The sequence below is a fragment of the Bufo bufo genome, chromosome 5 (assembly GCF_905171765.1).
Source record: "Bufo bufo chromosome 5, aBufBuf1.1, whole genome shotgun sequence".
Lineage (NCBI taxonomy): Eukaryota > Metazoa > Chordata > Amphibia > Anura > Bufonidae > Bufo > Bufo bufo.
Window position 1 is genome coordinate 47,905,009 of NC_053393.1, and position 144,179 is coordinate 48,049,187.

The 144,179-nt window shown below is 46.2% G+C and overlaps 3 protein-coding genes across 4 annotated transcripts; 1 reads left to right on the top strand and 2 right to left on the bottom strand.

The window, feature by feature from the left end:
- Positions 1–1,894: 1,894 nt before the first annotated feature.
- DSCC1 (DNA replication and sister chromatid cohesion 1) lies at positions 1,895–34,033 on the bottom strand. Of its 2 annotated transcripts, none has more exons than XM_040432009.1 (10): positions 33,986–34,033; positions 23,731–23,952; positions 23,388–23,556; positions 18,614–18,742; positions 16,326–16,416; positions 16,105–16,243; positions 13,886–13,938; positions 5,790–5,944; positions 4,931–5,079; positions 1,895–2,021 (listed from the first exon to the last, which is right to left on the bottom strand). In XM_040432009.1, the coding sequence occupies exons 2-10, from the start codon at positions 23,901–23,903 to the stop codon at positions 1,913–1,915; spliced, it is 1,167 nt and encodes a 388-aa protein (XP_040287943.1). In that variant the 5' UTR covers positions 23,904–23,952; positions 33,986–34,033; the 3' UTR covers positions 1,895–1,912. The 2 variants fall into 2 exon arrangements, with proteins under 2 accessions (XP_040287943.1, XP_040287944.1); XM_040432010.1 differs by having other exon boundaries at positions 33,924–34,000.
- Positions 34,034–47,714: 13,681 nt separating this feature from the next.
- SLC25A32 (solute carrier family 25 member 32) lies at positions 47,715–58,465 on the bottom strand. The gene is made up of 7 exons (XM_040432013.1): positions 58,229–58,465; positions 56,540–56,690; positions 51,747–51,832; positions 50,076–50,236; positions 49,728–49,841; positions 49,114–49,259; positions 47,715–48,605 (listed from the first exon to the last, which is right to left on the bottom strand). The coding sequence occupies exons 1-7, from the start codon at positions 58,377–58,379 to the stop codon at positions 48,470–48,472; spliced, it is 945 nt and encodes a 314-aa protein (XP_040287947.1). The 5' UTR covers positions 58,380–58,465; the 3' UTR covers positions 47,715–48,469.
- Positions 58,466–58,544: 79 nt separating this feature from the next.
- Positions 58,545–89,444, top strand: DCAF13 (DDB1 and CUL4 associated factor 13). The gene is made up of 11 exons (XM_040432012.1): positions 58,545–58,716; positions 62,598–62,797; positions 65,691–65,798; positions 65,972–66,061; positions 68,754–68,909; positions 69,408–69,485; positions 71,432–71,514; positions 73,144–73,308; positions 84,045–84,180; positions 88,713–88,876; positions 89,177–89,444. Exons 1-11 carry the CDS (start codon positions 58,647–58,649, stop codon positions 89,262–89,264), a joined length of 1,338 nt encoding a protein of 445 aa, XP_040287946.1. The 5' UTR covers positions 58,545–58,646; the 3' UTR covers positions 89,265–89,444.
- Positions 89,445–144,179: the final 54,735 nt, after the last annotated feature.

Consider the following 144,179-nt stretch of genomic DNA (forward strand, 5'->3'; position numbering starts at 1 on the left):
GAGCGGCGTGGGAGGAGGTATGAATCTTCTGTTTAGAGAAGCAGGCTGCGGGCACTAGTCCAAAACTCTTCATTCCTGGAGAACCCCTTTAAAGCAATTTTCTAGTCTCTCATTGGTTGCTGGATGCACATGGAGGTGACTAGGAGCAGCACACCATATGTGCAGAGTCTGCGCTCCTGAACATAGATGCCCAATGGCATAGGTAGGTTTAGCGTAGGACCTGCCTGACCCGAGACCTCCTTGGCGCTGGGTAGGCGGGCACAGATGTGTTTTGATCAAAATATATTGGCTAAGAGTTTCAGATTTTATTACATCAGAGTGAGGGCTTAGTCCATATATAATGCTTGCATCTATTTTGTTAGTGCACTTATCTTTTTTTGTCGCCAGCGACATCCACATATTTATTTATTACATCGTGCAGGACATTTTAATTTTTTTTATATCTTTTTTTCTGTACTATATGCTTGAGGGAGTAGCACCTTCAAGTGCGAATGCGCTCCTATTGTATCTTGGGAGTAGCATTCCTGTGCACTTTTGCCCTTCCCATCAAACAAGCTGCCCAGGGTAAGGTCATCAATATCAGATCGGTAAGTGACGCCGTCTCCGATCAGTTGCTGGAAACAATACAGCGGACTGAGCCAGAAGCAGAAAGCTCCATGCACTATGTAGTGGGCGTGACGTTGTGGTTATATATATATATATATATATACACATATATGAGGTTACGCAGCACGATCAGATTGAGCTTTCTGGCTTCGTCCGCTGTGTTGAATCCGGAGCAAACAGCTCCCGAAAACAGCTGATTGTGGGAGTGCCCGGTCCCTACCAATCAGAAGTCGATGACCTGTCTTGGATATAATTCTTCAATATTCAGGGATTGGGAAAACCCCTAAGGATCTATTCATTGCGGCTACATGTGTCTTTACCCTCATCTGCCCGTGCTCCTGCATCCTATGGTGCAGGGACTGTGAATTCAGCTGCCTCCAGTTTGAGGTCCGCACACGGCTGCCATTTTCTGCCTTACTAGTTCTGACGTACACAACATAGAGCCAGAAGAACAGATGCCCCAGAATTACGGCTCATTCAGACAGCCGTGTTCTGCTTTCTGCATCTGATCCGCAATTCTGCGGATTAGATGTGGGGCCCTTTTATTTCATTCCACGGCTCCGCAAAACAAATAAAACATGTCCTGTACTTGTCAGTGAAAATCAGGAAGTGGCCCCATTGAAGTCTATGGGTCCACAAAAATGCAGAATGCAATCCGTTTTTTTTTGTAGACAGCATACGGCCGTCTGAATGAGCCCTTATTATTACAAGGGGAATGCAAGCAGTTACTATATAGACATGTCAGGAGCGGGGGCAGCTCCTCTTTAACCTGTTAGTGACCACCCATACACCTTTTTATGATGGTCGCTATTTTGCGCTGCACAGTTCTCCTTATAAACGATAATTGCGGAAAAATAAAAAAAAGTTATGGTTCTTGGAATGCAATGAAAAAAATTGCTTGGTCATAAAAGCCCAAAACAGGCTGGTCACTAAGGGGTTAAAGGGCACCTATCATTTTAACAAGCTCCTAAGATGTTATAGTGACAAACCAGAAGTTTTGATCGGTGGGGCCCAAGTTCTGACTGAGATCCCCCTCCAATCTATAAAACGGGGGGCAGAAGTTCTTATCATTGAGCGTTGCACAGAACCGGACTGTAGGACCAAGGATGCGCTTTGCTGTTAATCCACATTTATAGTCGCTCTCCAAAGGTCGACAGGACACAGAACTGATGGATCTGTATTAGCCCAAACAAGATGTCTGCTTCCACAGGGATGAGGCAACACATAGATATTAACACAAAAAAACACAGAAAAATATTAAATAAAAGTTAAATATTTTATAGTATTACAGGATGAGAGCATTGCTTTAAGAAAGTGGTCGCCTTGAATTATACACTTTGATGCCATTCTGAAGAGACGATCGTGCATATTTAGTCAGCAGGGCTCCAATGGTCTGCTTCTCCCCGCACAGATCCCTGCAATGAAAACCAAAAGTAAGAACATAAACCGGAGAAAATTTATAGTCAATGGCCAAAGCAACATTACAGTCTACAGCAATGTCCCATGTTCATATGTGCTCGCATTATTGAGAAAACTGAAGCTTTAATGTATGCAAATGAGCCTCTAGGAGCAACGGGGGCGTAACCGCTACACCTAGAGGCTCTGCTCTCTCTACAACTGACGCACCCTCCGCACTTTAATAGACAAGACCAGGAGTGATGACATTTTCATTCAGAGCCTCTAGGTGTAACGGCAACTCCCCCGTTGCTCCTAGAGGCTCATATGCATACATTAAGGGTCCATTCACACGTCCGTAGTGTATTGCGAATCCGCAATACACCCGGCCGTCACCCCCATAGAACTGCCTATTCTTGTCCGCAATTGAAGACAAGAATAGATGTTCTATTTTTATCCAAAGCCACGGACCGGAAAATCGGGGCCCCATAGAGAATGAATGAGTCCGCACCCGTTCCGCAGAATTTCGGAACGTGTGCGGACACATTCACGGACGTGTGAATGGACCCTAAAGCTTCAGTTTTCTCAGCAATGTGGCCACATATGAACATGGGACCAACACAGATGCCTTCAGCTGCCAAGCGCACATGCAACAGGTCAGCCAGTGTCATAGGTACAAAACTGCTGACAGATTCCCTTTAACAGCTTCCTGCACAATGCTATACATTTCTGGCACAGGTAGGAAGTCCTATGTTCAGGCTCGGGAGCTGCACCCATGTCCTTACATGCATGGCCAAGTGTAATGTCAAGGATCAAAAATCACTCCTGTCCTCCGCGTTTTACCCATTAGATGCCACAGATGATAGCGACAGGGCACCTAAGGGTGTAAACAAAGAGCATAGACTCCATTTATTACCCCATAGTCATGCTGAGCAATGCAATTGTGGAATCCCAAAAGTTTACTATGGCCGCCAGAGGCAAAAAAAATATACAATGCAACAGCACTCTGCAAATCAAATAAAGTACAATAATGCCAAAATAATAGAAAGTATTCTGGTGCAAATGCTACGCTAATAAATTTGAGATGCTTGGCAGATCATTTTGTACAAAATTATTTGGGCCCGTCTGCCAAACGTCAAGGCGATCTCAGTAAGACGTGAACCTAACACTAAATACCACATTAACTGGTGCTATACTGGCCTCCATTACATTCAGGGAATGCTATGGCCGCCAGGGTCCTAACAACTGAAAAGTCAGTCACCTAAATAACAATGTAATGGTTGGTAGAAGAAGTTGTGAATCTACTCTTGGCTTTAGTTAAAAAAAAAAAACTGCACGTGTTAATCCAGCCTTAGGGCCAGTTCAGTTTTTTGGGTGCTGATTTTGGAGCATTTCTGCCTGAAAATCAGCTCCAAAAAATGCCTTAACACAGACTCCCATTCACTTCAAAGGGAAGCAGCATTTACTTTTTTTTTATTTTGATATAAATAGGAAGCAGAAATAGCAGCCCCATGTAAGTCCATGCATTTTCGTTCTCCACGTGTTTTTTGGTGTAGCTCCACTTCAAAAACCTAAAGCTGAAAATTCAGCTTTGTATTGAAGTAAACAACCATTTGTTAAAAACAGCATTAAAAAACACATTGGAAAAAAAAAAAAAACAGGTTCTGTGCTGATTTTTTTAAGCGTGTTTTTCAAAATCAATCATGTGAACTGGCCCTAAGGGCCCCTACATGCCGAGAATTTTCTGGTTTTCCATCACTAAAAAAGCAATGAAAACTTCAAAATAACATGCGTTTTTACGTGTTTTTTGCTATATTTTTTAAGAGGCTGGGTGGGAGGAGCTTATGTACGTGGTCTGGACTGGTTTACATGGTGAAAATGGGTCAGGAGAGTCCCAAATGAAAAAAGCACAAGAAAGATGTAAAAGTGAGCAACTACATAAGCTTATCTGAAAAAAAAAAAAAAAAAACAATAATCCAGAAAACCTTTTTAAATTATTTATAATGAAAAGTTCTGTAACTTAGAAAAGTATTTTCTAATTTAATGTTCTCACCCTGTTCGAGATCTTTGCTTGCTGTCAGTGAATGGGTCTTGTTTACATCCAGTGCTTTATAATCCTTCTTTCCATGTAAATGTTTAAATTGATTGGATAATGTGTTCATGTTATTTTGTACAATGTCATTTGTGCTTCTTATTGCCAATCATGTAGCAGTAGAGGAACCGCTGTATAATCGTCCATCCCTGCTCCCGGAATGGGACAGGCTATGTTTCAGTTGTACATTGTCAATTGGAGGGGTATTAAAATCTCAGCCAATTATAGCATATCCACAGAATATGTTGTATATGTCTGAGGGCTGCAGGTCTCAGAGGTGGAAAAGGGTTCTCTCTCCAGAACGGGGGTTTCCCGTTCCACCCCAGTTGCAATAGGTGGCCAGGTTTACAGTGAATCCCTATGGCTTCTATGGAGGTTAAGGTCCATTCACACGTCCGCAAGTTGCGGATCCGCAAAACACGGACACCGGCCATGTGTGTTCCGCATTTTGTGGACCGCACATGGCCGTCACTTTAATAGAAATGCATTTTCTTGTCCTTGTCTGCGGACAAGAATAGGACATGTTCTATTTTTTGCGGAACAGAAGTGCGGATTTGGATAGCACACTGTGTGCTGTCCACATCTTTTCCGGCCCCATTGAAAATGAATGGGTCCGGATCAGTTCCGCAACGGATCCATTTTGCGAATGGACCCTTATGGAAACTGCATAGCACAGTGGCTCTACTGCTTCTGTAAACCCAGCCATCTTTCACAGCCTGGATGCAGTGGCCAGCAAAGTGAGGTGAGATGGGACAGGGTGGGTATATCTCTTTAAATAAGAGTTCCTGCCCAGGACTATTGAGCTGATGCACCGTCCCCTTCCACAGAACTACTTACTGTATATATGGTGAAATATCAGCTTCTGTCCACTTCTCTCTCATAGTGAAAAGTGAGTTGAACCTCTCCTGAGTGTTTTCGGGTAGGTCCTCTGTCTTCAGAAGAAAGATGGTCTCAGGTCGGGAGGTTCGATCCACCAAGGCAAGTCCCTAAAGTAAAAGAGATGCTTTAAAGGGAAACTGTCGCCATGAAAAAGCAGTGTAATCTGCCAGTAGCATGTTATAGATCAGGAGGAGCAGAGCAGATTGCTATATGGGGGGAGATTTATCAGGACTTTTTGTGCCGGTCTTGACATCCCCTGCACTGACGGAGGACGTGCCTAATTTATGACGAGGAGTCCATTATCCTAACCAGAAATGTACGATAACTCAGAGCCGACGTAGATTTCTTTCTCCATTTACGCCAGAAAACTGGCGTAAATAAACATAATCTTGTTGGTGTCTGGTCACGCCCCCGTCACACCCCTTTTTAGAAAAGTGGCAAGGATGGCGAAAAAGGAGTCGCACCTGCGAATTTTTAACGCCACTTTTCAGGCATAAATGGAATGATAAATCTCCCCCGTAGTAAAATGGGAAAAGATTCAGTAAAACTTGAAATTTATACTCTTAAATTCTTCCTTTTCTGAGCTTTGAGGTCCCATCGGTGACTGACAGCTATCTCTGTATACATACCCATAGAGGTCAGGCTGTCAATAACTGATGGAGCCGCCTACTTGACTTTAAAGCCCAGAATAAGCAGGAATTTAAATGTATAAATTACAAGTTATACTGAATGCAGCGCCACCACAAGGGAAAACAATGTTACTGCACCAATAAAAAAAAAAAATCCATCATAGTAATAAAAGACAATACGGGCTTACTTTTAGCTGATCCAGCCTGGAGGTCATGCCTTCAGGAACACTCTGCTGCCAGACTTCCTTAAACTCCGAAAGATTAAATTTCACAGCGTTCTGGAGCAGCATCTGAGCGGTGGCCCTGCAGATTTTATCTTCATCTAATGCAAAGAAAACTTCTTCTGAAAATATGAAAACAAGAGACATGACTGAACACTTTAGAATCCCCAGATTTTAAGATTTCTCATATCCTGCCTGTCTAAAGTGTTCATTTATTTTTTAATAACTGGAATTTCGGTATCTCAGACCAATTTCTCATCCATATGCGTATAAGAGAAAACCCAAAAACCCAGAAGGAAAAGCAGAGAACATTCAAACTTCAGGCAAATGTTGTCCTCGATTGGATTTGAACCCAGAACCCCACCAAAAGAACCGAGCCAACATATCAACCCCTTAAAGAGGACCTGTCCCCTCTCCTGACAGGCCTGTTTTAATAGCTTCATGCATTCCCCATGTAATAACAATTCTGGAGCCTCTATTCTTATGTCTGTATGTTGTACTGTTCCTTTATTATTTCTACTAGAAGTTATGAATGAATTGCTAGCAGTCTGCAGTAAGGGTACAGAGGGGAGGTAACCAGTTGGGGGGTGTACCTACATAGTCTGAAAATGGCAGCACTGATTGGATAGAGTGAGTCTGTGCAGGGACACACCCCCAACTGGTTACCTCCCCTCTATATCCTTACTGCAGGCTGCTAGCAATTCATTCATAACTTCTAGCAGGAATAATAAAGGAATGGCACACCATACAGACATACGAATAGATGCTCCAGAATTGTTACTACTTGGGAAATGCATGAAAGGACACATTAAAGGGAACCTGTCACCGGGATTTTGGGTATAGAGCTGAGGACATGGTTTGCTAGATGGCCGCTAGCACATCCGCAATACCCAGTCCCCATAGCTCTGTGTGCTTTTATTGTGTATAAAAAACAATTTGATACATATGCAAATTAACCTGAGATGAGTCAGAGCTTGAAAATATGACTCTTCTCTGGTCACACAAGTAAAGATATGACTCTTTTATGTTAATTTGCATATGTATCAAATCGGGTTTTTTACACAATAAAAGCACACAGAGCTATGGGGACTGGGTATTGCGGATGTACTAGCGGCCATCTAGCAACCCATGTCCCCAGCTCTATACACAAAATCCCAGTGACAGGTTCCCTTTAAGGACCCATTTTTCCCTCCCTGCCTTCAAAAAGCCATATGTTTTTTTATTTTTTTGTTCACATAGCCAGAGGAGGCCAGGGCAAGTTAGACATTTTAATGGCACCATTTAACCCATCATACAATGTAATGTAATTGTAAAAAGGGGAAACAAATTATTTGTTGGATGAAATTCATAAAAATAAAATATCCCCATATTCGTAAGTCACAAGGAGCATATACTAATGCTATTTTAGAGATAATACAACCGAATCCGATCAAAACGGATGCAGCCGGTTGTAATATCAGAACTGAAGCGTTTTTGCTGATCCATGACAGATCCAGCAAGAACGCTAGTGTGAAAGTAGCCTAAAGTTGGTACAAACCCATAAGGGATCCAACATTTTGTTTCAAAGGTTTTTATTATTTAAAAGGTAGTAAAACAAAGTGTATGAAGTTGGTATTGCTGTAATCGTACTGACCCACAGATTAATCTCATCACGTCTTTTTAGTGCACACTGAACGCTGTTAAAAACAATCCCAAAAAAACATGGCAGAATTAAAAAAAAAAAATTTGGGTTGGTGTTTAACATCCAGTTTGCTATGGCAGGCCTGGGAGCCTTCACAAAGCCCCGGGCTGCTATTGCAAAGGATCGGAAACCTGCAGTCTCTGATTGGAGAACTGAGGGAGCCCCTTACCCCTGTCTAACCCCTCAGATGCCACATTGCTATTGATAGCAGCATCTGAAGGGTTAACCCTGTACTGGAGTTATCACCACTCCCAGTCATAGTGACTAGGTGTCAGCTGTATTGCACAGCTAATGAACATGTTTAACATTCAAAACTCTTAGGCTGGGTTCACACGAGCGGATGCCGTGCGTGGCATCCGCTCCGTGAAAGAGTGCCAAGACCCGATGCAGAGTGCAGAGGCACGGAGCATTAACATGACTGATAATGCTCCGTGCCTCTCTGTGACCTCTTTACTACGAAATCACAGAGAGATAAAGTTGTCACTGTGATTTCATAGTAAAGAGGTCACAGAGAGGCACGGAGCATTATCAGTCATGTTAATGCTCAGTGCCTCTGCGGTCTGCATCGGGTCTTGGCACTCTTTCACGGAGCGGATGCCACGCACGGCATCCGCTCGTGTGAACCCAGCCTTACAGTTTAGGAAAATGCACATGGGAAGTTGAGTCACAGAGTACATACATTATGCCTATCATATCACAGCTTTTATTATTTTCCAGAGCTGCACTCCCTATTCTGCTGGTGCAGTCACTGTGTACATACATTACTTATCCTGTACTTATCCTGAGTTACATCCTGTATTATACTCCAGAGCATTTTTCTTAAATGATTGCAACTGAAAATTCATCTTCTGTTATACGTGACATATCAAAGAAATGTAATACAACCTGAGGTAACAACGTGCTCGTCTCCAGTACGGTTTTTACAAACTTACTGTACTTTCAGGCTACATGCACACAACAGTAAAAAACGGACATGTGATGGATTTTTTTTTAACGGCCATCACATGTCTGTTTTAAAACCAATGGTAGTCTATGGGGTTATTCACACGGCAGTTTTTTTGATGGCCAGTGAATAACGGACATCAAAAAATACAACATGTTATACCTTGTCTGTTTTTCACTAACCGACTGCCCCCCATACAATTGAATGGGTCCATTTTATGTCCGTAACTCAGAAAGGCATTGGTGAAAAAAACATCCGTTACAAATGGACAGTTTATCCGTTTTTAACAGACGGTTTTTTTCACTGTCATGTGCCTTAGGCTATGGCCACACAAGGCTAATTTTCTGCAGTGGCAAAATCCACATATGCTGCGTGCAGATTTGTAGCAGATTTTACTATGGAATATCAATGGATTTTACTCTGTGCACTGGAAAGGGTGAACTCCACAGCAGAAATCGACAGTATAAGGAGATTTTTGTGAAACTCACCTGTAAAATCTTTTTCTCGTCTTTTCCATAGGGGGACACAGACCATGGGTATAGCTTAGAGGTATTAGTAGGAGGGACACTATGCAAATACAAAAGAGAGCTCCTCCTCCTCGGGCTATACCGCCAGGCTCCACCAGGAGGAACTCAGGCGTTGCACAAGCAGTAGGAGAAGGAGCAAGAAAAAACAATGGAAGCCATCGGACCAAGCCATAAGGTCCAACCATAAACAGAAACTGAATTGAAGACCCCTCCTGCAACAGGCAGAATGGGTGGGAGCTGTGTCCCCCAATGGAAAAGACGAGAAAAAGATTTTACAGGCGAGTTTCACAAAAATCTCCTTTTCTCGTACTTTTTTCCATTGGGGGACACAGACCATGGGACGTCCTAAAGCAGTCCATGGGGTGGGAAAAAATATCAGCACCGCCAGGAGGAACGTCCAACGGTCAAACAGGAACCACAGCCTGCAAAACCCTGCGGCCAAAGACCGCATCAGCCGAAGCCAGTGAATGCAACTGATAAAAATTTGTAAAGGTATGTAAGGACGACCAGGTGGCCACCTTACACAGCTGAGACGCAGAGGCACGATTGCGTCTTGCCCAGGAAGCCCCCACCGCCCTAGTGGAGTGAGCGGTAATCCTAGCCGGGGGAACTCTACCACAAGCGCGATAAGCCGCGGAAATAGCCGAGCAGATCCAGAGCGCCATGAACGGCGGACGGAAGCAGTAGCCGCGAGATACACCTTCAGGGCCCGTACGACATCTAGGGAATGCAGAGTACGTTCCTTGGGGTTAGCCGGAGAAGGGCAAAAGGAAGGCAGGACAAGATCCTCATTAAGGTGGAAGGGGGAGACCACCTTGGGCAAAAAGGAGGGGACCGGACGGAGCACAACCTTATCCTGGTGGAAAAGCCAGAAAGGCTCCTGACAGGAAAGAGCGGCCAGCTCCGACACCAGTCTGATTTAAAAGCTTGTGATGGGATTTGAACTCACAGCTTCTGCATCATATCCCAGAACTTTAATCACTACGCTATGTAGCTGTATTAGAAGTTATGGTCACAAGGAAGACCACTTTCCAGGTGAGAACCGTCAGAGAGACCTCCCTCAAAGGCTCGAAGGGGGCCGACTGCAGAGCGCGCAGGACGAAATTGAGATCCCAAGGAGACAAAGGGGGAACATACGGGGGAACCGAATGTGCCACCCCCTGAAGAAAGGTCTTCACCGGACCCATAAGAGCAAGGGACCTCTAAAAAAAAAGACGGCCAGCGCCGAAACCTGACCTTACAGGGAACTAAGCGACAGTCCCTGCTCAAGCTCAGACTGAAGAAAAGACAGTACCATCAGGATGGAAAAGCGAAGGGGAGGGAACCCCGAACTCTCACAAAAGGACAGGAAGGCCTTCCAGGTACGATAGTAAATCCGGGAGGAAGAAGACTTCCTCGCTCTGATCATGGTCCTAATCACTGAATCCGAGAACCCCCTCTTCTTCAGGATGGCGGTTTCAACAGCCACACCGTTAAACGAAGAGACCGTAAATTCTGGTGGAAGAGCGGGCCCTGAGACAGCAGGTGCTGTCCGTCGGAAAGAGGCCATGGGGCGTCCGCCAGCATCCGAGCCACGTCCAAAAACCACTCCGGGGCGATGAGAACGGTCGGGATCCCTTCCGCCTCGATCTTGCGTAGAACCTTTGGTAGGAGAGGAGAAGATAGAGGAGGCTGAAGTCCTGCCACGGAGACACCTGCGCGTCCATCCATACGCCTTCGGATCTCGGGCACAAGCCAGGAACACTAGGAGCTTGTTGTTGAACCTGGACGCCATTAAGTCCACATCCGGACGGCCCCATCTGTGGCAGATTTCTTTGAACACTTCTGGATGCAGAGACCACTCGCCTGGATCCACCTTGTTGCGGCTTAGAAAGTCCGCTGTCCAGTTGTCCACTCCTGGAATGTAAACTGCTGACAACACCGGAACGTGCGTCTCCGCCCACGTCAGAATTCTCGTCACCTCCTGCATCACCATCCGGCTGCGGGTCCCGACCTGATGGTTGATGTAGGCCACGGCCGTGGCATTGTCCGATTGAATCCTCACTGGGAGGCCCGCAAGGAGAGGGGTCCAATGGGAGAGAGAGAGAGAGTCAGAGAGAGAGAGAGAGAGAGAGAGAGAGAGAGAGAGAGCGGAAAATCGCCCTCAGTTCCAGAATGTTGATTGGAAGGTGAGACTCTGCCGCCGACCAAATCCCTTGAACCGTGCGAGACTGGAGAACGCCGCCCCAACCCAGGAGGCTGGCATCGGTGGTGATGATCGTCCAGGAGCATGGGAGAAAGGATCTCCCCGACCTCAGGTTTATCGGGGACAGCCACCAAGGGAGAGCTGCCCGAACCCGCTGAGACAAGCAGACGCTATCGTCCAGACCCCGAGAGGTCTTGTCCCAGAGGTAAAGGATCTCCTGTTGCGCCAGGCAAGTGTGAAACTGGGCATATGGAACGGCCTCGAAAGAGGCTACCATAAGACCCAGGACCTGCAGGTATTCCCGTATGGAGAGGCACGGGGAGTGCAGCAGATTCGACACTGCCCCCTGGATCTGGGAGGACTTGAAGGATGGCAGAATACTCTGGCGGCCGAGGTGTCCAAAATCATCCCCCGAAAGGAGAGCTTCTGGGACGGGAAGAGGCAGGAGTTTGGGAAACTTATCAGCCAGCCGAACTGTTCCAGAGTCTGAACAGTGATCCGGATGCTGTCCTCGGCCTGCGGTAGAGAGGGGGCCTTTATCCGGACATCGTCCCGATAGGGCAGCAAAGGAATGCCCCTTGTACGAAGAAGCGCCATGAGCGGTCCAGGACCTTGGTAAGGACCCGAGGGGTGGTCGCCAACCCGAAGGAAGGGCGACAAACTGACAGTGTCGACCCCTAATGGCGAAGCGCAGGAATCGTTGGTGAGATTCCGCGATCGGGACATGCAGAGAGGCTTAGGAGCAGCAGGGCGAGCTGACTGGGCCCTCTAGTGTCGGGAAGGCTGGTTTAAAGGAAGGCCTTTTTGCGGACGACCTGAGACCCCCGGCGGAGGAAGCAGGCGACGGCCTACCAGATGAGAAACAGCAAAAGGCATGCAGAGATGAACTCGTCTAGCTGATCCCCATAAGGTCTGGAAACCCCAAAGGGGAGATTAGCGAGGGAACGCTTGGTGGAGGCGTCGGCGTCCCACACCTTTAATCAGATCTCTTCGCGCTGAGTGACAGAGATGGCCAGCCTGCGGGCAAAGAGGGAAACAATGTCCCTAGAAGCCTCGCAAAGAATCTTAGAAGCCTGAGACATCTGGAGAATCAACACCAGTGTGTCAGTAGCCGCATCTAGTTCCGCCAGTTCCTGGTGGTGGCGCTGTAACCACACCGAGAGAGCACTGGCTACCCCTGCTGGGTGAAAGGTAGGTCGCAGGGACGCGCCTGCTAGTGAAAAAAGGACCTGGAAAGAGAGTCTATGCGTCTGTCTACAGCATCCTGCAAAGAGGAACTGTCCAAGACAGGGAGGGCCATATAATTGGCTAATCCGGCCACCGGAGGATCCACCTTAGGGGGAGGAGACACCTCTCCTCGCCGTCAGCAGGGAAAGGATAAAGTATATTCATGCGCTGGGTGGTCGAGAACCTTATTAAGACGACCCTAGGCCCTGGATATGACCGCGGAAAAATCCCTCATGGACCGGGAACACGGCAGTTTCCGACTCCCTGGACGGAAAAAGGGGGGAACTCCTGACCAGTGAAAGGAGGAGAATCCCCTTGGAGAATAAAAGGTGTCTCGGACAGTCGCCACTAAGTCAGCCACCATGGTGGAGAGCTTAGGCGAGGGGTCCCGCTCCATGACCTGGTCCGAGCCGGAAATTAAGGCAGGGATGCAGGTAATACTTATCTGCTCCTGCAGATCTTCTCCCTCGACTCCAGGACCAGCAGGGATGCACCTCTTCAGGCTTCTGACTCCTTGCCCAGGAGTGCAGTGCTCTGGTGGAGGGTGGCAGCAGGTGACCCAGAGGCTGGTGGGATACCGGAGCTGCAGGTCGAGCCCGGATCCACTTGTCTTCTTTGGGGGGCAATGGAGGCAGCCAGGCAGCGTCCAAGGACGGCGGCGGGCACTCCACGGGGGACCAGGAAGGCGCCATGCCGACCTGTGTCCCCATCTAGAAAGAAAATAACAAACCGGAGTAGAGATAGTGATCGTGTCAACCTCCTTCACTGGACACTAAGCAAAGACTGAGTTCCTCCTGGTGGAGTCGGGGGGTATATCCCGAGGAGGAGGAGCTCTTTCATTTGCATAGTGTCCCTCCTACTAATACATCTAAGCTATACCCCATGGTCTGTGTCCCCCAATGGAAAAAAGTACGAGAATTTTTTTTTTAGATATGCACAGCAGGTCAATTCACGCTTCAGACTTTTTCCCATGTGTGGATGAGATTCTATAAAATCTCACCCACTTTGCTGGTACTATGATACCCCGTGTAGTTTCTTCCCCTAAGGGCCCTTGCACACGACCGTATGCCCTCCGAGATATGCAGTCCATGAGCGGACCATATGTCCCAGAGCGGCATTGATCGTGCGCACGGGAGCACACAGCATTATAGATTACAATGATGCTGTGGACGTCGGGCCGAAGGCAGGGCTATTGTCCCGCACTCATAAGATCATATGAGTGCGGGACAATAGCCCCGTGGGCGGCCCGACGTGCACAGCATCATTGTAATCTATAATGCTGTGTGCTCCCGTGGGCACAATCAATGCCGCTCCAGGACATATGGCTCGCTCACGGACCGCATATCTCGGAGGCCATACGGTCGTATGCAAGGGGCCTAACTCTGTGGCAGAAAATCCACAGCGTATGTGTGAACATAACCGTAGCGGATCTGTGAAATAGTGCTCTGTGACTGACAGACATATGCTCGTAATTATGGAAAAACGCACAGTCGCTCTTACCTCCCTCAGAAAACCTTCTCCCGTAACAGTCCAAGCAGTGCTCAATCATCTCTCTAACAGGAGGAGGAACAGGATTAGTACAGGACAGGAGCAGCAAATCACAGCAGTCACTTACGCTAACCCTACAGTACATTTATTGGTTTTCTTCAGCAGAATTTGGCTATTCTTAAAGGGGTTGTGTCACTTCAGCAAATGGCATTTATTGTGTAGAGAAAGTTAATACAAGGCACTTACTAATGTACTGTGATTGCCCATATTGCCTCCTTTGCTGGCTGGATTTATTTTTCCATCACATTATACACTGCTCGTTTTCCATAATTACGACTACCCTGTAATCCAGCGGTGGTGGTCGCGCTTGCACACTATAGGAAAAAGCAGCGGCCTCTTTGGTGAGCGGGACCGTGGGAGCACACATAAGCCAATGTTTTTTCCTTTAGTGTGCAAGCATGACCACCGCTGATGGATTGCAGGGTGGTCGTAACCATAGAAACAAGCAGGGTATAATGTGATGAAAAAATGAACCCAGCCAGGAAAGGAAGCAATATGGAAAATCACAATACATTAGTAATTGCCTTGTATTAACTTTCTCTACATGATAAATGCCACTTGCTGAAGTGACACAACCCTTTTAACGTTCTCTACATTATAAATGCCATTTGCTGACATGAGACAACCCCTTTTAAGCACAGCGGAAATGGGTGGCCCCTGTCCGCTGATTCCCGTGTGCCTCAGGCTCTATTTCTATGGGAGTTATAGAAAGAGCTGAGCGCTGCTTGCCTTGAACTCAACGGAGGAAATGTTAAGTAGAGGCGGACCACCCAGGACACCCGTTCTTTCATTAGGTGACGATATATTGTGTTGATGTGCCTTTAACGCTTAAAGGGAACCTGTCACCGGGATTTTGGGTATAGAGCTGAGGACATGGGTTGCTAGATGGCCACTAGCACATCCGCAATACCCAGTCCCCATAGCTCTGTGTGCTTTTATTGTGTAAAAAAAACGATTTGATACATATGCAAATGAACCTGAGATGAGTCCTGTACCTGAGATGAGTCAGGGACAGGACTCCTCTCAGGTTAATTTGCATATGTATCAAATCGGTTTTTATACACAATAAAAGCACACAGAGCTATGGGGACTGGGTATTGCGGATGTGCTAGTGGCCATCTAGCAACCCATGTCCTCAGCTCTATACACAAAATCCCGGTGACAGGTTCCCTTTAAAAGGGTTGTCCAGGATTGGAAACACCTGCCTGCTTTATTCTGTATAACAGCACCCACAATACCAGACACAACCTTCAGACAGGTGTGGCACTGGTTTTGGCAAAAAGCAGCCATGTTCTTCTAATACTGCACAACCCCTCTAAACAGTAACCGTCATGTCATAAAATCATTAACATGTCAGTGATTTGACTGCACTCTGCCCCTCTGATTTTGCAAACAGTAGGGGGTATCAGTACCCAGACACCATCTAACGTGTCACAAGTTTTATGAAACCATTAATATGAGAAGTTTTAGGTACCATTTAGTATGGAAATACCCATTTAGCTGCCCATTAATACCCCTTCAAGCTACCCAAGAGGTTCTTGGCTGCTGGGAGCCCCCAGATTTTTTGATATGGGGGCAGGAAAATCTCTGTGTAAAATTATAAGAGGCCACCTAAAGAATTCATTGGCATCATAAGTGATTGAAGTGTTCTGTGGCATCTGTGTTGGTCCCACGTTCATATGTGTCCACATTGCTGAGAAAATGATGTTTTATTATATGCAAATGAGCCTCTAGGAGCAACGGGGGTGTTGCCATTACACCTAGAGGCTCTGCTCTCTCCGCCACTGCTGTGCCCTCTGCACTTTTATTGACAGGGCCGAGCAGGGGAAACATCCTAATTCCTGGCCCTGTCAAAGTGCAGAAGACGTAGAAGTTGCAGAGAGAGCAGAGCCTCTAGGTGTAATGGTAACGCCCCCGTTGCTCCTAGAGGCTCATTTTCATATATTGAAACATCATTTTCTCAGCAATGCGGGCGCATATGAACATGGGACCAACACAGATGCCTTCAGCTGCCAAGTGCACATGTAACAGATCAGCCAGTGTCATAGGTACAAAACTGCTGACAGATGCCCTTTAAATTTCTGCCTACAGCAGACATCCCCTCTGTAGGCATATCACTGTAAGTCCATATGTGCCCATTCACACTCAAACGTTACAGTTCAATCTCTTACTCTGGCTCTAGAGGTCGTAGCTCTTCACGACACACTTTCAGAGGTACTTGGCTGAAGGACCACGATTCAGAGTCCAATAACTGGGTGATGTGATTCAGAAGCTTCATTTCATAATCAAAGTCCAGAAGTCTCCAAAATCCTGGAAGATGATCAGATGAGAGAAGAATTCAACAAGTCACCTATGGACAGTCCCAAGTCATGCTACAGACACAAGGCATTACCTTTAACATTGCATGCGTGTATGACTTTCAGGTGGTCCATTAATTCTTCATAGCTTGCTTGAATCTGATCCAGGAGGTCATCTGTTGTATACTAGAACCATAGAAAGGAGCAACATGCTGGTTCACACAGATAAGAGGCGATATCGGACACAAATGTCTTCCCACTAAGATCATTTAAAGAGGACCTTTCACCGCTCCTGACATGCTTATTTAAATCGCTTCATGCATTCCCCATGTAATAACAATTCTGGAAAATCTATTCGTATGACTATGTTGTACCACTCCTTTATTATTTCTACTAGAAGTTATGAATTAATTCCTAGCAGTCTGCAGTAAGGGTACAGAGGGGAGGTAACCAGTTGGGGGCGTGTCCCTGCACAAACTGACTCTGTCCAATCAGTGCTGCCATTTTCAGACTGTGCAGAGACACCCCCCAACAGGGTTACCTCCCCTCTGTACCCTTACTGCAGACTGCTAGCAATTATTCATTACTTCTAGTAGAAATAATAAAGGAACGGCACAACATGGAGCCATAAGAATAGATGCTCCAGAATTGTTATTACATGGGGAATGCATGAAGCTATTAAACCAGGAATGTCAGGAGAGGGGACAGGTCCTCTAAGGTTTTTTTACATTCCAAAATTAATAACGTGGGCTCCACTCCCTCCTTCAGACATGCAGCCTTCATAAACTATACGCCCTTATTATGTAGGTAAGCTTGTACCTGCATAGGGAAGATCTCTAGGATCACTGCTCTGTCCCCTATTCATATAAATGTCTGCCTGATTGAATGCATCAGAGCTCTTGGGGTTAAACATGGCATTGTAAGGGTTAAAAAGGCCCTCAAACAACAGATAACATTTAGGGCTCACTCACAGTCATACTGCACGTCTAGGAAACCTATAACCTATATATCAGGAAACCTATAACACCCCTTCATAAAGTGGAGACACCAAAACCTTTTACAAAAATTGTATAAACCTTAAAAATGTTATAATGTCCGCCCATTGCTTGCTATAAGCCCATACTACACACGGCATTCTTGCGATTTTATATTGGGGTGCACAGATTCTTTTTTATATTCACGGATTCCTTAATAGTCTAAGAGGAAGAAAAATTACAGCATGCTCCGACACATGTCATATCACATAGGTACAGTTGTGTCCACCTTTTCCTTTCTGAAAACTCAAATTTCTGACAATATAAAAAAAAAAAAAAAAAAAAAAAATATATGAGGGACCTCCCAAAAGGGAGGTCACAGAAGGTCGCCTAGAAGAAGGAATGTTGTGCATCACAGAGGAGAAGTACTGTGTTTGTAATATGGCATCCATGCCCATAACGCTTAAAGGGGTTATCCAAGACTACAGTTTTTATTTTGTTTTGTTTTTTTAACAGACGGTCTGAGTGGCTGGATCCACAGAGGTATTCATATTTAACTTGTCCCTGACGCCGAATTCTGGCTGCATTGCTCCATGGCCTCCTAGGCCAGTCCCAGGTCTCTGGGACTCAACATCCTGTTGATGGACATCACATGACCAATGCAGCCAATCACTGGCCGCAGCAGTGACCTGTCACGGCACGTGACTCAGTGACGTACTGCATGGGTGACAGATCATTACTGCAACCAGTGATTGGCTGCAGCGGTCATGCGTTGCCTGTCAACAGGATGTTGATTTCCAGAGACCTGGGACCTGCCGAGGAGCGATGCAGCCGGAATTCAGCGGGATCCTGAGAATATTAACCCCACTGCGGATCCAGCCATTCTGAAGAGGTCTGTTAAAAAAAAAAGTTTAGTCTTGGATAACCCTTTTAAGTGTGTTCACAAGGGGTGGACACACTGCAGTTTTCCAACAGATTTTGTGGGCAGAAAATCCGCAGCATATCACAGCACTGGCAAAACAGATGAAACTTACCTGGGGAAACTGATGTGCAGTGTACATTTTGTACCCGAGGCACGTTAATTTATGCTGCATATTTCCAGTTTGCAATACATAGGGTGAAATCCTCAGCAACACATTCATGCGTCTGCAGATTGTTTTTCAGAGTTTTTTTCTAAGCTAAAATTACATCTCATCTTCTTTGTACAAACACATGAAATATATTGTTTTTAGAAAGACCAAACCTAAGGGCCCTCCTGTTGTTATATGGCAGTCTTCTTGCTGATAGAATAGTGATGTATTGTATCCGATAAAATAAAAGCATTGAAGAGCAATGCAAGTCAAACTAATTTTCCTAGAGGAAAGCTACAGCCTGGTCATCAGTGCCCGGCAGTCTACTGCCCGGCTTACCATTGACGCTCTTGTGTCCTGCTCGTTCTCTGGCCCTTCATAAGGGTTTTCTAACATGAGTTTCTTCAACTTCTTCAGTTTGGGTCTGCATCTCCTCAACTCCCAGTAATGATTAGAGAATCCCGCAATCTGCAAGATATTGTAATCTGTGATCAGAAAGAAGAAGAACAAAAGAAGAAAAAAGATAACAGGGCAATCTGCAGGATGTGGGGAGTGAGGGTCCTGGGCACCACCAGACTATGTTGTCTGCATATGGCTCCTGAATGTCTGTTAAAGAGGTGGTCCGGGCTTTTAATATTGATGACATATTCTCAGGATAGGTGATCAATATCAGATCGGCACCCAGCACCCCCACCGATCAGCTGTATGAGGTAGTGTTCACGTGCCATCTTCCTGCTCTGCTGCTGTCTTCCTTGTACAGCTGATCGGTGGGGGTGTCAGGAGTCGGACCCCTGCCGATTTGATATTGATAAGCTATCCTGAGGATAGGTCATCAATATAGGAGAGCCCGGATAACCCCTTTAATATTAAACTGATGCAATCCTTATGTCACTTACCATTTCTCGCCCATATTCATTGGGGGACACAGAGACCGTGGGTATAGCTATGTCCTCTAGGAGGCGCTGACACTAGTAAAAGCTGTTAGCTCCTCCCCCGGCAGCTATACCCCCTCCAGCCTGGAGAGAGAGCTTCAGTTTTTTCTAGTGTCAATAGGAGGCAAGACCTTCCTGCTCTGCAGGGATCTCCTGAAGATTTTTTATTTTAGTTTATTTTTTTCCTTATTTTTCAGATGGGACAACAGTGGTCGCCTCGCCGCCCTGTTCTCCCGGGGTCGAGTTGCGCCAGTGCCGGTCATCCGCACTGCTGCCTCCCCCACAGAAGACAAGGTGGACCAGGGCAGCCTCGCTCCCCTGCATCCCGCCAGCCAAGGGGTCACCTAGGTCCGCCAAAGAGAAGACCCTCCCGCCATACCAGACTCCTGCCACTCCGGTGCCAGCTGCTGAGGAGGTGACCCTGCTGGAGAAGGTGACCTTGAGGGTCCACTTAGGGAGGGTGAAGAGAAGAGGATGAGAGAGGTGAGTACACAGGACTAGGTAAGTATCCCTCCCTCCCTCTTGATGACATTTGTCCTAGGATTTGAGCACCAGGAAACAGGCACCAGCCCTATTATGGTGCACCAGGATTCCCTCTCGCTTACCCCTAGGCCCAGCAGGCGCTGCTATCGCGGGCACTAAGGGGTTAATAAGTCCAGGCAGGCGCTGCTACACTGCGGGAGGTCATGCGCAGGAACCAGTGATTCCCTTGCGGTCCGGGAGCTGGGGTAAGGTGTGAGCGCTGTCCTCTCAGCCCCAGACCGGTCCAACTCCGCAGCCACCAGATTCCTCTCTTTCGGGAGCGGGCACCTGTAGCGCCGCTCCGGAAGGGGTTAACACCAGGGTCAATGTCTGTTGGCCGCAGCATTCCGTTCTGCGCGCTCCCTGTTCGGGGTGAACTCCCCCGGCGGGGGGGAAATCGGTGACGCGGATTATATTTTTAGCGGCAGGAGAGCTCATGCGCTCTCACTCAGGTTCCTCTGCACCCGGTCAGCTTCGGTCCGCCGTGCGCTCATGCAAAGACCCGACCGCCCCCCGCTACAGACTGGGAACATGCACCGGCGGACACACAGGGAAGGGAGCGAAGGAGGCTCTCCCCTATCTGTGATCCGCTGGTGTTAGGGCTCTTAAGGGGTTAATAACTTCCCTGACAGGAGTGGGGGGTGCGCTCTGGTGCGAATCTTTCCCGCCACCCCCCTCCCCCAGAAGCCGCTGGGCCCCGCCCTCTCCAGGACGCCTTAACCCCTTCTGGCCAGCACCAGATCCTGAGGATTCTATCTCAGTACAGGTGCCTCCAAGTTCTAACAGTTAACCCTTTCCTGCCTCTCTGCCCACTTGATGTTGGTCACCCAAGTTTTAGTAAAAAAAAATATTCGTGTTCATACGGGCCCCCCTGAGCCTCATCACCGCAAGACCACCCTGTCTGTGTGGTACCAGGCTGGGCCCGTGTCCTATAGCGGACAAAGGAGGACACCTCATAGTTCTCAATTCCTCTCCTGGATCGTTGGTGGATATTCCTCCACCCGCGCAGATCCAGGGAGCACAGCAGAAGTATTCCCAATCCACCCTCTGGGCCGTGTGGTTGATAGTTCTCCAGCGCACTCCAGTGCAGGACCGCCAGTGGATACTGTGGCTGTTTCCACGTTGTGTCCCTTTCCTTCGGTGCCGGTTTGGGGCATGAATATGACAACCTCTCTCCTTAGGGGGTTGCCCAGCGCCACTCATGTGTCCTAGCGTCCCCAATCTCCATGGTCCTCCATTGAACCAATATGTGTCTTCAACAATATGTAGTGCGTACACCATGGCACGTAATATTGTGTTTACGTTCCAGCAAGTCGAGTGTTACACTGACTCTATATTCTCTATCCACCATTCCGGATGTGGGAAGTGGTTGTGCTGGCACTCTGGTTTAGCTTTGCAGCGTGTTCCCCTCCGCTGGTGTGGTTTTTACGCTGGTACTAGCGTTCGCAGTCGCTGCAGTGGGGCATTCCCTCAGGTAGGGGTTCTACCCCGACTCTGGCTTGGCGGTTGTTCCTGTTCAACGCCCTTCTCAGGTGGAGTGTTTAAGGTTAGCTCTCCTTTCCTGAGACAGTATGGTACCATGGCTTCTACCGGATTCCTCTAGTCTGCCCCTCAGTTTGTGCTGGCGGGCATGCTGCGGCTCCTACGATACTGGGGTCCTGGAGTAGCCATTTCATACTCTGGCTCCTCCTACACTGCTCCTTCGTCAGGTGACTGATTCTTCTAACGCCGAATTCGGTGGTGTACTCTGCATGGCCTCCTCCTTAGGTGGAGTATGGCGCCGCCACTATCTTCCGGTGGCTACTTCTGTGTAGTGCCAGTCTCAGATGGGGAATGGGCTTCGCCCTACCCCCTTTTCCTTCCATTTTTTCTTCTCTGGCTCAGGGTTCACGGTCACTCCGCAAACCTTGGTAGCTCCTACGTTACTACTTCCCCTCATCTGCGTTGATGCAGGGTATTGTTTCTGTGTTTTTTTCTTCCAGACTCCCCACCGTTGATAGAGTTTCGTTCATGGAACGGAACACCCCTTCAATTCTTCCTCCTCAAGGCAGGAGTTCGTCTCTCATCTTGGTCTGGTCGGAATTTCCGTCAAGCAGCGTTGCTACACCGTCAATACACGGTCGCTGACGGAACTCCTCACCGCCGGTGATTCTCATATCGCCTCTACTTCTACCTATCCAATGTATTGATATCTTGGCTTGCGGTTGGACACGCCTCATTCAGGCGCTTTTTTCTTGGTAGTTTATCAGCCAGCTTCTCAGTCTCCCCACAAGCCTCTTCGGCTCAGGGGACTTCGGTGGATCAATTACCGTTTCCGTGGAGCGCTTCCCTTTAGCAGAGGGTGGATGCTGCGGTCCTGGGTTTTTGGTGTGGCCCTTGGTTTCTTGATGGGTCAGGTTCGGCGCTTCTATCCTTTTCCAGCGTCCTCTGACCCACCTGGGGCCCATAATAACCTTTCTTCAGGGAATGGCACCTACGGTTCCTCCGTACAGTCCTCCTTTACCACCTTGGGATCTGAACTTAGTCTCCTTGCGGGAGTTGTCTCTCCGACTCCGGTCCTGGAATGTAGTTTTTTCTTGTGGCTATCACATCCATCAGACGGGTGTCCTGGTTGGGGCGCTCTCTTGCAGAGACCCTTCCTGGTTCTTCACAGGGATAAAGCGGTTCTGCGGCCCGTTCATTCCTTCTCCCGACGGTGGCCTCTGATTCCATTTCAATGAAGAAATTGTCCTTCACTGTGTCCCTCCCCTTCACACCCTAGGGTAAGGGAGTTACACCATTTGGATGTTGTCAGGGCTCTGACGATTTATTTGCCAGCCTCCAGTTCCTTCCGCCGTATGGACTCCTCCTTTTTGTCATCCCGGAGGGTCCTCGCAAGGCATTGCCGGCCTCCAGGGTGGCAATTGCACGTCTGCAATTGCTGAAGTATACTGCACCCGGGGCAGGGTTCCGCCCTTCGGAGTCACGGTTCACTCCACCAGAGCGGTGGTTCTCTTGGGCTCGGAGGATTCAAGGTTTGGCCGTGCAGTTGTGCAAAGCGGCTACTGTCCTCCTTACGCACATTGAAAAATTTTTGCCAGGTGCATACTTATGCATCGGCAGGCGCTGCCTTGGGCCGCATGGTCTTGCAGGTGGCAGTTCATAGTTGCCTGCCGGGGCGCTTGCTCCATGGGTCTGTGGTTTTCCCTCCCCGTGGACTGCTCTTGGACGTCCCACGGTTTCTGTGTCCCCCAATGAATATGGGCGAGAAAACGAGATTTTTGTAAAACTTACCAGTAAAATCTCTTTCTCGCTCTTCATTGGGGGACACAGCACCCACCCAGTATTGTTGTGCGACCACAGTTGTGGCTGTTGCTGGTTAGAACCTGGTTCGGTTCTTGGTATTGTTGCTGTTCCACGTTATTTCGTTGGTTTACTTGCTTCTCCTACTGCTTCTCACAAACTGAAGCTCTCTCTCTCCAGGCTGGAGGGGGTATAGCTGCCAGGAGAGGAGCTAACAGCTTTTACTAGTGTCAACGCCTCCTAGAGGACATGGCTATACCCACGGTCTCTGTGTCCCCCAATGAAGAGCGAGAAAGAGATTTTACTGGTAAGTTTTACAAAAATCTCGTTTTACATTAGTCACAAACAGACTACATACCCAATATAACCCGGCTCACCTCACATGGTGTGATGCTCATTGGCAGCTGATCAGCCGGCAGGAGCTCCGATGTTTTACATTCTGGGATGAACAACAGTAAATTGGAGGTATCAGCGATTTTCAGGTCATAGGTTCTGTTTTGACTGCACAGGACGGCGTGATCCGCCTTGTCACCTCGAATTATAAGGCTGAAAGGGATGAGAAAAAACATACAGTTTTTCAGGATAAATTTGATTCGCCACAAAGCCGAATTTCCTCATGGAACTGTTTCCACTCACTGACAGCAAGCAATTTCATGATTTAAAATGACTTTTGTATAAAGTAAATGTGCCGCCAGTCTATAAGAACATGGCTCCTCTCACCTCCCTCCCGCCTCGATCTCCTTACAGAGGCCATCATCCAGCTCCATCAGGTTGAAATCCCCCGATGTGAAGGTCTCGCTGAAGGTCAGACACTGCACCGTGCTGCGCAGATCCTCCACATTCAGCTTGGCGATCTGCAGCGTGGCCTCCACTTCTTCTCGGGAACGACTCATGATAAAGGCTCCTCCGGATTCTAGAGAAAAGGAATGTGGCCGAGCACAGCTGCAACATCAAGCACAGCGGTACAGGTAAGTCTGTGTTCACAATTATTAAGACTTTTTTTGACAATGTTTTGAGATAGTAGTAAGTCCTTTTATTTAATATATTCACTCTACTCAAACTAGGACCCTTAAAATATACCGTACCTTTTATTATTTATCGTTACAATATATGCCCTGTTTTGGTGGCTGATATTACACACAAGTGCAGACCTAAAGCCGGCTACTTAATACTACACTTACAGCAACCACCACGATTGTTTTTTTAAATCAGATATTTTTTATTAAAGTTTTGTAAAAAAACATTATATTATTACAATAACAACCCACTTTACCCACCCACTCCCTCCCATCCCTTTTTCAGTCCTGCAACCAGTTAAAGTCCAGAATCATCTCCATGGTGTTCCTTGTAATACGTTAGTTGCGTAACATCTATATTTGTATGAAACACAGTATTTATCAATTGCAAAATATCTATCCAGTATCTCCTAAGTTTTGGACAGTTCCACATTGGATGGATTAGGTCTGCATTGTGCCGATTACATCTTGGGCAACAGTCATCAATTCTGTATCCCATCTTTTTTTTAACAGAACCGGGGTTCTGTATACCCTGTGCATCAAGTACAATTGTGATACCCGCTGTGCTTCGCTCACTGCTATTGTTTGAAAGTTCTGCATTACTTCATCCCATAAGTCCTCAGTCAGATCCCCAATATCAGACTTCCATTTCCCATACAATCCTAATGGCCTATTTGTATGTTGCATTTCCATCAGGGTCTTGTAGAGGAGAGATATCACCCCATTTGTGCTCCCCTGTGTTGTGGTGAGGTCTATAATACTGCGTTTTGGTTCCTGAACAATACTTTCTTGTTTTTCTTGTGATTGTATTGCATGTCTGAGCTGTAAATAAAGATAAAAGGATTTATGTGGTATATGTTAAATTCCTGCTGTAGTTGTGCAAATTCCTTTAGGGTATTATTAGAGAATAAATGAGCCATCCTATTAAGACCGTACCGCTCCCACATCTTCGTTTCTGACACTTTATCCATTTCTTTATACATATAGTTTGGCCATATTGGTGTACATGTTGTATATCCAGTTATTTTAGCCATAGACCTGGCTTTCCACCATATTTTGTGTATCACTCCTAATATCTGGTATTCCGTACCTCTATTATAGAAAGTACCATCCTCTAAGGCTGATAGCAGACATAGTTTTCCTATAAGATGTTTCACAATCCTCCCCGTCTTGTTTAGGTTTTCACTGTCTCCCCAACCTCTGATATGTTGTAGTTGGGCCGCGACATAATATACCCATGGGTCTGGTATAGCTAATCCCCCATGTGTTTTAGGCCTCTGTAGTGTATTTAATTTTATGCGTGGGACACCTCGTTTCCAAATGAGATCTCTAAAGATCGCATTGACCTTGTAGAAGAAGATGTTGGCGCATTGTGAATAAGATACAACAATTGGGGCATGAGAATCATTTTAATAAGGTTGGCTCTACCAATCAACTTCTGAACCTTTCAAGTAAAGGTACCAGATTTAGATCTCCAAATTCCCGTGTATCAGTAGATATTTTCACCCCTAAGTATTTAAAAGATGTAACGACTTTGAGGTCTGGTGCCACTAGCGGAGTCGAATTCTCTTTGTTAGACAAGGGAATTATGACGGATTTATGGTTAATCCAGATAGTTGGCCATTTATAACCTTAATAGCCTCCGGAAGGGATGTCTCCCAATCCTCCAAAAATAACAGTAAGTCGTCCGCATACAGTGCGACCTTTTCAGTAAGATTTCCATATTGAAAGCCTTTTACTAGGTCCGCGGTTCTCAGGGCTTCAGCTAGTGGCTCTATTGCCACCGCAAATAATAGAGGTGACAAAGGGCACCCTTGTCTAGTCCCCCTATAAATGTGGAATGGGTCTGAGAGATTGCCATTTACTCTCACTGACGCACTGGGACTAGCATATAATAATTGTATCCACTTTATGAACTCGGGGCCAAAGCCCATTTTCTGGAGTACAGACCACAGATACCGCCATTCCACACTGTCAAATGCTTTGGCCGCATCAAGAGATGCGACCGCCGCATTCAAGGTGTGGACCTGGCCCGCTTGGATATTTAAGTACAGGCGCCTAAAATTCACAGCTGTGGACATATTTGGCATAAAGCCAGCTTGGTCAGTATGTACGAGAGACGTTATTACCGTATTTAGACGATTCGTCAGAACTTTTGCCAATATCTTCACATCTACTGGAAGCAAAGATATAGGTCTATAAGAGTCGGCTTCTAAAATGTCTTTACCTGGTTTTGGTAGTAGTACAAGTATGGATGGCGGTAATCTGCCTGAATCTCTAGCCTCCTCACATACCTCCATAAGATTTATATATTTCTACCGGTAACCCATCTTTGCCTGGGGCTTTATTATTAGACATATCACTTAGGGCTAATTCCATTTCTTTTATTGTTATAGGCCCATCAAGCGTGCTTCTTTGTTCTTCAGAGGATATTCAAATGTAGCAGGTGTAGGAACCCCTGCAAATCCTCATCTGATGCACACATCTACGGAGGACCACTGCTAATACACCAGCAACATCGTACAATCAAGAATCCTGAAATAGGAATTCCATTTAGGAGCGCTCCACTAAGGGCCGCTATGTATGTTGTTTGTGGTTGGGCTTTAGAGATTATCGCTAACAATCTGCCTGCCTTTTCTCCTTCTTCATAATAGGATTGTTTCTGAAAAAAAACTTTTATTTTGTGCAGTTAGTAATAGATTGTCCTTCAGTTTTTGCTGTGCCTCCCGCCATCTCTTTTCCATGGTCACATCTGGAGAGACCTTGTACTCCGCTTCTGTTGCTTTTACCTCTGCTATTAATTTATGTACGGTGAACTTGGATTTATTTTTTTTATTTATTTATGTCAGCCATCAATAACCCTCAAGAAAGCTTTTATTGTATCCCATACTATCAATTTGGGGGCTGATGGATTATTAAGTATGAAAAATTCCTTTAATTTCTCCCCAATTCCACCAATATCTTGAAGTATATGCAACCAGTACGGGTTGAATTTCCATATCTTATTGCCCTTTTGTTGGAAAGATAGAAAGTCGGCCGCGGCTATTACTGGAGAATGATCCGAGATCCTGCGTGGTAAATACTCCACCTTTTGGACAAAGTGCCCCATGCTCTCATTACCCAGTATCATATCTATCCTTGACAGAGAGCCATACGTTGTAGAGTAGCATGAGTATTGTTTTGTTTGTGGATGTTTCATCCTCCAGTAATCTAGCAGGGAGACCTCTTGGATTAATTTACCAAATGGAGCGACTCCTCCGCCAGTGGATTGTGAACTCACACTCATTCTGTCCCTATCCGCATGTATTACAGGGCTCCAGACTAAAAAAAAATATCAAGGAGCCATTGGCTCGTAACCTGAAAAAAGTAGTTGCCAAATTTAAAATACATATAATTACGGTATAATAAAAAAAAAACAAAAAAAAAAAACACATGTCTTACCTAGGGTTGTCAAGATACCAAAATTTTGACTTTATTTCGATACCATAAAAAAGTATTGCGATACTCAATACTACGTGAAAAAAATATAACACCAAAAAAGCCATGTGCATTCCACATTTTATGGAACGTCTGGACCATAATAGAACAGTCCTAACCTAATTTTTGTCGAGACAAGGTGACAAAAAAATGGCAAATTGCACTTTTTTTTTTTCTGTTACGGCGTTCACCGCATAGGAGATATTTTTTAATGTTTTAATAGTTCGCACTTTTTCGGGCGTGGCGATATGTAATTTTTTAATTGTATATATATATTTTATATGTAAAATTGGGCAAGGGAGAGATTTAAACTTAATATTTTGGTGTTTGCTTCTTTAACTTTTTTTTTTTTTTACTTTTTATTTAATACCTATTTACCCCCTTAGGGGCTAGAACCTGGGATCTTTCATCCCTTGTCCTATTCACCCTGATAGAGATCTATCAGGGTGAATAGGACCTCACACTGTCCCTACTGCCCTGTGCACACAGTAGCAGGGAGCCAACTATGGCAGCCAGGGCTTCAGTAGCGTCCTGGCTGCCATGGTAATCGATCGGAGCCCCAGGCTTACGATGCTGGGGCTCCGATCGGAACTGCCACTGCCACCAATGATTATAATACTTTGGGGGGGGGGGGGGGTTGGGGGTGCACTGTGAGCCTCTATGACTGCGCGCTGCGATCCGCCGCTATTAACACCTCAGTAGCCCCTCCCCTCCTACTCCCTGCTATCAGCCCATTGGTGGGAGCGGCAGCAGCAGTACAGGGGAGAGGGACTGCCTCCTTCTTCCCTGTGTTGTTGAGAACATGGCACGCGCTGAAAGCAGGTCCGTTACAAAACCCAGGACAGTTCTAAGCACATTAGGGGAGTACGGTGGTGGCACATATATACCTATTATAACGCATTGTGTATTGAATATGGTACAATGTAAACATATAAATCTCCCTTCTGCATCTATTTTTTGGGATAGGCACTCAAATGATATATTCCTGTGGATGAGGACGCTCACTCCTCTCGCGTATGTGGAATAGGTAGCATGGAAACAATGCGCCCCCAGCGAGGACTAAGCAGCGAGATCTGCTCTTTTGATAAATGTGTTTCCTGCAAGCAACATATTGGTGGGTGGCATTGCTTCATGCTATCCAATATTACCTTCCTCTTATTATCATCCTTCACCCCTCTGACATTCCAACTAAAAAAAATTATATTTCCTGCCATATCTATACATTTTATACATGTTTACTGTGCAGGACCCCATATAAATAGGAGATGCATAGAGACATTTCTCTGGTGCATAGTGTACAACCATAGCTCTATCACAGTTAGTCTGAGCTACCATGGCTGCAGTATCTGAACAGATAACTTAGAACTTCCTCTAAACAATTTTGCCCTCAAGAAGACAAATATAGTGCTCCAACCTCCTCGACAAGTCTCCACTACAACACCGTTTGACTGGCCCGTGGGATAAGGCTAGGTCTACACGACGACATTTGTCGCGCAACAGATTGGGCACAACTACACTGCAACATTTGTAGCACAACATTTTGTTGCACTAATGTCACGCGACAATTTTTATAATGGCAGTCTATGGTGGCGCACTGCAACATGCTGCGGCTGCGACGCGACAGTCGCAGAAAAATCCACCTCGAATGGATTTTCTGCAACTGTTGCGTCGCAGTATGTTACAGTGCGCCACCATAGACTGCCATTATAAAAATTGTCGCGTGACATTAGTGCAAGAAAATGTTGCGCTACAAATGTTGCAGTGTAGTTGTGCCCTATCTGTTGCGCGACAAATGTCGTCGTGTAGACGTAGCCTTATCCCACGGGCCAGTACCGGTACGTCCTAACTTTAAATCGCTATTGCGGCGCCGCGGGGGTTAATCGCAACAGGATGTCCGCTGAAATCATTCAGCGGGCATCCTGTCACAACGCCGGGGGGGGGGGTCCCGTGTCGGCGATCGCCGCAAACCGCAGGTCAATTCAGACGTGCGGTTTGCGGCTTTTACCTTATACAGCGGGCAGCGGTGCCATCGGGTCCCTATGCGGCTGTAGGGGGACCCGATGGCATGGAAGGCAGCGCGATGTCTAAGGAAGGCATCGCGCTGCCTTCCGGTGACGAGCCTGTGAGATCCAGCCCCCTGGATCTTACAGGCCGGAAGCTGTATGAGTAATACACACAGTATTACTCATACAGCCAATTCATTCCAATACAGAAGTATTGGAATGCATTGTAAAAGGGATTAGACCCCCAAAAGTTGAAGTCCCAAAGTGGGACAAAAAAAAAAAGTTGAAAAAATAAAGTTCCCCCCCAAAAAAATTTAAAGTTTCAAGTAAAAATAAACAAAAACTTCATTTCCCCCCCAAAAAAAGTATACATATTACATATCGCTGCGTCTGTATCGACCGACTCTATAAACATATCACATGACCAAACCCCTCAGATGAACACCGTAAAAAATAAATAATAAAAACGGTGCTAAATAAACCATTTTTTTGTCACCTTACATCACAAAAAGTACAACAGCAAGCGATCAAAAAGGCGTTTGCCCACCAAAATAGTACCAATCTAACAGTCACCTCATCCCGCAAAAAATGAGCACCTACCTGAGACAATCGCCCAAAAAAAAAAAAAAAACTATGGCTCAGAATATGGAGACACTAAAACATCATTTTTTTTGTTTCAAAAATGATATTATTGTGTAAAACTTACATAAATAAAATAAAAAGTATACATATTAGATATCGCCCCATCCGCATCGACTGACTCTATAAAAATATCACATGACCTAACCCCTCAGATAAACACCGTAAAAAATAAAAACTGTGCTAAATAAACCATTTTTTGTCACCTTACATCACAAAAAGTGTAATAGCAAGCGATCAAAAAGTCATATGCACCCCAAAATAGTGCCAATCAAACCGTCATCTCATCCCGCAAAAAATGAGACCCTATCTAAGATAATCACCCAAAAACTGAAAAAACTATGGCTCTCAGAATATGGAGACACTAAAACATGATTTTTTTTTGTTTCAAAAATGATTATTGTGTAAAACTTACATAAATAAATAAAAAGTATACATATTAGGTATCGCAGCGTCCGTAATAACTTGCTCTATAAAAATATCACATGACCTAACCCTTCAGGTGAATACCGTAAAAAAATAAAAAATAAAAACTGTGCTAAATAAACAATTTTTTGTCACCTTACATCACAAAAAGTGTAATACCAAGCGATCAAAAAGTCACACGCACCCCAAAATAGTGCCAATAAAACAGTCATCTCATCCCGCAAAAATCATACCCTACCCAAAGTAATCGCCCAAAAACTGAAAAAATTATGGCTCTCAGACTATGGAAACACTAAAACATGATTTTTTTTGTTTCAAAAAAGAAATCATTTTGTAAAACTTACATAAATAAAAACAAAAAGTATACATATTAGGTATCGCCGCATCCGTTACAACCTGGTCTAAAAAATATCACATGATCTAATCTGTCAGATGAATGTTGTAAAAAACAAAAAATAAAAAACGGTGCCAAAACAGCTATTTCTTGTTACCTTGCCTCACAAAAATTGTAATATAGAGCAACCAAAAATCATATGTACCCTAAACTAGTACAAACAATACTGCCACCCTATCCCGTAGTTTCTAAAATGGGGTCACTTTTTTGGAGTTTCTACTCTAGGGGTGCATCAGGGGGGCTTCAAATGGGACATGGTGTCAAAAAAAACAGTCCAGCAAAACCTGCCTTCCAAAAACCGTATGGCATTCCTTTCCTTCTGCGCCCCTGCCGTGTGCCCGTACAGCGGTTTACGACCACATATGGGGTGTTTCTGTAAACTACAGAATCAGGGCCATAAATATGGAGTTTGGTTTGGCTGTTAACCCTTGCTTTGTAACTGGAAAAAAATTATTAAAATGGAAAATCTGCCAAAAAAGTGAAATTTTGAAATTGTATCTCTATTTTCCATTAATTCTTGTGGAACACCTAAAGGGTTAACAAAGTTTGTAAAATCAGTTTTGAATACCTTGAGGGGTGTAGTTTATAGAATGGGGTCATTTTTGGGTGGTTTCTATTATGTAAGCCTCGCAAAGTGACTTCAGACCTGAACTGGTCCCTAAACATTGGGTTTTTAAAAATGTATGAAAAATTTCAAGATTTGCTTCTAAACTTCTAAGCCTTGTAACATCCCCAAAAAATAAAAGATAATTCCCAAAATGATCCAAACATGAAGTAGACATATGGGGAATGTTAAGTAATAACTATTTTTGGAGGTATTACTATGTATTATAAAAGTAGAGAAATTGAAACTTGGAAATTTGCAATTTTTTACAAATTTTTGGTAAATTTGGTATTTTTTTATAAATAAAAATGAATTTTTTTGACTTCATTTTACCAGTGTCATGAAGTACAATATGTGACGAAAAAACAATCTCAGAATGGCCTGGATAAGTCAAAGCGTTTTAAAGTTATCAGCACTTAAAGTGACACTGGTCAGATTTGCAAATAATGGCCAAGCGCGTAAGGTAAAATAGGGCCGAGTCCTTAAGGGGTTAATACTGGGGGGGGAGGGGGGCGCACTGCGCCACCAATTATTTTAATACTGGGGAGGAGGGGGTGCACTGCGCCACCAATTTTTTAATACTGGGGGGGGGGGGGGGGCGCACTGCGCCACTAATGATGATTAACGTTTAATACAAATACAGCCGGAGGCAGAAACACATTGCCGGCACCTGACCTCTGACAGGGAGCCGCGATCAGCGGCAGTTAACCCCTCAGGTGAGGCCGGGGTAAATTGCCACGGTTCGCAGCGCCCTGTCAGATGACGGGTGCCGGCTATGTGTTTCTGCCGCCGGCTGTATTTGTAATGTATTAAACGTTACTTATGATTGATGGCGCAGTGTGGTCCTGTGCCTTGCACAACTCTCTGATTCAAAAATATATATCACATTAAAGAAGCACTCCCACAAAAAGTTTTATTCTCTGACCTGTTAGAAAAGTTCCATGATGTAATCTGTGGTCAAGGTAATCTTCTTACCAGTGATTGTATTTGTGAGTTATAACCTCCCTTCTGATCCTCAGCTGTGTCATGTGACCAACACTCTGATCTCCAACTGTCACAGGACAGCAAAATTGCGGAACGGATGCGGACCCAGAAATACGGTTGTGTGAATGTACCCCGAGACTGACATTGTGGTTCCCCTAGGAATACATAGAGAACCTGACTTCCTGTCCACACAGAATGCTGTCCTATCTGGATAGTCAGAGTTTTGGTCACATGACACGGCTGAGAATCAGAAGGGAGGTTATAACTGACCAATACAGTCACTGGTAAGAAGATTATCTTCACAAACAGTTTACATCAGGTACCTTTCTAAGGGTACGGTCAGGTTTCTGCATGCAGTTTTGGAAGCCCAGACCAGGAGTGGATCATAAAAGGAAAGAAAGTATAAAAGGACGGATACGACTTTTTTGAATCCACTCCTGGTTTTGGCTTCCAAATGTAAAAATAATGTAAAAATAAAATAAAAATTGTGGGAGTTATTTTTTAACTGGGGAATAAAGAGAACACTTACAGGGTGACCTCCTCCTTTTCATCTTTTTAGTTGCCAATCCATCAACTCTTTCACTCCTCTTCTGTCATCCAATATGGCTGCCCTGCTTCTTAGACTAGCTACTGTGAATGTGTCAGCCTAAGACAATTCCTGCTGCCCTGGGATTGGCCGGCACTGCTCATGTGAACAATACTGGCCAATCCAAGAGTAGGGCTGGACATAGGAAGTGTCTTGGTCTACTGATGCACCAGGTAGTCTGAGAAGCGGTGCGGCCATGACAGAAGGGAACTGGTGGATCTGCCACTAAAAAGATGAACAGAGGGCACCATGTAAGCGTCGTTTGCTCCCCAGTTAACCCAATTTTTTTGTTGTCTTGAACCGGAGGGTTCCTTTAAATTTCAATATGGCTGACAGGAGACCGCTAGATTGTGTCAAAGTCGCAGGAGGGTGCAATTTTGGTGCAGTAAGTTGTCATGTGCGTCGCAGGGAGGAAAGTTACCTACAAAATCTTCATTTGCTTCAGAATGTAACTAGTCGCTGACTAATATTACATCTTTTCTTAACCCATTGAGAATACTAAGGCTCAACACACAACTGTCATGTTACCACAACTGCAGCCTCATATAAAGTGCAACAGAAACATTAGCCTAGAAATAAGTGAACCCCAAAAATCTGACTTGTAAGTGTCCTTCAACAAGCTTTATGTGCGAAAACTTCCCCAGACAAAAAAAAAAGTAAGTTGCCTATAGCAACCAATCAAACAACAGCTTTCATTTTCGAAGCGCCCGTTACAAAAGAAAGACATGATCCGATTGGCTGCTGTGGCGCAGGAGGGGAGATAACAGAATGGACACATACACACCAGACGCTAGAGCAGAGACGTTCTCTCAGATTCTGGGGTCCTTTTCTAAGAAGCGCACATACCGCTGTGTCACCCGGTTCTACTTTCCCGCCAGCGCGACACGATGCTCCGCCCCTAGTACTAGAGCGGTTACTATTTTGTAATTCATTTGTCTCCTACACAGGCGCCATTTTCCTGTAGCTGTTATCATTTATTCTGGCTTGTTTTCCCGGTGCTGGTGGTTTCTCCCACATTTTTGGCAATAATGGCCGCCTGCCGCTTTGCCTATTGAAGTTTTCCCTTATACCCACCCCTTAGTGCTGTTTGACGTGTATACAAGTCATGGCAGTTAGGTAGCGGCTAAACTCCATACTTGAAACGGACCTCCTGACGTCACTGGGTCACGTGACTCTGAATCTGCAGTGTGATTTTTTTGGGGGGGGGCGCAGTGTGATTTTTGTATGCAGAGGGGGGGGTGCAGTGATTTTTGTATGCAGAGGTGGGGGCGCAGTGTGACTTTTGTATGCAGAGGTGGGGGCGCAGTGTGATTTTTGTATGCAGGGGGGGGGGTGCAGTGATTTTTGTATGCAGAGGGGGGGCGCAGTGTGATTTTTTGTATGCAGAGGGGGGGGGGGCGCAGTGTGATTTTTTTGTATGCAGAGGGGGGGCGCAGTGTGATTTTTTTGTATGCAGAGGGGGGGGCGCAGTGTGATTTTTGTATGCAGAGGGGGGGGCGCAGTGTGATTTTTGTATGCAGAGGGGGGGTGCAGTGATTTTTGTATGCAGAGGTGGGGGGCGCAGTGTGACTTTTGTATGCAGAGGTGGGGGCGCAGTGTGACTTTTGTATGCAGAGGTGGGGGGCGCAGTGATTTTTGTATGCAGAGGTGGGGGGCGCAGTGATTTTTGTATGCAGAGGGGGGGGCGCAGTGTGATTTTTGTATGCAGAGGGGGGGGTGCAGTGATTTTTGTATGCAGAGGGGGGGGCGTAGTGTGATTTTTTTTTGTATGCAGAGGGGGGGGGCGCAGTGTGATTTTTGTATGCAGAGGGGGGGGGGCAGTGTGATTTTTGTATGCAGAGGGGGGGGGGCGCAGTGTGATTTTTGTATGCAGAGGGGGGTGCAGTGATTTTTGTATGCAGAGGGGGGGGCGCAGTGTGACTTTTGTATGCAGAGGTGGGGGGCGCAGTGATTTTTGTATGCAGAGGTGGGGGGCGCAGTGTGATTTTTGTATGCAGAAGGGGGGGTGCAGTGATTTTTGTATGCAGAGGTGGGGGGCGCAGTGATTTTTGTATGCAGAGGTGGGGGGCGCAGTGATTTTTGTATGCAGAGGGGGGGGCGCAGTGATTTTTGTATGCAGAGGGGGGGGCGCAGTGTGATTTTTGTATGCAGAGGGGGGGGTGCAGTGATTTTTGTATGCAGAGGGGGGGGCGCAGTGTGATTTTGTTTGTATGCAGAGGGGGGGCGCAGTGTGATTTTTGTATGCAGAGGGGGGGGGCGCAGTGATTTTTGTATGCAGAGGTGGGGGGCGCAGTGTGATTTTTGTATGCAGAAGGGGGGGTGCAGTGATTTTTGTATGCAGAGGTGGGGGGGCGCAGTGATTTTTGTATGCAGAGGTGGGGGGCGCAGTGATTTTTGTATGCAGAGGGGGGGGGCGCAGTGTGATTTTTGTATGCAGAGGGGGGGGTGCAGTGATTTTTGTATGCAGAGGGGGGGGCGCAGTGTGATTTTGTTTGTATGCAGAGGGGGGGGCGCAGTGTGATTTTTGTATGCAGAGGGGGGGCGCAGTGTGATTTTTGTATGCAGAGGGGGGGTGCAGTGATTTTTGTATGCAGAGGTGGGGGCGCAGTGTGACTTTTGTATGCAGAGGTGGGGGGCGCAGTGTGATTTTTGTATGCAGAAGGGGGGGTGCAGTGATTTTTGTATGCAGAGGGGGGGGCGCAGTGTGATTTTTGTATGCAGGGGGGGCGCAGTGTGATTTTTGTATGCAGGGGGGGGGGCGCAGTGTGATTTTTGTATGCAGGGGGGGGGGCGCAGTGTGATTTTTGTATGCAGGGGGGGGGGGGGCGCAGTGTGATTTTTGTATGCAGGGGGGGGGGGTGCAGTGATTTTTGTATGCAGAGGTGGGGGCGCAGTGATTTTTGTATGCAGAGGTGGGGGGCGCAGTGATTTTTGTATGCAGAGGGGGGGGGGCGCAGTGTGATTTTTGTATGCAGAGGGGGGGGGTGCAGTGATTTTTGTATGCAGAGGGGGGGGCGCAGTGTGATTTTTGTATGCAGAAGGGGGGGTGCAGTGATTTTTGTATGCAGAGGGGGGGCGCAGTGTGATTTTTTTTTTTTTTTTTTTTTGTATGCAGAGGGGGGGGGGGCGCAGTGTGATTTTTGTATGCAGGGGGGGGCGCAGTGTGATTTTTGTATGCAGGGGGGGGGCGCAGTGTGATTTTTGTATGCAGGGGGGGGTGCAGTGAGATTTTTGTATGCAGAGGGGGGGGTGCAGTGATTTTTGTATGCAGAGGTGGGGGCGCAGTGTGATTTTTGTATGCAGAGGTGGGGGCGCAGTGTGATTTTTGTATGCAGAGGTGGGGGCGCAGTGTGATTTTTGTATGCAGAGGGGGGGGGTGCAGTGATTTTTGTATGCAGAGGTGGGGGCGCAGTGTGATTTTTGTATGCAGAGGTGGGGGCGCAGTGTGATTTTTGTATGCAGAGGTGGGGGCGCAGTGTGATTTTTGTATGCAGGGGGGCGCATTGTGATTTTTGTATGCAGGGGGGGTGCAGTGTGATTTTTATATGCGGGCTGCTATCTGGGGAGGCCACATTGTATGTGACATGTTTTACTGAATAGACCAGGTTTTCAGTATGTTCTCCAAACCCGATATTTATTCTTATATATCTTCTACAGTACAAGTCGAAGTGAAAGCTGCCGGTTTTACTGTTTTTAATAAAAACCTATTGTTGAACCCAAAAAAAGTATTCTATATATTTTTGTTCATTTCTCAATTTTTATTATTTTTTTATTGGCATTCCTCTGTATTCTGGGCGCTTGTAGCTGTGCACAGAGACGGGCGCAGACGTCTATAATGGTGGTTAGTGTTGAGCGAAGCTTCAGATGCTTCATCCAAAGTTGCTTCATTCAAAACTTCGGAGTAATACTGTATGGAGATCCGTCTCCGTACAGTCTTAGAATGTATGGGCTCTGATGAGCCGAAGTAAGTTATTCACGAAGTTGCGCAAGACTTTTTATTGAATAACTCAGGTAGTTGATTTTTAAAGTGGAAAAAACACTTTAAAACTTTAAACTGAACTCGGCTTTGGTTCAGAGGTTCTAGATGTGACCGAAGCAGAGTTCAGTTTCAAGTTTTAAAGTGTTTTTCAACTTTAAAAATCAAGTTGAGTTATTCAATGAAGTCTCGCGCAACTTTGTGAATAACTTACTTCGGCTCCTCGGAGCCCATACATTCTAAGACTGTACGGAGACGGATCTCCGTACAGTATTATTCCGAAGTTTTAAACGAAGCGACTTCGGATGAAGCATCCAACGCTCACGTCCCTTGACACCCACAATGGCCTAACAGACACGGACATTACACCGCCCTGCTGATCTGTGAGGAGCAGCGTTTACTGCTATAAGGGGACTCCCTGTACAATGCTTTAACCCCTTCCTGACCACCCAACGTAAATATACCTCGGGTATTTAAATATGGCGGCCGCTCGCGAGCACCATAGCTGCTGTGCTGTTTTAAACCTAGGGCTAATGTATGTGATTGATGATAACGTTGATTGCACACATTTAACCCCCTCAGGTGCCTTGGTGAAATGTGACCATGCATCGGCTCCCCCTATTGACCCTTGGTGCTCCTGAATGATTCAAGGCTGCAACAGCTGTCTTCCTATGAAGACCCTACCTGTGCATTGGAGACTATTGGGGGAACTAAAAAAATAAATTTGAATATATATATATATATATATATATATATATATATTCAAATCACATTATTTTCCCAAAATTAAAATACATAATAAAAAAAAAAAAAAAAACATCATAGCTATCACTGCATGCAACACCCATACTATTAAAATATAAAAATATCCCATTTGGCGAATGGCATAATGGAAATATAAACATCAAAATCACTTTTTGTCATCCCACTTTCCCAAAAGTACAGGTTAGTTTTATCTCATAGGGAACGCCGTAATAACAAAGCCCATAAAACTATATACGGTAAATGTGGTATCGCTGTAATTGTACTGACCCGGAGAATGAAGAGAACAGGTCCGTTTTATCTCATAGGGAACGTTGTAAATAGAGATGAGTGAATTTCATGTTATGAAATTCGTTCACACTTCGTTTGGTGGTAAAAGCAAAATTGCGTTATGAATTCCGTTACCACGGACCATAACGCAATTCTATGACGGAATGCATAGCGGAATACCTTTAGAGGCATTCCGTTATTCATTCCGTCATAATAGAAGTCTATGCCCTGCATAACGGATCCGTCCCGTTTCCATTATGCAGGAGAGGACTCCCCTGCCTAACAGAAACGGGACGGATCCATTTTGCAGCCCATAGACTTCTATTATGACGGAATGCCTCTAAAGGTATTCCATTATGCATTCCGTCATAGAATTGCGTTATGGTCTGTGGTAACGGAATGCATAACGCAATTCTGCTTTTACCACCAAACGAAGCGTGAACGAATTTCAAAATATGAAATTCGCTCATCTCTAGTTGTAAAAACAAAACCCATGAAACGATATAAATGTGGTACCGTATCGCTGTAATTGAAATGAACCAGAGAATGAAGAGAACAGGACAGTTTTATCTCATTAGGAACACTGTAAAAATAAAACCCATAAAACGATATAAGGGCTCATGCACACGAACATGATAACCCCTTTAATCAAGTTTGATTGCAGCATTGAATGCGTTCTCCTGGCGGCATCAGCGATACCCAAGACGGTGCCATCTTGTGCGGAAGAAAAAAAGAGACCAGGCGGCATCATATATATGAAAGTATTAAAAATACTAATAATCATAATCAATAAAAAAACATCCACAGAGCAGACAGACATAATGAGAAGAGACGCCTCATGTATGTGCTAATCTGCCAGCAGAGAAAGTATAAAATACTCATTATCAGTATAAAGCATCCACAGAGCGGACAGAGATCATGAGTTATTAAGAGATAGATAGATTTAGAGTAAAAATAGTTGTGGTCATTTATCAAACTGGTGTAAAGTAACACTGGCTTAGTTGCCCATAGCAGCCAATCAGATTGATCCTTTCATTTTCCAAAGGAGCTGTCAAAAATTAAAGGTAGAATCTGATTGGTTGCTACGGGCGACTAAGCCAGTTCTACTTTACACCAGTTTGATAAATGACCCCAAGTGTTAGGGAGAGAGGGGAGTCTCAGTCATTTACACTGTCACCCCTGCAGTTTCTGCACAGTGTGCCAGGCAGGGACATAGCAGCCATTTACACAGGCTGTGCGTGTCACTGACGGCTCTGCATCACAGTCACAAACTCCCACACAGTCTATCTGCGCAAAAGAAATCTGACACTTTAGTGACTGCGCGCTCTGTATTTAGTGCAGTGCCAGACAAAATTGTCTCTATTTTTTTTTGTGCATTTTATACAGCAGGTAATCATCACACGCTATTTTGGTGAGTATTTGAGAAAACTTACATTTCAAAATTGTATTTTCAGTGGTAATTCAATTTCTTGTCTCAGGCTGTGTACAAACACCATTTATGTGTGTATTTAAAAAAAGGTCAATTTCTTGCATCACAGACAGATTTGGTGAGTGGTAGACAGAGGTAGATTTGGTTAGCAATTGTTTGGCAAAAGAAAATGACAGTCATTTCTAGGTTCGTCCACTAGTAACATGTCCGCTCCTGCCGCCGCTGCAAACCCACCACAGCCAGACATCATCTCCTGCACCTTGTCCGTCATGTTCCATACTGTACTGCTGTCACCAACTACAACTGCAAGGCCAGACATCATCTCCTGCACCTTGTCCATCATGTTCCATACTGTACTGCTGTCACCAACTGCAAGGCCAGACATCATCTCCTGCACCTTGTCCATCATGTTCCATACTGTACTGCTGTCACCAACTACTACTACAACTGCAAGGCCAGACATCATCTCCTGCACCTTGTCCATCATGTTCCATACTGTACTGCTGTCACCAACTGCAAGGCCAGACATCATCTCCTGCACCTTGTCCATCATGTTCCATACTGTACTGCTGTCACCAACTGCAAGGCCAGACATCATCTCCTGCACCTTGTCCATCATGTTCCATACTGTACTGCTGTCACCAACTACAACTGCAAGGCCAGACATCATCTCCTGCACCTTGTCCGTCATGTTCCATACTGTACTGCTGTCACTAACTACAAGGCCAGACATCATCTCCTGCACCTTGTCCATCATGTTCCATACTGTACTGCTGTCACCAACTGCAAGGCCAGACATCATCTCCTGCACCTTGTCCATCATGTTCCATACTGTACTGCTGTCACCAACTACTACTACAACTGCAAGGCCAGACATCATCTCCTGCACCTTGTCCATCATGTTCCATACTGTACTGCTGTCACTAACTACAAGGCCAGACATCATCTCCTGCACCTTGTCCATCATGTTCCATACTGTACTGCTGTCACCAACTACTACTACAACTGCAAGGCCAGACATCATCTCCTGCACCTTGTCCGTCATGTTCCATACTGTACTGCTGTCACCAACTGCAACTACAAGGCCAGACATCATCTCCTGCACCTTGTCCGTCATGTTCCATACTGTACTGCTGTCACCAACTACAACTGCAAGGCCAGACATCATTTCCTGCACCTTGTCCGTCATGTTCCATACTGTACTGCTGTCACCAACTACTACTACAATTGCAAGGCCAGACATCATCTCCTGCACCTTGTCCATCATGTTCCATACTGTACTGCTGTCACCAACTGCTACTGCAACTCCAGACATCATCTCCTGCACCGTGTCCATCATGTTCCATACTGTACTGCTGTCACCAACTACTACTACAACTGCAAGGCCAGACATCATCTCCTGCACCTTGTCCATCATGTTCCATACTGTACTGCTGTCACCAACTACAACTGCAAGGCCAGACATCATCTCCTGCACCTTGTCCGTCATGTTCCATACTGTACTGCTGTCACTAACTACAAGGCCAGACATCATCTCCTGCACCTTGTCCATCATGTTCCATACTGTACTGCTGTCACCAACTGCAAGGCCAGACATCATCTCCTGCACCTTGTCCATCATGTTCCATACTGTACTGCTGTCACCAACTACTACTACAACTGCAAGGCCAGACATCATCTCCTGCACCTTGTCCATCATGTTCCATACTGTACTGCTGTCACTAACTACAAGGCCAGACATCATCTCCTGCACCTTGTCCATCATGTTCCATACTGTACTGCTGTCACCAACTACTACTACAACTGCAAGGCCAGACATCATCTCCTGCACCTTGTCCGTCATGTTCCATACTGTACTGCTGTCACCAACTGCAACTACAAGGCCAGACATCATCTCCTGCACCTTGTCCGTCATGTTCCATACTGTACTGCTGTCACCAACTACAACTGCAAGGCCAGACATCATTTCCTGCACCTTGTCCATCAAGTTCCATACTGTACTGCTGTCACCAACTACTGCTACAATTGCAAGGCCAGACATCATCTCCTGCACCTTGTCCATCATGTTCCATACTGTACTGCTGTCACCAACTGCTACTGCAACTCCAGACATCATCTCCTGCACCTTGTCCATCATGTTCCATACTGTACTGCTGTCACCAACTACTACTACAACTGCAAGGCCAGACATCATCTCCTGCACCTTGTCCGTCATGTTCCATACTGTACTGCTGTCACCAACTGCAACTACAAGGCCAGACATCATCTCCTGCACCTTGTCAGTCATGTTCCATACTGTACTGCTGTCACCAACTGCAACTGCAAGGCCAGACATCATTTCCTGCACCTTGTCCATCATGTTCCATACTGTACTGCCACTGCTGCTGCCACCAACTACTAGCACCACACAGCCAGGCATCTCCTGCACCTTGTCCATCATGTTCCATACTGTGCTGCCACCAGTTACTACTACCACTAGTGCCTCTACCATTCTCACTACACAGCCAGACATTATTTGATATTCAAATCCAGCCTTGTCCATGATGTTCCATACTGTGCAGCCATTTATGTTGATGCACCCTTGCTGCTTCCACCACTACACAGCGAGACATCTGCTGCTTTGCCCGCATCATGTTCCAAGCTGTATTGCCGCTGATGACAACTCGCCACTGCCGCTATCAACCATCACACAGCCAGTTATCTGTCGCCGTTATGTCTGCCCTGATCTCTTCTGTACTGGTAATGTAGGCAACACCCATTTAGGACCTGCGCCTCATAAAGATCCGTTTTGCAGCCCATAGACTTCTATTATGACGGAATGAATAACGGGCATAGAATTGCGTTATGGTCCGTAGTAACGGAATCCATAACGCAATTCTGCTTTTACCACCAAACGAAGCGTGAACGAATTTCAAAATATGAAATTCGCTCATCTCTAGTTGTAAAAACAAAACCCATGAAACTATATAAACGTGGTATCGCTGTAAATGAAATGAAATGTCATTGCCTCACAATGCAATTACAAGGGGACAATGGATCACCATGGCAACGGGTGTTCTACCAAAGGCCCCAGGTCAACCATAGGTTTAAACCTATTGGCCCTCTAAGTGGCATGGCCTAATAGATCGCTCGTCAGTTATACTGATAGGAAATAATAATACTAAGTATCCCAAAGCCTCATGTATGTAACCAAATAATCACAAGACCTCTTGTGGGGAAATATTAATTAAGTTTTAGTCGTCAAAAAAAAAAAAAAAAAAAAGAAATCTGTTTTAAAGATGGTAAATAAATACATATTTGGTATTATCAATAATTACCCATAAATAGCATGATGCGTGGGGTAAAAAAACATGGTGGATTTGCATTTTTTTATACCCAGTTACTGCCCCAAAAATGTATACAATTTGACTCATTTCAAATTTATTTTTTTCTTCAGAACACTTTGAGAAATGACAGGTCGGCTCTGATTGGTTGCTATGGGCAACTAAGACCGTTTTCCTGTTAGACAGTTTTGATAAATGAGGCTCAATGTATTCAGTAAATTATATGTTCCCCAAATTGTACCAATAAGTATTACAACTTGTGCAAAATAAACAAAACCTCATCCAGCTAGGTTTCTGGAAAAATACATTCATTGCCCCAAGATTGTAGCAACACAAAATTTTATGGACTTTTTTCTAGGGCACTGGTTTTTATTGTGTAAAGGTACAAAAGTGTAAAACGATACATAATGCGTATTGCTTCTTTTGGACTAACTCACAGAATAAGGTAACCTGTTAAATATACGGTGCAGTCAGGGCTAGTTCACACATCAGTGATGGGGAACCGAAACCAGGAGTGGACCCTCCACAGAGATAGGTAGAAATTTGCACCCGTTGCATGTTTTTGAGGGAGGAGGTTCTCCGGCCTTTAATGCCTCACAATGCAATCATGAGGTGACATTGGACCAAGGCAACTAGTGTTCTGACAAAGGCCCCAGGTCTGCCACACTTAGGCCCCTTTCACGTGAGCGAGTTTTCCACGCGGGTGCAATGCGTGATGTGAACGCATAGCACCCGCACTGAATCCTGACCCATTCATTTCAATGGGTCTGTGTAGATGAGTGGTTTTTTTCACGCATCAGTTCCGAGTTGTGCGTGAAAAACGAATCATGGTCTATATTCTGCGTTTTTCACACAGCCCTGGCCCCATAGAAGTGAATGGGGCTTCAGTGAAAAACGCATTGCATCCGCCAGCAAGTGCGGATACAGTGCGTTTTTCGCTGATGGTTGGTAAGAGATGTTGTTTATCACGAGTGTGAAAAACGCATCAAAACGCATTGCACTCGCTCGGAAAAAAATGAACACAATTGCAGACAAAACTGTACTGAACTTGCTTGCAAAATGGTGCGAGTTTCACTGAACGCATCCGGAGCCGATCCGTCACGCTCGTGTGAAAGAGGCCTTGGTTGAGTGGGAGCTGGATGAATTGATCAAGTGCATGGAAGAGGGCGCTCAAAACACGGGTGACTCTCTGGAAGAATTGGCAGGTTTGTAGTAATTATATACATTTTTAACCTACTTCCATGTGTTAATTTTGTCTTACCCACCTATGACCTCTGTATTATCTTGACTTTATTTCGGACAGTAGCAGAACAGAGTTTATGTAATACAACCTAACTATCCACGAAGTAACCAGTGGCTGTAGGTATTTCTGGGTGTGGTAATGTGATGAACCCAACTCTTCACTTACTGGATCTTCTACTTGGTTCCAAATCTTCTTTAGGTAACTGAGGTGGTTCAGTTTCCTAGCAGCTGGTGCCAGTGACCGAGGCATCTAAGAAGCTTGAAAGGGGCGAGGTTATGTCCGGCCATTGACGCCTCACAATGCAATCACAAGGGGACAATGGATCACCATGGCAACGGGTGTTCTACCAAAGGCTCCGTAACTGCCACAGGTATAAACCTATTGGCCCTGCAAGTGGCATGGCCTAATAGATCACCTATCAGTTATAATGATAGGAAATAATAATACTAAGTATTTGAAATCCTTATGCATGTACTGTGATCCCTCCAGACACAATGGCCTCAGGATAAAATATTTTCATCATATAATGGTCCTTCCTGGGCCATCGTAAATTGAAACTAGACTCAACATCCAATGCCTCAGACACCACCAGTAAACATAGCCATGACCCTGGTAAAACACCTGTACAGTGCGGTACTATGTGTCCTGTACTGTCCTCTGTCTGTGCCAGGATGAGCTGCCTTTTGGATGTCAGGTGAGGCCGGCTCCATGTAAGTTTTCTGGTACATTATGTGCTGTACAGGACCCTGAAGAAACCCCTGTCCTCATCATAAAAAGTGATTTACAGCTTCCAGCATCTATTCCTGATTACGATATGGAAGGACGTGCTTCATCTGTCTTAGTTATCACCTTTTTTTATCTTCATTTTCTCTTATCTTGGGATGACATTTTTGGGCTTTGGAACTAATTACTAGTTTTCCATAGTTCTAGATTCAAGTTACACTGGTTTCAACATACAATGATCATGCTGGAACCAAATAACTTGAGAGACCCCTGTAAGGCCCCTTTTAGACGAGCAGGTGTCACGCTGCGGACTCGCAGCACAGCACCCGGCCTGAACTCCCAGTACTGCTGGTTGCTCAATTGTACCTGTGTCCTGGGGATGAAGATAGAATTGAGTGCAGCAATCCCGTAAACTGGATGAATTGAACAGGTGCACGGAAGAGGGGCCCCAAAACCCAGGTGACTCCCCGGAAGACCGGGACAGTTGACAGGTTTGTGGTAATTATACACTGCTCAAAAAAATTAAGGGAACACTTAAACAACACAATGTAACTCCAAGTCAATCACACTTCTGTGAAATCAAACTGTCCACTTAGGAAGCAACACTGAGTGACAATCAATTTCACATGCTGTTGTGCAAATGGGATAGACAACAGGTGGAAATTATAGGCAATTAGCAAGACACCCCAAATAAAGGAGTGTTTCTGCAGGTGGTGAACACAGACCACTTCTCAGTTCCTATGCTTCCTGGCTGATGTTTTGGTCACTTTTGAATGCTGGCGGTGCTTTCACTCTAGTGGTAGCATGAGACGGAGTCTACAACCCACACAAGTGGCTCAGGTAGTGCAGCTTATCCAGGATGGCACATCAATGTGAGCTGTGGCAAGAAGGTTTGCTGTGTCTGTCAGCGTAGTGTCCAGAGCATGGAGGCGCTACCAGGAGACAGGCCAGTACATCGGGAGACGTGGAGGAGGCCATAGGAGGGCAACAACCCAGCAGCAGGACCGCTACCTCCGCCTTTGTGCAAGGAGGAACAGGAGGAGCACTGCCAGAGCCCTGCAAAATGACCTCCAGCAGGCCACAATGTGCATGTGTCTGCTCAAACGGTCAGAAACAGACTCCATGAGGGTGATATGAGGGCCCGATGTCCACAGGTGGGGGTTGCGCTTACAGCCCAACACCGTGCAGGACGTTTGGCATTTGCCAGAGAACACCAAGATTGGCAAATTCGCCACTGGCGCCCTGTGCTCTTCACAGATGAAAGCAGGTTCACACTGAGCACATGTGATAGACGTGACAGAGTCTTGAGACGCCGTGGAGAACGTTCTGCTGCCTGCAACATCCTCTAGCATGACCGGTTTGGCATTGAGTCAGTAATGGTGTGGGGTGGCATTTCTTTGGAGGGCCGCACAGCCCTCCATGCGCTCGCCAGAGGTAGCCTGACTGCCATTAGGTACCGAGATGAGATCCTCAGACCCCTTGTGAGACCATATGCTGGTGCGGTTGGCCCTGGGTTCCTCCTAATGCAAGACAATGCTAGACCTCATGTGGCTGGAGTGTGTCAGCAGTTCCTGCAAGACGAAGGCATTGATGCTATGGACTGGCCCGCCCATTCCCCAGACCTAAATCCAATTGAGCACATCTGGGACATCATGTCTCGCTCTATCCACCAACGTCACGTTGCACCACAGACTGTCCAGGAGTTGGCAGATGCTTTAGTCCAGGTCTGGGAGGAGATCCCTCAGGAGACCGTCCGCCACCTCATCAGGAGCATGCACAGGCGTTGTAGGGAGGTCATACAGGCACGTGGAGGCCACACACACTACTGAGCCTCATTTTGACTTGTTTTAAGGACATTACATCAACGTTGGATCAGCCTGTAGTGTGTTTTTCCACTTTAATTTTGAGTGTGACTCCAAATCCAGACCTCCATGGGTTGAAAAATTTGATTTCCATTTTTTTCTTTTTGGTTGATTTTGTTGTCAGCACATTCAACTATGTAAAGAACAAAGTATTTCAGAAGAATATTTAATTAATTTAGATCTAGGATGTGTTATTTTTGTGTTCCCTTTATTTTTTTGAGCAGTGTATATACTTTTGTCTTACCCTCTTATGACCTCTTTAGTATCTAAGACTTGACTTTCTTTTGGACAGTAGCAGAAGCTAGTTTACGTAATACACCCAACCTATCCATGAGTAACCAGTGACTGTGGGTCTTTTTGGGTGTGGTAATGTGATGAACCCAACTCTTCACATACTAGATCTTCTCCTTGGTTCCAATCTTCTTCAGATAAGTGAGGTGGTTCAGTTCCCTAGCAGCTGGTGCCAGTGACTGTGGCATCTAAGAATCTTGAGAGGGAGGAGGTTATCCGGGCATTGACGCCTCACAATGCATTCATGAGGGGGACAATGGATAACCATGGCAACAGGTGTTCTACCAAAGGCCCCAGGTCAATAACAGGTATAAACCTATTGGCCCTGCGAGTGGCGTGGCATGGCCTAATAGATCGCCCCTCAGTTAGGCCTAATGCACATGGCAATCCATGCCCGCCGGCCGTGTGCACCCCACATCACGGATGCGGACCAATTCACTTGAATGGGTCTAAAATTACAGAGATGCGGAACGGAACACCGGAAGCACTATGGAGTGCTTCCGTGGTGTTTCTTTCCGTGGTTCTGCACTGCAAAAAAAGATATATGACATGTCATATGTTGGTGCGGCCCGCTGCACGGAACGGCCGCACAATGGCCGTGTGCATGAGGCCTTATACTGATAGGAAATAATAATAATAAGTATCACAAAGCCTCATGTATGTAACCAAATAATCACAAGTCTTCTAGTGGGGAGATTTTAATGAAGTTTAGTTCTTTCCTCCATAAAAAATAAATACATCTCTTTCATAAAAAAAAATAACAAAATAAACCATAAAATGTGTTTGTAACAGTGGTAAATAATGAATTTCTTCCCACAAAAATCTACAAAATCTTTCCAGTAAATTATACGTACCACAAATTATAGTGATCAATTTTACAACCCAACAAAAACAAACCAAAGTGTGATAACATTTACACTGCCTGGTCCTGTCAAAGTGCAGAGGGAGTGGCAGTTGCAGAGAGAGCAGAGCCTCTAGGTGTAATGGCAACGCCCCCGTTGCTCCTAGAGGCTCATTTGCATAAATTCAAACTTCATATTTCTCAGCAATGCGGGCACATATGAACATGGGACCAACACAGATACCTTCAGCTGCCGGATTACAGGAACTTCACTGTAATATTTAGCTCATTGCTCGTATAATAGAATCAAGCTAGTTTATATTTTTGTACATCATTTTTAATACAGAACTTGTGGACTGTCATCTCTTCCAAGGAAATAAGTAGAATTGTATAAAAATATTAGCAGTCAATGTCCTAACTGGCACGCATGAAATCAGACCCTTAATAACATATATAAAATAAATAAAACCTAAACCCGCTCTCATGCAGGTCTCAGGACAAAACCCTGAAAGGTGCCAGCAGCATTTGCTCTCTTTGCCAAGTGTCCATTGTCCCCGAAGACTAGGGGATCGCCCGCGTCACACCGTGCAGCCACCAGGCATTGCTCTCTTTACTCCTTGGGTTTCCGTAGCCCTAACAGGAAACGAGAGACATTCTCATAGACTACAAAGGTGATGCAGCAGGCGGGGGTCACTCGCAGAACATTGGCGACAATTCCCTTGTAGAAGCCATGGAAACCTTCTTTCCTGGAAGACAGAAGAGACTAAGAATATAAACTCATGTTCTAAGGTAATGAGCAATCCTCTCAGTCTGTGAAGTCTGGCACAACCCCCCAGTCATTTGTTAAAGGGAAGTTAGGGGACGCTTTAAGTGACATGGCCGGAGTGCAGTTCCGTTTTGTTGGGAGAGCGATTTTCTTCCATTGCATTTCAAAAGGTGAAGTCCAATGCAAAATTCACCACATCCCCAAGATGCGGATTATGTCCTCATGTGCACAACCACATTATAGCTCTATACCACCTCTATAGTATTGCACCTATAGGAGTTTATGGGGCCCCACTACATCTCCACGTGTCTTGGATTTCGTACTGTCTTTTTTTTTTCCGATTATGGATGAAAAAAGGCGGACAAAGCCATAGATCCCCATTCACCTGACGGGGGCCATTAAGAGAGTCCTTGGTCCCTGTTGTGGTGGTATACATCACTATACTGCAACAGAATGCATTCTATACAGATAAAATCATATCTACTTACGTCCATGTCCTTCTGATAACATCTATGACCCCCGAGTACTGATTGTGCTGATCCTGTAAACGAGCACGCACCACTTGATAGGGGTAGGTAGCCATCACAGCAAATATCTTTGACAAGGCAGCCGTTGTGATGTATTCCAAGGTGTTCTAGAAAGGCATGAGAGCGATGGATGAATTATTACGTGAGTCACAAATGGGATCCGTTACACCAAGCGACTAAACCCAGAATGCTCATAGAAGAAAGGTGGAGCAGACCCACTTTACAATATTAAAGTATAGGGGCTCTGGGGAAGGGTAGAAGTCAACCATTGGAGTAAGGTCTTCAAAACACTGATGCCGCCCCTGTGCGTTCTGCAATTTGCAGAACGGAACGGGCAGCCCATCATAGAAATGCCTATTCTTGTCCCCGATCAAGAACAGAACATGCTCTATATGTTTTGTAGGGCCGCGAAACGGAACAACAGATGCGTACAGTATGCGGCATGCTGTCCGCATGATTTGTGGCCCAATTGGGGGGGGGGCGTTCTGTATCTATATGACACGGGTGGCATATCCTAGCCATTTGCCATCAATGTCTGACATGAGAATTCCCCTTTAAGAGCTGCAGGTTATTACCAGTTTTGTGTCACTGGGTCGATTTAAATGCTTATTATACTCCATTTTCAATTCTTCGTAGGCCATAAACTGGAGGGCCCCATGTGAGGTTCCCAGCAGGCCTGGTACAAACCCCTACAAATACAAGACAAGATGGTTACTGGTGGAAAAGTCTGATGTCTAGCATTAGGACAAGGCTGGCCATCCTGCGGCTCTCCAGATGATTTAAAACTACAACTCCCACCATGCCCTGCTGTAAGCCGATAGCTGTAGGCAGCCTGGGCATGCTAGGAGTTGTAGTTTAGCAAACAGCTGGAGAGCCGCAGGATGGCCATCCCTGCTCTGGGACATTATAGAGACACTGATTACCTTGTACAGTCCGGGAATTCCTTCCTGCCTATAGATTGTGGCCAGAGCGTGGAACATGCCTCTGTACTGTCGTCTTGTAGGGTCAACACCAGCATCATACTGGAGAACCAGACGAGTCTTTGTAACCCATATTGGGTTAGTTAAAGAAAGGGTTAAGGCACCTGCACAAAAGAAAGGATGCAAGAAATGATCCGAGAGCAACAATTGTGTTCTGAAGAGTCTAAATACGGCGGTGAAACGGTTAACACTTGCTGCCCTGTGGACCACGACTATACCTGCATCCTATTCTCACACAGCAGATTTTTTGCACATTGTAGACGTGTTACATTTATCTGAATGGGGCTTGTAAAATTCCATGTGCTTGAACCAAATCTGCCGCATGTGAACCTACTCTTAGGATAACCTACCGTCCATGCTTGCAGTAATTGGCTTTCTGCGCCACTGGACCTAGTGTACCCGTGTGTAAACGACAGGGCGGATCCAGTGATAAGTCGCCCTGAGAACTGGGGCCAATGTGGGCGGTTATATATTGGGGCAGATTTATCAATCTGCTGCGGCTACAGTATATAACGCGAGTAAGAAAGTCGTACGCACTGTCCGAGAAATCTTACTCCATACTTAACAGCTGAAAGGCACTTGCCCACCGCAACCAATCAGAATGTAGCTCTCATTTAAATAAGAGAAATGAGAGCCGATTGGTCTCCCACTCTTCTTAGTTGTTCCTACAGTCTCGTCCTGTAGAGAGGCCTATGTGAATTTAAAGGGCATCTGTCAGCAGTTTTGTCCCTATGACACTGGCTGACCTGTTACATGTGCGCTTGGCAGCTGAAGGCGTCTGTGTTGGTCCCATGTTCATATGCGCCCTCATTGCTGAGAAAAATGATGTTTTAATATGTGCAAATGAGGCTCTAGGAGCAACGGGGGCGTTGTCGTTACACCGAGAGGATCTGCTCTCTCTGCACTTTATTAGACAACAAAAACGTCATCATGCCTGCCTGGTCAGATGCCTTCAGCTGCCAAGCGCATATGCGACAGGTCAGCCAGTGTCATAGGTACAAAACTGCTGACAGATGCTCATTAAGATGTCAGTGCCCCACCACCCTTGGGATAGCAAATAGTAAGGGCAACAATAGGCACCCTTACCAAAATTTACCTCGATTGCACAAAGGGTTGATAGGGGGAGCTACCTACACCCTCCCAGGAGAGGAACCAGACCAGATCTGAGGGCTTCTGGGGTCCCACAAACATAAGGTCATGTTGTATGGAGATTTTATAACCTGATTGACAGTATGTAGGGCACTTACCCAGTGTGGGGGGCACCGTACAGGTTGTGTCACAGGTAGCGGCACTGCTACAAACAAGAATGTTGAACAATTGGGGAGGGTGGGCAGAAGCAAAATAATTTACGATAAAACCCCCTAGTTTCTGTAAGTTTATTCGACACGTACTTCAGTGAAGAGACCCTGAGTGTGTGTGCGGCCTCCTCTACGCTGTACACAGGGACTGGTGGGGGTCCTAAGTGCCTCACCCCTAGTATAACATGATATTTCCATAGACCAGTATCCCCCCCACCTGTGCTTCACCAGCTACAGGCTGTCCGGGCATGATGGAAGGTGTCTTCTCCAACATCCGGAGAGCTGCAGGCTGCGGACACTGCCATAGACCACTCACCAGCCCCGGCAGCGGACAGGAGGTATTCTGTTGGAGTCAGGTTTTCGGCTCTTCCTTCCATCTTGTAGGCCTTCATTGCGTTATAACTGTTAGACAGATAAAGGAGACACGCTCAGTATGTACAGTGGCGCAGCAGGAAGGTAGAGAACGCACAGGCAAGATTGAGGCCGGGTGACCAAAAAACGCAGATTCAAATTTTTATTTTTTTTCCCCCTCCATTACTGTAACAGGCAGGATAAATACTTTTATATTTTGATCATTCAGGCACCACGATATCATTGATTTGTTTATTTTCATATATAAAATTCTAAAAAGGGGGTGATAAGAATTAATACTCTTAAAATATTTTCAAAAACCTTATTTTAATTTTTAGCCCCCCTAGGGGACTTGCACATGTGATCATTCGATCAGTTACATCACAGACTGTAATAATGGAGTACTGCAGTCCACCATGACAAGGATGTACACCCTGTGATTTCACCGAGAGGAAGCAGTCGGGGAAGCATTGGAGGTCAGAGGGAGCCCCCACCCCTCACTGAATGCTCAGATGCCGTGGTCGCTATTGACCGTGGCATCTCAGGGGTTAACGGAGTTACCTCTGATACATATATAACTGTATAATAACCTGCCAGCTGGCTAAGCTCCTGAACCTGCTTCTTTAACCCCCTATGACCCGCACATGATATGTCACCAAGGGGTTAAATGGCATTACAAACTGCACGACTGTAATACACTGGACTGAAAACAGGCTGACAATCAATATGTTATAGCACCTAGGAAGGTTGTCACCCCAGGATTTCATGCAAGCTACCCCAATCTAGTACTGCTGAATAACCAGACGTGTGTGCCGTCAGGAGCCTTGGAAAGATGGGCAAGTAGTAACGGCAGCCGTACTGGTTTTCACACAGTTTCCCAGAAACTGAGAACTGGCTGAGCAGATTTTTACTGGTGATTCATTTCATCAGACAACAGATCTCCAACACAAACAGCCTTAGGCTGTTTTCACACGAGCGAGTGTCACGCTCCCGACTCGCAGAGCAGCACCCGTCCTGAGCTCCCAGCACTGCCGGGGTCGCATAGCATTATATTGATTTATGATGCTGTGTAACAGTTCTGGAATGTATTGTATAACACTGACTGTCAGTTACATTCCAGAACTGTAAGGCCTCTTTCACACGGGCGTTGCGGGAAAATGTGCGGGTGCGTTGCGGGAACACCCGCGATTTTTCTGCACGAGTGCAAAACATTGTAATGCGTTTTGCACGCACGTGAGAAAAATCGCGCATGTTTGGTACCCAAACCCGAATTATTATTTTTTTTAACCCCTCCAGCGCTATTGTACTATGCATTCTGTATTCAGAATGCTATTATTTTCCCTTATACCATGTTATAAGGGAAAATAATAATAATCGGGTCTCCATCCCGATCGTCTCCTAGCAACCGTGCGTGAAAATCGCACCGCATCCGCACTTGCTTGCGGATGCTTGCGATTTTCACGCAACCCCATTCACTTCTATTGGGCCTGCGTTGCGTGAAAAACGCAGAATATAGAGCATGCTGCGATTTTCACGCAACGCACAAGTGATGCGTGAAAATCACCGCTCATGTGCACAGCCCCATAGAAATGAATGGGTCGGTATTCAGTGCGGGTGCAATGCGTTCAACTCATGCATCGCATGCGCGCGGAATACTCGCCCGTGTGAAAGGGGCCTAAGGGTTACACAGCTTTATAAATCAATATAATGCTAAGCGACCCTGGCAGTGCTGGGAGGTCAGGACGGGAGCTGCGCTGACAGTCTGGAGCGTGACACTCGCTCGTGTGAAACCAGCCTTTAGGGTGGATTCACACCTACGTTTTTATTGCCATTTTTTTGTACCACCTCCAGATGTTGGCTGAAAACCTATGGGAAATGCTATTGTTTTTTTTTTGATTGTTAAAAAAATATAAAAATGTGGTTCACATGGTTATTTTGAAAAAATAAAAAAAATAAAAACACCACTGAAGGAACGCCTTAAAAGGGTTTCCGTCACCAGAATTAACCCTATTAAGCTAGCTGACATTAACGATGTGCTAATGTCAGCTAAACCTAATGAGCCTATTTCTACTTGTATCTATGCCCCCGTTATGCCAGAAATCTAACTTTTATAATATGCTAATTAGCCTCTAGGAGCAGGAGCGGGGGGGGGGGGGGGGGGGGATTGGGGGCGACTGTTCCTGCTCCTAGAGCAGCGGTGGGGAACCATTTTGCTGCCAAGGGCCATTTGGATATTTGTAACATCATTCGGGGGCCATACAAAATTCTCAATAAAAAATTTTTACTGCTGTATTTGGTCAAACATATAATTGACTTAGGGATAAGTTACAGAAATTGCACTTCAATTAAAATAATCTAGAGGGCTGTATTTTTGCAGCACAAAATAGCGCCTGCACTATATATATACAGTATATTACATACAATACAGGCGCCATATTGACCACACATAGCAGTCTAATTTTTAAGTTCAGAATGTTACTTATTTAGTCAAATCTGTTTTTATTGACAAATAACAAACATAATGTACACAATGGAAGAGCGGGACATCAAGCAGTACATATACAGTAGTGCATATAACCAACTGCACCCATTCACAATAATAATCTGAAAATCTGTACTCTTAGGGCATAACCCTGACAAGACAAGTAGATGAACTAGTACAGTCAACTCAAGAATGTTACTTATTTGACATTAATGGCAGGAAGCTAAACCCAGGGGGTCCAGAGAGGGGTTCACCCAGCTTTCACTCTCCCTGCCTCTTTCTTCGCAACTGTCCCTGCCTTTGTCCCTTTCTCAGCAAAATATCTGCCCCCACCTCCATCAGCCTGAAATCAGCCTCCTATCAGACCCCCCAGGCCTACATCAGCCTCAGATCAGACTCCCATCAGACCTCTAAGCCTCAGATTAGACCCCAATGAGACCCTTCCTAGCTTCAGATCAGACTCCCATCAGACCCCCAGCCTCAGACCAGACCCGGATCAGACGCCCAGCCTCAGATCAGCCCCCATCAGACCCCCCAGGGTCAGATCAGCCCCTATAAGACCCCCCAGCCTCAGATCAGACCTTCATAATACCCTCCCTAGCCTCAGATCAGCCCCCATCAGACCCTCCCCAGCCTCAGATCAGCCCCCATCAGCCCCCCTAGTCTCAGATCAGACCCCTATCAAACCCCAGCCTCAGATCAGACACCCCCAGCCTCAGATCAGACCCTCCCAAGCCTCAGATCAGACCCCCATCAGACCCTCCCCACCCTCCTTTAGCCTCAGATCAGCCCCAATCAGACATCAGATCAGATACTGTATTTAAGATAAACAAATAAACTTACCTCTCCAGCTCCGTACGGCGCTGCCTCTTGGCAGATTCACTTACCCTCCCTGTTCTTCTTCCTGCCGCACTATATTGTCACCTCACACCGCACAGCGTCAGGTCATAGTGCACGTCTACGTGCACTGCGTCCTGACGCTGGATGTGTCAGGACACAGTGTGGGGCTGAAAGAAGACCAGGGAAGGTGAGGACAGCCAGTGCAGTGCTGTTCTCACCTTCTTGTGCCTCCCGTATGCTAATGACCGCTTCCATAATGGAAGGGGTCATAAGCATTTTCACATTATGTTCTGGCAGGGGGCCGGGGGCCACATGAAATGATACCGTGGGCCGCATACGGCCCTCGGGCCGGAGGTTCCCCACCCCTGTCCTAGAGGCTCAGTTCTCCCACCTTTGTCGCCTCCCTCCAAGTCCTGAATTAACAGGGCCAGGCCGCGCTCGCATCTGTCCGCCAGCCCTGTGCTCTGGTGAAATCTCGCGCCGTTCAGTATTCAGCGCAGGCGCTGTAAGGAAGCTGGCACCCTGCGAGCGTCTTTCCCTCACCGCGCCTGCGACAAAGGTGGGAGAACGGAACAGGGAGTAGAAACAATTAGCATATTATACAAGTTAGATTTCTGGCGTAACGGGGGCGTAGATAAGAGTAGGAATAGGCTAGTTAGGTTTAGCCGACATTAGCGCATCGCACATCGCTAATGTCAGCTAGCTTAATAGGGTTAAATCTGGTGACAGAAAACCTTTAAAGGGTTTGTCCAAGAGTCAGACAGACCTCCCGGAGTGGCCGACCTGCGGAGGTGATCATACTTAGGCTGTGTTCACATCACCGTTTCATTTTCCGTCCTTCTGATCCGTCAGAAGACCATAAAAAACAGGATCCGGTAAAAACAAAAATAGATCCTGTTTTTTATAGTCTTCTGACGGATCAGAAGGACGGAAAATGAAACGGTGATGTGAACCCATCCTAAGTATGATCACCACTGCTGGGTTTGGTCTCTGTCGCTCTGGGCCGGCTGCACTGAAATAAACATCCATTGATGGGGCGGGAAGGTGCCCGCTGCAGCCAATCGCAGGCCAGAGCAGTGACTTGTTCCCTTTGTTCCACGTGACCACACAAGGGGGACAAGTCACTGCTACGGCCTGTGATTGGCTGCAGCGGTCACACGTCCCCCTCGATGATGGATATTGATCTCTGTTCAGCGGGGAGAGGAAGAGCCGGCCCAGGAGCGACAGAGCCTAGGTGAGTATGATCACCTCCGCAGGTCAGCCACGCTGGGAGGTCTGTCTGACTCGTGGATCACCCCTTTAAAAAACCGCCTGCAGGGTGGACAAAAAACGGGAGCGGTTTTTATGGCTTTTTTACTGGTACAAAAATGGCAGCGCCAATTACTTTGTGTCTGGGTCCTCAGAATTCTTAGCAATCTGGTGTTATAGTCACTTACAAGAAGAAGTAAAGCCCCCAGGAGGCGCCTGCACCCCACATATTTGGGGTGACCCCCTGATAGAGGCCGCGTAGTCCTTCACGCTTCCACACTGAAGACATGCAGTGCAGGATGCCGTTGTACTTTGGTCGCAGCTCCAGCCCGTCACTTACTGGAAAGTCAAACACACAAAACTGATATTAATTTTCCATTATCCTGCGCCAGGTAACGTGCTGGAATATTACCGCTAAGTAGGCGGGCCCTGACAGCATGGCGGTACTACTTAGAGGCTGCGTGGCACTACATTAGGCCCTCGGCTGTCATGACAACCCATCGGCACCCTGTAATCGCTTTGTAGGAGCCCCTTCCCTCTGTCCAACTGCTTAGATACTACTGTCTGCGGGTGACGAGCGGGTGTCACACTGCGAGTCCGTCCTGACCTCCCAGCACTGCCGGGGTCACATAGCGTTATATTGATTTATGATGCTATGTAACCCTTACAGTTCTGGAATGTATAGGATAACACTGGCAGCATCTAATAAGAGTCCAGAACTGTAAGGGTTACATAGCATCATAAATCAATATAACGCTATGTGACCCCGGCAGTGCTGGGAGGTCAGGACGGGGGCTGCGCTGCAGACTCGCAGCGGGACAAACGCTTGTTTGCAAGGGGTCTTAAAGGGGTTTTCCGACTGGTTTAGGCCCCATGCACACAACCTGATCCGTTAGGTGGTCCGAAAATACAGATGCAGTCTGTATGCCATCTGCTTTTTATTTGCGGACCCACTGCTTTCAGTTGGTCCATATCTTGTGGACAGAGGGTGCTTTCACACGACCCTGTCCATTTTGCGGACCGCAAACCGCATCTTTGGCCTCAACATGTGGTTTGCGAACCCATTGAAATCAATGGCTCCGCACCGCGATGCAAAGGGCCGGTGTCTGCAGTTTGCGGTCCACAAAACGGACACGGTTGTGTGTGTGGGGCCTTATACTGATGACCTATCCTCAGGACAGATCATCAGCATCTAATCGGTCCGACACCCCCAGATAAGGGACAGCTTATGAACGTCGGTACAACCCCTTTAAATGCTGGCAAACAAGCATTTTTAACCCTTGCAGTGGGTTTTTGGGTCAATGTTTTTTTTCTTGCAGCTTCAAAACAAAAAAAAAACAAAAAAAACATGTGCAATGCGTGACTGTGTTTTCTCATGTTTTTTTTACGGTGTGACGGGGGAGAACAAAAACAGCCAAGAATAAATGGCAGATGCTAAAAAACAATAGATCAGAAAAAAAACTCTATAAAAAATGTTGACCAAGTCAGGTGTTTGAGGCATTTTTGGTAAAAACAAAAACAAGAAAAAAAACACCAGGACCAAAAGTACCAGTAGTAACTACAGATCAACCTGCAAAAACACCCATGGACAAAAAAGGGCACAAAATTGTTTTGTTTTTTTTTGTTCTAAAATAGTGAAATGTTAAAAAAAAAAACACATTTAGTCTCACTGTAATCCTACTGAACCAGAATCCTAATTGAGAATTTGCCGCAGAAACGCCTGCCAGATGTGAACACTGCCCTACTGACAGCAAGCAGAGGTCGTGCAAACGCAAAGTCTATTTGAATGTCACAAAACTTATCAGGTGGAACTACAACCCCCATCATATATCTACAGAGAGAGGCAGTGTGCACGATCACCTCCCCTGCGGGTATACCTGCGAAGCGGATCTTCACCAGATCCAGCGGGTGTAGGACCAGGGTGGAGATGACGCCCCCGCTCAGGCCGGCCACCAGGTTCTCATACTGGACGTGTCCGAAGACCTGCCGGACCACGGTGAGCGGGGAGGGCGCGGACGGGGCGGCCATGTGCACGTCCTGACAGCGGGCACACACACGTTACATCATCAGGCTCAGGGGCTCGCCAGTGACCTCTAGCGCTAGCCCCGCCTCACTATTCCTTCCTCTGTGGCCCAAAAGAAAGATGGCGGCGCAGATACCCGTCTGGCGTTACGTCACTAGCACGGGCAGACCACAGTAAAGATGGCCGCCCTGGTGGCTGACGTAAACTACGTCTTCACTTCCTGTCCATGTGGTACGGTGTGAGGGAGAGAAGCGAACTGTACAGTTGTCGCCATGAAAGTAAAGGTGCTGTGCAGGAATCCGGATGAATACGTGCGGGAGACCAAAAAGGATCTGCCCCGAGGTGAGGCCGAGGGTGACCGCTTGAAGTGTACGGCCTCCTGGGAGGCTTAGGTCACGTTTGTGGGACTGGGTGAGGGTGGTGAACATGGGTCCTAGGAAGCAGGACTGTCCTGACACAACCAGTCACAGGGCAGCTTTCATTTATGTTAGTGCCCGTGAAAAATGAAAGCTGCGCTGTGATTGGTTGCTGGGGGTAACAAACTTTTTTTAAACATTTTTAGACGGCTTCGTAAATCTGCCCCAGCGTGGGGGCGCAGGGGTGGGGCTCGCGCGCTGCAGGGGGCGTCACCGCTACAGCTTTTTTGCAGCAGAAGATTTTCTCATGATATTACCTCAAGTGGAAGCCGACATCAGTTGTAAAGAGATCTGCCCAGCATGGTCATCATGGTCTTCTGAGACTCGGAACCGCCAGGGAGACATAGTGGGACGTTACACGGCTGTCGTGCAGTGACCGTAAGGCGCGCTGCGGACTCCAGATGTTACAGCTGCTGATGGTCCTCTCTGGGGTGGTCTCCTGGGCAATGACGGATGGGTCTGCTGTTAGGGTGGGCTTTGGTACCTGATGTTCTTCTCTCTCTACAAGGGATGAGCGAACTTGTGTTTTCAAGTTTGGCGTACAAGGTTTGCTTATGGTCCGTGGTAGCGGAATCCATAACAGAGTTCTTAGGTGATCCGAACCTTGTACGTCAAACTTGAAAACACAAGTTCTCTCATCGTTACTCTCTGCCTCTGACTGGTGGTAGTGGGGTCCTCCTGGCAGTCTAGGGAATTGTCCACGTGGCGCCGTACCTTCTCATCCTGCTGTAACACATCCAGAATAGGCAGATGGTCTCGGCTTTCTGGTTGTACGGAGGCGTCTAGGAAAGATGGAGCCAGGCCCCTTCAGCCATTTAATTGCCTTGTATGAAACACAGACTCAGTGTGTGGGGCGCAAAGAAAAGAAAAACAAACTGCAAAAACAAAGTTTAAAATTGTACACCTTTTGGGGACAATTTTTATTTTTTATGATTGGAATTTACTCCTTTTTGGGCTAAAATTATATATTTTTTAATTGGTCTTTTATTAAATATTGAGCCGTTCTGTTATAAAGGGTTAACTGTTTGTCTAGCTATGTGAATGGTACTTTAACTTTGTGCTGCTCATCTAATAACCCTCATCTCTACATTACTAAGAGGTCATAGACACTTTTTGTCAGTAAGATAAGAACTGAGCTAGAATGAGTGTTTATAATGTCAGAGAGCAGAGATGAGGAGCCCGTCAGCTCCCTGTCTGACGGAGCAGAGAAAAAATACAGATCCTGCTAATAAACTCAAAGCTGTGCAGGGAAAACGGCTCATCATTTTTAATAAAGACCAATTGGAAAAAATAATTGTTAGCTCAAAATGAGTACAATGCAATAAAAAAAAAAAAATGCCCCCAAAGGTGTACATAGCCTTTAAAAAAAACAAAAAACAAAAAAAGCACAGTCCCCGAGTCCTCCCTCTGAATTAGGGCTCATGCACACGACCTTATGACCTCCGAGATATACGGTCCACGAGCAGGCCATATGTCCCGGAGCGGCATTGATCATGCACACGGGAGCACACAGCATCATAGATTACAATAATGCTGTGCGCATCGGGCCACCCGCGGGACTATTGTCCTGCACTCATAAAATCATATGAGTGCAGAACAATAGTCCCGCGGGCGGTCCAATGCGCACAGCATCATTGTAATCTATGATGCTGTGTGCTCCCGTGTGCATGATCAATGCCGCTCCGGGACATATGGCCTGCTCGTGGACCGTATATCTCGGAGGGTCGTGTGCAAGAGGCCTTAGGGTCCATTCACACGTCCGCAACTTTGGTTCGGATCCGTTCCGCAATTTTGCGGAACGGGTGCGGACCCATTCATTTTCAGCATCTTCCGGATCTGCAATTCCGTTCCTGAAAAAAATAGAACATATCCTATTCTTGTCCGCATTACGGACAAGGATAGTACTGTTCTATTAGGGGCAAGCTGTTCCGTTCGGCAAAATACGCAATGCACACGGACGTCATCCGTATTATTTGCGGATCAGTTTTTTTGCGGACTGCAAAATACATACGGTTGTGTGCATGAGGCCTAAGAGAGTGCAGTGGTACTGCAATATTTCTGATTATCACAACTTGGGACATTGAGTGCAACCCAAAATCTGACCTAGCATTTCTTTAAGGCCCCTTTCACACGGGCGAGTTGTCCGTGCGGGTGCAATGCGCGAGTTGCACGTATTGCACCCGCACTGAATCCGGACCCATTCATTTCTATGGGGCTGTGCACATGAGCGGTGATTTTCACGCATCACTTGTGCGTTGCGTGAAAATCGCAGCAAGCACTATATTGTGCGTTTTTCACGCAACGCTGGCCCCATAGAAGTAAATGGGGCTGCGTGAAAATCGCAAGCATCTGCAAGCAACGGCGGATGCGGTGCGATTTTCACGCACGGTTGCTAGGAAACGATCGGGATGGAGACCCGATCATTATTATTTTCCCTTATAACATGGTTATAAGGGAAAATAATAGCATTCGTAATACAGAATGCATAGTACAATAGGGCTGGAGGGGTTAAAAAAACTTTAATCAACTTGTTCGCGCAGCCGGCATCTCTTCTGTCTTCATCTTTGAGGAAAAGGACCTTTGATGACATCACTGCACTCATCACATGGTCAATCACATGATCTATCACCATGGTGATGGATTATGTGATGAGCGTAGTGATGTCATCAAAGGTCCTAGTCCTCAAAGAAGAAGACAGAAGAGATGCTGGCTGCGCGAACAAGTGGTTTAAGGTGAGTTAAATTTATTTTTTAACCCCTCCAGCGCTATTGTACTAAGCAGTCTGTATTAAGAATGCTATTATTTTCCCTTTAGAACCATGTTATAAGGAAAAATACTAAAATCTACACAACCTTGAACCCAAACCTGGACTTCTGTGAAGAAGTCCGGGTCTGGGTACCACAGTCAGTTTTTTTATCATTCGCGTGCAAAACACATTGCACCCGCGCGATAAAATCTGAACAACGGAACGCAATCACAGCCTACTCGCGCGGGTTTCCCGCAGTGCATCCGGACCTTTTCCGGACACGCTCGTGTGAAAGAGGCCTAAGTGATAGCCACTCATCAGGATAGGTCATCAGCGGGGGTCTGACACCCCGCACCCCTGCTGATCAGCTGTTCGAGTTTAGCCCAGTCGCCGAAACTACACAGTAGCGTCAGCTTTGTAGTGGACAGCACTGTTCCTGTTGAAGTAAATGATAGTAGTGCTGTAGATGCGAGCGTTGTCCACTACAGTGTTGACGGTGAGGTGTAGTAACTTCTGAACAGCTGATCGGTGGGGTGTTGCACCCCTGCCAGTGAGTAATAGCCTATCCTGAGGACAGGCAATCACTTAGAATAGACCGGACATCCATGTGACTTCCACATCCGTTGCAAATTATAGAACATGTCCTATGATCATCTCTTTTGTGGTCAAGAATAGGCATTTCTGCAATGGGGCCCGAGGAAAGTACGGGATGCACGCGGACCTCATCCGTATATTGCGGATCTGCGATTTTGCGTACCGCAAAATGAATACGGTTGTTTACAGGAGGCCTTCGCTGTAGTGATCAGATAACACAGCTGTCTGTGTGCACTTGAGATTTTCATGTTCTTTAGGTAAATAATGAAAGTTCTCATGACAGCAAGCAGAGCTCTTTAAAGCCATGAGGAATTGTTGGTATTTTTTTGGGGGTATTTGTGTTTCCTTTACGTAGAGATCCTCATTTTTGTTTTGTCATTTATTTTTGGAAAAGTGGTGCCACCATTGATTGAACATGTGGACAGTTAACTGCCAGGATTTTTAACTTTAAATGATTTCTCTCCCAGTTCCACGTAACTATGACCCCTCGCTCCACCCATTTGAAGTACCGCGTGAATACGTCAGAGCCTTAAATGCCACCAAGCTGGAGCGGGTGTTTGCCAAGCCTTTCGTTGCAGCACTGGAAGGTCACAGGGATGGGATCAACTGTATGGCGAAGCATCCCAAGAGCCTGTCCACAGTGCTCTCAGGGGCCTGTGATGGAGAGGTAAGCACCTGGGCAACACTGAAGGCAAGGGTGCGGATCCTGGTAGTGGTGATCTGTTCTCAGGATAGGTCATCAATATCAGATCTTTGGAGGTCAGCTATTCCCTGTAGCCCTCTGTAGCTTCTGGCTCCATTCAAAATGTAGTGGTCGTGCCGGGTTCCTTCAGCTCCGCTCCCGTTCACTTCAGTGGGACCTGAGCAGCTGTAGTAACCTAGAACATCCACTACAGTCTGAATACAGCTGTGCTTCTGGCTACAGGGAACAGCTTATCGGTGGGGGTGTCTGACCGCCAAAGATCTGATATTGATGACCTATCCTGAGGATATATCTCTTTTAACCTTTTGGTGCACGGTGATCTAGAAGTCACAGGCAAAGCCATTCCCAGAGTGACCGCGCTCTCTAATTCTTAATTGGCTCTTTAAAGGGGGTTCTCCGTTTTTGCTATAGGTCATCAATATCGGATAGGTCATCAATATCAGATCTGCAGGGGGGCCGACTCCTGGCACCCCTGCCGATCAGCTGTTTGAAGCGAATGCAGCGCTCGTACAAGGGCTGCCTTCTCCTCACAGTTTACCTGCTGGCCGTCGACATTGCAGCGGTGGAGCAGTGCAATTACAGCTCAGCCATCCCCATTCACTTCACTTCAACTCCTGTCTACTTGAATAGGTCATCAATATCGTATTCCTGGATAACCCCTATAATGTGCACTCCATTCAGCACATGTGACGAAGGTCTCTGCCACAAGAGCAAGTTTTCCCCCTCGCCTATGACGGCACCCATGGAGAGACCGCCTCCTACTCCTCAGGACAGGAAACGGAAACCGCTTTAAAAGAGGGACCACCCTCTCCACCTCCAGTTCTGTTTCCTGTCCTAAGGGGACAGGAGGGAATTTGGAAAACGTCAGGATTCCAGGAGCTGCGGGCTCCCCGGGTGTTTAATGCGTATATGGAGGGCTTACCTGTGCGGCGTGAGTCTCTGTTAGGAGCCGCTGCTAAGTCTGGACCTCTTTCTCCCTACTGCCCGCTCCGCTCCGTCTCGGCCCAGGGGGGTGCTTTTTTCTTCCTGGGTGTCTGCGGACGTTTCGCATGTCCGGCTGTCAGCGCCTCGCCTGTTACAAGAGGGAGCGGTGTGCGCAGGAACGCCACTGCCTGGGCAGTGACGTACATCCGGTGTGACAGTAGAGGGAAGCAGGTGCTGTAAGCCAGAAGTGGGGGGAGCCGGTGTGCGCGCCCGGGTGAGAAAAGCTCAGCCAGCTCACTGCCTCGCTGGTGAAGAAGCGGGCAGTTCCTCCATTGAGAAAATTCAGGTCTGAACATGGAGCAGTCTCAGCGAGCAGAAGCCACTGAAACCACCAATGATACGCCGGTACCACGGTGGGGTAAGAGGGGTGATCCCCCTATGTGCAATAGTGCGGATTACTCATGGGGGTCATCTTCTGTGTCTAAGGAGTCTAGAAAGGTCTCCAGATCCAAAGACAAGGGTTGTGCTATATGTAATAAGAAGCTACCCTCTGCTTGGGCAAAGCCCCTTTGCCAAGCTTGTGTGAGCAAGTTAATGGAGGAGGAAGCTCCGTCTCTGAGGGGCAGCATCAAGCAGATGATCCGGGAGGAGAATAAGGAGTCGGTTAGCGGTCTGCTAAAAAGCCGCCCTAGAACCTCTGCCTCAAATCCCCCCCTCTAGCGACAGTGATGTGCTTTCTGGATTGGAGGAAGAGGGAGAATGTCTTTCATCAAATGACTCCTCTGATGGCGAAGCCGCTTTTTCCTACAGAGAACATTAATTCCCTAGTAAAAGTAGTAAGAGCTACTATAGGGTTAGATGACCAAAAGCCGCCACAGTCTGTTCAGGACTCTATGTTTGAGGGCCTGGGCCCTAAAAGAAGAAACGTCTTTGATGTGCATAAAAATATTCAGGCTGCTATTGATAAAGAATGGAAACAGCCTGATAGGATGTTTTAAACCCTCCTCTGTTAAGCGTAAATACCCTTTGATGAGGAAGTGACTACCTCTTGGGATAGAGCCCCAAAGATAGATGCCCCGGTAGCCAAAATAGCTTAAAAAAGAAAGCACTTCCTTTGAGGATATGGGTTCTCTAAAGTACCCAATGGATAGAAGGGCAGACATTTATTTAAAGAAAAATTGGGAGGCCTCGGCGGCGGCCTTTGAAACAGCTATTGCCGCTACTTCAGTAGCTAGATCCCTTAAGGCATGGATGAAGGAGTTGAAGGATCACATTAAAGGGGGTACCCCTGGGGAGCAGTTGTTATCTTCTTTTCCCACTTTTTATAATGCCCTAGATTTTATGGCTGATGCTTCGGCGGACTCCCTAAGATTATACTCAACTCTTTTTCTTGTATAAAAAAAAAACAAATGGTTCTTTTCATACAAAAATAACCTTAGTGTCTGAACCGTTATTTGGCGTACCAAAGATTTCGGATGGAATCCATCAAGTCAGCAGTGAACTATCTCTTCCCTGGTTGTTACATGGCCACAGTGGATCTCAGGGATGCATATTATCATGTCCCTATCCATCCCCACCAGCAAAAGTTTTTGAGAGTAGCAGTTCTCATAGAGAACGGTATTCTGCATGTGTCCGCATCCGTAGTTCCGTATCGCGGACCGCACATAGAGCCGGCCATGTGCGGTCCGCAAAATGTGGAACGCGAACAGCCCGTATCGGCGTTTTGCGGATAACCCTTACGGACGCGTGAATGGACGCTGAGACTGGTTGAACTTGTGCACAAAACCGTCAGTTTTCCCCTGAACAGATCCCACTCATTGCGTATCGCTCATGTGAAAGAGGCCTTATGGTGGCTACATAGTTGGTCACTTAGCTTTTTGGCTGTGTTTTTTTATTTTAATGCAGTAATGTAATCTAAAAATTATTTCCGCAGGTGAAGATTTGGAATCTGACCACACGAAAATGCACGCGAACAGTACAAGCGCATGAAGGCTTTGTCCGAGGAATGTGTGTCCGATTCTGTGGGACTTCTTTTTTTACAGTATGTATCTGTCCTGCTGTCAATTGTTTAAAAAACAAAAAAAAGGGTCTCGCAAGAATCCAAGACCTCTACAGTCCCTAAAATGAAACTTCGAATGAAAAAAAAAAAATGTAAAAGAATGATATCAATGTGTGAGAGAGATTTACCACTTTGTGTTTTTGTATGTCTACTAGGTTGGTGATGACAAAACTGTGAAGCAGTGGAAGATGGAAAGTCCAGGATATGGCGAGAAAGAGGAGCCAATCCACACCGTTCTAGGGAAGGTAAGTAATGAATGATGGGATCAGCTCTTTCACTCGAGACCCGGGACCCCTGTATACTATGTGCACAGCATGAAGTAGCCTGTAGTAGGTGCGCCAGGGACCGTTTTACTTGATTTCTGATACTATAGTTCGGGGATGGCCAACCTGCAGCTCTCCAGCTGTTGTAAAACTACAACTCCCACCATGCCCTGCTGATAGCTGTAGGCAGTGTGGGCATGCTGGGAGTTGTAGTTTTGCCACAGCTGGAGAGCCTCAGGTTGGTCATCCCTGCTATACTTTATATGGTTTCTCCACCATTTTAGAATTGGGGAAAAATTTCTTAAAAACCTACCAAAAATGTATGGCAGCATACCATTAAACATGCAAACAATAAAATTAAGGATTATTCCGGATTAAAGTGGTACAATACCTACTATACATAAAAAAAAAATGGAAGCTCTTTGCGCACATATTTGATCAAACGTGTGTCGGGCCCATCTACCGGCATCAAAGGGGCTTCCGCAGATGGGTACCTAACACTAACACTTGTCTGCATGCTAGCTTTATGGATGTGCTAGTCTAAATTTTCTTGCAGTGTGTTTGGAGGGTAGCCCCCTCCTTTAGGCCTCTTTCACACAAGCGTGTCCGGATGCGTTGCGACAAATCCGCGCGAGTAGGTATGCAATTAGTCCGTTTTGACTGCGATTGCGTTCAGTTTTTATCGCGCGGGTGCAATGCGTTTTGCACGCGCGTGATAAAAAACTTAATGTGGTACCCAGACACGAATTTCTTCACAGAAGTTCAGGTTTGGGTTCAAGGTTGTGTAGATTGTATTATTTTCCCTTATAGCATGGTTCTAAGGGAAAATAATAGCATTCTGAATACAGAATGCATTGTACAATAGGGGTGGAGGGGTTAAAAAAATAATCTAAAATAATTTAACTCTCCTTAATCCACTTGTTCGCGCAGCCGGCATCTCTTCTGTCTTCATCTGTGAGGAATAGGACCTTTGATGGTGATGGATCATGTGACGGACCATGTGATGAGCACAGGGACGTCATCAAAGGTCCTATTCCTAACAGAACAAGACAGAAGAGACGCCGGCTGCGCGAACAAGTGGATTAAGGAGAGTTAAATTATTTATTATTTTTTTAACCCCTCCAGCCCTATTGTACTATGCATTCTGTATTCAGAATGCTATTCTTTTCCCTTATAACCATGTTATAAAGGAAAATAATAATGATCGGGTCCCCATCCTGATCGTCTCCTAGCAACCGTGCGTGAAAATCGCACCGCATCCGCACTTGCTTGCGATTTTCACGCAGCCCCATTCACTTCTATGGGGCCTGCGTTGCGTGAAAAACGCACAATATAGAGCTTGCTGCGATTTTCACGCAACGCACAAGTGATGCGTGAAAATCACCGCTCATGTGCACAGCCCCATAGAAATGAATGGGTCCGGATTCAGTGCGGGTGCAATGCGTTCAACCCGTAAAACTCGCCCGTGTGAAAGGGGCCTTAGATTGAGCACTCCACGCCCATCTGCCCAGGTCTTCTGAGCAGAGTATAAATGTAGCTGGTTCCTACTCTGCCCTGAATATTGCAGGCTTAGGTTAGGCCCAGGAAAGGCAGTTCTGTTAGTGTTAGGTACCCATCTGCAGAAGCCACCTTGATGCCGGTAGAGCCCTAAATTAAAGGGGTCATCCAACCCCTATAATCACCATTCCCAATGCCCAGGCCCCTCGTATGCATGATACTTACCTGCTCCCAGTCATCCGCGTCACTCCGGATCCCTGCACAGCCGCCACTGGATCTCCCTAGGTAGGCTCTTCCCCGTCGCGGCCTGCTGTTGACTTCTAAGCCTCTTTTCTTTTTATAATTATGCTAATTAGATTGAGCATTGAGCACAGAGGGTCTGGCCAGAACCCTCAGAGCACCAGTTTTGTAACACGCCTATGTTATGGCCACACCCCCTTCTTCTGGATTGACAGGACTAAATATCTCGTCTAGCCCTGTCTTCTGACGCTTGCGCCATGGCTCTGTGTCTCTGAGGCTGCAATCAAAATCTGTGCTGTTCAGTCATTATAAAAACTTGTCAGTTTACATTCGTTCCATGATTCCCTTCCCAGCCAAGATAATATCATCAGGATGGGATTTTTACTGCGTACCCAGTATATCGGCTGTAGTTTCCAGACTGCAAATCTGAGTCTGCAAGGAAGGCTGGGAAAGTTCTGCCTAGATTCCTGCAGAAGGTAGCTCTGGCCTGTAATACAGGCAATTACTCCCAGTGGCTGTATCCCTATGTAAGAAACCTAGTGCAGCATACAAGCCCTATAAGCATCACCCTTTAGGGGTGATTCTGACCCCCCAAATCTTTTGCATCACTAATGCATCAAATGTTTGCACAGATTCCACTTGTCATAGTGCAAAGGGAGAGAGAAGCTGCTCTTTGGTATCGTGAAAGATTTCAGCGCTAAGATCTCCCCTACAGAGCAATTTATAAAGTGGAGAGCTGTGACCCCCTATCATGGCTCAAAGGACTTTGGATAGGGGGACAGAGTGTCATGATAGGAGTTCACAGAATACAGGTCGCCGTAGAATACCCCTGTACGTAACTGACTGTGACTCCTAGGCCGCAGACTTTGCAGATTTATAAAGAAAGCTATTATAATATATCCTGAAATGACTAATAATCCACGTCTCACCTCCGCAGTCAGTCTTTACAGGCGTGGACCACCACTGGAGGAAGGCTGTGTTTGCTACGTGTGGACAGCAAGTGGATATCTGGGATGAACAGAGGACCTCTCCTATGCGATCCTACACCTGGGGAGTTGACAGCATCACCTCTGTGAAATTTAATCCTGTTGAGGTACAATGACCTTGGGGCAATGGGGCACTGGCCGCTGACATTAGTAGGTCATGTACATTGTGTTCTATGAGAATTTGACGTTCTCTTGCACATGATTTTTTTCAGTTAAGATTTTGACCTACGGTGCGGATTTTAAAATCCGCAACATGTCAATTTGTTTTATTTTTCCTGTCTGGATTTTCTCCATTCACTTCAATGGGGACAGAAAAATCCGCACCAAAACTGCATGCGAATCCACACCAATTGATGCGGTTTGACTGCACGGGTTTCCCTGTGAACACCTGCGGATTGTCCGCACATAAATCCTGAACGTGTGCATTTACCCTTTGGCTAAATGTACATGATCAGGATTTAGTGCAGAGATGGGAATAACCAATGTCCAAGATGGGAATAACCACTTTAACTAGTTCTTGTATATCTCTGGGTTATACAACATGGACGTTTTTAACAGTGTTAACATTCTTATTTGAAATATTTCCGGATGACTCTGTTTTTCAGACACACGTATTAGGAAGCTGTGCTGCTGATAGGAGTATTGTCCTGTATGACATACGGAAGCCAACACCACTGAAAAAGGCAAGTCCCTCAGCGATGACTCTTCTCGTGTGTATTACTGATCAGGTGCCGGAGTTCTGCCACAACCTCCCTTTCCACATGTTAGAGAGATTTAGCCGCTGTGGTCACCTCAAATTTTTTTTTTGCCCTAATGTATCTAAAATTTATCCACCTTGCAATCGGTTTTAATTAAGAATTCCCTTGCCTTTTTTTGTTTTTACTTCAGTTTGTTAGTGGCTTTATTTCAGGAAACCTGCTAAGGCCTCTTTCACACTTGCGTTGTCCGGATCCGGCGTGTACTCCATTTGCCGGAATTACACGCCGGATCCGGAAAAACGCAAGTGAACTGAAGGCATTTGAAGACGGATCCGTCTTCAAAATGCGTTCAGTGTTACTATGGCAGCCAGGACGCTATTAAAGTCCTGGTTGCCATAGTAGTAGTGGGGAGCGGGGGAGCAGTATACTTACCGTCCGTGCGGCTCCCGGGGCGCTCCAGAATGGCGTCAGAGCGCCCCATGCGCATGGATGACGTGTCCATGCGATCACGTCATCCATGCGCGTGGGGCGCCCTGACGTCACTCTGGAGCGCCCGGGGAGCCGCACGGACGGTAAGTATACTGCTCCCCCGCTCCCCACTACACTTTACCATGGCTGCCAGGACTTTAGCGTCTCGGCAGCCATGGTAACCATTCAGAAAAAGCTAAACGTCGGATCCGGCAATGCGCCGAAACGACGTTTAGCTTAAGGCCGGATCCGGATTAATGCCTTTCAATGGGCATTAATTCCGGATCCGGCCTTGCGGCAAGTGTTCAGGATTTTTGGCCGGAGCAAAAAGCGCAGCATGCTGCAGTATTTTCTCCGGCCAAAAAACGTTCCGTTCCGGAACTGAAGACATCCTGATTCCTGATGCATCCTGAACGTATTTCTCTCCATTCAGAATGCATTAGGATAAAACTGATCAGGATTCTTCCGGCATAGAGCCCCAACGACGGAACTCTATGCCGGAAGAAAAGAACGCAGGTGTGAAAGAGCCCTTAGAAAAACTGCAAGTTTTGGTGCAGAAAACAAATTGCAAATGTTGGCCTTTTTCTGACACTGATATAATAAAAATGGCTGTCTCACAGTAATTTGCATTTAGTTTTACTAGTACATATCATAAAATACATAGACTTAACATTCATTTAAAAAAAATGCCTATAAGTAGAAGTTCATTTTATGTACGGTCCCTTTAAATGTGGAGCTCTCGCATATAAAATAAAAATACAAAGTAGCAGCTTCCTTATCGTTTCCTTTAGAGCGTGTGGTTTATAGTGCCATTAATAATCTTAGTTACTAGTAGACTTTCTTGGCTCGTTAGTATGTATCCATATTAGTAGGCAGATCGCTACAACAGTCTGCGGTTAGTGAATGCCACGTGTACAGGGTTATATATTTGCACTGAAGGGTGGACAGTAGGCTGGGCTCTGTAATGACCGGTGAGCGTCCCCTAAACTATGGAATTGTAGGATTATTTTTTCTGAAAAGCGGGAATGGTCCTGGCCTCCTGCGTCCTAACAGATGTGCTATTTGTTTTATGAAACTATTCTGAAGCATCTTTTTTTTATAACTCCAAATTGTGCTGTTCCTCTGTTATTATTCCTGGAAATGTATGAATAAATTAACTGCGTGCTTTTATTCCTTTTGTCAGTGGGCCTCATCCCTGCACAGTCTGACACGAACCAATCAGTGCAGGCTGTGTTAGATTTTGTAGCTTCACAAGTTGAATGGTAACCCACTTGCATAATACATATCCAGGAGGAATAACTGGAGGGGCATAATGCACAGATCTTAGAAAATATTCCACAGAGTTGTTATCTAATGGCGAATACAAGTATTTTCTGAGAATGGAAAGCGGACGGGTACTCTGTTATATGTAGTTCTCCCTCTGTTACATGTAAATTATCCAGTGTTTTTCTCTTTTGGGGCAGATTATTCTAGAAATGAGGACAAATGCGCTCTGCTGGAACCCTATGGAAGCCTTCATTTTTACAGCAGCTAATGAGAACTACAAGTAAGTACAAATAGCATACAGATTGTCAGATTTTGCTGAGTATCTGGTTTGGATAGAACAGGTCTGTCCAACGAGTTTGGTGCGTGGGAGATACGTTTACTCACTAATTCTGCCTCCCCTATAAGGGGGCCTGCACTGGGTGTGTGCAAGAAATCGGCATCAAAACTCCACATAAATCTTCACTATTTATTGCTGTTTTGGCAAGTTTTTTTGTGTGGCTTTGATAAGGTTTTGCCGCAGATTTCATCCTTCCTTTGAAAAGGGTGGAATCTGCAAAAAAAAAAAAAACCCACAACAATAATTGACATGCTGCAGATCTCAAAATCCGCGCAGCAGGTCAGTTTCCGCAGTGTACATGAAATTTCTCTAATCTCATACACGTTGCTAGTACTTTGAGAAAAATAGCAGTGAAATCCAGCTTCCCATAAAAAGAAACTATATTTACTTGCGGTAAAATCCAGACATTACTTGCACGTACAGTCCATTCTTATGTACAGTCTACGAGTTTCGGACCCTTGTGTACCGGTCCTTCATCACACAGACTGTACATTAGAATGGACTGTACGTGCAAGTGATCTCTGGATTTTACCGCAAGTAAATAAAGTTTATCTTTTTATGGGAAGCTGGATTTCACTGCTATTTTTCTCAAATTGGTGTATGGCTGTGTCCAAGCCTTTTCCGTGCCTCCCCAAGAACAACACAGGTGAGCACTGCCGTTTTTTCCTTTGTAAAGAGACGTTGCTAGTACTGTATTACACTGCAGTTATTCTGCAGAAAAACTGGACGTAATCCACACCGTGTGCATTCACCCTAAGGCCCCTTTCAGACGAGCGAGGGTCACGCTGCAGACTCTCAGCACAGCACCCAGCCTGACCTCCCAGCACTGCCGGGGTCGCATAGCATTATACTGATTTTATGGTGCTATGTAACCCTTAGAGGTCTGGGATGTATTGGATAACACTAACAGCATTATGTCAGTGCTATCCAATACATTCCAGAACTGTAAGGGCTCTTTAACACGAGCGGATGCCGTGCGGGTAATCCACTGCGTGAAAGACAGCCAAGCCCCGCTCCGGACAGCAGAGACACGGAGCATTAACATGATTGATAATGCTCCGTGCCTCTCTGTGATCTTTTTACTACAAAATCATGGTGACAACTTTATCTAACTGTCCGGAACGGGGCTTGGCTCTCTTTCACGCAGCAGATTATCCGCTCGTGTGAAAGAGCCCTAAGGGTTTCATAGCATCATAAATCAATATAAAGCTGTTCAGGCCAGGTGCTGCGCTGCTCGTCTGAAAGGGGCCTAAGAGTGTCAGATGCACGGATCTCCATCATCATGCGTTAACACCAATGACAAATTAGTGACACAACCCTTTATGATAAATGCGTTATCCTCCCTCTGAGTGAAGAGCCTCTAAGTGTCAGTGGCTCCAACGCCCTTCCTTGTATTACATAATTAGACATTTGTTTGATTGACCGCCAAGTAATACTGCATTTTCCCTATGTAGAATAATATTGTATGGCCACTTGTACCACTCCTATAAAGCTATTTATTTGGGGTTTCGGGAGGTGATTGTCAAGCCTTCTCACCAACTAGAATGCTCACGGTATGGTCTTGTCCTGCAGATTGTACACATATGACATGCGAAACATGGAAGCCCCCGTATGTGTACATATGGACCATGTGTCAGCTGTCCTGGATGTTGACTACTCTCCAACCGGGAAAGAATTTGTGACCGCCAGCTTTGATAAATCAATTCGCATCTTTACCTCTACAAGTGGGCACAGCAGGTGAGTTTCTCCCCAGAACCATAAAAAAAAAAATGGATGATAAAGTTAAATATGTTTATGATTCAGATAATACTGGACACCAGAAAATGGTTCAAGCAGGGTGAGAAATCCTGACGTAGCGAGGTTCACAACTGGGAGCTGCGAAATCCGTACGAGAATGTAGCCTCTCCTTATCACAAAGCCCAAGGCCTCATGCACTCGGCCGTTGCTTGGACGTTTTGTGCATTGGGGACTGCAATTTGCAGTCCCCAATGCACGGGCACTATCCGTGTGCGGATGCCGCAATGTATCCAGACCCATTCAACTTTCATGGGTCCGTGATCTGTCCGCACCACAAAAAAAAATTGAATACGTTTTAATTTTTTTTTGTTATAGTGCGGAGATACGAACCCCACGGAAGTACTACGTAGTGCTTCCGTGGGGTTCCCTGCCTCTGTTCCACACCTTCCGGATTGCAGACCCATTCAAGTGAATGGGTCCGCATCTGTGTTGCGGTGAGCACAATGCTGGTGCCTGCATATTGGCGCGAATGGAGCCACGTGTTTCGTACATTCCGTGTCAATGAATGAAATCTGCAGTTAAACTCTGGCATTTCAGCACCACATAAGATCGTGCTGCGGATGTGAACATTTTCAGTATGTCTTGAAGGCCCAGCAGACGGAACCCAGAGTGAATGGGATTTGTGTAAACCTCACCCACCAACATTGTACTGAACTTTATTGCAGATTTTCAGTGCAGATTTCACAACAGAAGTTCCAGAACAAATACAAAATATGTGAACTCACCCTACCACCACTAAAAACATGTAAGCATCTCATCTCCCATCATTCCAGGGAGGATTTTCTAGAATAACAGACTTGGGCTCCATTCACACATCCGCAATTGTGCGGAATGGGTGCAGACCCATTCATTCTCTATGGGGACGGAATGGATGCGGACAGCACACAGTGTGCTGTCCGCATTTCTGGAGCGTGCCGCTCATCTTTCAGTCCGCGGCTCCGGAAAAAAGTAGAACATGCCCTATTCTTGTCCGCAATTGCTCCCCTTGACGACAGGGCTAGACATGCTGAGGGCCGACCTGTGTCCTAGCATCTGTGTATCATATACTCTATGTACTATGGCTTTAACACACTGAGATCTGCTCAGAAAGCTAATCTACATATTACTGATTTATTCACAGGCACAATGTAGGCTATAAAGACACTGGCAATATGTATTGGCTTATAAACATAGAAAAAACTGGCTTCTCTATGTGGTAATGCTATAGCTTTTTGGTAAGTGGTCTGCCATGCATGTAGAAATACTAATTAAGTTAGAGTCCCCAGAGAGACTTAAACGGGTTGTCTGGGTTCAGAGCTGAACCCGGACATATCCCCATTTTCACCCAGGCAGCCCCCCTGATATGAGCATCGGAGCATTTATGCTCTGATTCTCTCGCAAAGGCTTTTTCTGGAGATCGGACTCTCCTTGGGTAAAGCTAGGTGGAGGCTTCCGCCTAGCAGTGAGCCCAGTGATGTCACCGGCACTAATGGACGAGCTTCGGCAGTTCCTTACCCTGTAAAACGGCTAGGGAAGCACTAAAGCCCGCTCGTTGGTACCGGTGACATCCGCCTAGCAGTGCAAGAGCAGGGCAAGAAAGTGCTCCGATGCTCATGTCAGAGGGCCTGCCTGGGTGAAAATGGGGATATGTCTGGGTTCAGCTCTCAACCCGGACAACCCCTTTAAATAAAACTTTTTTTTCTCTTTTAATAAAAGGCTTTACTAGAATAAATGATACTGTATGTAATCATATTATAATAATAATAATAATAATAATAATAAAAAGGCCTTACTATATTGATAGTGTTTTTTCCTTAGAAACCTAAAACCTATTACTAGTTTTTTCCCAGACAATATATGATTATATAGAAACCAGTAATATTAGTTTTCTTTAAAAAAAAAAAAAAAAAAAAAAAAACATTATTCTCAATATGATTAGGATAGAGACTTTTATTAGGGGTTAAAGGATAACTGTCACATTTAGACCCTAATTTCAATTTTCATATATGTAGTTACTAATAACATGATATTCCAGAATCAGTTACTATTAGACTGACTTACCCCATATTTAATAAGATTCAGGCTAATCCCGCCTGCCCTCACTAGCCAGTAACAATAGCCCCCCAAAAGTGTCAGTAACCAGAGCCCTCCCACCTAAAGGGTTAATCTCCTGCAGCACAAAGGGGTTCTCTTACCACATGTTGCTTTCATTTATACACTGAGCAGATGGCAGATCTCCCTTCCCTGGTCTGCGCTGCTCCAACTCTGCATTCTCCAGCTCTGCTGAGTGAGGGAGCGTCTGCCAAGAGAGGATACCTGTCTTGAACTAATTGGGATCTGTGGGTGACGCCCTGTCGCGGGGGATCTGTGGGTGACGCCCTGTCGCGGGGGATCTGTGGGTGACGCCCTGTCGCGGGGGAACTGTGGGTGACGCCCTGTCGCGGGGGATCTGTGGGTGAAGCCCATGTGATTTATAACCCCCATCATCCTAAAGAATACACTGATGTACTGTACATTGGTGTATTCTCAAGGATGAGGGGAGTTATAGTCAGATTAAATATAAACACTATCCAGGGACTGTTCTGTAATTGGCATGTGTTTATATTAAATATGACTATAACCCCCCTCATCCATAGGAATCCACTCATACTGCAGTACATGGGTGGTTAACTATGGATAAAACGGGTTATAGTAATATATGGCACATTTACAGTAATTTTTATATTGCCCTGAGCTTCACTCACCCGGGGACTGGGTCCACAAAACCGCTGTACACAGCAGGAGCAGAGCTGGTACAGCGGGAAATTGGAAGGAAGCTGATTGGTGGAGGTGTGAGCAGCACCAGTGCGCTCACCACCAATCAGCAGGACTAATGAAGTGTGGGCTGGCGGCAGCAGAGTGTATTCATTGAAGCCTCCATTCCGCCCAACGATGGGTTCAGGAGAGCCTTGAAAAGGTATGATGGACGTGCAGGCTGGTGGCAGCAGTACACCGTAAGTGAAGCCGCCAGCCCGTCCATCCCTGGTGCAGTCTTGTCAAGGAAGTGCGGGCTGGCGGCAGAAGCCTTCAGTGAAGCCGCCAGCCTGCCCAACGGTTTTTAATGGCAGGCTGAGGAGCTGTTAGTGAGAGCTCCTGAGCCACCTAATTTGCGTCACATTCGTTTTTGCATATGAATAAAAACTGATTTTTCTGCCGCTGTTTAGCATACAGACAAAAGCAAGGTATTATTTCAATCAGCATGATGAGCCCCACCAGTAAGGCTGCAGCTATCGACTATTTTTGTAATCGAGTATTCTATTGATTTTAATACAATGATTAATCGAGTACTCTAATAACAAAAAATGAATTAAAAGAATGTTTTTCTTTATAAAAACTCATCAGCCCCCCAGTGCCACCGGCTTGCCCCCCAGTGCCACCATCTCCCCCTCCTAGCCATGTCCCCAGCGCCAGTGAAATAAAATACTTGCCTCTCCTGTAGGGGAGCCGCTCCATCATCTTCTCCATGCGTGCACTATGACCTGACGATGTGTCAGGATACAGTGCAGGGTGACCAAGGAGCGGTGAGTAATAGCAAGCGTTTCACTACCGCTCCGTGGTCACATGACACCAAAAAATCACCGCTGCAGAAAATTTGCATTGAGGATTTTTTTGTGTCGGATTACTCGATTCAAACGAGTAATCGTTTCAGCCCTACCTACCAGGCAGTATGTCTAGTTTAATAGGGTTGATCCTGGTGACAGACGCTTTAAAGTGGTTTTCCGGAAAAAAACTGTGACCTAGTTTAAGGAGTATGTCCATACCTTTTTATTGTTAAATTGTCTTTATCTCTGTATCTGCTTCCCTGGGGCACGTTTGTTGTCCCTCAGGGACTGAAGTTCTGGGAGGTGTCAGTAGTTTTAGCAGGCACGGCGCTGTTCAGGGACTCGGTGTCATGCTCCACACGCCTCTCCAGCCCTTCCAATCACCCTTTGTATATAAGTAATTCTTTTAGTTTGCTGTTTGTGTTGCTCTTCTTTCCTCTGCATGAGCGCAAATCCAGCTGTTGTGTGCTGGGACTGTGCGTATGCATTGCACATGAACAGGACGTCATTTATGGTTCTTCCTTTGAGCGGCATCTTCTTTCAGTTTAACTGATTTACAAAGTGAGACACTTTGGCCAAAGGAGAGACATGGTGATGCTATGGGATTTTCTTCTCTGCAAAATAGTCACATTCTTAGGGCTCTTTCAGACGGCCGTATGCTGTCAGCAAAAATCTGGATCCGCATTTTTGCGGACAGCATACCGCCGTCTGAATGAGCCCTTACAGCTTCTTGCACCCTTGTGTGTGTGACTTCAGGAATTTTCATTTTCTCGCACATTCCATTGGGGGACACAGACCATGGGTATAGCCTAGGTCATTACTAGGAGGAGACACTATGCAAATAGAAAAAGAAAGCTCCTCCTCCCTGGGCTATACCCCCATGTTCCACCGGGAGGACCCAGTTCTTGCTTAGTGTCGGATAAGGAGGATGACATTCTCTCTACTCCCGTTTATTTTTTTTCTGCAGTGGACGCAGGGTCGCAATTCTGCTTCCCTGGTCTCTTGGTGGAGCAAGCGCCGGGGTCGAATTGACGTCCCCGGCTACCTCCCACCCTCCACCAGAAGTTGTGGAACCGGGCTCGATCTGCAGCTCCGGCGGCCTACCAGATTCGGGGTCACCTTCCTGCCCTCCTCCAGATCACTGCCACTCCTTGTGCCAGCTGACTGAGAGGCAACCTCCGCTGGTGTGGATTTGAGGGCGAAGACTACAGGACGCAGATAAGTACACTGCCTCCCGTCTCCCGGTGTGACGCTACGGCCGCTTGGTGGGGGGTTTGAAGGGGGAGAGGATACCTGTCTGGGGCATCGCTACATAAGCGGCAACTTCCCGGCTTCCCTCGGCGGTGTCTAGGGGGCGGACCCTCTTACCCTTCTGGCAGCCGCGTCTTCTTATTTTCATATTTCCCGCGCACGGGTTTCGCGCCTCCTGACGCGATTTGTGGGCGGCGCTCTGTCTTCTGCTACTTCCGGCTCAGCGCTCTAGGCTGCTCCCGGCTCCACTCTGTCCCGGTTGCGTGCTGCAGGAACAGTAGGAGACCCTCGCCCCTTCCATTGCAGGATTACCGCCATCATGCCAAAACCTGGGGCCTCACAAAAATCCAAGTCGGCCCCACTGGGGCTATGTAAAGTTTGCGGCTTGTCGCTTTTGGTCTCTGGGTCCTGTGACTCTTGCCTTGCTTCTGGACAGGATCATCCTCTCCTCCCTCCTTCCCCTCTCACTCAGCCCAGTCCTCCCTCCGCCCTGTCAGAGCCCGCTTGGGCCTCTGCCATTTCTAGGGCGGCCGCTGACTTAGCCCAAGTCTCTCGGGCCGCCATGGCCTTCATGGAACGCATGGCGTCTACGGATCATGCGGCTACCACCATACCGCTTCCCAGTGGTTCCCACAGAGGACGCTCAACCACTAAGAGGCAGCATACACAGCAGCATCCTTCCTCGGATGATTCTGCTTCCCCTCCTCGCCTAGAGGCCCGTTCAGACACTTCCCCTCCTCGCAGAGATCATAGATCGGAAGGGGAGAGATCCAGTTCTGACGAGGACACAGAGCTGGAGCCCTCGCCCAAGCCGTCCACTATGGTGGCAGACTTGGTGGCGGCGGTCCGGGATACTTTCGATATCCAGGGGGAATCTCCTTCCGCTGGTAGCCAGGAATTCCCTCTTTTCCACTCGAGGAAACCTCAAACTGTTGTATTCCCCATACATGGCGAGTTCGACAAGGTCCTCTCTAAGGCCTGGGACTGCCCGAATCATCGTTTTTCTGCCATGAAACGTATGGATACTCTTTATCCATTTCCTGCATAAAATGTGCAGCAGTGGTCTTCTCCTCCTAAGGTTGACCCGCCGGTGGCCAGATTAGCTAAGAATACAGCCATTCCTGTCTTGGACGGTTCGTCTCTACGGGATGCAGTGGACAGGCGTTTGGATTCTCTGTCCAAAGCCATCTTCACTCTGGCAGGCACTGGCCTGCGGCCCGCTTTCGCCTCGGCCTGGGTACCGGCCTGGCGGAGCAGGATGCCTCTGCCCACACCTTGAATTTCGTCCTCCAGATGTCGCAGGCGACGAAGTTTCTCTGTGAAGCTTCCTTTGATGTTAGCATTCTCTTTGCGCGTATCTCGGCCCTTTCGGTCACACCGCGTAGAGAAGTCTGGTTGAAAGTTTGGGACGCTGACTCTTCCTCTAAGCGTTCCCTCACTAATCTCCCCTTTTCGGGTTCCAGGCTTTTTGGTGCTAAGCTGGACGAGATCATCTCGGACGCGACGGGGGCAAGAGTACCAACCTGCCCCAATCTAGATCCAAGCGCACCTTTTGGAGGTCGGTCCTCCGGTTCTAGGAACCAGTCCTTTCGTCGCTTCTCCTCTTCCAGATCTACGGCGGCCCCCTTCCCGGGTGGCTCTTAGGTCTCCCGTAAGAAACCTGCCTTTAAGCCCCAGCCTTCCTGGCGCCTGCGGCCAAAGTCAGCCCTCCCTGCTGCTCCCAAGCAGTCTTCCGCCTGAAGGGGCGCCCCCACCTCTTACGGTGGGGGGCCGATTGCTCTCCTTTCAACAAGTTTGGAGAGATCATATCCAGGACGCCTGGGCCCTGGAAATTGTAACATCTGGTTGCAAAATAGAATTCGCTTCCAGGCCTCCGGAGCATTTCTTCTCTTCTCGGGTTCCGGGGATCCGGTCCGGGCTTCGGCTCTTTTGCAGGCGGTCTCTTCCCTTTTGGACAGGGGAGTGATTATCCCAGTCCCCTTGGAGAAGCAAGGCGCAGGTTTCTAATCCAACCTATTCGTGGTGCCGAAGAAGGAGGGATCGGTGTGTCCTGTTCTAGATCTGAAGCTGTTAAACAGGTCTCTGCGGGTCCGGAGGTTCCGGATGGAGTCCCTCCGATGCGTTATTGCTCTTCTTCCAGGGGAATTCCTCGCGTCGGTAGACATACAAGACTCCTATTTGCATGTCCCTATAGCAGAATCTCACCACAGGTTTCTGCGCTTCGCTGTCAGCGGGCAGCATTACCAGTTTGTCGCCCTGCCCTTTGGGCTGGCTACTGCCCCTCGGGTATTCACGAAGATCTTGGCGCTCCTCCGTACCAGGGGCATATCTCTGTTGCCCTACCTGGACGACATACTGATAAAGGCTTCCTCCCTTCCCCTGGCCAGGGACAGCGTCTGGATCACTGTTCAGACTCTGGACCAGTTAGGCTGGCTGATCAATGTCCAGAAGTCATCTCTTCTCCCCTCACAGAGGTTGACCTTCCTAGGGATTGTTCTGGACACCACGGCAGCTTGGATATTCCTGCCGAGTTCCAAGTCCTCTCGAATTCAGGAGTCTGTATCTCTCCTACTGCGCTCTCAACGCCTCTCCATCCGGGAGTGCATGAGGGTTCTGGGGCTGATGGTGGCCTCCTTCGAGGCCGTCCCTTTTGCCCAGTTTCACACTCGGCCTCTACAGTGGGCGATTCTGTCCTTTTGGGACAGGACGTTGCACGGTCTGGCCTCTCGAGTCCATCTGCCTCCTCGGGTTCGGATGGACCTCTTGTGGTGGCTTTCCCCCCAAAACTTGATTTCAGGGAGGTCCTTTCTTCCGTTCTCCTGGACAGTCGTCACCACCGACGCCAGCCTCCTAGGTTGGGGTGGTGTTCTACAGACCCGGGCGGTGCATGGACTTTGGTCGGCGGCGGAGGCCTGCCTTCCGATCAACGTGCTGGAGCTCAGAGCAATTTTCCTCTCCCTTTCTCACTGGACTCATCTCCTGGCAGGTCTCCCGGTAAGGGTCCAGTCGGACAATGCCGCTGCCGTGGCTTACGACAACCACCAGGGCGGGACCCGCAGCCTGACGGTGATGCAGGAGGCGGAGAGGATCCTCCAGTGGGCGGAGACTCATGTTCCAGTACTGTCGGCAGTGTACATCCCGGGGATCGACAATTGGAAGGCAGACTTTCTCAGCCGCAACACGGTGGATCCAGGAGAGTGGTCCTTAAATCCGGAAGTTTTCGAGTACATCTGTCGCCGTTGGGGCCGCCGGATGTCGACCTGATGGCGTCAGGCTCAACAACAAGGTTCCCACGTTTCTGGCCCATGCTCGCGACCCGGAGGCGTACGGGGTGGACGCGCTGGTGTCTCCGTGGCGAGGCTTCCCTCTCCTTTGTCTTTCCACCTCTGCCTCTACTACCGAAGGTCCTTCGCAAGATCACGTTGGAAGGGATTCCGACCATTCTCATCGCCCCCGATTGGCCGCGTCTGGTTCTCGGACGTCACTCGGATGCTGGCAGACGTGCCGTGGCCTTTTCCTCTCAGGGAGGACCTACTGTCTCAAGGACCGCTCTTCCACCAGAATTTACGGTCACTGCGTTTAACGGTGTGGCTGTTGAGACCGCCATCCTGAAGAAGAGGGGCTTCTCGGACTCTGGTGAAGACCAGGATCAAGGCCAGAAAACCAGTTTCATCCCGGATATACTATCGTACCTGGAAGGCCTTTCTTGCCTTCGTTTCTCGGTTCCGGTGGTCCTCTCCTTTCTCCAGTCGGGTCTTGAGATGGGAATGTCCTTGAGCTCTCTGAAGGGTCAGGTCTCTGCTCTGGCCATTTTCTTTCAGCGATCCCTGGCTCTGCTCGGTCCAGTGAGGTCCTTCCTACAAGGGTTGGTGCATTCGGTTCCTCCCCTGCCCCCCTGGGACTTGAACTTGGTTCTGTCTTCCCTCCAGACGGCTCCCTTTGAACCTTTGAGGGAGGTTTCTTTGAATCTTTTCACCTGGAAGGTGGTCTTTTTGGTGGCGATCACCTCGATCAGGAGGGTATCGGAGCTGGCCACGCTTTCCTGTAGGGAGCCCTTTTTGGTCTTCCATCAGGATAAGGCGGTGCTGCGCCCAGTCCCTTCATTTTTGCCCAAGGTGGTCTCCGCTTTCCACCTTAATGAAGATCTAGTCCTGCCCTCTTTTTGTCCATCTCCGGCGAACCGCAAGGAGCTCGCTCTCCATTCCCTGGACGTTGTCCGGGCTCTGCGTGTGTACCTGTCGGTGACTGCCTCTTTCCGCCGTACGGATTCCCTTTTCGTGATTCCGGAAGGGCCTCGTAAAGGTCTGACGGCTTCCAAGCTCTCGGTAGCCCGATGGATTCGGTCGGCTATTGCCACGGCTTATCGTGCCCGTGGCAGGGTTCCCCCAGCCGGGGTTACCGCGCACTCCACCTGGGATAGGTGTAATCGCGCCTCGGCATCTCAACTTTGTAAGGTGGCCACCTGGTCTTCCTTGCATACCTTTACAAAGTTTTACCAGTTGCACTCTTTGGCATCGGCTGATGCTGTCCTTGGGCGCAAAGTATTGCAGGCGGTGGTTCCTGTTTGACCGCTGGGCGTTTTTCTCCTGGAGGTGCAGGTTTTTCCCACCCCATGGACTGCTCTAGGACGTCCCATGGTCTGTGTCCCCCAATGGAATGTGCGAGAAAAGGAGATTTTTTTTTTGTGAAACTCAACTGTAAAATCTTTTTCTCGTCTTTTCCATTGGGGGACACAGCTCCCTCCCATTCTTACCTGTTGTAGGAAGGGTTGGTTTAGTTCTTCGGGTCCTGAAGGTTTTCGGTCCGATGGCGGTATTCCGTTGTTCTGGTCTCTATATGGCTTTGGTCTCCTTCTCCTGCTTTTGCACGCACTGGGTCCTCCCGGTGGAACATGGGGGTATAGCCCAGGGAGGAGGAGCTTTCTTTCTTTTTCTATTTGCATAGTGTCTCCTCCTAGTAATGACCTAGGCTATACCCATGGTCTGTGTCCCCCAATGGAAAAGACGAGAAAGATTTTACAGGTGAGTTTCACAAAAAATCTCCTTTTCAAGCATACCAGTCCAGTCTTCAGCAATCTTGACATGAGGAAATTCTTCATAGAAACATCCGGATAGCCCTTGGTTATTTACCGTACTTTATCTGAGCATATGAAGGGAATAAGGGTCCATTTACACGTCCGTATGTGATTTTGCGGATCCGCAAAACATAGACACCGGCAATGTGCATTCCGCATTTTGCGGACCGCACATCGCCGGCACTCTCATAGAAAATGCCTTTTCTTGTCCGCAATAGGACACGGAAGTGCGGATGCGGACAGCACGTTCTGGCCCCATTGAAAATGAATGGGTCCGCACCTGTTACGCAAAATTGCAGAACGGATGCGGACCCATTTTACAGACGTGTGAATGGACCCTAAGAGGGACCTCTTGCATAGAGTGTCATCTTTCCGCCAGAACTGGTAAAAAGCAACAGTTCTAGCAGACTTTGGCTAACCATATATTAAAGGGGTTGTCTCGCTCCAGCAAGTGGCATTTATCCTGTGGTGTGTAAGCACGACCACCGCTGGTGGATTGCAGAGTGGTCGTAACCATGGAAACAAGCAGTGTACAATATGATGAAAAAATGAATCCAGCTGCAATACATTAATAAGTGCCTTGTATTAACTTTCTCTACGTGAGGCTGCCATATATTTATACATATATATCTACCCTCTGTTGGAGCTGTAATGGCAGTACTCTTGGCTTTCCCGTAGATAGCTATAACTGTGACTTATTTGCTACGGAGCACAGTTGCGGTAAGTCATGTATTGTATGTTCATGAATGATTTTCCAGAGATCTAACCCTGAACTGTGCTATCCATCACAGGGAAGTGTATCACACAAAGAGGATGCAGCACGTCACCTGTGTCCGGTGGTCTTCCGACAACAAGTACATTCTCTGCGGCTCGGACGAAATGAACATCCGTATTTGGAAAGCAAACGCCTCCGAGAAACTTGGCCTGGTAAGATCGCCAGCATTGTCCTAGAGAGCAATACATTATATGCAGCTGCAGTGTCCCTTCAGTGCACCTATGGGCAGATTATACAGCAAAGCCCAGTAATAGAAATGTGAATCACACCACCGCCTGACTCATGCCGCACAGCGTCGCGCTCTCAGGTCAGTGACTCACTCAGCAGCACCTTCACTGCTCTCCTTTTTATTATTCCTTAGCTTACTGTCACATGTGCAGGCACTAACGTTTGAAAGGGGTGTCCTGGTTTCACCAAGTAAAAGTAAAGTCCTTGTATAATGAACTGTTAGGTTAGGTTCCATTCAGACGTCCATAAGTGTTTTGCAGATCCTCAAAACACGGATACCGGCCGCATTCCGCATTTTGTGGACCGCACATGGCCGGCACTACGATAGAAATGCCTATACTTGTCTGCAAATGCAGACAAGAATAGGACATGTTCTATCTTTTTTGCAGGGCCGCAGAACGCAACTACGGATGCGGACAGCACATGGATGCGGACCCCATTGAAATGAATGGGTCAGCACCTGTTTTGCAAAATTGCGGAGCGGATGCGGACTGAGAAATAGACGTGTGACCCTAATACAGTTTTCCCTTATACAGTGTGGATCACGGCTGGGCAAGGACAGGTGCACGTCTAGTTACAAGACACATCTAGCAATGTCCTGCCCCTTTGTGATCATCCAATGGCTAGGAAAGCTAGTGAGGATACTGTCCGACATGGTGGAAACCGGGCGGTCAAGCGACGGAGATGCATCTGTAGCCCCAGCCGTGTGAGTCTGTAGTGGGTTTCTCATCAGTTGATTTAAACAGATTATGAAATGACCGATGGATGTTAATGAGTGCATGTTTTCGCAGTGCTGGCAGTGTCAGACTATGTAAGGACACATGCTTTTGACTAGAGGTCAATTGATCATACACTTCCAGGAGGAATAATAGAGTACATGAGGAATTCTACAACATTCTGTGTTTAAGGGCTGTATATACTTTTGCAGTCGGCCAATGACGGATCCAGTCTGGGAGCCTGCCACCATTTTTTTTTTTTCTGGCTGCAGAAATGTCCTAACCTTGCTGGACATTTTAACCAATTTTTTTTTGCGGGGCAGTGGAACGGACATACGGATAAGGACAGCACACAGTGTGCTGTCCGCATCTTTTATGGTCCCGTTGAGATGAATGGCTCCGCATCTGATCTGCAAAAAAAAACGTAGATGGGATGTAGACCGAACATACGGCAGTTTTGAAGTCTTGCATAGGAAGGAGCAGCACCCGCGCCACTTTGTTATATACTTAAGCAACCCCCTACCTTCACCCTCTCCAAGTCCATTACGGTGCCAGAAATTGTGCTGCAAATACGTTTACCAATGTCTGTTCCTGGTTCGGCAAGCCGCAAGAGCAAGTAAACATCACGCCCATGAATAATTTAGTATGTGTTTTTGTCTTATGCAAATTGCTACTACCAGCGTCGTTCCGAGTGAATCCGTCCAGCCGTTGACCACATGGAGGCGCTCTCCAGCCTTGCACTGCCGCAGGGGACATCAGGACTCCTGTAAATGGCCCCGTTGCTTATTTAACTTTCAGCGTTCAGGTCATTGCTCAACACTTTAACGAGAAAACACAATTAATTGAATCCTAATTTGTTTACCTCCTAGCATGCGTCCAATGCAAATCGCCAGGAGAGCGCTACTTTGTAGTCGTTTAATGACTGAGAGGTCCGCAGGGGTCCAGGGTGGGGTGGGGGGGGGGAGGATTGTTTTCTTCACTTACTGCTCAGTGGAGACGGTGACCTCTTTCCATTCTCTTAACGTCACCTTGAATTCCATAGAGTTTACAGTAAAGAATGAGGCTGAATCCCTCCAGGTTTAATATGGCACCATACAGGGCTTTATACAAGGCAACGTGGCACCTGCGGACCGTGTCAGAATAAGGCAGAATAGAACATGTCCTATTCTTGTACGTTTTGCGGATCAGGATAGGCATTGTTTTAGTGGATCTGTAAAAAAAAAAACTGATGCAACACGGATGGCATGCGGACGTCATTCGCATTTTGCATCACGGTTTCTGTTATCACTGATATCCGTCACATGGATACCTGCCTTTTTGTAGATTTGTACCTATGACACCGGCTGACCTGTTACATGTGCACTTGGCAGCTGAAGGCATCTGTGTTGGTCCCATATTCATATGTGCCTGCATTGCTAAGAAATATGATGTTTTAATATTTAATAATAAATAATATTTGATAAGAAATAAGTGATGTTTTATGATATGCAAATGAGCCTCTAGGAGCAATGGGGGCGTTGCCGTTACACCTAGAGGCTCTGCTCTCTCTGCAGAAGGCGCAGCAGCTTCAGAGAGCAGAGCCTCTAGGAGTAATGACAACGCCCCTGTTGCTCCTAGAGGTTCATTTGCATATAATAAAACATCCTATTTCCCAGCAATGCGGACACATATGAACATGGGTCCAACACAGATGCCTTCAGCTGCCAAGCGCACATGCAACAGGTCAGCCAGTGTCATAGGTACAAAACTGCTGACAGATGCCCTTTTAATGTCTGCTGTGCCTTTTTATTTTATTTTGACATCTTCCAGTCAAAGCTCAGGCCTAACCCTTGCTGAAAGGGTTAAATGTGCTGTTTCTCAGTCCTAACCCTTGCTGAAAGGGTTAAATGTGCTGTTTTTCTGCGTCCCCCGGTAATGTACTGTGCAGACACAGGTTTTGTTCCACTAAACTGTTTAGTTTGTACCAAATCAGCAACATCACTTTACTGTTCTTCAATTAAATTACAGAAAATCATTGCTTTTAATTAGAATAAAAGCCTCGCTCGCAGACTGCTGACAACCTGCTGCACCATGGAAAAAACACGAGACCTGTTCAGGGAGGTGACCATCACCAGTCTATGGGAGAGGGCAAAGATGTCGCCACCGCTGTCCGATCAAGAATGATCTGATATTTAGTTTTTTTTTTGTTGGACGGACTTTATACTTTTTTCTTTTAAATCCGATGTGGTGGGGAGCGGGGATGCTGTGCCTGGAGCATGCCTTCAGAAAGGTGGCCTACGCTCGGCACACCAGTCGATGTTTTGCAGCGGCTATGACTCTGGCGTAATGGTTTGCCGTCTTTTACTGTGCATCTTATTTTGGAGTGTGAGAAGAAACTGAAAAACCTGAAGAAACAGGACAAAGATAGAAACTCCATGCAGAGGTGGTCAGGTTTCAAACCAAGGATCCCAGTGCAGTGAAGCTCCAGTGCCAAAACACAGTGCCGTCCTAAGGGTACATTTACACACGCCCGTTTTCTAAAACTTTGAAAGTCTATGGGGTTTTTCACATGGATGTGGTTTTATTATTTCTTTTCTTTTGTTTTAACAGCCAGTAAGTAGCGGCCGTCAAAAAATAGGAAATACCGGTATATCCTATTTTTGCCTTCGGACCCCATTAAAATCAATATACCTGTTTTTAACAGCTGTTTAGACAGGAGTGCACCCATCTAACGACCAGTAAAAAAAAAAAAAAAAGATGTAAATCAATCCCTCATCCACTTACACACGAGGGAACACTTGCTCTGCACTGGAGGCAGCAGGACCTGACACTGCTAGCGTTGTGACATCATGATGCTGGGAGCATCAGGTCCTGTTGGATCTAGTGCCGAGTGCATGTTACCAGGATTGCCTGTGTTAAGGGGAGCATTTTATTTTAATTTCCTGGCACTATCATGGGTGGGGTTGGGTATGTGGGCATTATATATATCAGCACATTTTATATACAGGTGCACTATGGCTGCATTTTATATACGAGTGCACTGTGGTGGCATTTTATATACCGGGGGCACTGCGGTGGCATTTTATATACTGGGGGCACTGCGGTGGCATTTTATATACCGGGGGCACTGCGGTGGCATTTTATATACCGGGGGCACTGCGGTGGCATTTTATATACCGGGGGCACTGCGGTGGCATTTTATATACCGGGGGCACTGCGGTGGCATTTTATATACCGGGGGCACTGCGGTGGCATTTTATATACCGGGGGCACTGCGGTGGCATTTTATATACCGGGGGCACTGGGTGAAGGTTTAAAAAAAACAATTAAATTGATCAGTTTTTGACTCAAAACGGCGATGAAAAACTGACCGTTTATCCGTATTTAACATCCGTCATGTAAATGTCGCCTAAGGATACAGACATGGTGCATTTGTCCCGTATTTTTGGTGCAGATTTACAGTACAGTGCTAGTGAAATGTAGTATATTTTAGCGCTTATTTTGGGTTGTTTCGTATTTGACACTTGTAGTTTTTCACTGTAAAAAAATCTGCTAAATATACCCTAAATGTGGCTGCAGGGTCGGCTCCAGAAAGTCTTGTTTGACGGTGTTCTAGTTCTGTTCCCTCTGCAGGCGTCTAGTCCTGATTTTCCCTTTAGGTCAGTAGTGGACATATATTTTCCTTTAGTAGCGGGGACCTGACGTCGGGTCCCTCTTCATGTGTCGGTACTCTGTGTGACACTTGTGTTATTCTCTTTCAGTTATCACCACGAGAGAGGGCTGCAGAGAACTACAACCAGAAACTGAAGGAAAAATTCAAGCATCACCCCCAGATCAGGAGAATCTCCCGCCACAGACACCTCCCCAGGCCCATATACAGCCAGATACACGAGCAGCGCGTCATGAAGGAAGCTCGCCGCAAGAAGTATGTACTCTCTGTGTCGCCACATACTGTGAGATGTGTGGATCAGCAGTGGTGGCCGAATACTGCGGGGGCCACTCTTTCAGGACTGAAATATAGGACCCCTATTCTCTGGATCAGTGGGGGTCCTAGCAGTCAGACCTCCTGCGATCAGTTAGTTATCCCGGGGATAGCTTTAATACTTGGCCCAACCCCTTAAACTATTTAGTTGATGATATTTGATCCTTCTAGAAAACTATATCTATGACATGAGATGAAACTCCTTTCATTTTATTCATTTTTGTAATTTTTTTTTTTCCCCAGGGATTTGAATCGGCGCAAACACAGCAAAAAGGGCACGGTGCCCATCATACCAGAGAAGAAGAAGCATGTGGTGGCAGTACTGGAATGAAACCTGTCCTCTTGAGAAGTTGTACAGTTCTCCTATCCCAGACTTTGTATTATGGCACCAGGAATATCCCTGTATTTATGGGATTAGCAGGAAGTGAACTCATGGGAAGTTTTTGGTACCCGTTGATGCTTTTTTGGAAGCAGCATCTTCAAATAAAAAGTATATTAACTAAATTATCATCCATCTTTTTAATTTAGGCCAAAGCTTCGGGTCTTGTACTAGTTTTCTTAAAGGGAATGTGTCATCAGAACAAGACCGTACTGTTTAACGCATCTTGGTGTTTTCACTCTGGCCAGTAAAATTAGATTGACCCTGCCTGGTCTGTGTCAATTTTCAACTCCCATTTCATTAACAACTGCAGAATTACAATGACATATAGCAACTATATAAAAAGATAACACAGAATCCACCGTTCACAATAGGTGATGGTCACAGCTCAGCTCCTCTCCCTCCCTGCATAATGACCTCTGCACAGGTTACAGAGCATGCCCACAACACTCACAGAAGTCAGTGGTGCAGATTTGCAAGCCATGTAGACGGTGTTCTTTAGTCTGATTGTCTAGACCCGCACCAGATTTCTCACAGGGGCTTAGGCTGGATGATAAATGTGGTGCAAGGAGAGACCCTTTTCTCTAATTTTTTTACCAACTTTGCCAGAATGGTCTTGTGGTTTTTGTGCAGAATGTTGCATTTTCTGCCACATCTCCTTTGCGAGCTAGGTGCATAAAAAAAAAAACAGACCATGTCCACAAGGATTGTTTTTTTCCAGGACTAGTGACAATTTTGATCTGTGCCATTTTGGGGTACATTTTGAGCTGTTTGGGTGGTGTGGTGGAATGAACAAAAAACAGCAATTTTAGGGTTTTTCTTTATTTTATTTTTTAAGCTGCTAACTCTACAGGATAGAAATGTAATCATTTTATTGTATGGGTCGTTATGTTTTTACCTCCACACCTTCCGAGAGTCATAACTTTTTTAATTTTCCATCCACATAACTGTTGTGAGGATTTCAGTTTTTTTTGCTGGATAAGAGCTCATGCACGCAAACGTACTTTCTTTCCGTGTCCGTTTCAGTTTATTTATTTATTTTTGCGGACTGTATACGGAACCATTCATTTCAATGGGTCTGCAAAAAAACAGAAGTTACTGGTTGTGCATTCAGTTTCCGTATTTCTGTTCTGCAAAAACATAGAATATGTCCTATTATTGTCCGCATTATGGACAAGGATAGGACTGTTCTATTAGGGGCCAGCTGTTCCGTTCTGCAAAATACGGAATGCACACGGACGTCATCCGTATTTTTTGTGGACCGCAAAATACATACGGTCGTGTGCATGAGGCCTAAGTTGTACCTTCTTACGGCATCATTAAATATTCCATACAATGTATTGGAAAAGCTGGGAAGAAATTATTAATGGGTTGGAATTGTGAAAAAAATGCAATTGCACAATTAAACATCGGAGAGAACCCCCCCGCCCCTCCATCTAAATTGACCACTCAGATGCTATGGTCGCAATTGTCCACGGCATCTCGGGTTATGTGCTTGATCGGCGCCGTCTCCGATCGCAGACACTGCTTGCAGATGTCTATGTAAACCTGCAGGCACCCTCCAGATATGATGTTGGCTTAGCCGCCAGCATCATCTTTACGCCCAACATCGCTAAGGGATTAAGCACCCACAAACACATGTATGTTCACACGTGGCGGATACACTGTAGATTTTCCATATGGATTTGCGAGTGGATGATCTGCCTCATATTACAGTAGCAGAAAAGTTAATGAGATTTTAACAAATCTCATCCACGTACTGCGGAGATTGACATGAGGTGCGGATTTTTAATCGGCAGCTCATCAGTTCTTTCTGTGACTTTTGCTGTGGATTTGAGGTAAAATCTGAATCTGAAAATCAGCTACAAAAAATGTCCATGTGGATGTACTCTAAATGTACTCACGTATATACAGACTTACCTGCAGGGTTAATGACACCGTCATCCTAACCTGTGTGTATCAATGTCACCCGGCATGCTGGTGACCGGTGTACAATAACTGCACAGTCATCCTGTACCCACCAGACTCCTGAATATACTGTATATATACCGTACCATGAAATTCTTAGATCTGGTAATCCATTGCCTTTCGATGCAAGATTAAATATATTTTATTGTGTGTGTAAACAGTTTGTCTTACAAAAGTATTCAACCCCCTAACTGAGGTTTGGCATATAGCCACCTAACAGGATTTTCCAGGAATCTATATTGATTAGGCTATCAATGTAGGATTGGTGGGGGGGGGTCGACTACCTTGGACCCCCACTATAAGCCACAGCCCCTTCAACATTGTATTAGGGCTTTTTCAAACGTCAGTGATTCACGTCTGTGTGCTGACCACGTTCTCCACATGGAGAACATGGTCAGCAAAATTTAGATCAGTTTGCGGACACAGTGTGTCCATTCTTTTCAGTGGGTCTGTGAAATGGAAACCGTACGCCATTGACAGAATCTACGCAAAGTCTGGAGACTTCTGCTTCTAATTCCATCCACTGTTTATTTTCTGGCGCTGGTGGCTGTCCAAAGCAGCTGATTGGCAGAGATGCTGGGAGTCAAACTCTCAGCGACCTGATATTGATGACCTATCCTCAGGATGTCAAAAATGAGAAAAAACAAAAAATGGGGACAGCACGTCCAAAGAATTGGAATTTATTCCAGATGCAACGTTTCGGCTTAGTTGATAGCCTTTGTCATGCTCTCCATTTTTAGTTTTTTCTCATTTTTGACATTTTCAAGTTATTGTTGGGGGCTTTTTACCACCCTCCTGGAGACGAGCACCCGCTGCATTGTAACTAAGGAGTCCTGTCCTCCATATGTTTTTGCTATCCTCAGGATGTGTCATCAGTAGTGGTTTTGTTTGTTAACTTCACCATTCACATAAAAGTTTGCCTCCTCACTGAACAAAATCTTCTGCGTAAACTGAGGGTCCTGTTCCAATTTTTGTTTTGCCCATTCTGCAAATTCAGTGCGCCGATCTGGGTCATCCTCGTTGAGATGCTGCAGTAGCTGGAGTTTGTAAGGGTGCCATTTGTGAGTAGCTAATATCCGCCGAAGGGATGTTCGACTAATGCCACTCTCCAGTGACATGCGGCGAGTGCTACGCTGTGGGCTCTTGCTGAATGAAGCTAGGACAGCCACTGATGTTTCTTCATTAGAGACAGATTTCATGCGTCCACATTTTGGCAAATCCAACACTGAGCCAGTTTCACGAAACTTAGCAAGCAGTTTGCTAACTGTAGCATGAGAGATGGGTGGTCTCGTAGGGTGTCTTGCATTGAAATCTGCTGCAATGACCTGGTTACTGCGTTCACCAGACATCAACACAATTTCTATCCGCTCCTCACTTGTTAACCTCGGCGACATGTCAATGGCTGTAAACAAAGAGAAACTTGTAAATAACTCATGAAAGAATAAAGTTACGTTAAAACCAAGCACACCATTGTTTTTCGTGTGAAATTCCCAATAAGTTTGATGTGTCACATGACCCTCTTCCTATTGAAAAAAACAAAAGTTGGATTCAAAATGGCCGACTTCAAAATGGCTGCTATGGTAACCACCCATCTTGAAAAGTTCCCCCCCCCCTCACATATACTAATGTGCCACAAACAGGAAGTTAATATCACCAACCATTCCCATTTTATTAAAGTGTATCCATATAAATGGCCCACCTTGTGTTATCTCCAACCAGGTAGGGACAGGAAGATAAATTTGACTCTCCTCCTCAGTGTCTTCCTGTCCCTCCAGGTGGAGACAAATTATCCTCGTGGCACTTGCGGTGAGGCCGCGCTCTGTTTAAGGGAGCCAGATGAGAGAAGAAATGCCTTCCACATGAGGGAAGCAGGCAGCACCCGTGCCCTAGTTGGGTATATGAGGTGCTGATAATCACTGACATCCCTGCTCCTTACCTCCCGCTCTGCGCGTCGGCCGTGGAGGTCCATGTTTGGACCGGATACTCAAGGAGTCCCTCCGGTCATGTTTGAGCTCCGCATCGCAGCCCAGTACTTTTGGCGCTTGCAATATCGTCACCGGAAGTCGGGTGCATTCCACGTGCGGTCTGTGGAACGCACGCTGAGGGGGCGGAGGTAGAATTGCCGCGCAGGATCAAGGCGGATGTTGCCTTCCGATCTGAGGTCTGCAGGTAAGAGTATTTAAAGGGGTCAGAGGTAGAAATAAGATGAACATGTCTGAACCTGGTGCAGTCCAAATAGAGTCCTCACAGGGGCCAACTATTGTAAGTTACTAAAAGTCTCTTGGGGAGACTGCTGTATATATTTACTTATGCTAACCCCCTTGTACCTCTGTCTCCTCTTCCTGTATGCGTGCAGAGTGATAAGGATGGGGCACAGAGAGCTAAGCCTAGTCAAAGAACTAAGAAATGTGTTATATGCGCAGTAAAATTACCTGATTCATATACAACAAAACTCTGCAGCAAATGTACCTCTCATATGGCAAAACATTTGGTTCCGTCTATTAGAGAGGAATTAAGAGACCTAATCGGGGAAGAAATGCAGGCAGCCTTGTTTTGAAAATCCTATGTCTACCCCTGGTTCATCTACGTCAAAACATAGAGAACCAAAAATAAGTTACTCTAGTTCATCTTCAGAGTCAGATCAGGAATTGGATTCAAAAGGTCTTGTCTCCTCTGATTCTTCTGGGTCTGATTCAGAATTTAAAAGGTTTTTGTTCTCCTCTAAAGATACAAAGGAGTTAATTAAGGCCATTAGGACGACCATGGATCTCTCAGACGAAAAGATCCAGAGGTCCGTTCAAGATCGAATGTTTAGTGGACTGGAATAAAAGAAAAGGAGAGTTTTTCCAGTCCACAAAAATATGCAGGAGCTAAATAAAGGAGAATGGAAAGCTCCAGATAGGAAGTTATTTGTCCCAAAAACAATGAGACGTCGCCTTCCATTTAACGAGGAGGATGAGGTGTTTTTATCTTGCCCAAATGTAGATGTTTCCCTATCAAAATGAGTCAAAGGGACAAATGCCCTACCCTTTGAGGACATGGGGTCCCTTAAAGCTCCCATGGACAAGAAAACCGATTCAAGTTTAAAGAAAACCTGCGAGGCTGCAACAGCTTTACTCAAACCAAATTTAGCTGCCACATCTGTTTCTCGATCCCTTAAAAGATGGTTATCACAGTTGGAATCGCTTCTGAAAGAAGTGGCAACTTATGACTCCCTAAAAGATTCCTTTCCCCTCTTATTAAAAGCGGTGGACTTTCTGTCTGATTCCACAGCAGAGTCGGTCAGATTAGCAGCAAGAACCTCAGGTCTAGCAGTAGTGGCCAGAAGGGCGCTTTGGTTAAAATCTTGGACGGGTGATATCAGTTCCAAGATGAAACTATGTAGTTTGCCCTTTTACTGGAAATTAATGTTTGGCCAGGATTTAGAAAATATTTTAGAGAAGTCTTCGGACTCTAAAAAAACACATTTCTTAAGGATACATATAAAAGAAAATTTCCCTTTCGGAGGGTCAAAAAAGGTAGCTCCTTCCAGGTCAAAAGATCCAATAGAGAAGGACAGTGGTCCAGCAAAAAAAAAAACTGAAACAGAGGTTTCTTGTCTAATCCCAAAAATACAGAATCTACCAAACAATGACGCAAGGCTTCCAGTAGGAGGGTGATTAAAATTTTTCATAAAAGCTTGGGTAGAGATTACCGTAAACCCTTGGATCTTAAATATTTTATCAAGGGGTTACGATATTCCCTTTAGTCTTCCTCCTCCCATAGACGTTTTCAGAGCAACTCCTATTCAGAAATCAACGATCCTACAAGAAAAATTAGAATAAGGGATTCAGAATCTGTTAGCTCAAAAAGCCATTGTATCTGTTCCCCTCTCACAACAAAAAAAGGGATATTATTCAACAGTCTTTTTAGTAAAAAAAAAAAGCGATAGGGGATATTGTCTGATAATAAACTTATTCCGGTATGCGAAAAAGCTAAATTCCTTCGCATAGCAGTTTTTCTAGGAAAGGAGCTATGTCATTTCCAGTTCTAAGTTCTCCCTTTTGGCATTACCTCCGCTCCGAGGGTATTTACCAAAGTAATGTTGGAAGACCTAAGAAGAAGGAACATTTTAATAATTCTCCATTTGGACGATTTGTTAATCGTAGGAAGTTCAAAAACAGTCCGGGAAAACAATCTATTCATAACCTGTCTGACACTATATATCAGACAGGCTGGATAATAAACTGGAAAAAAATCAAACTCCTACCCATCCCAGAGTTTATTTCTAGGGGTCCGTCTAGACTCAGTTCTACACTCGGACTCTCCAACAATGTATACTAGAGAGTTGGAACAGAAATCAGGACACGTTAGAGGAGACTATTCGAATCCCCTTAAAAGTGAATCAGCCCTTACAGTGGTGGAAAGATCCAGACCTTCTGATGAGGGGGGAGTCTCTTGGAATCCCGAACATCTGCAAGTTATTACCACAGACGCGAGTCTTTGGGGATGGGGAGCGCATTGCTCTCATCTCTCTTTCCAAGGGCAATGGTCCGAGGATCAAAAATCTCTCTCTTTAAATCAGAGAGAATTGTCCGCAGTCTGGGAAGCTATAAAAGCATTGTCCCATCACATAGAAGGAAAGGACATTCAAGTAAGGACAGACAACACGACGGTAGTCGCCTACCTAAACCATCAAGGGGGTACAAGAAGTGTAGGTCTAAGTCTAGTGACAGAAAAAATATTTTCATGGGCAGAAGTTCACTCAAGATCTTTATCGACAGTGCACATAAAAGGGTCACTAAATACAAAGGCGGACTTCTTAAGCAGAAATTATCTAAGGTCAACAGAATGTTAATCTAAAAAAGGAAGTGTTTTTCCAGATCACAGAATTATGGGGTACTCCCCTAGTGGATCTCTTTGCTTCAGCAGAAAACACAAAACTAACAAAATTTTTCTCCCTAAATCCCTCAGATGGGAATATAGGAGTAGACGCACTGTCGCAAAAATGGGACTTCCAGCTGGCGTATGCCAGCCCCCCCCCCTCCCCCTTCATTTGATTTCCAGGGTGCTAAAAAAGATCCGCATAGACAAGGCACATATAATTTTAATAGCTCCTCTGTGGCCAAAAAAGCCATGGTTCCCTCTGCTGAAGCTCTTGTCAATCCAGAGCCCGTGGGTTCTTCCATGGAGTCAAGATCTGTTGTCACAGGGTCCAGTCTATCATCCCAAAGTGGAAAGACTACATCTGGCAGCTTGGAACCTGAGAGGGTGACATTGAAGTACAGGGGCTTATCAGATGCCATAATTGACACCATGTCAGCCAGCAGGAAAGAAGTTACTTCTAAGATTTACTCCAAAATCTGGAAAGGATTGTGTGGTTGGTGTAATCAGTCGGGGAACTCCTATCAGAGATTCTCTATCCAGGCAATTTTAGGATTCCTGCAAAAAGGTTTTAAAAAAGGGCTGCATCCAAATACCCTAACGGTACATGTATCCTCATTGAGTTCAATGTTTGATGAAAAAATTGCGGACCATCCATGGGTTGTTCGGTTTTTTTCAAAGGGGCAGATGGATTAAGACCTTAAAGGGTTTCTGCAGTTTGTTTAACCACCTCCGGACCGCCTAACGCAGATTCGCGTTCCGGAGGTGGCAGCGCTGCGCACAGTCACGCATATACGCGTCATCTCGCGAGACGCGAGATTTCGCTCCAAGCCGGCCCGCGCATGCGCATCGCGGGCCGGCAAAAGTTAAAGAACAAGTTAGTCACCAGCCTGCCAGCAACGATCATTGGCTGGCAGGCTGGCGATTTTTAAAAAATCCAATCACAAGCCATATAACAGATCATATTAGTAAATATGATCTGTTATATGGCTTGTCTGCTCCTGTGCTGGTCCTTTTCGTCGGTTGGATCCAGCACAGGAGCAGACTTCACAGTGAGTAGCACCAACACTACACCTTAGCCCCAGATCACCCCCCTGCACCCCAATTAACCCTTTGATCACCCCTTTGATCGCCCCTGTCAATCACCAGTGAAAGGAAAAAAAGTGATCAGTGTAAACTGTCACTTTTTTTTTTTCACTAGTATTGGCTGTTAGGTTTTAGGGATAGTTTAGGCCCCTTGGTTAGGTAGTTAGCGTCAGTTAGCGCCCACCCCACCGCACCGCAGTCACTTTTATTCGCTGAATAGCGTATCGCTAATCAGCATTTGTACTTTTATAGTATCTGTAAGTGATCAAAACTGATCACGGTCAGATCTATAATAGTATTAGTGTCACTTTAGTTCGCCCTCCACCCAAAACGCAGTGTTTGCCCGATCAGGCCTGATCGGTCGCCCACACGTGCGTTCACCCACGCCCGCCCCACCGCAGTGACAAAAAATATATATTTTTTGATCACTGCACATTCATTTTACACGCACTGCGGCGATAAAAAAATCAGTTTTGATATTTTTTATCAACCGCAGCGGCCTCCGGTACTTCGCTAGCCTCCCCTTTGTAAGACAGGTTTGCTTTTTTTCTTGGGTAGTCTCAGGGAATACCCCTAAATTTAGTAGTCCAAAATGTCAAACAGGGGGTATTCTTCTGAAGAGGCCTACAGGATTCTGACCCAGTCGGATGAGGAGTGGGAACCCTCATCTGATGAATCTAGCGGGTCAGAATATGAACCTGTGGAAAGCAGTGGCTCTCTGACCCAAAGTTCGGACGAGGAGGTGGAGGTCCCTGGCAGCACCAGGCGTACCCGGCCCCATGTCGCTAGACCACAGGTTATGCAGGATCCGCTTCAAGAGCAGCAGAGTGGGGCTGTCGCTGCCGGATCACGTGGTGAGGCATACACCAGCAGCGCAGCCCTCCCTGGACCTAGTACCAGCACTGCCGTACAACATGGTGACGTGGCGAGCACCAGAAGGGCAGTTGAAGCTGGTACGGTGGCACGTGCACTAGTTACCCCGTCGCAGCCACCGCAAAGACAGGCCCGTAGAGCCCCTAGAATCCCTGAGGTGCTGGCAAACCCTGATTGGCAGTCACCAACTTCAGCCGCACCTGTAGTTCCCCCTTTCACCGCCCAGTCTGGAGTTCGGGTTGAGACGGCTCAAATCGGTTCGGCCCTGGGATTTTTTGAGCTGTTCTTGACTGCGGAGCTCTTGGACTTAGTCGTGGCAGAGACCAACCAGTATGCCACACAATTTATATCCGCCAACCCGGGAAGCTTTTATGCCCAGCCTTTCCGGTGGAAACCAGTCCAAGTTTCCGAAATTAAAATTTTTTTGGGCCTTCTCCTCAACATGGGCCTGACAAAAAAGCATGAATTGCGGTCATATTGGTCAACGCACCCGATTCATCACATGCCCATGTTCTCTGCTGCTATGTCCAGGGCACGATTTGAGGCCATCCTCCGTTTCCTGCATTTTAGCGACAACACCACCTCCCGTCCCAGAGGCCACCCAGCTTTTGACCGGCTCCACAAAATTCGGCCCCTCATAGACCATTTCAACCAGAAATTTGCAGATTTGTATACCCCCGAGCAAAACATCTGCGTAGACGAGTCCCTAATACATTTTACCGGGCGCCTTGGCTTCAAACAGTACATCCCAAGCAAGCGTGCCCGGTATGGGGTCAAATTGTATAAGCTCTGTGAAAGGGCCACAGGCTATACCCACAAATTTCGTGTCTATGAGGGAAAAGATCAGACCCTGGAGCCGGTCGGTTGCCCTGACTACCTGGGGAGCAGTGGGAAGACAGTCTGGGACTTGGTGTCACCCTTATTCGGCAAGGGGTACCATCTTTATGTGGACAATTTTTACACAAGTGTGGCCCTCTTTAGGCATTTGTTTCTAGAACGGATTTGCGCCTGTGGCACCGCGCGAACTAGTCGCGTGGGCTTCCCCCAACGGCTTGTAACCACCCGTCTTGCAAGGGGGCAGAGGGCTGCCTTGTGTAACGAAGAACTGCTCGCGGTGAAATGGAGAGACAAGCGTGACGTTTACATGCTCTCCTCCATTCACGCAGACACGACAATCCAAATTGAGCGAGCAACCCGTGTCATTGAAAAGCCCCTCTGTGTCCACGACTATAATGCGCTCATGGGAGGGGTGGACTTCAATGACCAGATGTTGTCTCCGTATTTAGTTTCCCGCAGAACCAGACGCTGGTATAAGAAGGTGTCTGTATATTTAATTCAATTGGCGCTGTACAATAGTTTTGTTCTCTACAGTAAGGCTGGGAGAACACGATCTTTCCTCAAATTCCAGGAAGAGATCATCGAGAACCTCCTTTACCCAGGAGGTTCCGTGGCCCCATCCCCCAGTGTAGTTAGCCGTCTACACGAGCGACATTTCCCCAGTGTCGTTCCTGGTACCTCAACCCAACCGTCACCCCGAAAAAGATGTCGTGTCTGTAGCAGGAGTGGAATAAGGCGTGACACCCGCTATTTCTGTCCTGACTGTGCTGACCACCCTGCCCTATGCTATGGAGAGTGTTTCCGGAAGTACCACACACAGGTACACCTAGCATAGGGATTGCATCTCACAGGACAGGCACACAGGGCTATTAGGGCCCTTTTACTCTCAGCTGCTGCAAACCTCTCCTTTCACCTGGGATAAAGTGCATAACGTACTTCGCCACATCTTTGGGCGATTTGCGCTTTGCACATTGTCCCATGGGGAAGGAGAGGTTTGTTCTATAAAGGTAAAAAAAACTAAACAAAAAAAAAATTACCGGTAAGTAAAAAAGTTAAAAAAGTTTAAAAAAGTTAATATGTTCTGTTCTAAAGTTAATAAAGTTATTGCTTTGCGGCCTGGTTTTTTCTTTTTTGTTTTGTTTTTTTTACCTTCCAGGTGGACCAACCGATCGACCAGCTGCAGCACTGATGTGCATTCGGACAGAAGCATTGTGCTGCTGTCAGATTACACGCAAGTCGGTGTATGCGGCGCTGCAAGACGAGATTTCTCCTCTGCAGTAAAAGATATGTTTGCCGAGGCATATGAGCTGAGGAGGTGGCGGTGTTCATATACTTTGGCAAACACTTTGTATATATAAAAAAAAAAATCCCGGCAATGATTTATTCATCCACATCGATTGATGTGAATGGAGAAATCTGGTTTGCCAGGGCATACGAGCTGAAGTGGGTATGGATGTTGGGCGGAGCTCCTATGTCCTGGCAGACGCCTTTCCCCTCCTTTTTCTTTTTTTGGCAGAGATTTTTTCATCCACATTTATCGATGCGAATGAAGAAATCTGTGCCGTTCATTTTTTTCTTTCAGCCCAGAGGCTGAACGGAAAAAAAAAATCTCATTACCCGTATGCTCAATATAAGGAGAATAGCAGAAACTCCTAATGCTGGGCATACATGTAATGATTGCGGAGACCCTCAAATGCCAGGGCAGTACAAACACCCCACAAATAACACCATTTTGGAAAGAAGACACCCCAAGGTATTTGCTGAGGGGCATATTGAGTCCATGAAAGATTGAAATTTTTGTCCCAAGTTAGCGGAAAGGGAGACTTTGTGAGAACAAAATCCAAAAAATCAATTTCCGCTAACTTGTGCCAAAATTTTTTTTTTTCAATGAACTCGCCATGCCCCTCATTGAATACCTTGGGGTGTCTTCTTTCCAAAATGGGGTCACATGTGGGGTATTTATACTGCCCTGGCATTTTAGGGGCCCCAAAGCGTGAGAAGAAGTCTGGTATCCAAATGTCTAAAAATGCCCTCCTAAAAGGAATTTGGGCCCCTTTGCCCACCTAGGCTGCAAAAAAGTGTCACACATGTGGTATCTCCGTATTCAGCAGAAGTTGGGGAATATGTTTTGGGGTGTCATTTTACATATACCCATGCTGGGTGAGATAAATATCTTGGTCAAATGCCAACTTTGTATAAAAAAATGGGAAAAGTTGTCTTTTGCCAAGATATTTCTCTCACCCAGCATGGGTATATGTAAAATGACACCCCAAAACACATTCCTTACCTTCTTCTGAGTACGGAGATACCAGATGTGTGACACTTTTTTGCAGCCTAGCTGGGCAAAGGGGCCCACATTCCAAAGAGCACCTTTCAGATTTCACAGGTCATTTACCTACTTACCAGACATTAGGGCCCCTGGAAAATGCCAGGGCAGTATAACTGCCCCACAAGTGACCCCATTTTGGAAAGAAGACACCCCAAGGTATTCCGTGAGGGGCATGGCAAGTTCCTAGAATTTTTTATTTTTTGTCACAAGTTAGTGGAAAATGATGATTTTTTTTTTTTTTTTTTTTTTTCATACAAAGTCTCCTATTCCACTAACTTGTGACAAAAAAAAAAAATTTCCATGAACTCACTATGCCCATCAGCGAATACCTTGGGGTCTCTTCTTTCCAAAATGGGGTCACTTGTGGGGTAGTTATACTGCCCTGGCATTCTAGGGGCCCAAATGTGTGGTAAGGAGTTTGAAATCAAATTCAGTAAAAAATGACCTGTGAAATCCAAAAGGTGCTCTTTGGAATATGGGCCCCTTTGCCCACCTAGGCTGCAAAAAAGTGTCACACATCTGGTATCTCCGTACTCAGGAGAAGGTGGGGAATGTGTTTTGGGGTGTCATTTTATATATACCCATGCTGGGTGAGAGAAATATCTTGGCAAAAGACAACTTTTCCCATTTTTTTATACAAAGTTGTCATTTGACCAAGATATTTATCTCACCCAGCATGGGTATATGTAAAAAGACACCCCAAAACACATTCCTCAACTTCTCCTGAGTACGGCAATACCACATGTGTGACACTTTTTTGCAGCCTAGGTGGGCAAAGGGGCCCATATTCCAAAGAGCACCTTTCGGATTTTACTCGTCATTTTTTACAGAATTTGATTTCAAACTCCTTACCACACATTTGGGCCCCTAGAATGCCAGGGCAGTATAACTACCCCACAAGTGACCCCATTTTGGAAAGAAGAGACCCCAAGGTATTCGCTGATGGGCATAGTGAGTTCATGGAAGTTTTTATTTTTTGTCACAAGTTAGTGGAATATGAGACTTTGTATGAAAAAAAAAAAAAAAAAAAAAATCATCATTTTCCACTAACTTGTGACAAAAAATAAAAAATTCTAGGAACTCGCCATGCCCCTCACGGAATAGCTTGGGGTGTCTTCTTTCCAAAATGGGGTCACTTGTGGGGTAGTTATACTGCCCTGGCATTCTAGGGGCCCAAATGTGTGGTAAGGAGTTAGAAATCAAATTCTGTAAAAAATGATGAGTGAAATCCGAAAGGTGCTCTTTGGAATATGGGCCCCTTTGCCCACCTAGGCTGCAAAAAAGTGTCACACATCTGGTATCTCCGTACTCAGGAGAAGGTGGGGAATGTGTTTTGGGGTGTCATTTTATATATACCCATGCTGGGTGAGAGAAATATCTTGGCAAAAGACAACTTTTCCCATTTTTTTATACAAAGTTGTCATTTGACCAAGATATTTATCTCACCCAGCATGGGTATATGTAAAAAGACACCCCAAAACACATTCCTCAACTTCTCCTGAGTACGGGGATACCAGATGTGTGACACTTTTTTGCAGCCTAGGTGGGCAAAGGGGCCCATATTCCAAAGAGCACCTTTCGGATTTCACTCGTCATTTTTTACTGAATTTGATTTCAAACTCTTTACCACACATTTGGGCCCCTAGAATGCCAGGGCAGTATAACTACCCCACAAGTGACCCCATTTTGGAAAGAAGAGACCCCAAGGTATTCGCTGATGGGCATAGTGAGTTCATGGAAGTTTTTATTTTTTGTCACAAGTTAGTGGAATATGAGACTTTGTATGAAAAAAAAAAAAAAAAAAAAAAATCATCATTTTCCACTAACTTGTGACAAAAAATAAAAAATTCTAGGAACTCGCCATGCCCCTCACGGAATAGCTTGGGGTGTCTTCTTTCCAAAATGGGGTCACTTGTGGGGTAGTTATACTGCCCTGGCATTCTAGGGGCCCAAATGTGTGGTAAGGAGTTAGAAATCAAATTCTGTAAAAAATGATGAGTGAAATCCGAAAGGTGCTCTTTGGAATATGGGCCCCTTTGCCCACCTAGGCTGCAAAAAAGTGTCACACATCTGGTATCTCCGTACTCAGGAGAAGGTGGGGAATGTGTTTTGGGGTGTCATTTTATATATACCCATGCTGGGTGAGAGAAATATCTTGGCAAAAGACAACTTTTCCCATTTTTTTATACAAAGTTGTCATTTGACCAAGATATTTATCTCACCCAGCATGGGTATATGTAAAAAGACACCCCAAAACACATTCCTCAACTTCTCCTGAGTACGGGGATACCAGATGTGTGACACTTTTTTGCAGCCTAGGTGGGCAAAGGGGCCCATATTCCAAAGAGCACCTTTCGGATTTCACTCGTCATTTTTTACTGAATTTGATTTCAAACTCTTTACCACACATTTGGGCCCCTAGAATGCCAGGGCAGTATAACTACCCCACAAGTGACCCCATTTTGGAAAGAAGAGACCCCAAGGTATTCGCTGATGGGCATAGTGAGTTCATAGAACTTTTTATTTTTTGTCACAAGTTAGTGGAATATGAGACTTTGTAAGAAAAAAAAAATAAAAAAAAAAATCATCATTTTCCGCTAACTTGTGACAAAAAATAAAAAGTTCTATGAACTCACTATGCCCATCAGCGAATACCTTAGGGTGTGTACTTTCAGAAATGGGGTCATTTGTGGGGTGTTTGTACTGTCTGGGCATTGTAGAACCTCAGGAAACATGACAGGTGCTCAGAAAGTCAGAGCTGCTTCAAAAAGCGGAAATTCACATTTTTGTACCATAGTTTGTAAACGCTATAACTTTTACCCAAACCATTTTTTTTTTACCCAAACATTTTTTTTTTATCAAAGACATGTAGAACTATAAATTTAGAGCAAAATTTCTATATGGATGTCGTTTTTTTTGCAAAATTTTACAACTGAAAGTGAAAAATGTCATTTTTTTGCAAAAAAATCGTTAAATTTCGATTAATAACAAAAAAAGTAAAAATGTCAGCAGCAATGAAATACCACCAAATGAAAGCTCTATTAGTGAGAAGAAAAGGAGGTAAAATTCATTTGGGTGGTAAGTTGCATGACCGAGCAATAAACGGTGAAAGTAGTGTAGGTCAGAAGTGTAAAAAGTGGCCTGGTCTTTCAGGGTGTTTAAGCACTGGGGGCTGAGGTGGTTAAACTGATCTATCCTCTGGATAGATCATCAGCATCTGATTGACGTGAGTCCGACACCCAGGACCCCCGCCGATCAGCTGTTTGAGAAGGCAGCAGTGCTCCAGCAGCGCCGCGGCTTTCTCACTGTTTACCGCAGGCCGAGTGATGTCACGACTTGTATCAACTGGCCTGGGCGGGGCTAAGCTCCATTCAAGTGAACAGAGCTTAGCTGCGCCCAGGCCAGTTGATACTAGTCGTGACGTCACTGGGCCTGCAGTAAACGTCAGAAGGCCGCGGCGGTCCTGGAGCACCGCTGCCTTCTCAAACAGCTGATCGGCGGGGGTCCTGGGTGTCGGACCCCCGCCGATCAGATGCTGATGATCTATTCAGAGGATAGATAATCAGTTTAAACAAACTGCAGAAACCCTTTAGTTTAGTTTTGTCAGGCCTGACGAGTTCCCCCTTTGAACCCCTTTCGGAGGCCTCACTAAAATATGTTGCCCTAAAAACCCTATTTTTAGTAGCAATTACCTCAGCACGTAGAGTAAGTGAGATCCAGGCTCTAAAAATAGTGGAACCATTTTGCGTGGTCTTTCCAGACAGGATTCTTTTTAGTCTGGATAATTCCTTCCTTCCTAAAGTGGTATCTAATTTTCACAGACAGGAGGAGACCCAAAATCAGATGGAGAGGAGAAATTTCACAGATTAGATGTACGTAGAGCTATCTTGTACTAATTAGAGACCACAAAGCCGTTTAGGAAAACTGATTATTTGTTTGTGCAGTTCAGTGGGGCACATAAAGGACACAAAGCCACAAAGAATTCTTTGTCCAGATGGATACAAAATGGCCATATTGGAATCCTTATAAGTCTTTGGGGTATCTCCTCCAAAATAGTTCACAGCTCACTCTACAAGATCCGTCGTAACATCCTGGGCCGAAAGAGCAAGCGCTTCGTTAGAGCAGATCTGTAGGGCAGCGACATGGTCAAGTCCTCACACGTTTACTAAAGCTAGTCAGGAGCTTTCCTTTGGTAGGACGGTATTGCAGGCCATAGTCCCTCCCTGAACAAGATTAATCTGTTATATGTCATGGTATGCTGTCATGGAGGATGAAAGGGAAAAACCATATTACTGACCGGTAATTTCCTTTTCATGAATCCAGCATGATGGCATGGGTCCCCCCCTATATAATATAATATATATATATATATATATATATATATATATATATATATATATATATATATATATGTGTGTGTTATAGAGAGAGAGAGCATTATATAATATTAAAAAAATTATAGATATGTAATATGTGTTGGTGTGAATGTAAAAAATAAATAAATAATAAAATGGGAAAAGACTCTCTAGGCTGTCGGTTCAGAAAGACACTGAGGAGGAGTCGGCGGAGGGTCAAATTTATCTTCCTGTCCCTACCTGGGTAAAGGCGGGTCATCTGTCATGGTATGCCGTCATGGAGGATTTATGAAAAGGAAATTACCGATAAGTAGTTTTTTTTTTTTTACACTTATTATTTTTTTCTCCCCTTTCAAGCTTTTTAATGTCAAAATAGGATTAGTAATTTCAAAGTGACAGTAACATATATAGTTGTGGGTAAACGCATGGCTGACGGTGTTAACAAATAGCCTGTTTATACACTCACTGTTATGCTTTTTTAAATAAAATAAAAAATCAAAAAAATTTCCTTTTTTGGAAGCGGTATTTCTACACATACGATAGTATTGGAAGAAACAGTGGCTTGTTCTGAATTAATTGAAGAAACTTTGCAGCAGGTTTTTGGGGAAAGAAAATGTGTAATTGGACACAGGCTGTGGCCAAAATGCGTGCTGATGACGATGCTGGGAAATAGGCTTATTGTACACTTATTTACTATAGAAGCTTTGTAGTAGGATTTGGGGGAAAAAAAGGTGCAATTGCACAATGTCTGCAGCAAAATAGATGCTGCCAATGACGCTGTAAAAAAAAGTTTATTTTACACTAATTATTTGTAGAAACGTTGCAACAAGTTTTTGGGGGTAAAAAACAACCTCAGAAACCAAAAAATACCCTTCCGGTGATGCAGTAAAACGTATTTATTCTTCTCTAAGGGTACGTTCACAAGATGGATTTTGAAAACACACCTTTATAATCCGTGCAAATTGTACTTTTTTTTTTTTTTTTTTGCATGGTTTTAATGCCGGTTTTTGAAGGTGTGCACTCCAATGCAAATCTACATTTTTATTCATGGTTTGTGGCACCGATCCATGCATAAAAATTTGAAAAAAATAGATTTTTTTTTGTTTTTTTACAGAGCACTGCTAAAAAAAAAAAAAAAAAAAAAAGGTTCTCACTGCAGCCATCCCATCTCATCCATGTGCAATAAGGTTGTCCATTCATCTTTTAAATGAATGGCAGGCTGCAGCTTCTCTAGAGGATAACAGCTGACCACTAGGGCTATCGGAAGCTGAAGCCACGGCGCCCAGCTAATTATTGGGCCAAATACATTTTTACAAGGGGGTTATCTTTATGAGACGCTTTGCTGTTATCCTTTTTCTTCCTGTTATAAATTTAAAGGGATTCTCCAGGACTAAAAAAAATAGACACCAACAGGCCACCAAACTGTTGTAACCTCTGGCGATCAGCTGTTTGAAGGGGCCGTGGCACTTTGATAAGTGCCACATCCCATTTATTGTTTACCAGGCAGAGCTCTGTATTCTTAGTAGTGACTATGCCTGACATTACAAATAAGAGCGGTTCAGTCTCATCCAACCAAGTGAATGGAACCGAGCAGCGATACAAAAAATAAATACAAAAGAAGAAACGTCAGCAGCACCTTTAGGCTACATTCACACGACACGTGGCTGTTTTTAGAACATATTGAAGGGCTATTCACATGGCCTTTTTTTTTTAATGGCCAGTCAATAGCAGCTGTCCCAAAAAATAGGACGTCCTATTTTCAGCAGTTTTTCATGTCCAGATGGACCCCATTGAAATCAATGGGAACATTTTTAATGGCTGATAGACAGGAGTGCGCCAGTCTAACGTTCGATAAAACTGCTACACTGGTGGAAAATGGCCTTTTAGAGGTTTAAATTTAAAAAATAAAAAATACTCACCTCATGCACTTGCTAAGACAGTCAGTCCTTTCCTGATGCTAAAGGACCTGCGCTTTCAGTGTGATGACATCACCATGTGCTCCCAGAATGATCACTGGTAGCACGTGGTGATGTCATCATGCTGGGAGCGCAGGTCCTTCAGCATCATATGAAGAATGACTGTCCCTGAGTGCAGAGCCTGTTTTAGACAAAGTGTGGCCCTGGGCAAAATTTTAAGTGGGGCCCCAAAATAAATATTGCACAGACAACACATTCACACATAGCCTGCCTGCACTGACTGCAGATTGCATATTCTCGTGCAGTGTAATACAGTACCAGCAAGGTGTATAAGACTATCTTTAGGATAGGTCATCAATGTCAGATCGGCTGGGGTCCTTCTCCCGGGACACCTGCCGATTCACTGTTGGGAGGCCAGTGATGTCACTTTATATCATGGCCTAGTTGTAGTTCAGTCCCATTCAAGTGAAAGGAGATGAGCTGCAATACCAAGCATCACTGCTGTCTAATGTACGGCGCTGGGCTTGGTGAACTCTAAAGAGACCGCAGTGCTCACCGGAGCTCTTGTGAGCGCCGTGGCCTCTTCAAACAGCTGATCAGCAGGGGTGTCAGGAGTCGGATCCCATTTGATACTGATGACCTATCCTGAGTATAGACCATCCATATCAAATTCCCAGGTAAACCTTTTAACTGAAAAAAACAAGAAGCAGGCTGGAAAGACAAACAAATATAGCCTTTAAAGTGTAACTCTCCTTTAAAAACACTTTCTACATGTCATAGTGACCACATACCTCTTACAGCCAGGGACATCTACTGTCATGTAGACCTTCTCTTTCCTCTTCTCCTCCGTTAGACCGCCATGACAAATTCTTTCAGCCGCATCTCGTCTCTACAGAGTTTGTAACACAGACACGTTGGATTTCTCAATTTTTCCATCAACCTCCCCATCCTGGTGTCCTCACAGTGTCATCCTGCTGTCACCCCCAATACTGTGCCCGTTGTGCCCCCCAATGCCCCAGGTACTATACTGCTGAAAAAATTGTGACCCTGATAGACATAATTGGGGTCATTTATCAAACTGGTGTAAAGTAGAACTGGATTTCCAAAAGAGCTGTCAAAAATGAAAGGTGGAATCTGATTGGTTGCTATGGGCAACTAAGCCAGTTCTACTTTACACCAGTTTGATAACTTACTCCAAATGTCCCTATAGTGTCCACAGAAGCTATAATGTTGGGCAGACTAGATGGGCCAAATGCTTCTGATCTGCCGACACATTCTATGTTTCTATGTCCCCTACAGTGCCCCCAGTAATAATAATAACACCCTATATTGTGCTCCAGGCAATAATCCCTGTATAGTGTCCCCAGAAATAATAGAATTGCCCCCCAATAGCAAGGCCACTGTTAGAGATGTGTGAATTTCATTTTATGTTTTGTATCTCTAGGACTGTAACTAGTTAACTATTCTGAATTTGTCACAAACTAAAACTACTACTTCTTATCAAAAGTGCCTCCCTTTTTTCCTTTTGCTTCCACACTGGAGTGAGAGGGGGGCAGAGAGCTGTGCTGTAGGCAGTGTTTGTCTTCTCCTTGTACAGATGCTTCAAGGAAGATGTATGCACTGTGGAAGAATGCCTAAGCCAATCACTTAGCTGGATAATACATATACACATATTATTCACTACCTACAGAAAAGAACCTCCTTGTGTCACATATGACGTTTGTAGTATTAAGGTTAGGAGGACCGCCATTACAACATGTCGCGGACCCATAGATGTTTATATTCCAAAGTTTATGGGCTAGTGCATACTGCGCAGAAGCCAAGTGTTATCTTATCTCTTCCTTTTTAGCCAATGAAATAATGCATAGGCCTCAGAAAGGACTGCCCTTTTCTGAAGATGTACAGGTGAAACTCGAAAAATTAGAATATCGTGCAAAAGTCCATTTATTTCAGTAATGCAAATAAAAGGAATTGCATTAATGCAGCTTAAAATTAGAATTTTGTGAAAAGGTTCAATATTCTAGGCTCACAGTGTCACACTCTAGTAATCCATACCCCCTGAGCAAAGGGTACCTCAAAATTGAGACTTTGGGGTTTCATAAGCTGTAAGCCAAATAAAGGCTTGAAATATCTCGCTTTGCATGTAATGAGTCTCATATGTTAGTTTCACCTTTTAAGTTGCATTACTGAAATAAATGAACTTTGCACGATATTATATTTTTTTTTTCGAGTTTCACCTGTATATAAAGCTTTAACTCATTATAATAAACAGAGAGATTACCTTGACCAGCTATGTGTCAGCGTCTAGTCTCTCAGCCACGCGTTGATATTAACCCCTTGGGGGTACCTTGATTTGGAGCACCAGGGGAGAACTGGGAGGTCTGCTTAAGACCAGCTTTAACAACTTGGCGTCCCTGGGTGGGCTCAGAAAAACGAGGCATCACCAGCTGACCTAGAAGGGATACTTCGGGATCTGACGAACAGTGGGAGAGGAGATCGCGGCTCAAAAAGGTAAGAAAATTTGGTTCTTACCTGTCTCCCACTTTCTGTTCGTCGTGTCGCGAAGTCCCGGTCTGCTGAACAGTGTGAAATCGTAGTCGGCTGAATGTCGAAATTCTGAGCTCAGAACTATAGACATGAAAATAAAGGTTCACCCTTGTGTGGTTATTTGTTAAAGGGGTTCTTCAGTTTGTTTAAACTGATGATCTATCCTCTGGATAGATCATAAGCATCTGATCGGCGGGGGTCCGACACCCAGGTCCCCCGCCAATCAGCTGTTTGAGAAGGCAGCGGCGCTCCAGGAACGCTGCGGCCTTCTCACTGTTTACTGCTGGCCCAGTGACGTCACGACTTGTATCAACTGGCATGGGCGCAGCTAAGTTCCATTCAAGTGAACAGAGCTTAGCCGCGCCCAGGCCATTGATACTAGTCAACCTCAACCTCAATCAAAACTCTCGCTCAGGCTTTCCTGTCCTTTCCCAGACCTGTGTTACAATGCATGGAAGACAACGCATTCAGCTGACACTTAAAGGGGTTCTGCAGTTTGTTTAAACTGATGACCTATCCTCTGGATAGATCATCAGCATCTGATCGTCGGGGGTCTGACACCCGGGACCCCCGCCGATCAGTTGTTTAAGAAGGCAGCGGCTCTCCAGGATCAGTGAGCAAACGTGGCGCTAACTCCTTTCCCACCTTGAGGTGTGTATATGTGTTTGTGTACAGTCGTGGCCAAAAGTTTTGAGAATGACACAAATATTAGTTTTCACAAAGTTTGCTGCTAAACTGCTTTTAGATCTTTGTTTCAGTTGTTTCTGTGATGTAGTGAAATATAATTACACGCACTTCATACGTTTCAAAGGCTTTTATCGACAATTACATGACATTTATGCAAAGAGTCAGTATTTGCAGTGTTGGCCCTTCTTTTTCAGGACCTCTGCAATTCGACTGGGCATGCTCTCAATCAACTTCTGGGCCAATTCCTGACTGATAGCAACCCATTCTTTCATAATCACTTCTTGGAGTTTGTCCACCCGCCTCTTGAGGATGGACCACAAGTTCTCAATGGGATTAAGATCTGGGGAGTTTCCAGGCCATGGACCCAAAATGTCAACGTTTTGGTCCCCGAGCCACTTAGTTATCACTTTTGCCTTATGGCACGGTGCTCCATCGTGCTGGAAAATGCATTGTTCTTCACCAAACTGTTGTTGGATTGTTGGAAGAAGTTGCTGTTGGAGGGTGTTTTGGTACCATTCTTTATTCATGGCTGTGTTTTTGGGCAAAATTGTGAGTGAGCCCACTCCCTTGGATGAGAAGCAACCCCACACAGGAATGGTCTCAGGATGCTTTACTGTTGGCATGACACAGGACTGATGGTAGCGCTCACCTTTTCTTCTCCGGACAAGCCTTTTTCCAGATGCCCCAAACAATCGGAAAGAGGCTTCATCGGAGAATATGACTTTGCCCCAGTCCTCAGCAGTCCGCTCACCATACTTTCTGCAGAAGATCAATCTGTCCCTAATGTTTTTTTTGGAGAGAAGTGGCTTCTTTGCTGCCCTTCTTGACACCAGGCCATCTTCCAAAAGTCTTCGCCTCACGGTGCGTGCAGATATGCTCACACCTGCCTGCTGCCATTCCTGAGCAAGCTCTGCACTGGTGGCACTCCGATCCCGCAGCTGAATCCTCTTTAGGAGACAATCCTGGCGCTTGCTGGACTTTCTTGGACGCCCTGAAGCCTTCTTAACAAGAATTGAACCTCTTTCCTTGAAGTTTTTGATGATCCTATAAATTGTTGATTGAGGTGCAATCTTAGTAGCCACAATATCCTTGCCTGTGAAGCCATTTTTATGCAACGCAATGATGGCTGCACGCGTTTCTTTGCAGGTCACCATGGTTAACAATGGAAGAACAATGATTTCAAGCATCACCCTCCTTTTAACATGTCAAGTCTGCCATTTTAACCCAATCAGCCTGACATAATGATCTCCAGCCTTGTGCTCGTCAACATTCTCACCTGAGTTAACAAGACGATTACTGAAATGATCTCAGCAGGTCCTTTTAATGACAGCAATGAAATGCAGTGGAAAGTTTTTTTTGGGATTAAGTTAATTTTCATGGCAAAGAAGGACTATGCAATTCATCTGATCACTCTTCATAACATTCTGGAGTATATGCAAATTGCTATTATAAAAACTTAAGCAGCAACTTTTCCAATTTCCAATATTCCTGTAATTCTCAAAACTTTTGGCCACGACTGTACATGTGATTGTCTCAGGAGTGAATTGAGCACGGACGGTTAAGATTACAGGCAAAGGAAGGGGAAAAGTGACCACCTGGTTTGGACTAGAGGGCATTGTATTGCCGAGGTGTGGGCCAAAATTCCGGCCGGCCTGATCAGGGACGGACGATTGGTCCGTCTGACCTGTGGTGCGGGGGAAGTCCCTGGCTAACTAGTCGGACGCGAATGATAGTCAGATTTGAGCCAACCAGAGGGGAAGGTAAATCCTTTGTCTGTGGAGGAAAGAGTTAACCTGTTCGCTCCTCAGTTTTGTGTGTGTTAGTCTGAAACATTGACGTTGAAATGGGCCAAACTCATGAAAAAAATAAAAATAAAATATATATATATATATATATACAAAGCAAAAAACGAAGGCAGCACTCCAAATAGTGAAGAAAGTGGAATGTTTATTCACCCAACCAGCAGCAACGTTTCAGCTCTCTCTATGGAGCCTTTGTCCAGCTGGACAAAGGCTCCATAGAGAGAGAGCTGAAACGTTGCTGCTGGTTGGGTGAATAAACCTTCCACTTTCTTCACTATTTGGAGTGCTGCCTTCGTTTTTTGCTTTGTATCTACAACTTGGACCTTGGTCACAGGTCTGATAAGGAGGATTTTTTGCACCCGCATATTTTCTTGAGTGCTGCTTCTTTTCTTTACTTTTCTCTCTCTCTCTCTCTCTCTCTCTCTCTCTCTCTCTCTCTCTCTCTCTATATATATATATACACAGCCCCCCAGCTAGTAGCCAGCAAAGAGGGAACAAAGTATGTGAAAAACTATGAGAGGTTTATGAAGATTACAGGATGTGATATTAACCCCTTCCCGCATTATCACGTACATGTACGTGTCACCGCCACTTCTGTGAGAAGGTCTGACAGACGTCCTTTTCTACCTCTTGCATGATGTTCTTTGTTTTAGTTTCACTTTGTCATCTCATTTCCTTCTCCCAGGTGTCACCTATTTAGACTAATCCTCTTTCCTTTATATTCCCTCCCATACTGCCTCACTTTGCGGTTTATACTACTTCCTGGATTGAAGTGTTCACTGCTGGAGACTTTTGTTCCTGCTTATTCAGATAAGTCCTTTCATGTATTGTGTTTCCTTGCTGGCTTGATTCTAGGTGACCCTGACTCCCTCCGTATTAAGTGCAGGGAGCCGGTGGTCGTGTCCCCTCACTATTATAGGGTTTTCAGGTGTCACACAGTCTAGGTACGAGGGCATGCAATCGTCTACCTCTGAGACCCTTGTATGTGCTTAGCAGTCAGGGTGAGCTCTTAGGGTTTATAGGGGTCACCTTCATGCTCCTTAGTTTGGGATCAAGCCAGTCGGATGTTTATCCATAACTTCCAGCTATCTGCAACATAATCCGTGACAGTACGTGAGCGAATGTGGCTCCTTGCCGCATCCACACGTGCATGTACGTGATGGGATCAGGCGGGTGCAGGAGCTGCACGGGCTCGGCTGTTACTGATAGCCGGGCCTCTGCTGCATCCACCGGCATCGGTGTCTGCGGTGATGCCGGCAGATTAACCCTTTCACGTGCGACGTTCCTCTGACTCCATCGCCCCCCACGCTGCGCTGGCAGGGGGTCGATGGTTGCCATGGCAGCCCCGATGCCTTACACAGGCATCGGAGCTGCCAGCCTACGGAAGCCCAGGAGATCCAGCCTGAGCGCTGGGTCTCCTAGGCAACTGTAGCGTCTCACTGTGTGAGACGCTGACAGTTCAATTCAGTACAATACAGGATGTATTATACTGAATTTAAACAGGTATCAAACCCTGAAAAGATGAAGTCCCACAGTGGGAAAAATAAAAAATTTTAATAAAGTGGAAAAAAGTGTTTTTATTTATACTAAAAAAATGTACTTTTAAAGTAAAAAAAAGGCGTCCTTTTTCAAAAATAAAGTAATTTTTTTTTGTCAAAAATAGGGAAAAAAATAAAAGTAGACATATTAGGTATCACCGCGTCCGTATAGACCGGCTCTAGAAAAATATCCCATGACCTAACCCCTCAGGTGAACACTGTCAAAAAAGTCAAATAGTTTTTTTTTGTCACCTTACATCACTAAAAGTGCAACAACAAGCGATCAAAAAGGCGTATGCCCCCGAAAATAGCACCATTCTAACCGTCACCTCATTCCGCAAAAAATGAGCTCCTACCTAAAACAATCGCCCAAAAAATAAAAAAAACTATGGCTCTCAGACTATGGAGACACTAAAATATGATTATTTTTTTTGTTTTTTTATTAGTGTATAAAAATTTAATAAATAAAGAAAGTATACACTTATTATTTATCGCCGTGTCCGTAATAACAAACTGTATAAATAAATCACATGACCTAACCCCTCAGGTAAACACTGTAAAAAAAATAAAAACGGTGTACAAAGTCATTTGTAAGCGATCAAAAAGTCATATGCACTCCAAAATCATACCAATCTATCGGACATCTCATCCCGCAAAAAATGAGATCTTACCTAAGACAATCGCCCAAAAAATAAAAAAAACTATGGCTCTCAGAATATGGAGACACTAAAACATAATTTTCTTTGTTTAAAAAATGCTGTTATTGTGTAAAACTTTAATAAAAAGGAAAAAGTATACATATTAGGTATCACCGCATCCGTAATAACCTGCTGTATAATAAATCACATGACCTAACCCCTCAGGAGAACACTGTAAAAAATAGAAAATAAAAACTGTCATAAAAGCAATTTTTTTTGTTACCTTAGATCACAAAAAGTGTAATACCAAGCAAACTAAAAGTCATACACACTCCAAAATTGTACCAATAAAACTGTCATCTCATCCCGCAAAAAATGAGACCCTACATAAGACAGTCGCCCAAAAATTCAAAAAATAAAAATTCTGAATATGGAGACTCTAAAAAAATCATTTTGGTATTGTCGCGTCCCTAGCAACCTGCTCTATAAAAATACCACAGGATCTAACCTGTCAGATGAACATTGTAAATAACAAAAAATAAAAATTGTGCTAAAACAGCTATTTTTTGTTAGAGCAACCAAAAATCATATGTACCCTTAAATAGTACCAACAAAACTGCCACCTTATCCCGTAGTTTCCGAAATTGGGTCATTTTTTGGAGTTTCTACTCTAGGTATGCATCAGGGGGTCTTCAAATGTGACATGGCCCTCCAAAAACCATATGGCATTCCTTTCCTTCTGCGCCCTGCTGTGTGACCGTACAGCAGTTTACAAATGGGATGTTTATGTAATCTACAGAATCAGGGTAATAAATATTGTGTTTTGTTTGGCTGTTAACCCTTGCTGTGTTACTGGAAATAATGGATTAAAATGGAAAATCTGCCATAAAAGTGAAATTCTGAAATTTCATCTCCATTAACCTTTAATTCTTGTGGAACACCTAAAGGGTTAACAAAGTTTGTAAAATCAGTTTTTAATACATTGAGGGGTGTAGTTTCTAAAATGGGTGGTTTTTATTATGTAAGCCTAACCAAATTCAATATTTATGGCCCTGATTCTGTAGTTTACAAAAACACCCCATATGTGGTCGTAAACTACTGAACGGGCACACGGCAGGGCGCAGAAGGAAAGGAATGCTATACAGTTTTTGGAAGGCAGATTTTGCTGGACTGTTTTTTTTGACACCATGTCCCATTTGAAGCCCCCCTGATGCACCCCTAGAGTAGAAACTCTATAAAAGTGACCCCATCTAAGAAACTACACCCCTCAAGGTATTCAAAACAGATTTTACAAACGTCGTTAACCCTTTAGGTGTTCCACAAGAATTAATGGAAAATAGACATACAATTTCAAAATTTCACTTTTTTGGCAGATTTTCCATTTTAATAATTTTTTTCCAATTACAAAGCAAGGGTTAACAGCCAAACCAAACTCAATATTTATGGCCCTGATTCTGAAGTTTACAGAGACACCCCATATGTGGTCGTAAACTACTGTACGGGCACACGGCAGGGCGCAGAAGGAAAGGAATGCCATACGGTTTTTGGAAGGCAGATTTTGCTGGAATGGTTTTTTGACACCATGTCCCATTTGAAGCCCTCCTGATGCACCCCTAGAGTAGAAACTCCAAAAAAGTGGCCCCATTTTAGAAACTACGGGATAGGGTGGCAGTATTGTTGGTACTAGTTTAGGGTACATATGATTTTTAATTGCTCTATATTACACTTTTTGTGAGGCAAGATAACAAGAAATAGCTGTTTTGGCACAGTTTTTATTTTTTGTTATTTACAACATTCATCTGACAGGTTAGATCATGTGATATTTTTATAGACCAGGTTGTCACGGATGATTTTTATACAATGATTTCTTTTTTGAAGCAAAAAAAATCATGTTTTAGTGTTTCCATAGTCTGAGAGCCATAATTTTTCAGTTTTTGGGCGATTACCTTGGGTAGGGTATGATTTTTGCGGGATGAGATGACGGTTTTATTGGCACTATTTTGGGGTGCGTGTGACTTTTTGATCGCTTGCTATTACACTTTTTGTGATGTAAGGTGACAAAAAAATTGTTTATTTAGCCCAGTTTTTATTTAACATTTTTACGGTGTTCATCTGAGGGGTTAGGTCATGTGATTTTTTTATAGAGCCGGTCGATACGGATGCGGCGATACCTAATATGTATACTTTTTTTTATTTATGTAAGTTTTACACAATAATATCATTTTTGAAACAAAAAATATATATTTTAGTGTCTCCATATTCTGAGAGCCATAGTTTTTTCAGTTTTTGGGCGATTATCTTAGGTAGGGTCTTAATTTTTGCGGGATGAGGTGAGGGTTAGATTTTGGTGGGAAAACGCCTTTTTGATCGCTTGCTGTTGTACTTTTTGTGATGTAAGGTGACAAAAAAATGGTTTATTTAGCACAGTTTTTAGTTTTTACGCTGTTCATCTGAGGGGTTAGTTCATGGTATACGTGTCACGAGGGTGTCAAGAGCCACGCCTGACTCTGTTATACCCGGGGTCAGGAAGTCGCAGCGGGTGGCTGCGCGCTCTATGCAGAAAGATAGTGCTGTTTCTTAATGGTAGCTTTCTGGGTTTGCCTTGCAACCCTTTTTGGCTCACTCAGGGATCCGTAGCTCCTTCTCCTCAGCTGTTTCTTGTCCAGCACTCCCAACCTCCTTATATTCCCCTCTCCCACTTCTCTGGTTGCCAGATATAGAGCTTCCTGCCTGAACTTCTATACTGACCCACTGGAGCTGTGTAGCTGTGTTCCCTGGTTGTTGTTCCAGAACGTTACCCTCCAGATCCCTGTTGAGCCTTTGTGGTCTGCTGTTGTCGCCCACCTGGGATTATATGTTTGTCTGTATTGTCTGTCCTCTCCTTGGTGTTTTCCTCTTAGTGTCAGTGGTGCGGACTAGTGATCCCACCGCCCCGTTCACTACATAGGGCTCATCTTAGGGAAAGCCAGGGTTTAGGCACGTGATCGGCGTACGGGTGAGGAACCCGTCTAGGGACGTCAGGGCAGTCAGGTGCCAGCCGCAAGGTGAGTCAGGGGTCACCACCTTTCCCTCTCCCTTGGACAGGGCCTTCCCATTTCCCTCCCTTTGCGTGACGCCGGTCATTACAATAGGTTTATAGAGCCGGTTGATACAGACGTGGCGATACCTAATATGTATACTTTTTTTTTTTCCCCCTATTTTTTACCAATTTTTTTTAACTTTACTTGGGGAAAATTATGTTTTTGTTTATTTTTACTTGAAACTTTAAATTTTTTGGGGGGAAAACTTTATTTTTTCAGCTTTTTTTCACTTTATTTTTTGTCCCACTTTGATACTTGAACTTTTGGGGGTCTAATTCTTTACAATGCATTCCAATACTTCTGTATTGGAATGCATTGGCTGTATGAGTAATACAGTGTGTATTACTCATACAGCTTCCGGCCTGTGAGATCCAGGGGGCTGGATCTCACAGGCTCTTCCTTATAAAGGAAAGGAGAGAAAAGAGACAGGAGGCCGCGCCTCGTGTGTGTGGCTGTATTTACGGTCAAAGTTTACTGTATACAAGAAGCGCTTACCGTGTGTTGTTGTGTGAAGCCACAACAACTGTAGAAGGCTTGTGCTGGTATTCTCCCGTCCAGCATGCGGGGTCCTGTACTGCTGCCAAAGGTTCCTTTTTCTCTGCACCAGAGGTGGCAGGAGAAAAAAGTGAGAAGATAAAAGGTAGTGGTTTTTGGAACCCTTTTTTTGCGGCGCTGGAAACAGGAGGCGGATTTTCATAAAATACTTTTTGGAAAATAAAATAGCTTGTTTATTTTTTGTGTCAACGCGTTTCAAGGGCGTCCAGCCCTCTTCGTCAGGACAATAAAAGCATATGTCATACATATTAAAACATCGTCTTTTAAAAGAAGGGTATTTTGGCGCGCAGGCCAGTGGTTGGACGGGGAGCAGATGTGTATGACGTCATTTGTGGCATCACTTGGAGGAACGCCCCTCATTTTCTGGCTGATGGTAAAGATACTGTGAGCGCTAATTTGGATAGCAGCTGGTTGCTAGATTGTATGGTGTACATGTCTTTTTATTGGTATTAGTATGTACTGCCGATATTTCTTATTACACAGGTGTATGGCATATTCCGGTAACATGATCCGGTGTTTCGTACGTATTGAGAGCTGCTGTCGGCACTGTAAAGTATGGGGGATCCGTGGCTCGGCAGAGATCCAGATGCCTGTAGTTATAAGGATTCGGTGGAGCTGTGGGTTGCTGGAATGGTCGTGGGGTGAGTGGGGGAAGAAGAGAAGTGGGAGAGGAGGAGAGGAGGTTCGTCCCGCCTAACTACTCAGTGTGCTGTGAGGAGATGCCGGACTATGTTGGCGCTATGATTTTTAAGTTTTGTAGGGGGCAAACTGCGGTCTGCTGTTTGTTTGAATGCTCCTTCTGTGAGGAGATGTTAAACTATGTTGGCGCTATAGGTATTTTCTTGTGTAGGGGGCGGACGGAGGTCTTGTTGCTGGGATTATATGTTTGTTCTGTACTGAGATGCCGGACTGTGTTGGCGCTATGGTTTTTTCGTCTGTTGGTGTGTGAGGAGCGGACAGTTATCTACTGCTGGATTTCGGTGTTCTTAAGGGTAGGGAGATATTTTGTTGAGAGGTGGCCACAGGGAGTACATTGCAGATCGCTATATTTTTGCGTATCTGGATGCGGCGGGGTCCCTGTATTTAATCTCCTTTGGTGCAAAGGTATGTCCTTTGGGGTTGTTTTCTGGCATTTTCGGCCAGGTGAAGAAACAAGGGGTGCAGTGGTTCTTCTTAGTTGGGGATTGTGTTTATGTTTTTGGTTGTATTTGGTGTGAATGTATATCTATATGTGTATATAGGCCGAAAAATTATGTCTTATTGTATTGTGTCTAGTATAGGTACTGCCGGTTAGATTATTAGGTTTGTGTGTGTTGGGGTTAATATTTGTTTGTTTCATTTTTTATATATAGATTGCCTTGTTTATTGTGGTTCCAGGCTGGAGACGGTCACATCATCCGTAGGTAATGTCACTTTGTTTTTCATATGTTTTGTAACATAGAATGCTGTGACAAGAAGGGGAGGGTGTTGTGTCTTTGTTGGTATCTTTTCAAGTGGCAACATTTTTTCAGAAGTGTTGCTTTATTCATCGCTTGAGACAGGGGTTGGATGTCTTATTGGATGTGTTTTGGTTATCAGATAGGGGAGGTAGTGGAAAAAGGGGAGAATAGCAGGACGTTCTGTGTATTCGAGGACATTTTTTGGGGATGAGTTCGAGGGTGTGCGTTTATAGTATGGTTTCCGAGATTGCGTTGAGTCCGTATGGTGCAAGGGTGTCCAGCTGGTATATCCAGTATACTTCTCTCTTTTGTAGGGCATTAAATCTGTTGAAGGGATTTTCAGGTATAAAATCGATTGGGGTGATGGTTAGGGGGTGTTTGTCTTTGTCAATTGTGGATGCACAGTGTCTGGATAGGCTGTGTTTGAGGTATTGTCTGCGTATATTGTATCTGTGTTGGTTTAGACGGTTATGTAGGGCCTGGGTTGTGCGTCCTACATACTGGAGGCCACATTTGCACTCAATTAGGTATATCACGTAGCAGGATTGACAAGTCATATGGTGTTTGATCATGAATGTGGATCCATTTTTGTTTGAGGAGAATTGTGTACGGTTGTGTGTGATGACCTTACAGCATAGGCAGGTTTTTGTTCCGCATTTGAAACTGCCTTTCTGGTCTGGCTTGTCTCTTTCTGCAGTTTTTTCGTGTTGTCTTGGTTTGCTGGGAGCTAACATGTTTTTCATAGTGGGGGCTCTTCTGTGGATGATTCTTGGTTGGGTTGAAAGGTATTTATTGAGATAGGGGTCTTGTTGTAAAATATGCCAGTGTTTGGATAGTATTGAACGGATGGTTTTGTTGGATGTGTTGTATTGGGTGATTAGGCTTAAGTGCATCTCTGATTTTTGTTCATTCTTAGTGCTTTTTTGTAGGCAGGTTTTTTGTGGTATTTGTGCGGTTTTTTCGTATGCGTCCCTTATTAGTTTTTTAGGGTACCCTTTTTCATTAAATCTTTTTTGTATAATTTTTGCTTGTATAATGAAATCCTCCCCTTGTGTGCAGTTCCGTCTGATTCGTTTATATTGGCTGTAGGGGATGTTTTTGAGCCATTTTTTGTGATGGAAACTTGTGTAATGTATGTAACTGTTCGTATCGACTGTTTTAAAATATGTTTTGGTTGTCAGATGGTTATTAGCACTGGTGATTGTAATGTCTAGAAAATCTATTGTTGTCTTGTTAAAACAGTCGATACGAACAGTTACATACATTACACAAGTTTCCATCACAAAAAATGTCCTCGAATACACAGAACGTCCTGCTATTCTCCCCTTTTTCCACTACCTCCCCTATCTGATAACCAAAACACATCCAATAAGACATCCAACCCCTGTCTCAAGCGATGAATAAAGCAACACTTCTGAAAAAATGTTGCCACTTGAAAAGATACCAACAAAGACACAACACCCTCCCCTTCTTGTCACAGCATTCTATGTTACAAAACAAATGAAAAACAAAGTGACATTACCTACGGATGATGTGACCGTCTCCAGCCTGGAACCACAATAAACAAGGCAATCTATATATAAAAAATGAAACAAACAAATATTAACCCCAACACACACAAACCTAATAATCTAACCGGCAGTACCTATACTAGACACAATACAATAAGACATAATTTTTCGGCCTATATACACATATAGATATACATTCACACCAAATACAACCAAAAACATAAACACAATCCCCAACTAAGAAGAACCACTGCACCCCTTGTTTCTTCACCTGGCCGAAAATGCCAGAAAACAACCCCAAAGGACATACCTTTGCACCAAAGGAGATTAAATACAGGGACCCCGCCGCATCCAGATACGCAAAAATATAGCGATCTGCAATGTACTCCCTGTGGCCACCTCTCAACAAAATATCTCCCTACCCTTAAGAACACCGAAATCCAGCAGTAGATAACTGTCCGCTCCTCACACACCAACAGACGAAAAAACCATAGCGCCAACACAGTCCGGCATCTCAGTACAGAACAAACATATAATCCCAGCAACAAGACCTCCGTCCGCCCCCTACACAAGAAAATACCTATAGCGCCAACATAGTTTAACATCTCCTCACAGAAGGAGCATTCAAACAAACAGCAGACCGCAGTTTGCCCCCTACAAAACTTAAAAATCATAGCGCCAACATAGTCCGGCATCTCCTCACAGCACACTGAGTAGTTAGGCGGGACGAACCTCCTCTCCTCCTCTCCCACTTCTCTTCTTCCCCCACTCACCCCACGACCATTCCAGCAACCCACAGCTCCACCGAATCCTTATAACTACAGGCATCTGGATCTCTGCCGAGCCACGGATCCCCCATACTTTACAGTGCCGACAGCAGCTCTCAATACGTACGAAACACCGGATCATGTTACCGGAATATGCCATACACCTGTGTAATAAGAAATATCGGCAGTACATACTAATACCAATAAAAAGACATGTACACCATACAATCTAGCAACCAGCTGCTATCCAAATTAGCGCTCACAGTATCTTTACCATCAGCCAGAAAATGAGGGGCGTTCCTCCAAGTGATGCCACAAATGACGTCATACACATCTGCTCCCCGTCCAACCACTGGCCTGCGCGCCAAAATACCCTTCTTTTAAAAGACGATGTTTTAATATGTATGACATATGCTTTTATTGTCCTGACGAAGAGGGCTGGACGCCCTTGAAACGCGTTGACACAAAAAATAAACAAGCTATTTTATCTTCCAAAAAGTATTTTATGAAAATCCGCCTCCTGTTTCCAGCGCCGCAAAAAAAGGGTTCCAAAAACCACTACCTTTTAACAGGCTCTTCCTTAGGCATTGCGCTGCCTTCCATGCCATTGGGTCCCCCGCCGACCACCGCCGCCGCACCAGGTAAAAGCCGCAAAACGCAGGTCTGAATTGACTTGCGATTTGCGGCGATCGCCGACACCGGGGGGGGAAGGGGGGGGTCACGGTACCCCCCCCCCCACGCATTTAGCCGAGGTGCCTGCTCATTAATTTGAGCAGGCACCTTGTTCCAATCACCGCCCCGCCGGTACGTCATCGGTCCTTAAGGACTCGGGAACCATGCCGTACTGATACGTCATGGGTCCCTAAGGCAGTGTTTCCCAACCAGTGTGCCTCCAGCTGTTGCAAAACTACAACTCCCAGCATGCCCGCACAGCCAAAGGCTGTCCGGGCATGCTGGGAGTTGTAGTTTTGCAACAGCTGGAGGCACACTGGTTGGGAAACACTGCCCTAAGGGGTTAAAAAGTGGGTTTTGGAAATTTTCTGAAAAATTTCAAGATTTGCTTCAAAACTTCTAAGCCTTCTAACGTCCCCAAACAATAAAATGGCATTCACAAAATGATCCAAACATGAAGTAGACATCTGGGGAATGTATAGTAATAACTATTTTTGAAAGTATTACTGTCTATTATTAAAGTAGAGAAAGGTATTTTTTTTATAAATAGAAATGAAATTTTTTTTACTCAATTTTACCACTGTCATGAAGTACAATATGTGACGAGAAAACAATCTCAGAATGGCCTGGATAAGTAAAAGCGTTTTAAAGTTATTACCACATAAAGTGACACATGTCAGATTTGCTAAAAATGGCCTGTCCTGAAGGTAAAAACTAGCTTGGTCTTGAAGGGGTTAATGGAGAATTGAAAGTTAAAATGTGAAAAAAGAATGTTACAGAGATGACAGGGAAAGTAGTGATAAAAGTTTGCTAGGTACAGAGAAAGTGTGGCCCCGGACAGCAGGTCGCCTGGCTGCTAACAGGGATGAAAATCTGTAATACTCTCTGAAATTAGAACTTGCAGTATGTGGACATCAGAGCTCCTGTGAGGTTGAGGAGGGGAAGGGGGGATTTCTAATGAATTAGAAAACAGAGCAGTGTCAGGATGTTAATTTATGACAGTAGTAGGTAGTAGCGCCCGAGTGTCTGCAATCAGAAGGCACTTGTGTTAAATGTTCAGGAATGAACTGGTTAAGTGTTACCCTAATTTTATGTGTATGTCCAAAAAGAAAAGATCTGTGACCATAGCATTAGTGAGTAGTAAAGGATGGTCAGTTAATGAATAAAGTCTGTCTGGCTCTGTGTTAATCTCGAAGTCTCAGGAAAGCTGGATGAATCCATGAGAGATAAGAGTCTGTCACGGAACCATGAACCAGACGTACAACAAGAGATAAGTGAAAATAAGAAGGCTTTATTGAAAATAAAGCTGTAAAGCAAAGGTCCAAACGAATGGTGAAACCGAAGCAGAGTCTTTGAGAGGCCAGAGATCAGGAACCAGAAGGGTAGTCAGACGAAGCCAGGATCAGGAACCAGCAGGGTAGTCAGACGAAACCAGGATCAGGAACCAGAAGCAGCAGCAGTCTTAGAAGCATGTGAACACAGGAGGACCAAGCAAGGAACTGAAGCCACAGACCTCCTATATATATGAGCTAGGCATCCAGCTCCTCCCAGTGGGAAGGAGGAGCCGCAGGGTGGAAGGCTACAAGAAACCCAGAAACCAAGATGGCCGCCAGCACATGTCAAACAAAGGAGAACAGCAAGAAGGTAAGACCATGACAGTACCTCCCCCTCAAGGGCCCCTCCTCCGCGAAGCAAAAAACGGTTTCTGAGGGAAGCGTGCGTGGAAGGCTCGGAGCAAGGCAGGAGCATGGACATCTGCGGAGGGAACCCAGGAACGCTCCTCTGGACCATAACCACGCCAATGGACCAAAAACTGCACCCGACCGCGGACCAGGCGTGAGTCCAGGATATTGCTCACCTCATACTCCTCATGATTGCCCACTCGGACCGGACGAGGCCGAGGAACCGAGGAAGTGAAACGATTACACACCAGTGGCTTCAACAGGGAGACATGAAACACGTTAGAGATCCGCATGCCAGGAGGAAGCGCAAGGGCATAGGCTACCGGGTTTACCCTGCGAAGCACTCGGAAGGGACCAACAAAGCGAGGCGCCAGCTTGGGAGTGGGCACTCGATGGTTGAGGTTGCGGGTGGACAACCATACACGGTCTCCGACCTGGTAGGAAGGAGCAGGCGCTCGTCTGCGATCAGCCTGGAGTCTCTGGCGCTGCGCAGAGGCCTCAAGGGACTTCTGGATCTGTACCCAAGAAGCACGTAGGACGGAAAGGTGATCCTCCACCGCCGGAATATCCTGGGGAGAGAATACCTCCGGTAACACGGCAGGTTGGAACCCATAATTGGCCATGAAGGGAGACGTCCCAGAGGAAGAGTTCACCGCCGTGTTCCTGGCAAACTCAGCCCAAGGCAGAAGGTCAACCCAATTGTCTTGGTGATCGGAGACATAGCAACGAAGGAATTGCTCCAAGGCCTGATTGGATCGTTCTGCGGCCCCATTGGACTGAGGGTGGTAGGCCGAGGAGAAGGAGAGATGAATCCCCAACTGGGAGCAAAAGGCGCGCCAGAACCTGGACACAAACTAACTCCCCCGATCCGACACAATCTCCTTGGGCAAACCGTGCAACCGGAAGACCTCCCTGGCAAAAATCGTGGCCAACTCTTGTGCAGAGGGTAACTTCTTGAGAGGAACACAGTGGCACATTTTGGAAAACCGATCCACAATCATGAGAATGACCGTATGGCCTCGGGATGCAGGGAGGTCCACAATGAAATCCATCCCCAGGTGTGACCATGGGCGCTCCCCGGTGGCTATGGGTTGCAGAAGGCCCAACGGAAGGTGCCGAGGGGACTTACTCTGGGCACAAACGGAGCATACCGCTACATATGCGGCGATGTCGGAACGTAGGGAAGGCCACCAGAACAGACGTGAAACAGCCCAGGACAGCTGATTCTTTCCAGGATGCCCCGCGGTCTTGGAGTTATGGTAGGTTCGCAACAACCGAGTGCGCAACTCCTCAGGCACAAAACATCTGCCGTTGGGTCTCCCAGAGGGAGCACCAGATTGAGCCGCCAAAATCTGCTCACCCAGGGGAGAGGTCAGGCTGGTGCGAATGGCGGCCAGGATCTGATTCGGAGGTATGACCGAAGTCGGAATCGACTCCTCCCTGGACAGCTCGGAGTACTGCCGTGATAGGGCATCCGCCCTGATGTTCTTGGAACCGGGTAGGTAGGAGACCACGTAATTAAAACGTGACAAGAACAGAGCCCATCTGGCCTGACGTGGTGTCAATTTCTTGGCCTCAGAAAGGTAGGTCAGATTCTTATGGTCCGTCAGGATGAGAACCGGAACCACCGAACCCTCGAGCAAGTGCCTCCATTCTTTAAGGGCCTGCACGATGGCCAATAACTCCCTGTCACCAATCTGATAGTTGCACTCCGCGGAAGACAGTTTCCGCGAGTAAAACCCACAAGGAAGCAGAGGACCCTCTGGTGTTCTACGCTGAGACAGAAGGGCGCCTACTCCCGTCTCAGACGCGTCCACCTCGAGGACAAAGGGCAACCCAGGGTTGGGATGCGACAGAATCGGAGCCGACACAAAAGCGGACTTTAGGGCCTCAAAAGCTCGGATGGCCTCGAGCGGCCAGACCTGGGAATTACTGCCCCTCCTGGTCAGATCCGTGAGAGGCTTGGCCAGCATGGAAAAGTCCCTGATGAACTTCCGATAATAATTGGCGAAGCCCAAAAAGCGCTGCAGGGAACGAAGACCACTGGGCTGGGGCCACTGTAAGACAGCCGAAACCTTCTCAGGATCCATGGAGAACCCCTCAGCGGAAATTATGTAACCTAAGAAGGTTACCTGGGATCGGTGAAATTCGCATTTCTCAAGCTTACCGAACAGCTTGTTCTCTCGTAACCGTTGCAACACTCGTCTGACATCCAGAGTGTGGGCCTCCATGGATTCAGAATATACCAAGATGTCATCCAAATAGACCACCACACACTGCTGCAACAGGTCACGGAAAACATCGTTGATGAATTCCTGAAAGACTGCGGGCGCATTGCACAACCCAAAGGGCATAACCAAGGATTCATAATGACCGGTCCTGGTGTTAAACGCGGTCTTCCACTCATCGCCCGCCTTGATCCTTACCAGGTTATATGCCACCCTCAGGTCGAGTTTGGTAAAGACCGTGGCCCCTTTAAGGCGATCGAACAGCTCGGAAATCAAGGGTATCGGGTAAGCGTTCTTGATCGTGATGCGATTGACACCCCTGTAATCGATGCAAGGCCTCAACTCACCGCCCCTCTTTTTCACAAAGAAAAATCCAGCCCCTGCCGGGGACGAGGATTTGCGAATGTGTCCGCGTGAAAGCGCCTCCCTCACGTACTCCTCCATGGCCTCATTCTCCGCTACCGACAGTGGATAGACTTTGCCACGAGGAGGAACGGCACCAGGTTGTAACTCTATGGCACAATCGTATGGGCGGTGCGGAGGTAGGGCAACCGCGCGCACCTTATCGAATACATCCCGGTACTCCTCGTATTCAGGAGGCAACAGAGAGTCCGAGGAAGTACACAGCAACTTGACAGACCCATGGATGCAACTAGCCCCACACTGCGGTGACCACGAGAGGATCTTGGCCGATCTCCAATCGAAAGTCGGATTATGCTTCTGGAGCCAGGGGTACCCCAAGACCACCGAGTAGTGTGGAGACGAAATAACCTGGAGACAGACCGACTCTCTGTGAACGGCACCAATGGCTATCCCCACTGGAAGGGTCTCATGAGTCACGTGTGACGACAGAAGGGGTCTGCCGTCTATCGCCTCAAGAGCCAGTGGGGAACCTCGAGCCTGCAGAGGAATGGAATTGGCGGCAGCGAACACACTATCAATGAACAAACCACCAGCACCAGAGTCCACCAATGCCTGGGTCGTCACCGAGCCCCCGACCCAGGAGAGGACAACAGTGATCAGTGGTTTGTCAACACGGGAAACCGGGGACGAGGAGACTCCACCCAAGATCTGCCCCCGACAGGATCTCAGGTACGAGCGTTTCCCGGACGGTTCGGACATGCCAACCGAAAATGCCCACCGAGACCACAGTACATGCATCGACCCTCGCGTCTCCGGAGTACCCTCTCCCCCTCGGACAGGCGAGCAAACCCCAGCTGCATGGGTTCACCCCCAGACAAGTCATCCCCAGGAGGCGTGGGAGGAGAGGGAGGCACGGGTGGGACAGCAAACGTAGGCGCCAATCTGTTAGAAGACCTCCGCAGGCTCTCCTTAAAGGAAGGTCTCTCCCTGAGTCTGGTGTCAATCAAAATCAGGAAAGAAATAAGAGTCTCGAGCTCCACTGGTAGGTCCTTAGCTGCAACCTCATCCTTCAAGGCATCCGAGAGACCATGAGAGAAAGCAGCGACCAGAGCCTCATTATTCCAGCCCACCTCTGCTGCCAGGGTACGAAACTCAATGGCGTATTCAGCTACGGATCGTGAACCTTGTCTGATGGACATAAGGAGCTTCGCAGCAGAGGCAGCACGAGCTGGCACATCGAATACCTTCCGAAGAGAAGCAACAAAACCGGAAAACTCGGCAACCACCGGATTGTTGTTCTCCCATAAAGGGCTGGCCCAGGCCAAGGCCTTGTCCGAGAGCAGCGAGATCAAGAAGCCCACCTTTGATCTCTCAGTAGGAAAGGCATGTGGCAGCAACTCGAAATAAATGCCCACCTGGTTAAGGAAACCTCGGCACTGAGTTGGCTCTCCCCCAAAGCGCTGTGGAAGAGGAACAGAACCGGTCATACCCCGAAACACCGCAGGCGCAACAACAGGTGTCGGGGTAGACTCTGGCGCAACAACCGGAGCGGCAGTAGGAGCGACAACCGACCCATCGGCAACGGGAGCGAAATGAGCCGTGCGTTCAAGCAGGGTTTGCAACGCCACAGCGAACCGACCCAACAGGTGATCCTGCTGATCAAGTCTGGCAACCAGCATGGGTAGCGAGGATGGCCCTGTACCGTCAGAACTCATGGCTTGGTCCTAATGTCACGGAACCATGAACCAGACGTACAACAAGAGATAAGTGAAAATAAGAAGGCTTTATTGAAAATAAAGCTGTAAAGCAAAGGTCCAAACGAATGGTGAAACCGAAGCAGAGTCTTTGAGAGGCCAGAGATCAGGAACCAGAAGGGTAGTCAGACGAAGCCAGGATCAGGAACCAGCAGGGTAGTCAGACGAAGCCAGGATCAGGAACCAGCAGGGTAGTCAGACGAAGCCAGGATCAGGAACCAGCAGGGTAGTCAGACGAAACCAGGATCAGGAACCAGAAGGGTAGTCAGACGAAGCCAGGATCAGGAACCAGCAGGGTAGTCAGACGAAGCCAGGATCAGGAACCAGCAGGGTAGTCAGACGAAACCAGGATCAGGAACCAGAAGCAGCAGCAGTCTTAGAAGCATGTGAACACAGGAGGACCAAGCAAGGAACTGAAGCCACAGACCTCCTATATATATGAGCTAGGCATCCAGCTCCTCCCAGTGGGAAGGAGGAGCCGCAGGGTGGAAGGCTACAAGAAACCCAGAAACCAAGATGGCCGCCAGCACATGTCAAACGAAGGAGAACAGCAAGAAGGTAAGACCATGACAGAGTCACAGAGGAGGGGGACTAGTTCCCATCCCCAGTCTTAACAAACAGACATAGTCTGCTAGGCAAAAATTCCTTAGGAGAGAGTTAGCTGGCTATGAAAGATGGGGGAGGGGAGTAAGACAACAGAGTTAAGTAAAGTGTGATAATTTTTTATAAGACGAAGGTGAAGATTGCTTAATAATTTTCTTTCTTCTTTCCCAAGCAGATGACTTCCAGCTTTTTAACAAAAAATATTATACATGTGCGACATCAATTAAGACCATGTGGCATATAAGATGATTTGGGTTTAACAAATATTATTGTATGATTATAACTTTATGCTGTCTTGTTATAAGATTTTGATTAATCACAGATTGAAGACCAGAAGACGATGGAAAACAAGGCAGAACAACAACAGAGATCATCAGCAATTCTGAGTGTGGTGTGTCTGTTTCCGGGAAAGCTGTGTTTGTTTGTGCTGCAAGTTTTATGATGAAACAAAGAAAACTGTGTGGCTGGGATAGAAGCCATAAATTATTCAGTGGAATATGAATGTGTATGGAGTACGATATTTGTTTTTATATAACATGTGCATTGGGAATTTTATTTTATTTTTCTTAGAAGATTTTTGGATTTTATTGGTGCCAAAAATTTTGATTGAGCTCTACATTTTTTTTAAATCTATGTCCGTGAAACGTTTCTAATAGGCCCTTCATGTCTGTATTGTCAGACCTGTTAGTTTCAATGTTTGTAGTTATGTGTTAAATGTTCTGCTAACATCAGATCTGTCCTCATGAACATCTGAAAATAGACTGACCGAAAGAGGGAGGATCACACCGTCCGACTGGAAGGGAATGACTTAGAGGGGAGGGAGGAGGACAGGGTCGATGTTACAGACAATGGCAGCCCTTGTGCCCATCCCCTAGTTGTAAGACACTCCCATGAAAGATGAGAAGTCCTGTGTTTCAGTCTATTAAAATTCCACATTAGGAAAAGCTGGGTACTTCTGTAAACCAAAATGCAGAGTAACATCTAACAGCATTGGTGGCTCAGTGGTGCCAACAACAGGAAATAGTCCTGGGAGATGGAACTGCAGAGTCTGCGGGACCCAGGAGCGAGAGAGAGCGAGTTGTGCTGTTTGTGGTTCTCCTTGTCCACACCACACGAGAGGATTGTATTCTGTGATGACCAGCGAAGGAACAGGGAAGAGGGCGCGGTTACCGTGACTTGAAGCAAGGAGGCCGCTGCCCCCTTGACTTATAGCCTGACTGGAAAATAGCTGCCCCCATATAGTAATTCCCACATAGTAATTTCCCCCACACTGTCCCCCATAGAAATTTGCCCCACACAGTAATTTGCACCACACTGCCCCCATATAGTAGTTTGCCCCCACACAGTAGTTTTTCCCCACACTGCCCCCACACAGTAGTTTTTCCCCACACAGTAGTTTACCCCCACACTGCCCCCACACAGTAGTTTTTCCTCACACAGTAGTTTACCCCCATACTGCCCCCACACAGTAGTTTACCCCCACACTGCCCCCACACAGTACTTTCCTCCACACTGCCCCCACACAGTAGTTTACCCCACACTGCCCCCACACAGTAGTTTACCCCCTGTCACGGCTGAGGATGGGGGAAATCCTCAGCCGTGTGGAGCCCAGTGATGTTATGGCTGCTTGACCAAGAAGACAGGATTAGGGAGCAGGTCACCTCCTAAACGCATCCCTAACCTGACCCTGGCTCCTAGCTACATGAGCCAACCTAGATGGTAGGAGGGCTCATGCTCCGGAACCTAGAAGTCCCTGCTAGCCCTCAAGATGGCCCTAAACTAGGAGCTGAGTAAGACCACCCACTCCTCCTAGACACGGAGGAGCAGGAGTCTCAATGGCCAAGCTGCTGGAAAAGGGGAGACATAAACAGCTCTATGGATATGGCAGGTGAACAAAGAGTTCCACCTACCTGCCACAGCCTTGCTGACTGGATCCCTGTGTAAGCAGGGTGCAGATCACAAACGCATCCCCACACAGGGACCCAGATCTATAGCTGCACAAAATCACATGTAAAACATCACACGGACATCACACATAACTAGAAATAACTTAATGAGACATTATGGTTATGACCACAGGGGTGGCTCTTACTGGCAGGTAGTAAAGACAGGAGGCTGCTTTCAGCTAAGCATGGCTGAAGCAACCTGCAGACCTGCAAAAGCAGTGAGGCTTTATAGGCCAAGAAGCCACACCCCACAGTCGGACACACCCAGTGCACACACACACTAGGAAGGGGATTAACCCTTCCAACACCAGGGAAGGGAAAACACCACTTAAAGGGAACGTGCACACAATAACATAAAAAGCAAGTGCACACATACACACATCACACAAAACCGCATGCACAACATAGCAAGCTGCAATGGCACAGCTCAGACTGCTACGCTGCCACATACATACTGTTGCCAGCGGCAACCACAGGTGAGGCAAATACCACAGCCCTCACCTGTGATTGACAACCAAAGTAAACCGCTGACAACCGCATGCGGTTCAGGAGTCACGGTCATAGCCATGGCCGGGACACCCCCACACTGCCCCCACACAGTAGTTTTTCCCCACACTGCCCCCACACAGTAGTTTTTCCCCCACACTGCCCCCACACAGTAGTTTTCCTCTACACTGCCCCCACACAGTAGGTTCCATATGATAATTTGCCCCCACATAGTCATCCCTCCCATAATAATTTGCCCCCACACAGTAATTCCACCATAATATTTTTACCCCACATAGTAATTCGCCCCCATACTGTAATTTCCCCCCGATGTACTGTCTCTTCACATGTCCTCCTGTGTGTCCCCCCCATGTCCCCCAAAGTTGAAACATAAAATAAAATAAATAAACAAAAAAACTAAAAGTGAAATACTAACCTATGGCCAGGTGCGCACACTTCACTGTACTGCGCCCCGGCACAGGCGCGCAATGATGCCATCACGCATGCCTGCGCTGGGATTTCACTACTGCATAGGCCTCAGGCCTACTAGGCCTGAAGCCTATGGCGGGGATCGGTGGCGGGGCAGGGAACTATGCGCTCCCGTGCGCCGCTGCAGTATGTGGGCGTTCGGGTCAGCGGTGCTGGGCCCGGGGCTGCCGACCCGAACGTCATCTGCCACTGACTGGAAGAGGGCCCAGAGCAATTGCCCAGTCCCCCCCCACCACCAACGCTGGTGGACCTCTCTGGGGGACATTACTGCTGGGGGACATTATTACTGCTGGGGGCCACTACAGGGGACAATATTACTGCTGGGGGCCACTACAGGGTACATTATTACTGCTGGGGGCCACTACAGGGGACAATATTACTGCTGCGGGCCACTACAGGGTACATTATTACTGCTGGGGGCCATTACAGGGGACATTATTACTGCTGGGGGCCACTACAGGGGACATTATTACTGCTGGGGGCCACTACAGGGGACATTATTACTGCTGGGGGCCACTACAGGGGACATTATTACTGCTGAGGGCCACTACGGGGGACATTATGTGTACCTGAGGGGATGGGATTTAAATTGAAAAAAAAAGCCAATGAAAATCGTCCACTAAGCCACTAAAAACAGCCAAAATTATTGAAAAATAGACGTGTGTCTTTTTTTTGTTCCACTGTTGTGTGAATGTAACCTTAGTCAGCTACACGATGGAGATGGCAGGAGTCCTGCTTCCGTCTTCTTAAATTGATGGCCTATCTTTTTCCACTGCCATTAAATTGAGTGACTTGGCCATGAGAATGGAAGAAATTAATCACTGAAAAAAGTTTTAAAAGCTTGGAAATTTCTGGGTAAGTAAAATACAAAGCTTGGCAGTAGGTGAAGTGAGAAAATTGTCATGAATGGAACTGATTAAAGCGCTGAGAAATGAATGCAAGAACCGATAGAATGGAGACGGCCAGGAATATTACTGGTATCTGGATGTCTATGGATTTTCATGTGGATGGAAAACAGGACAACAGAATTTGTATGATGGTAAATGCGGGGCGATAAGCTGTGAGAACATCTTCTCAGTACTGACATGATGGTAGGGACCCCTATGTGCCACTACACAGGTCTACCGCCTGGCGCCACGTAATGGGAATTATCCCCCTTATTTCTATAATTCATATGGAGCATGGCACAGAAAAAACGCTGAAACTCCCTATAAGATTGGAGGCATACAGAGGTAAGGCCCCATAAAATAGTTGGTTGTGTTACAGGTCAATATAATTCATAACTGTGAGCGCTGCGGTCTTCTCGCTGCTTACCCTAGGCCAGTGACTTCACGACCATCGGACACGTGGCTGGAGCACTGCCTGGCATAGATAGCCCATGTGAACTCCTGCCTTTCGCTAATATCCTGTATTCAACATTAGTACAAAGAAGGGAGTGGAGCGAGGGCAGGCAGTGGTTCACACAGCACATCCCTCCTCCGGCCTGTGCCCTCTCTGCTAAAGCCTGACACAGCACATTTATGCCAGGCTTTAGGAGATCACAGCTGGTACAGGCAGAAGGAGCGATGCTCCAGTCTGTACAGAGCTCAGTGTGGCTGCAGGGGAATCCATACTCCAGTACACACCAGTATACGGAAATATGGATTCTAAAGGGCAATAGGCACCTGAAATTTAGGAAAAGTAAAAATAAAAAATAAAAGTATAGGTACACCGTTTAGGGGTCTGAGAGGAGAAGCAGCAGACTGGGATATTCCTGCCCTGTGAGCCAAGAGCGGCCAGAAAGCTAGTATGGAAAGTTCCTACCTCTGAGAGAGATATTGAGCCTAATAGAAGGAATAGCTGCCATTCAGGGACGAGTGCAGAGTATCTGTCAGAGAAGGTAATGTCTATACTTTGGCTATAGACTTCCTTGCATTTTGGTTGGTGAGTTAAATCTCAGGTCCCCTATCATATTGAAAGTACAGAGTGGCCATCTATTTGCAAGACTGCACCGTGCTGAGGGTACTGTAGAACTACTGATTGAACAGGAGGATATAAAGAAAGAGAGCATTTGCACCCGGATTGGAGAAATTGTACAGTTTCTTTGGAAAGAGACTGAATACTCTTCCTTATATACGGCCTTGGGAGAACTGTCTAAGCCACCTGTAAAGACTAAAACTGGCCTGCATTGCTGCAGTATTTTCTCTGCCACCATTCAGGACTCCTGCTTTACACCTCAAAAACAGCCTACCCCAAGGGCACCCCACCTAACACCAGGCAGAAACCCCAAAATCAGGGTGTACTCCGATGGGGAAGAAAGGGTGCACCCCTCCCATCAGCCAGAGCGATGGCCACCACTGTAAATACTACTACTCTCATCCTCGTCAATACCACCACTTCCGCCTTCCCCCTGCTCTCCTCTCGTGGGCATGCTGCATGCTACAAATTAAAGGTCCATTGCAGAAAATGTGATATCTCCAACAGTAGATCCAAAGATCTTCATATTAAAAGATGAGAGATTATGAAATCTGGAGGACACCTTGAGCACATTGGCCTCTTTCTCCTGGTGATTTGTGGGGGTGTCAGAGGGCAAAGATCTCCACCAAAGAGGTGTCCGAAGAGGTGATCTTCCTATTAGCATGTTAAAGGGGTTGTGTCACTTCAGTGAGTGGCATTTATCATGTAGAGAAAGTTAATACAAGGCACTTACTAATGTATTGTGATTGTCCATATTGCTTCCTTTGCTGGCTGGATTCATTTTTCCATCGCATTATACACGTCTTATTGCCATGGTTACAACCACCCTGCAATCCATCAGTGGTGGTCGTGTTTGCACAATATAGGAAAAAGTACCAGCCTATGTGTGCTCCCATGGTCCCGACCACCAGTGAGGCTGACGCTTTTTCCTATAGTGTGCAAGCACGGCCACCACTGATGGATTGCAGGGTGGCTGTAACCATGGAAACAAGCAGTATATAATGTGATGGAAAAATGAATCCAATCAGCAAAGGAAGCAATATGGATAATAACAATACATTAGTAAGTGCCTTGTATTAACTTTGTTTACATGATAAATGCTATTTGCTGAAGTCAGACAACCCCTTTAAAGGGGTATTCTCATCTCAGACAATGGGGGCATATCGGGGTCCGTCCACCACCAAACACTGCTCCCATAGAAGTGAATAGGAGCGCCCCTGCTCCCATTCATTTCTATGGGACAGACGGAAATAGCCGAGCCAGCGCTCGGCTATTTTCGGCGGCCCCATAGGAATGAATGGAGGGCGGCTGCGCCCTCCGTTCATTTTCCCGCTCCGTTCTCATTGTCTGAGATGGGACAACCCCTTTAAGGATGCAACCCATTTGGACCTTTAAGCCTCAGGGATTTTTTCATAACTACATTCCAAGAGTCATAACTTCTTTATGCCATTTTTCTGCCAGTATGATGGCATGTTTTCTTTTTTTTTCTTTTGGATTTCTTCCATTTTTATTGGTACCATTTTTGGATACCGAATGTGTATGTTTTTCTCCATCTCTACAAGCCCATGGGAGACTTTTATAAATGAACAAAGAGTGACCCCCTACATGAAATAAAAGAAAAACGCAAGTTAAAACATAATTTTTTAAAGAACCTAATAACTAAAATGCAAAAAAAATGCAGATTACTATTCCAAATTTTATATAAAAGACGGCTCTATTTACAGGGACTAAGGAAGGCTCCCTAGATGTTTGACATTGGGCCATTCATAAGGAAAGTAATAGGATATTATAAATATAATAACATGCTGTAAGCATGAAATAAACATAATGAGGTCTTTGATTAAAACCGTTTGTCACTGCGGCCTGGCACCGCACACCTAACTTTTCATATTTTACTGTTCTGTGTCATTAATTTGATTCCCTACAATTCTCCTTTAATCAGAGTAATGAATAAGAAGTGGCAGCAAAGGCTTCTGGGACATAGTTCACAGCATTGGCCACATAGAATCAGTAGAAGGAATGGGGACATGACAACAGGGGGGCACTTCTATTAATTAGGGCAAAGAAATAAAAAATACAGGAGTCTTTGAAGAAGTGAGAGGAGCCGACTGGAGCCTTGTATCTAAAATGGATCTGTCTGAAAGGGGACTTGGCTCAATGTCCTGACCCTGGGTCCTATCAAGACAGGTGCCCAGAGGCAAAGAGCAGCCTGTCCTGCTGAAGAAGGGTCAGGAGTTAGGAGAGGTGAGTATTAAGAGGGGTAGAAATTTCTGGAGTCTGGACTGGGGTCTGAATTATTGGGCCTGGTTGTGGGGCTGAATTTGGAATGTGGCCAATGGTCTGAACTGTAGGCATTGGAATAATTTTATGTTCTGGTCTGGATTGAAAGGGTGACCTAGGAAAAAAATCCCGCCCCAAGGCAAGCTGCTTCCCAAAAAATCCCACTCTGTAAAAGCCAATTTGTCCTTTCCCATTTTCAAATATTGCCAGGTATGATTTTTTTCTTATTAAATAAACATAATGGAATGTATAGGTCCAATAAATCATGGTCTCTAATCTGGGGATCACCAGTAATGGCAAAACTGCAACTTCTGCCTGCGGTTGTGAGGGCATGCTGGGAATTGTAGTTTCACATTAAGACATTATATTGTAGGAGTCATTGTTACAGTGTGAGATGATCACCCACTATAGGGTAGTAGTCCATAACCACACTCAGGTTCCTCTCTCTTGGCCATGGCTCATCTGCAACCGCACCACTGTCCCTACTTACTTGCATAATCTGTCCTATGGTGACGGACCACAACTGGGCAACAGTCCCTTCTTAGAAAAATGCAGCGGCCTAAACCAAAATGGAAAAAGAGTAGTAAGACAGAAAGAGGTGAAAACACACAAGAAAGTGAAAACAGGAGATAATGTCAGAGACAAAGTCAGCAGTCAACGGCGAGGTCACAAAAGGCCGAATACCAGGAGGTCACATCAGAGGTGAAATCAGTAAATCAGAGACAAAGTCAAAGAAAAAGGCAAAAGGTCAGCAATACATAGTAATAAACACACAACTAGCTAGTGAGGCAGGAATACCAATCACAGGCAACGGTGGCCAGCGCTCCCTGTTTAAGTAGCATGCCTTCAGGGAGCACCAAACACGATTGGTCTGGCGGCGCTGCTCCCTGATCAGTCCACCAGCCCCACCGTCAGCAGGGCTGTTTTGCCATAGCAACAGAGCGATGCTGCCATAATGTAGCTGGACTTGCCATGGGAGTGGAGATAGGTAAGTAGTGGCAGCAGTATAGCAGTCCACAGTTGCCAACTGTCCCTGATTTTCAGGGCAAATTTGGGCTGTCCTGGGCTGAAAATGGATGAGGCTAATGTAAACTCCGCCTGTAAGTGGATGTTCCCGTGGGGGGCTTAGATGCCCCGATTTTACAAATGAAAACGTTAGTGAATATGGCAGTCTAGAGTGAGGTGCAGCATAAGTTGAGGAACACCGTGTCCTGTTATGTCTCAGGGTCTTCACCAAATTCAGGTAGACTAAATTTCACCAGCAGCTGTTTACTATCTAGCTCATGGGCAGGAGGCGGCCTGCTAAGTGAAGCAAACGTTGTTGTATAGATTCGAAGTAGCTTCGGTCAAAACTTGAATGCCATCTCCATACAGCATTCAAATGTATGGGCTCCACCGAGGTGAAATTCGTTATCTCCGAAGTCATGCAAGAAATAACTTCGGACATCGATTTTTCAACTTTGAAAATAATTTTAAAACTGGTATCCGAAGTCGGCTTCGGTACCTACTAGTACCTGAGCACCGAAGCCGACTTCGGATCAAATTTTAAAATTATTTTCAAGTTGAATAATCGATGGCCGAAGTTGTTCAACAAAGTCTTGCGCAACTTTGGAGATAACGAATTTCACCTCACCAGAGCCCATACATTTGAATGCTGTACGGAGACGGATCTCCGTACAGCATTCAAACAAAGTTTTGATGCGAATCTATGATGCGAAGCTCAATTTGCTCAACACTATGAGCACTTTTAGCATCTATCTCCGTCCCTCACTCTCACTAGCTACCTTTACAGGGTGCTCTGAGCAGCCTCCTTATATAAATTTGTCCTTCTTTACATGGGGAATGTCAGTGGCGTACATAGAGAAGTAAGGGCCCCATAGCAAGGATCAGACCAGGCCCCCCACACAGGACAGAAGGGTTTCTGCCTAAACCCTTTTCAATGGCCCTTTGGACCATTTTTTTCACTGCCTTATTTGCTAAAAGTTGTTCCTTTAGAGGGTAGAGTCCTGATCAAGTTTTCACCTCCAGTAGAAGAGGAGATGATCCCAACTAAGACTGGGCCCCCTCTTGCCCTGGGCCCCACAACAGTCGTATGGTCTGCCACTATGGTAGTTACGCCCTTGGGGACTGTAGATCTGTAGCTGATTGGCGTTCTGGCTTCCAAATAAAGGAACAGCCTCATGATGGAGCTGGCCAAGCAGGCGCAGACTAGTCCATAGGGGAACAGGTAAATCCCCTGGTGGGCCCCTGAAAAAGTTGCACACCCAGCTCAAGTGGTACATGTGTAACATCCCAGAGTATGTCACTAAACTCTTTTCCCCCTGCTACAACATGTTAGGTGTTTATGTATTGTCATCAGGTGTGATTTAACTGTGCATTTTCATCATATGTACTTTCCAGGCCTGTATTATGTATTTGCTGTAATTTTCCATGTACACCAGCAGGTGGCAGCAGTATGTAACAGGATCTTAGCCAGTTTAGTATTGCAAGATTGGAATAGTTTATTCCAACCTAGCTCCCCCCTCTTTGAGGAGGGGTGGAATGTTCCCACATCCTGCCTCATAGGGAGGGAAGAAACCAGTTAGATCCAGTGTGTACCAGCCCCCTCTTGGGGAAGGCTGTGTTGGTAGGAGCTCCCAGAAACAGGGATCCCAACCTAGGATCCAGACCTCGGCTGAGGCCCCAGGATCCCTCTTCCCAGCCTGAGTCATCTACCTCAGCTGGTTGACAAGCAAGCAGCCACCTCCAGATCTACAGACCTCCAGGAAGCCATTCCCTGCGAGCAGAACTGTGAGTGTTTAATCCAAAGACCAGGAGAAGCCAAATACCTCCTTCAGCTAGTCAGGCCCAAACTAAGCAGACCTCAGACAGAGCAGAAGATAGATACCTGCCAGTTTCTCTAGGCATATGATCAGATGCAGAATACATATAGATTCCTGCCACATATTGCCAAAACCTGCTGGGACCTAAAGGACTATTGCTGTTACTCATATGGATTTATGCTGCACCCCTTCAGTAAAGACAAGTTGGATCATAGTCCTGTCTGGATCTCATTTACTATCACTCAAGTTCCTCAATTACTCCTATTGACCACACTCAATTTTGTTGCATGTGAGCCAGGATACAGGAGTCCAGCCGTACTACAGGTAGGAGACACCGTTGACACTACACAGAGACATTATCCCCCTCTGGCATTCCTCACCTGGTACGTGAGCTATTACATCTTAAAGGGCCCTGTTACAGTACCTGCGCAAGCTGCAATTGGCGTCACGAACTAAAAACTATTAATATTGCGCCAGTGTGCATCTGTCCCAATCCGGCTTACTGCACATGGCACAGTAGACTGACTGCACTACATATACATGCATACAGCACCTCAACCATCTTATGTTTATATAAAAAACTGGGTCCCCATTTTATTATTACAGATGCATCGGGAGGCAGAGATGACTTGTCGGTACACAGGCAGACCAGACAGTATCCTCTCTCATCAGGGACTGGCCTTCTCGAAGTCAATGCAGAGACCCCCCCATAAGCAATCATCCTGTGGCGTCTCGCTGCTGCCTGCCTGCCTCCATATGAGCAGTTATTATTAACATGTAGCTGTACAGTAGAGGCCCCCAGAATGAATTTTTACTGGTGGACCCTAGCTACCCCAGTCCGATGCTGTGGCCAAGCCATGTCCACCTGCCGAAGCCAATGGTTGTGTGATTTTGCAGTAAAATCATGCACCCTTTGGCTGCCATGGGTGGACACTAGTGTTGGGCGAGCATGCTCGGCCGAACACCATTTTGACTCGAGCATCTCGATGCTCGGCACATCGCGGTGTTCGGCTGAACACTGTGTGTGCTCGAACGCGAGGCTCGAGTCTCTTTCCCGCACGTTTGTTGGCTGCTACGCAGCCAATAAACGTGCGGGTAAGTACTGACACTCACTGTAATGCCGTAGCCATGTTGGTTACTGGCATTACAGTGATTGGCTGGCCGGAACGCGTCATCGAGTGCTATATAGCACTCGATGACACGTGGTTCGGCTCAGTCTTAGTCAGGGAGAGCTGCAGCAGAAGGGACAGATAGTGTAGGGACAGGAATAGTTTTTTTTTTTAGGCAGGTTTAAGTGTTGAAAGGTGTTAGAGATCCAAAAGACTATTGTTTTATCTGGCTGCAATATATATTATTTGCGCAATCTGCGCTAAATTGCGTGCAATTGTTTGGCCGCTGCTGACAGTGACACAACCTCTGCTACATCTGTTGTGTTAGATTTGCGCATCCTAAATATCTGTGACATTCAGCGCAATTGTTTGGCCGCTGCTGACAGTGACATTACCTGCTCTACATCTCCTGTATAACGTTTGCGCATCCTAAATATCAGTGACATTCAATGTAATTTATTTGCGCATACACTTACAAAACCTGCGCTACTGTACGTGTGACATACTTGCAAGCATATATACCATTTAATCTGCTCAAGGCGAGCAGTAAGGGACGGAGAAGTGGCCGTGCTGCTGATGGTGCACACAGAGGCCGTGGCCCTGGGCGCGGTGAAACTGTGCCTGCTGCCAGAGCACAAGAAACACACTCATCCATGATACCTAGCTTCATGTCCCAGTTTGCAGGGCGGGGCAGGACACCACTCTCGAAGTCACACCAGTGCGACCAGGTGGTCGGTTGGATTGCAGCAGATAATGCTTCCAGTCAGTTAAGCACCACCCTGTCTTCCACAAAGTACAGTCTTAGCAGCCAAGAGTCTGCTCAACAGAATCCTCACCCTGATCCTCCTTCCTCCCACCATGGAGAGTCTTGGCAAACAAGTGATCCCACACTCGGATATTCCGAGGAGCTCTTTTCATCGCCATTCCTTCATTTGGGCCTCTCACCAAGCCCGCTTGAAGAGGGACATGAGGAGATCTTGTGCCCTGATTCCCAAACTCTGGAGCATCCACAGTCAGAAAAAGATGACGGTGGGGACCAGCAATTACTGTTTCACGAGGTGGAGGATGATGATGAGACACAGTTGGCAATAAATCAACGGCAATTAGTGTCTCAAAAGGTTGATGATGAGGATGAGACACAGTTGTCAATAAGTGAGGTTCGTGTTAGGTCAACAAGTCAGGAGGATGACCAGAGTTAGGAAGTGGATGAGGAAGTGGTAGACGATGAAATCACTGACCCAACCTGGGAAGGTTGCAGCACCGCAAAAGGCTGGAAGAGGCAGTGGGGTGACAAAAGGGAGAAGGCGGGCCACACCAAACAGGCCCGCAACTGTTCCCCAGAGCACCCCCTTGCGGCAATCTCCCTTGCCAAGGGCTAGGTGTTTCGCAGTCTGGCGCTTTTTTGAGGAAAGTTCGGACTATAAAAGAATTGTAATTTGCAACCTGTGCCGTACCAAAATGAGCAGGGGCGTGAACACTAGCAACCTCACCACCACTAGCATGATCCGCCACATGGCATCAAAGCACCCTAATAGGTGGGCCAAATGCCTGGGTCCACAACCAGTGTCTGCGGGTCACACCACTGCCTCCTCTTCCCCTGTGTTACGTGCTGGCCAATCCCCTGTCCAAGACGCAGGCCCGGATGCCTCCCGCCATGCACCTGGACCTTCGCAAGCACCATCAGCTGGCACATCCACTTTTGTGTCCCAGCGCAGCGTACAGATGTCCATACCCCAGGCCTTTGAACGAAAGCGAAAATACCCAAACACCCACCCACAGGCCATAGCACTAAATGCACAGCTTTCCAAATTGCTGGCCCTGGAAATGTTGCCATTTAGGCTTGTGGACATTGAGGCTTTCCGCAGCCTGATGGCGGCAGCGGTCCCTCGTTACTCAGTCCCCAGCCGCCACTATTTTTCCCGGTGTGCCGTCCTCACCTTACACCAGCATGTGTCCCGTAACGCAGTTATTGGGAAGGTCCACTTAACCACTGACACATGGACAAGTGCTTTTGGCCAGTGACGCTACATTTCCCTGACGGCACACTGGGTGAACGTTGTGGGGGCCGGGAGCGAGTCATACCCTGGGATGGCACAGGTGCTACAGACGCCAAGGATTGCAGCACCAGTCAGCCATCAGTCAGTAGCTGGAGCAGTCTAGCATTGCATTGGGCAGAGCTATGTCAGGGGATAAGGGACCAGACTGAGCTGTGGCTCTCGCCACTCAACCTACAACCAGGCATAGTCATGTCTGATAATGGCCGTAACTTGGTGGCGGCTTTGGAGCTCGGCAAGCTCACACACATACCATGCCTAGCTCATGTGTTAAACTTAGCGGTTCAGCGGTTTCTCAAAACCTACCCCAATTTGCCTGAGCTACTGGTGAGGGTGCGCCGCGTGTGTGCCCATTTCTTCGAAAGTCATCTACAGCTGCCGCCGGTCTGGCAACGCTTCAGCAGCGCTTGCAATTGCCAGCTTAGCCAGTTGTGCGGCATGAGCACGCGCTGGAACTCCACGTTCCACATGTTGGCCAGGCTTTGTTAGCAGCAGAGGGCAGTAGTGGAATACCAGCTGCAACATGGTCGTCGCATTTCCACTTCACAAGCGACGAGTGGACATGGATGTTTGACCTCTGTGAGTTTTTACGCAACTTTGAGGAATCAACACACATGGTGAGCGGCGATGCCGCTATTATCAGCGTAAACCATCCCACTTCTGTGTCTACTGAAACGCTCGCTGCTCATAATGAAGGCCGACGCTTTGCATGTGGAAGAGGTGGAAATGGGGGAAGACCGTACACAGGGTGATAGCCAGACCACCCTCCGTTTGTCTTCTCAGCGTGAATTGGACGATGATTAGGAGGAGGAGGAGCACGATACGGTTGCCTCCGCTACAGAGGGTAGTACCCATAGCAGGTTTATTCCATCTGTTCAGCGTGGATGGGCAGAAGAAGAGGAAGAGAATTAGGAGAATGAGAGTCATCCTCCTGATGAGCACAGAGAAGTCTTGTCTGTTGGGACTCTGGCACACATGGCTGACTTTATGTTATGCTGCCTTTCCCGTGACCCTCGCGTTATACGCATTTTGGCCAACACCGATTACTGGGTGTTCACCCTTCTCGACCTCCGCTACAAAGATAACTTCTCATCTCTCATTCCTTTGGTGGAGAGGACGAGCAAAACGGTGCAACACCAGAAGGTTCTTGTGGAAAAATTGCTCCAAAAATTTCCAGCTGACAACGCTAGCGGCAGAATACGTAGTTCTTTGGGCAACCGAGGAGGGGAGACGAGGGGAACACACAGCAGTACCAACAGAGGCAGGGCAACACTCTCCAAGGCCTGGGACAGTTTCATGACACCCCGCCCTCGTGTCACAAGGAGGGAAAAGTTTTGGAAGATGGTGAAGGAGTACATAGCAGACCGTGTCAGCGTCCTCAGTGATCCCTCTGTGCCTTACAACTATTGGGTGTCCAAGCTGGACATGTGGCACAAACTGGCGCACTAAGCCTTGGAGGTGCTGGCCTGCCCTGCCACCAGCGTTTTGTCAGAGCGGGTATTTAGTGCTGCTGGTGGCATAATAACAGATAAGAGCATCCGCCTGTCAACTGAAAATGCTGACAGGTTGACTCTTATCAAAATGAACAAGGCCTGGATTGCCCCTGACTTCTCTACTCCACCAGAGGAAAGC

Bases quoted from the DNA above. Each gene is read 5' to 3' on its own strand.
- DCAF13 (XM_040432012.1), top strand. From the start codon at position 58,647: ATGAAAGTAAAGGTGCTGTGCAGGAATCCGGATGAATACGTGCGGGAG. The intron at 68,910-69,407 runs GTACAATGACCT...TCTGTTTTTCAG, and splicing joins TGAAATTTAATCCTGTTGAG to ACACACGTATTAGGAAGCTG. The intron at 84,181-88,712 runs GTAAGATCGCCA...ATTCTCTTTCAG, and splicing joins CCTCCGAGAAACTTGGCCTG to TTATCACCACGAGAGAGGGC.
- SLC25A32 (XM_040432013.1), bottom strand. From the start codon at position 58,379: ATGGCCGCCCCGTCCGCGCCCTCCCCGCTCACCGTGGTCCGGCAGGTC. The intron at 51,833-56,539 runs GTAAGTGACTAT...TCTGTCTAACAG, and splicing joins TGGGGGCTTTACTTCTTCTT to TTATAACGCAATGAAGGCCT. The intron at 49,260-49,727 runs GTAATAACCTGC...ATGCCTTTCTAG, and splicing joins GACCCAGTGACACAAAACTG to AACACCTTGGAATACATCAC.
- DSCC1 (XM_040432009.1), bottom strand. From the start codon at position 23,903: ATGAGTCGTTCCCGAGAAGAAGTGGAGGCCACGCTGCAGATCGCCAAG. The intron at 23,557-23,730 runs GTGAGAGGAGCC...CATCCCTTTCAG, and splicing joins GAGATCGAGGCGGGAGGGAG to CCTTATAATTCGAGGTGACA. The intron at 2,022-4,930 runs GTAAGTAGTTCT...TTTTCATTGCAG, and splicing joins GATATTTCACCATATATACA to GGATCTGTGCGGGGAGAAGC.